At 40.9% G+C, this 144,179-nt stretch overlaps 3 protein-coding genes and 2 long non-coding RNA genes across 8 annotated transcripts in view; 2 read left to right on the forward strand and 3 right to left on the reverse strand.

Moving 5' to 3' along the window:
• The window catches only part of LOC124465534, a 14,028-nt gene extending 4,608 nt beyond the window's left edge, over positions 1-9,420 (reverse strand). The window contains exons 1-2 of the long non-coding RNA XR_006955841.1: positions 9,357-9,420; positions 1,757-1,887 (exon numbers count right to left, since the gene is read on the reverse strand). This is a non-coding gene — a long non-coding RNA (uncharacterized LOC124465534). The remainder of the gene's footprint in view (positions 1-1,756; positions 1,888-9,356) is intronic.
• A 13,375-nt stretch (positions 9,421-22,795) lies between these two features.
• On the reverse strand, positions 22,796-40,154 carry mosmoa (modulator of smoothened a). Its single transcript, XM_047017367.1, has 3 exons — positions 39,844-40,154; positions 31,036-31,248; positions 22,796-24,017 (listed from the first exon to the last, which is right to left on the reverse strand). Exons 1-3 carry the CDS (start codon positions 39,947-39,949, stop codon positions 23,833-23,835), a joined length of 504 nt encoding a protein of 167 aa, XP_046873323.1. The 5' UTR covers positions 39,950-40,154; the 3' UTR covers positions 22,796-23,832.
• Positions 40,155-43,466: 3,312 nt separating this feature from the next.
• On the reverse strand, positions 43,467-99,403 carry LOC124465502 (cytochrome b-c1 complex subunit 2, mitochondrial). Of its 2 annotated transcripts, XM_047017320.1 has the most exons (14): positions 99,282-99,403; positions 79,452-79,547; positions 74,310-74,459; positions 73,072-73,136; positions 72,872-72,928; positions 63,027-63,151; positions 62,794-62,891; positions 62,469-62,526; positions 61,636-61,731; positions 61,276-61,475; positions 59,872-59,952; positions 59,691-59,767; positions 46,006-46,159; positions 43,467-43,802 (listed from the first exon to the last, which is right to left on the reverse strand). In XM_047017320.1, the coding sequence occupies exons 1-14, from the start codon at positions 99,312-99,314 to the stop codon at positions 43,719-43,721; spliced, it is 1,374 nt and encodes a 457-aa protein (XP_046873276.1). In that variant the 5' UTR covers positions 99,315-99,403; the 3' UTR covers positions 43,467-43,718. The 2 variants fall into 2 exon arrangements, with proteins under 2 accessions (XP_046873276.1, XP_046873277.1); XM_047017321.1 differs by lacking the exon at positions 79,452-79,547.
• A 3,845-nt stretch (positions 99,404-103,248) lies between these two features.
• LOC124465487 lies at positions 103,249-104,824 on the forward strand. Its single transcript, XR_006955819.1, has 2 exons — positions 103,249-103,603; positions 104,736-104,824. It is a non-coding gene; the product is annotated as an uncharacterized LOC124465487 (long non-coding RNA).
• Positions 104,825-114,035: 9,211 nt separating this feature from the next.
• Positions 114,036-130,356, forward strand: si:ch211-256e16.3 (kelch-like protein diablo). Of its 3 annotated transcripts, none has more exons than XM_047017315.1 (12): positions 114,036-114,343; positions 114,884-115,220; positions 115,395-115,478; positions 115,619-115,810; positions 116,162-116,305; positions 117,006-117,192; positions 117,453-117,599; positions 118,371-118,499; positions 119,275-119,451; positions 120,498-120,644; positions 120,755-120,920; positions 129,351-130,354. In XM_047017315.1, exons 2-12 carry the CDS (start codon positions 114,942-114,944, stop codon positions 129,520-129,522), a joined length of 1,824 nt encoding a protein of 607 aa, XP_046873271.1. In that variant the 5' UTR covers positions 114,036-114,343; positions 114,884-114,941; the 3' UTR covers positions 129,523-130,354. The 3 variants fall into 3 exon arrangements, with proteins under 3 accessions (XP_046873271.1, XP_046873270.1, XP_046873272.1); XM_047017314.1 differs by having other exon boundaries at positions 115,395-115,529; positions 129,351-130,353; XM_047017316.1 differs by lacking the exon at positions 119,275-119,451 and having other exon boundaries at positions 115,395-115,529; positions 129,351-130,356.
• Positions 130,357-144,179: the final 13,823 nt, after the last annotated feature.

Genomic DNA, 144,179 nt, shown 5'->3' on the forward strand with positions numbered 1-144,179 from the left:
TTGCTAGCAGCACCCATCACCGGGCTGCTGTAGCTTTGCTAGCAGCAGCGCTCTGATGTTTGCTACTTTTGGAATGGCTAGTTAATGCCGCCTCTCCCATGTTTGAAATGTCGAATGATTTTCCACCACACAACCGACATTTTGCTAGTCCCGGGTCTTTGTCTGTTTAATGTATCTTTCCATTTGTAGCCAAGCATCGTTAAAGCTACACTTTCCTGGCATTTTAAATTATCCCTCGCGCTTCTCTGAGTTACTGTTGCTATGGCCATCTAACTTTTCAGTTAGTATGAGAGCGTATGCCTGCTTATATTTTGAACGTATTTCTTTTAAACGCATGTGAATTATTTAAAACTCAGCGTAAATGAACAACATGAAAATATGATAACAACTTTCCATGACTTTTCCAAAACTTTTGGGATTTAATTTTTTTCAAGCACTTTTCCAGGCCTGGAAATAACCAGTTTTAAATTCCATGACTTTTCCAGGTTTTCCATGACCATACAAACCCTGTAACTAGCTGGTGTAACCGGTGTGAACTGGTGAAACTCACTCCTCAGGTATGTAATGGGCCACCCGCATCAGCGAATAGCTAGCTTTTCTTTGGCGTAGCTGGTAGTGTTTGCGCTTGGCAGTCCAGAGGTGGCAGGTTTGACTCCCGATGGCAGCAAACGACGGCCCTGGCGGAGCAAGACCACGTCTGTTGCACACCCGTTACATTGGTGCCATGACCCGGATCTCACGAGGTTAGCGCCAGCTAACCGCCGGAGTGAGTTTCAGAGGGGTGAATGTAACCGGTGTGAACTGGTGAAACTCACTCCTCAGGTATGTAATGGGCCACCCGCGTCAACGAATAGCTAGCCTTTCTTTGGCGTAGCTGGTAGTGGTTGCGCTTGGCAGTCCAGAGGTGGCAGGTTCGACTACCGATGGCAGCGAACGACGGCCCTAGCGGAGCAAGACCACGTCCGTTGCATACCCGTTACATTGGTGCCGTGACCCGGATCTCACGAGGTTAGCGCCAGCTAACCGCCGGAGTGAGTTTCAGAGGGGTGAATGTAACCGGTGTGAACTGGTGAAACTCACTCCTCAGGTATGTAATGGGCAGTCCAGAGGTGGCAGGTTCGACTCCTGATGGCAGTGATAACTCAGTAGAGTAGTAGGGATGTTTGGAATGTTAACGGCGGCTCATTACAAACAACGGCAACATGTTAAGGAAGCCCAAGAGAGGGCTACTATAGCTATATAGCTACTATACTAGACACAGAAATGGCTATATTTGATTGGCTTTGATGATTTTGGGAGCAGTGTTCCCGCCTTCTTCTACGGAGACACAAAACTTTTTTTTACAAGTACACAAATCTTTTTCTTCTACGGAGAAACAAAACTTTTTTTGCAAGTACACATCATTTTGCACAGAGACCATTTGAATTTTGCAACAAAAAGAGCGTGATGACAAGTAAATGCTAATGCTATAGACTGGGGGCGCTGTTTAGCTACCACATTGAATCTCCATTTGAATATAGAGTCGAAAAGACTGTGTCAATATGAAATGCAATGCAATAAGCGTTCATTCAAATTTTTATTCAAAATAAAATACAAACTGAATTGCGGATTGCATTGTCATTTTCACATTGAATTGCCATTTGACAACTGCTTTGTCATTTGAATCGCGGATTGCATTGTCACTTTGCGCATTGAATTGCCATTTGACAAATGCATTTTCATATGAATAAAGAGTCTGATAAACTTCCATACTTACCGAGCTTTTTCTACTGCTGGCCGAAATTTATTTGACTTTTCTCTGTCCTCAGTTGATAAGTCCTCAGCAAAGCGTAAGTTGTTGTCACGAAGGAAGGTTGTCTTCTTTGCTGATGATTTCCTGGTGAATCCCTGTAGAATCGTGGGGTAAAATGGATGACACACAAACTTTAAGCACAAATTTGAGTGTCCAATAACCTTCAAAGGGCATAATTATCTGCAGTGGCGTTGTTAGACATAAAACTGTACTGGGGCACAGGCCGCTATTCATATCCCTTTTTTTTTTAAAGCGTGCTGCGCACAATGCACTACTAGGCTATAGAAACTCCCCTTGCTTAACCCACTATACAACAGTTCAGGGACGCAAGTTTGATATCCAGTTTGGCAGGGACATCTATAGTTAATGCAAGCGTACCATTTTTTTTGGCTTCATTTAATATTGTTTTTATGTTTTAGTAAAAATAAGATGATCGGTAGGCCTATCATTTAGAAACTTTCTTCAGTTTTGTAATGTTTTCTTACAGTTTTTTCAGGGATTATCAACCTAAATTAATGCACTGACTAATAAAGTAAATTGTTAAAACGCAAACTTTAGATTTTACTGGGGCACAGCATATTTATACTGGGGCACGTGCAGGGTATAACGACGCCCCTGATTACCTGTAAGAAAGGCTGGCGGGATCATCCAATAGGAGAACGAATACGCTTGTCAGACTTTTATCAAAGTTATTATAAGTGACGGTTTGTCTTCTGCAGTAAAACCGCACCAAGTTTTCTTTTATGCTCGCAGTGAGCCATCTTTAATTTAGTGAAATGGTGCGTTCATGATAAAAGTAAGTTGGTTATTGTTCTTAGTCCTCGGATTGTTCAACCTTATTTAATTCTGTAAAGTTTACAAATAGTCTATGTAGCGGTCGAAGAATTGTGTTGGCTATAAGGCCAAATCCCAATACTCCCCCTTACCCCTTCCCCTTAATTTACCCCTAGCCCTTGGCCCTAGAAAGTAAGGGGTAAGGGCTACATAGCCCTAGGAAATGGGACAGTACTTGGTTACAGGTACGTCGTCTAGCACGTATCGATATCTCCAAAGCAAGTAGTGTCATGCACTGATATTAAACGAAATTCGCTGCTAATCGAGTTTACTTAAAACTGTAGACATGCTAGTCAGAGAAATGCGGGACTGTTGTGCAATTCAACACTGTAGCATTAGTGTACCAAACTAGCGATTTTCTGAAAAGTTTAGATTTGGAAAATGGCTGCAAATATATATGTTCAGGACTATGTATAACACAAAACAAGACTGTCATAATATTTTTTATCAATTAATTAAGCCGAAAATCTTACATTTTTTGGACTCTCTGGATGATCTGGCCGCCATTGTTGCCGGTCGCGCAGTATTCACATAGCCCTACGTTTCAAGTAAGCTCCCGATCTTAATTGGTTTTAAGGGGTGTATACCCCTTCCCCTTACCCCTTCCCAGGGTTTCTGCAGGTTTCAGTAAGTCAAATTTAAGACCTTTTTAAGACTTTTTAAGACCATAAAGATCGAAATTTAAGACCTACACGACACATTTCCAAAATTCAAATCAAATCAAAGAATTTGATTTAAATGAATTCAGTCATTTAAAAAGCATTAATTTTACACATAGGGCTCCAGACTAACTTTTTTTACTAGGAGCACAATAGCCCCTGACTGAAAATGTTAGGAGCGCTGTTTAGGGGCACACCTTATATTGACCTGCTATGCATTTATTAATGTAACTAGAGGGGGTACAATTCAGTGGCAATTTTAGACCCTTTTAAGGAGTGCTCAAGCACCCCTAAATTTAATCTCAGCACCCCTAAAAATAATATATATTTTTTTATATATTGTTTATTATCATTTGATGCTGCTAGTTTATGAAGAAAGCACATCTTTAGTTTTTAATTCATTCAATAGTTTGCATAATAATACTCAAATGTATTGATGTATGTCATTGTTATCCAGTGAAATTAGGGATTTATATAAGCTTTACGTTTAGCACTTTTGCAAGGCACTGTATTCATGTCACATTCTCATTGGGGGCTGAGGACCCCTAAAGGTTTGATCCTAGAATCGCCCCTGGTGTGCCTGCGTCGGTTGCAGATGGGTCAGTTTTTTTACTGTCATTTTTACAACTGATATAGCCTACAGCGACACACCATATAAGCTTGAGTTGAAATACATTATTTAATGTGACATTAGGTAGGCCTACTATACATGCAAGTCTTAGCTAAAAGACTTAAATGTAGGATGCACTTTTCGATCAGTCTTCCGACACCACTACACGATACTTGCTTTATTTATTTATTTATTTATTTTTCTTTGGCTCTCGACGAAGGCGGTCGCATTTTTCTCTCCTCCCCTCCCTGACCTTCCCTGCTTGGCTCTGTCTTGTATTGTCTGTCTCAAGATACACCATCTTCTCGAAGAAAAGCTCGGGTTCGGGGGAACCCAACTGTCCTGACGGGACGTTCGCAGCTGGCTACACGATGGACGCGTGGGACAATTGGCGTGTTGTGTGTCTAGCGGCGCTTTCCGTGGAGGACGTTGAAGACGTCTTTATATTCGGAACCGTGATTACAGGCTTTCTGCTTTTTGGAATAGGCGGTTGGCTTGTATATCGGAAAGTCAAGGATACGGCTGCGGCCATCAAAAGCCCCGTTAGGCTGCCCGACCTTATTGATACGGTGGATAGAGCCGTTGGAACTCTGACTGTGAATTTACAGCGTAATATGGATTACAACAGGGATAAGTTCGCGGCTCTGCAAAGGAAGATCGAGGAGCTGGAGACTTTCCTGAAGGGTGGACGTGAAAATTGAGTCGCGTCTACTCGTCAAAACAACTACACCAATCTTATCTACTTTCGGCCCCGTGACCAGCACAGGCCTTGGCCAAGGCCGTTGCTGGAAAACAACTCCCCTGGAGAGCGCTGAAGCGAGACTATATTGCTCTTCCCTTCCCCCTCCCCTACCTACATCTGTGGCTTGGTCTCTACCCGGGTCATGACCAAGGATGTCTCCTTGCCAACACAATCTGCATAGGGACACAAGCACTGTGTCCCTTGGAAATTATGGTAAAGTAATAAATGACCGTTTATAACAGTGACAATAATTGTATGAGCCATGGCAACCCTAAAGGCTATGCTTGGAAGCAAAAGTATGACTTAAAACGTTTGCATCACCAGATGCCATACCTCTAGGTGTCAACTCTGGTCTGGTGGAGGAGAACCCATGGGGGCCCCGGAAAACAGCTGGCAGCCAGGCAAGTGCAAATATAAGACACTCAAAAAAATACTCAAACCATTGCCATTGTAAGGCATACCTAATTGTAAGGCATACTTAAGTTGTTCTGATCGTGGGGGGAAACATATTTGTCAAAACAACAAATGTTGTCTTACTAATGCTTTGTATACCCCATTCAGCTGTACCATCTTGGGCAAAGACCAATCAAGGTAACATTTGTTATGTACATCAATGTTGCAGCAAATCTAGAAGAACCACAGTGTATGCCAATCATGCAAACTCTTGTAAACTTGTCTTTAATTACAGACACATTACAGGTTATGCTCCGGAAGATGGAGACATTGGAAGAGAACCAGCGAGAGGCTCTCCTGTTCAGGCGACCACAGGGCAGACACACTGAAGAGGTGCCTGGACCTACAGGTAGCCCAAACACAAGCTGAACTCCAAGACCTTGAGGAGCGCCTTAAGGTGCTGGAGTTGAGAAAGAGAGTGGTAAGTGTTTGGAGATCCCATAAACTATGGCTTACACGCATTCAACGTTCACATTGGTGCTGACAATAAGTTCATGACTTCTAATTCCAGACGCTGTGATGAAATAGAAGACGGGACTGGGAGAGAAAGCTGTGGAGCTCCGCATAGAGGAAACACTCAAACACACCCCGGCAGCTCATTCAAAACAAGCCAGGTGAATGAATCATGATTGCAGCTTCCATATCCAATCTTTCACATGGCTATGACACAAATCTAGAATCACATAATATTTTAATTGATGATGTACAGTGCCCTCCAAAAGTATTGGAACAGTGAGGCCAATTCCTTTATTTTTGCTGTAGACTGAAAACATTTGGGCTTGACATCAAACGATGAATGTGAAACCAGAGATCAACGTTTCAGCTTTTATTTCCAGGTATTTACATCAGGATCTGATGCACAAATTAGAAAATATCACCTTTTTGTTCGAACCCACCCATTTGTCACGTGAGCAAAAGTATTGGAACATGTGACTGACAGGTGTGTTTTGTTGCCCAGGTGTGTCCTATTACATACATTATTCAATCAATAAATACCACTGAATGTCTACACTCAGGTTCAGATTGGGTAAGATAGGTTTTGTCTATGCAGACTGTATTCAGAGGTGAAAACAACATGAAAACCAGAGCGCTGTCTTTGGGTGAAAAACAAGCAATTGTGAGTCTTAGAGAAGATGGAAAATCAATCAGAGCCATTGCAGAAACATTGGCCATAGCCAGTACAACCATTTGGAATGTCCTGAAGAAGAAGAAAACTACTGGTGTACTAAGTAACAGACGTCGAACAGGTAGACCAAGGAAAACATCAGCAGTTGATGACAGAAACATTGTGAGAGCTGTAAAGAAAGACCCTAAAACCACTGTTAGTGAGATCAGCAACAACCTCCAGATGGCAGGAGTGAAGGTATCACTATCTACTGTTCGCAGAAGACTTCATGAACAAAAGTACAAGGGCTACACCAGAAGATGCAAACCACTCATTAGCAAGAAGAATAGGAAGGCCAGGCCGGAAATTGCCAAAAAGTACAGAGATGAACCTCAAAAATTCTGGGACAAAGTTTTATGGACTGATGAGACAAAGATTAACTTTTACCAAAGTGATGGAAAGGCTAAAGTTTGGAGAAAGAAAGGAACTGCTCATGATCCCAAACACACAAGCTCATCTGTGAAACACGGTGGAGGTAATGTCATGGCTTGGGCTTGCATGGCTTCTTCTGGGACGGGCTCATTAATCTTCATTGAGGATGTAACACATGATGGCAGCAGCAAAATGACCTCGGAAGTCTACAGAAACATTTTGTCTGCCAATTTAAGGAAAGATGCAACCAAACTGATTGGCAGAGCCTTCATCATGCAGCAAGATAACGACCCAAAACACACTGCCAAAACAACAAAGGAGTTCATCAGGGGCAAGAAATGGAAGGTATTAGACTGGCCAAGTCAATCTCCAGACTTAAACCCTATAGAGCATTACCTGCTTAAGAGGAGACTGAAGGGAGGAACCCCACAAAACAAACAACAACTGAAAGAGGCTGCAGTGAAAGCCTGGGAAAGCATCAAAAAGGAAGAATGCAAAAGTTTGGTGACGTCAATGGGTCACAGACTTGCTGCAGTTATTGAAAGCAAAGGATTTGCAACTAAATATTAAGTCTTATTCACTTAAATATGTTTTAAGTATATCTGTTCCAATACTTTTGCTCACATGACAAATGGGTGGATTCAAACAAAATGTGATATTTTCTTAGTTGTGCATCAGATCCTGATGTAAATACCTGGAAATAAAAGCTGAAACGTTGATCTCTGGTCTCACGTTCATTATTTGATGTCAAGCCCAAATGTTTTCAGTCTACAGCAAAAATAAAGGAATTCGCCTCACTGTTCCAATACTTTTGGAGGGCACTGTATATTATTTTAGATGTGATTTTTTAAATTACTTGTATAACCCCTTTTCACATGTGCGATTATGTTAATCGAACACTAACTTATTTTGTGCTTCCTTGTCAGGGCCAACAGACAGGACTCGTAGCGGGGACTGGAAGAAGATTTGTATTCATTTTTTGCACTTTGTTTGTTTGGCACTTTTGTTTTGCAGTGTTTGTTTTGCAGTGTTTTTTTCTTTGCAGTGGCACTTTTTGTCACGTATGTATATATTTTGGCCATTTTAGTTTTTATTTTAAATGTTACATGCATACTTTGTGCATTGTCATTTTAGCAGACGCTCTTATCCAGAGCAACTTACAGTAAGTACAGGGAGATTCCCTGGAGGAAAGTAAGGTGAAGTGCCTTGCCCAAGGACACATCATTTGGCAACCTTCTGATTTAATAGCCTGATTCCCTAACCGATCAGCCAGCTGACTCTAGACCACATATTTAGGATTCCTATATGTTGAATGTATATACCTTCCTGCCAAAGTAAATTCCTTGTCTGTGCAAACTTTCATGGCGATTAAAACCCTTTCTGATTCTGAACTGCTGCCTCGTTTATGATTTAGCTTGAGTCAGGCTACACATCACACAAACATATTCCTCCTAACGTTGGCTATCTATTATACCAAAACAAGTAGCCTTCTGGGCAAATGAGGTCTGCATATGAAATATAGGTTACTTCATAATTAAGTAAATTATTAACGTTGCAGTTACGGACTAGCAACGTTACAAAATTACGTTGCTAGGAAGTTGCGGTTACGGACTGGCAACGTCACAAAACAACGTTGCTAGGAGGTCGCGGTTACCGAATGGCAACGTCGGAAAATAACGTTGCGACGACGTCGCGGTTACGGACTGGCAACGTCAGAAAATTACGTTACTAGGAGGTTGCGGTTACGGACTGGCAACGTCGGAAAATAACGTTGCCACGACGTCGCGGTTACGGACTGGCAACGTCGGAAAATTAACGTTGCCACAACGTCGCGGTTACGGACTGGCAACGTCACAAGATGACGTTGCGGCAACCTACTGGCGCCCCACAGATGCACGGTCCCGCAACGTCGCCAAAGACGTTGCGGCAACGTATGTTTGGTCAACGATTGACGTTGCGGCAACGTAAGGGAAACGTAACTGTGTTAGCTGGGTCGTTGCTAACGTGTGCTGACATTGTGCACACCCAATAAACTCCTAATTTGTAGGTCGCACATGCGCGAGTGTTTGTAAAAAATGCTTGCACCGTCTCAAAAACTGGTAGCAAAATGCGAGTATTTGGTCGCAGTCTGGAGCCCTCACATTAGTAACCTTCCACATCCAACAACGTGCCAAATCCCCAAAACCTTACCCCCAAAATGAAAATATAGTAAAACAAACTTGCCCTCAAATAGAGAGAGAAAGTTTTTTGAGTGTGTGACTCCAGCGCCTTCACAACCAATTGAATATTTTTTTGGCAACGTTTGCAGCTAGCCTCGTACCTGGAGCTGGGTACCGCTTGTAACCAACAGCGGAAATCGCTGTGATCTCGCCATGTCTCGTTGAAAGTAGGCTACACTTTCCCATTTTCCACACGTAGACGAACTTTAACAAACTGCGAGGAGATGCAGATGTATTTTGCGGGCAGGTATTGCATTCATCACAGGGTATGTAGTTTATCATCGCATACGTACCAACTAGATCCCACAGAAAAAACTACAACACACCCAACCAACGTTCTGAGGGCACCGTTCTGCTGGTTTTTCAACGACTCTAGGGCCGAATCCCAATACTCCCCCTTAAGATACTGTGATGTAGCTAACGTTAGCTACATCAGTTAGCAAAGATCTAACAGTTAGCTAACGTTAACCGTGGCCTTTTAAAATAGGAGATAAAGTTAACAACACTTACGTTATTGGGGCAAACCAGCAGCGGCCGGCTCATAGAGGGCGCTAGGGCGCCGCCCCACCACTGCTGCATCACATTCCGACCTGAAACTTAATTTAATAAGACTTAAAAAGAAAGAAAAACATATCTAATGAGTAAAGTCAATATTATATAGCTAATAGAATATTGAATCTGCAAAAAAATGTGGAAGAAAAAAAGATATACGTTGTCTAAAGTTAGCTGATAGGCTACGTATTTCCGGCTGGGCGCAAGTTACTTGCGCCCAAGGAGCCCCATTGACTGTCGTTATAAGTTGTACATGCGTAGTTCGCTCCTCTCAATGCAAGAGATAGGACCTCGCCGGGGCGCAGAACACCTGCGCCCCAAACTTCTGATTTACTAGAGGGCTTGTCAAATACATTATGATAGGGCCCCTTATGTATGTCACATCCAATCACATCACTCATCGCATTCAAGAAGTTGTTTATTTACGTTGTCATGGTGTTCTCTCAGAACAGAACTTGTAGCTACCATAGCTCTAGCGTTATACAACTAGCTAGCTAGCTAACGTCGTGATGGAAACTTGCAATTCAGTCAAGTCGCTTAAAAATACGCCCTTTAAAAAATACATGTTGGACCTGATCGGCGTGACCAATGTTCACCCTACGTCACACGACTGTCAAGCTGGCTCAATTCCGCATGTCGGTTGCAAAAGACAAACTTCTCCCGGGTACAGTATAATACACTTGGAGTGTCGATCAGGTCATCATATATATCTGTTCACTGGATTACAGGGCTTGACATTAACTTTTTGAGGCACTTGTCATTTGGGCAAGTATATTTACTTTTTACTTGTCAATGCACTAAAGTCACTTCGATACCTTTATATAGCCTGACCAAGTGATCAGGTAAAACTAGCCTGGCTAACGGAGGTCGCTTCCTCAGGCAAATGATGAATGAAACAGGCTTGTTTAAAGAAATCCGAGAAGCTGGCTATCTTCAGCAGGCTCGTTTCTACGATAGTCCGCCCTGACGTTTCTGGTGTATAATGGAGTGAAGTACAACATTGTGTACACTACCAGTGAGTGAGGCTATGGTCAAAAACTGTGTAACGGGACACAGTCTCACTCAGATTGCCAGTTTAAACAAATCACAAAAATAATTGGACCAGCTGGCTAATAGCAGAATTCCAATCTCTCTTGAAAGCTGCCCTGGTCGACTTTTTAGATGTAGAATTGACTGTAAAACTGTAAAATTATGAACTTAGTGACATGACGTGAAGACATGGTTGCCGCTCGACTATGCGGTGTGTACTGTACCGGGCGACATTCTCACTCAAATTTCAAGACTTTTGTGACCCAAATCAAAATGTTAATGCGACAGATCAATGGGGAATCGCTTTTTGTCTTATAGGCTGTCCTCCTCGAATTTTTTGGTCTTTTTAAATCTAACTATTTGTATGATCCGTGTGGTCCTTTTGCCGTTTAAATGCTATCCTTTCCCAGTTTTCTGCAGCCACATAGTGCGCGCATCCCGAATGTTTACAAACAAAAAATTGGTCTATTAATTCAGCAACAGTCGAATGACAGGGGAAAACACGTTTTCATCACTTCAATTGACAAATTAGTAAATACATTTAGGAATGCACCAAAATACTGCTTTCTGCTGTTGAGACATAATTTTTTTCCCCGGGGGGGCATGCCCCCGGACCCCCCTAGCAAGGCGAGATACTAGCCTAAATATGCTTGTAGCCCCCCCTGGAAATAAATGCACCAGCCGCCTGGGGCAAACGCATATAATCTTCAATAACCTGAACATGTTATGATTGATCAACTAAAAAAACTCACCTGCAATTTTTTTCACATTTGCCTGATAGACTGGCCATCCACATTTTGGAGCAGTTTTGCCCTCCCGCCACTCAACAGCAAATACTTATTTTGGAGATATCAGTCCATCCATCCATTTATTCAAATCGAATCCCCTGATTGGTTACAGCGATGATGCTGTGCTTCCCCTTATCCGTGTCTTCAGTCCACTCAACCCAGGCAAACATTATTATTTAATGTTAACTAACCGACCGTTATGTGTGAGTTGTCAGTTGAAGCAAGGATCTAAGATCTTCAGTTTGAAGTTGGAAATCGCTACATATGATTGGCCCACAGTCAACAAAGCACGCACAAATATGACTACGCCGGCGTCATATATCCAAGTTAGCTGATATTGCTCGTGGAAGGAAATAGCTCAATGAATGTGTGTGCAGCAAACTTATGAAAAAAGTGAATGTGTATGTCGATTTCGTGGTAAACTAGCGTTAAGTAATTTGTAAACTGCTCACAGTTTTGTGGTTGAATGAGGGCACAACTTCATTGGCGTATCTGACGCGAATCTGAGGGCAGGCAACCGTGCGCGCGCGGTACAAATCTGCGGTCACAGAAACCAAATACAGTTAACATGTCTCTTTGTTTTTTTTTCTATCATAAAAGCACCAATTTTGGCCTCTAAAACAAAGATGTTTTTCATACGTTTTTCATACTGTAGTGTCTCGCCTAGCCAGTAAAAATGTATGTCCCTAAACAGTCTTTGCTATGCGATTAACTGTCAGTAGCGTTAGCTAACTAGGTAGTAAGGAGTCCCATTATCGTCCACCTAGCTCTCGACGCTCGTGAGAAATGTTACCAAAATTGTTATAATACAAATTAAAAACGTTATGTCACAGCATTGTACTTAAATATAGATACACACCTATATTATAACATTCCGGTTTTGAAATCCAATCAGGATATGCCTAGAAATGTTACTTTTCTAAATATTAGCAGTTAGCCAGGGGTCCCTTTATCGTCCACCCAACCACTTTCAATGGAGAAATGTCAGTTTGACGCTGCAGAAGGCAGATGCTACACATACGCTTTGAAAGCGTATTTACATACTCAAATCTCATAGTAAGAAGCTGTAATTTGGTGTGCAGCAATATAAGATGTGTCGATGTGTTACTTTCTATCGTTGCTGCTGCATATCTTCTTTAAGAAATTAACGGACGAAACGGTTGTGGACGATAATGGGGCCCCGAACGTTGGAGATTTAGAGTGGACTATAAGGGGCCCCTTACACTACCTATATATATTTTTTATTATTATTGTCTGGCATAATAATAATTTTTCACTCGTTTTGCAGAAAAACAGCTGAAGAACAAGAACCAGACCAAGGCAGTACCAGCCAACAAGAATTCACAGTACCTCAAAAGGTGAGTTAAAAAATGAATTGAAAATGTAACAGACAGGATGGCTTTCATATCAATAATATTCATATTAGTTTACAACACAACTGTCGCTCTTCACAACCCCTCACTTGCAGAATATGGCTCCCTGCTTTTACCCCTCCTCTTCCCCAGGATAAAGATTTGACACAGTAAAGAGAACATCTTAAGTGTTTATCCATGCACAAGGACACTACTTTGAAGGGGATGGGCGGTTTTTTATTTTATTTTTTGTGATTTGTATAATTTTCAGAAATGTTATATCTATGCTTTTGGATAGGCACATGATGATTCCATTGCAGCAGTTACTTCTGGAACAGAGATTGGATCAGCAAATTTATCAGAATCTGATCATGAATCAGAACTTCAAATGGTGAGTTAAAAAATTAATTGAAAATGTAACAGACAGGATGGCTTTCATATCAATAATACTCATACTAGGCCTGCACGATAAATCGTTATAAAACCGCGATCTCTTTTCATGATTACATTTTTTAAATGACTTCGATTTCAATTTTGTTTAATAAAATCGGCCTTTTAAATATTGTGAAAGGGTTTTAATCACCAAAATTCCAGATACTCTGGTTCTATGGTTGCCAAAACAAATATTTTTGGTACTGCCAATTTGTTTTGTCATGGTTCATGATTGTGTGCAATAAACATTACACTTCATGAGAAAAAAATTGTTGCAGAGAATCGTGATATCAATTCTAAGCTAAACAATTGTGATTCACATTTTTCCCAGAATCGTAGAGGCCTAATTCATACTAGTTTACAACACAACTGTTGCTCTTCACAACCCCTCACTTTCTGAATATGGCTCCCTGCTTTTACCCCTCCTCTTCCCCAAGATAAAGATTGACACAGTGGAGAAAATCGAAAGTGCCACACACAAGGACACTACATTGAAGGGGATGGACGTCCTTTTTCATTTTTGTAATTCTATAATTTGTCAAATTTTCTGAAATGTTATGTCTATGCTTTTGGATAGGCACATGACGATTCCATTGGAGCAGTTGCTTCTACAACAGCGATTGGATCAGCAAATGTATTGGAATCTGATCATGAATCAGATCCAGGTCCAGTCCAGCCTGATGTGGAGGGATATCAGCAGAACAGATCTTCACAACAAACAACATGGACTTACTGACAAGGCTACAGAAGATATTGGTCAATTGGTAAATTTCATTAGTCATGATCCTGTAATTCCATCTTATTACTTGCTTCACAAGACCTTTGGGGATGTTAGAAACCATATGCAAGTTCATTATGTCTGTGAAAACTGTGTGTGTATCATGGAGGAGCAGGCAGATGACTCCTTACAGTGCAGATCTTGCAAAGAAACCTCAACGGTGACCAATCAGATGTCCAGAGGAAACTGTTTCCTTTATCTGCCCTTAGAAGAGCAACTAAAAACGTTGTTTTTGCAGAAAGATGTCATTAAACATGTCAGCCATGAATTTGAAAAGGAAATTGATCCAAATGTTATTAGTGACATATGTGATGGTGCTTTATATCAGCAACTGTCAGACTCACCCGAATCACCTTTACGCTCACCTAATATATCACTAACATGCAGTTGTGATGGTGTGCCCATTTTTAAGTCTTCCTCATTTAGCATTTGGCCTCTCTTGTGCATCATTAATGAACTGCCAGTGTTAGACAGACAGAAGCATGTAATACTATGTGGGCTATGGTTTGGCAATAGTAAACCAAACATGAATGTTTACCTTCAACCCTTTGTTGAAGAGATTTTACATCTACAAACTACCAAGGCCGGTAATCCAGAACTTCAAACAATTCAACGGTGAATATGGATGTTCATTTTGCCTGCAGAGAGGTGATATGGTTGAAAAAGGCAGGGGTTATACACGTGTATACCCATTTGAATCCTGTGAGTTACGAACCCAGGCTCAAACTGAAGAGCACATTGAATGTGCTCTAGAATCTGGCATGCCTGTTAAAGGTGTGAAAGGACCAAGCATTTTACTACGTGTCCCACATTTTAATATAATCGAGTCCTGTGTCCCAGATTACATGCACAGTGTCTCTTTAGGTATTGCAAGGACAATGGCCAAGCTGTGGTTAAGTAGTGAGAATCATCAAACAACATGGTATATTGGCAGATCAATTCACATGTTAGATGAGAGGCTTCTAGGCATCAGACCTCCATGCAATGTTTCAAGGATACCTCGTTCCTTAAAGGACAGAAAGTTCTAGAAAGCGCACAAATGGTTGATGTGGTTGCTATACTATAGCATCCCGGTGTTGAAAGGAATTCTGCTTGAAAAGTATCTCCTTCATTGGTCTAAGCTTGTCCATGGTGTAGCTATCTTACTGGCTGAGAGAATCAGCTTAGTTGAAATTCAGCAAGCTGAGGAGCTACTACTGCAATATGTGGTAGAGATGCAAGACCTTTATGGGCTTGAGAACATGACTTTCAATACACACCTTTGCCTTTATTTAACAAGGAGTGTTAGAAATTGGGGTCCGCCTTGGGCTCATTCTGCATTTGTATTTGAAGCATACAACAATGATCTCATGAACATGATCAGAAGTACAAAAGGTGTTGCTCGTCAAATCATTAAAACATTTTGGATGCAAAAAGCCTTACCAGCACTGAGAGAAAAGACCATGGGCAATGCCAGTGTTGAATGACTTGTCGAAAGACTTGTTTGATCAATTTTCACTGCCAAAGAAGTTGAAAAATGTGTGCCGTAGTAATGGTGTGACTGCTCTTGGCAGACCAAAAAGGAAAAAAATTGATAATGATGATTGCTTGGCAATGCACAGTGTCTTTCATACATTCGATAGGATCTGTGTGAGATATTACAGGAGAATAGTGGTGAATAATGAAGTCATTAATTTTGAGTCTTGCACTAGGACAATTAGACGCAACTCGTACACTGTTGTACTTAACGATGACGGTTTGTTTTCAGTGAAAACTTTCCTCATGTTACATACTGGGACTGACAACACTTGTTATGCAATAGGGCAGTACTTCAACAAAACAAAACATAGTTTCTTCAGTATTCGACCTAATCCTTCCTACTTTATACCTGTGATGAGGTGTCTTGAGCATCTCACAGCTATTTCTGCATCATCAATTAAAGGTAAATGTGTTTTCCTTTCTGCACCTCATTTGCCAGTGAATTACATATTAAGATTTGTGAATAGTGTGGAGATTATGTTTTAATGGATTTTGTGTGAGATTACAGCTGTGTTTTACTGTCATATTGTATATAAATATACAAAGAATGTATATAAATGTAAACTAAATGAATATATTGTATATGAAATTGTATTATTTGAGGTATTTTTTAGTAATAGTTAGTTAATAATAATAGTTTTTAGTTTAATAGTTATTTAGCAGTGAGTGTATGCAGTGTTACACACGGAGTTCTATCTATTGTTTAAGTGTACTTCATTGTTGGTCGTAAGTCACTGTTATACTTGCATCATAAATATTGTGCATATTTTCAATATTTAAATGACTTTAAGAAAGATGTCAATAAAAAACAACAATAAATTATTTTACATTGCACTCATTTAAATCTAAGTACAGTATGTATTATAGCTGTGTCATAATACAGTAGTGATATATGGTAGCCTACTGTTGTGTATAATGGAAAATGTAGAGGAATTACTTTGACCAAAATACATTTTCGACCCTTCAAGCTAAACATTTAATGACCATATATTTTGTCATATATTTTACATACATGTTATAAATGTAAATACATTTCACACTTAAAGTCATATATTTTTGTTATATTTCAGAATATATTTCAAATTGATCAATATAAGTGAACAACAATGCAAATACATTTCAATGTATTTGGAATATATGCCACATACTTTTGACACTTTAAAATATATTTAAATATATTTTTTTCTGTATGGGTTACCCCTTCCCCTTAATTTACCCCTAGCCCTTGGCCCTCGAAAGTAAGGGGTAAGGGCTACATAGCCCTAGGAAATGGGACGCCACTTGGTTACAGGTACGTCATCTAGCACGTATCGATATCTCCAAAGCAAGTAGTGTTATGCACTGATATTAAACGAAATTCGCTGCTAATGGAGTTTACTTAGAACATCTAAACAATTGCGCGCAAAACTAAGGGGAAGGGGTAAGGGGGAGTATTGGGATTCGGCCTAGAGCTCCGCTCTATAGGCTACGGCTCAATAATTATTTGCTACTTTATAATAACTTTCTGCGGCCAGCGTTTCTGGAAATTAAAGAGGGTAACACTTTTTTTAAGACCTGACTAGATGAAATTTAAGACCTCAGATGAAAATCTAGCTGTTTTTAGGACTTTTTAAGGCCTTAAATTTTAAGTTCTGAATTTAAGACTTTTAAAGTCCCCGCGGAAACCCTGCCTTCCCCTTAGTTTTGCGCGCTCCCGTGAGAGGTAGTGGTGTCCCAATACTCTTTTTGAGCTAGGGGAAGGGCTAAAGGCCGATATATGCTTCTGCGTTTTTCGAAAAACGGACACATGGGAACGCCCTCGTCTCCGTGGAACGCCCTCTAAAAGCTCTCCGTCAGCCCCGGACAGCTTGACGTGCACCTCCTTAATTTTGTAACTATCCGTCGTAGCTACGGAGAGCTACGGAGACCCCCTTGGCTGTGATTGGTCAGTATTAAGTACCACTTGCGTCAGGGGTAGGGGCGGGGTTGCCGTGATAGCAGGACGAACAGAATCCTTTGACCGCCATTGCTTGTAAAGTTTTTACAATTCATATTTCTGCTAAACGGTCCATGTAAATCTGAATCCGAATTAAAATGTGATGAGAAATGGGCAGTGTAGTTGCTGAAAATGTGCGTATTTTATTGATGGAACGGCTAATTTGTAAATTTGCTCCGACTTTTCGGTAACCTAGGTAAATAAACACTCAACAACGTCTAAACAAAAAACCGTTGCGCCACCTACTCTTCTGGCGGTGAGTTGTTTTCAGCACCCACAGCCTACGGAGAACCATAAACGCAGTCTATCCGTCCGTATCCGTGCGCCCGCCCATCCGTAAACGGAGACGCAGAAGCATATTTGGGCCTTAAGACTAAGGGGTATACACCCCTTAAAACCAAGTTAGATCGGGAGCTTACTGAAACCTAGGGCTATGTGAATCCTGCGCGACCGGCGATTTCAATATTTTCGGCTTAATCAATTGATTAAAAAATGATGACAGTCTTGTTTTGTGTTATACACAGTCCTGAACATATATATTTGCAACCATTTTCCAAATCTAAAGGTTTCTAAAAATCTCTAGTTTGGAATGCTAATGTGACAGTGTTAAATTGCACAACAGTCCCGCATTTCTCTGACTAGCATGTCTACAGTTTTAAGTAAACTCCATTAGCAGCAAATTTCGTTTAATATCAGTGCTTAACACTACTTGCTTTGGAGATATCGATATGTGGTAGACGACGTACCTGTAACCAAGTGGCGTCCCATTTCCTAGGGCTATGTAGCCCTTACCCCTTACTTTCGAGGGCCAAGGGCTAGGGGTAAATTAAGGGGTAAGGGGGAGTATTGGGATTCGGCCTTAGCCCTACCCCTAGTTCCAAAAGAGTATTGGGACACCACTAGCTCTCACGGGAACGCGCAAAACTAAGGGGAAAGGGTAAGGGGGAGTATTGGAATTCGGCCTAAGTTCGGTCGTTTTAAAATCGTCTACCTTTTCCTGTGAAAGTAAGCTGTTTCACCTTTGGCCTAGTTTAGACAAAATCTGAATTTCCGCAATCTGAATTTGAATTTCCGCAATCTGAATTTCAAGAATCTGAATTCCTGCAATCTGAATTTCAAGAATCTGAATTCCTGCAATCTGAATTTCAAGAATCTGAATTGCTGCAATCTGAATTTTAGAATTTTTTAATCTTAATAATTAAGTTTTATTAAATTCGGCATACAATTAATTCAGATATTATATATTCAACAGCAAAATATTTCAGTTTTATGAAATTCGACACACAAATATTTCAGATCTTTCATATTCAAATTCAGATACTTTTGTCAGCTTTCTAGCTCCATAGCTTTTGGCATAACTAAGTTTGAAACCACTTAATTATTCTTACATTACCCCTCAGTTGTCATTGAGTTATCAATTTAAAAACAAACAATTTGATAACATCACTTTATAAATTACCAAACAACACATGACACCTAGTCGGCCTGTCAGTATCTTTTTTAAATTCATAATTAATTCAAAATTAGTACTACAACTAAATAGCCTGCATGGCTAGTCATTGTTGGAAAGGTGTGCAAAAACTTTGAGAAAGACTGTTCTGCAAACTATTCAAAATAGTAATAACTTCCTTCCCTCCTCAAACAACCAATAAACTTATCTGGACAAATGGTCAAATGTTCCTCCTTTCCAATGACTCTGAAAAGGTTTAGCTGTAAAATGTGTTAGGAGATGAATTAGCTAGTCATACACAGGCTGTGGGACCAGAGAGAGGGATGCACTTTCTTCCATAATATTACAATACAATAGAGCAGCAATACCACTATTGTACAAAAAGGTTAGGGTACTGTTGTTAAGTTCATACATTTCTTTATTGTAATTAAAAATCTAAAGCAATTTTGGGAAAATCCAATGTTGGTGCAGGTGAACACCATGACACAGTCATTTCAAATACAGTACATTATAAACATGGAAAGCAAGGTTCTTGTAGGTTTCACATACTAAATTGAAGGAGGGTGAGTGCAAACTTGTAAATGTTTCATGAATACTGTTTATAACTTTTGGCAGCAAATGAAAAAATGATATAAATAAACAAATATAAATAGTTAAAAGATGGAAGTTTTCACATTTGTACACAAGCAACTCTGGGGCCCACTCCCCCCCCCAACATTTTTTAAATAAATAATTTACAAGCAGTTTCACCACAGATAGCCCTTTTTAAAGCAACCTGTTTGGCTGCCCTCTTAGTAAGTTTGTTAGCGTGAATGCTTGTATGGAAAAAGTGCAGATATGTCAAAAGTGGATGAAATACAAAGCAGGGAAGGCTATTGTGAAAACATGTCCCTTAATGTTGATTTGGAAAAGAAAAAGGGGAAAAAACACATTTTAACAATATTGAGGTAATGTATAAGAAGTTAATTTAAAGATCCTGTAAAGCAAATACCATGATTTGCTTCTCAGTACATTATATACGTGTGAAATGAGTTCCTGAAAGCATGTGCAAAGCGCGAAAACTGTCGCACTGAAATGTGGAGTTAGACCGTTGAACAGTTTCTCTTCCGTTTTCAGCTCAGGATTTGTATAGGAGGAGCCAAAACCCGACCGATCTACGTCACAGCGACCTATCTACGTCAGATCACAGACGGTTGCATTCTGTTACTCAGCTGCTACGATGCAAAGACAAAGTAATTAATACATAAAACGTGTATTAAAACAGTGAAGCTAGTGGTACCTGCCAGTAGCTAGTGGTACATGTCATTGGAGCGAGTGGTACGTGTCAGTGGCTAGTGGTACATGCCAGTGCCTCCGCTGGCACATGAAAGTTACTGTTCTGTTGATAGTGGTAAGCAAGTGTCTCATGGCAGTTGCATTGGGTGTCTTGCAGCTTTTGTTTACTGTCGTGCCCTGCGGCCATTTTAGAACAGGAGAACAGGATATAAACTTTTATTTTTCAAATATGTGTGGCGGCCTGCGGAAACCCGTGGATGTCGCGGCCGCTCATTGTTGGCTATAAGCCATAAAAAAATAAAAAAAGTATAGTTAACACCCTAAACTTCATTGTGTGTACAAAAAGTATATGATTACTTATGAAAAACTGTTAATTTCAACGGTTTTTGGACATGTCAGCTAGCAAGATTTTCAAGCCATGTCAAATCAAATGCTCAGTTTGCCTGCTCTTTGGAGTGCTGCAGCAGCCCATAACAACTGATCAATAAAATAACTTGCTGTGAAGTTATTAATGTAGCCTATACTTAAACTGACATTTACATTCACAACGTCATTACGAACAAAAGCATTTTGTTCCATATCACTTTTTGACACAGGTCGGCTTTAAAATGATGTAACTTAAGTTGTGATGAAGATAAGTGAGTGATTTAAAGAGATTTGTATCCAGTAGAGTTTGTAGTTTCCAATATGTATAATACCCAGTAAGTACATTTAGATTTACATTTATGCATTTAGCAGACGTTTTTATCCAGAGCGACTTCCAAGAGAGCTTTACAAAAGAGTATAGGTCACTGATCATAACAACGAGGTAGTCTCAAACATTGCAAGCAGCCAAAGCAGCATTCGCAATCATAGGGTGTCATTTATTGACATGGTTCTTCATATGAAAATAATGAACTATTATTAATACCTATATTTACTCAGAATATCGAAATGCAAATGTAGGCTACCTATATTGGCTTCAGTTATTACAATTAATGATATATGCCACCAGGAGGCGCTGATAACAACGATGTGCATTAGAGACGTAGGATAGTCTACAACGGTGGTTCATGAGCACGCTTAAATTAAGTTACTCTGAGTAAAATAATTTTTTACTAATTCTTTATGTGTGTACAAGTCTGCTTTACATTACAGTCACACCATTACATTATATGCAATATAATGTCTAAATGTAGTGAGACATCAAAAGTATGGTTTGGAGTCTGTTAGCACAAACAGTTTAACTTATAATAAAAAATGTAAGTTCATAGCCTGTTCTCCTATTCTAAAATGGCCACGGGGCAGTTACACAACAGTAAACAAAAGCTGCAAGACACCCAATGCAACTGCCACGAGACACTTGCGTACCACTATCAACAGAACAGTAACTGTCATGAGCCAGTAGAGGCACTGGCACGTACCACTAGCCACTGTCACGTGCCAGTAGAGGCACTGGCATGTACCACTAGCTACTGTCACGTACCACTTGCTCCACTGTCACGTAGGGTGAGTTCAGGTATGCATCAAAAGTTCAGCGGCATATTACATTATATTTCTCAATGATAAGGCTTGCAAAGGAATTTTAATGAAGTTACAATGATTACTATTGCAGCATATTGAAGGGGTTTAACCACTGATTGAAACACACACAAAAATTTGTAAAATAATGCTTTGTTAGAAGAAAAAAAAACTATGTGACTGTCCCACATTACTTGATCATGTCAGGTAATGTGGGACAGCATTTTTCAGGTAAAGTGGGACATTTAGTAATGCTGTGTTTGTGCTATAAAAGTAATTTAATTTGACAGTTCTCAAATGTTTAATACCAATGCATCATACTGCACTTAAGTTCCCAACTAAATACCAACTTACACTGTCATCGAACCAGCGCTTTCAGACTTGTAAGCGTGACCGCTAGCGAGACTAACTAGCTAGCACATAGACTGCAGATCACTAAGGTTTACATCAGTTACACTTTATGCCTATTGTATAAGTCAATCCCCACAACTAAATGAATCTTGCCACACCCTTGCACCTAGCATTGTTGTATATAAACAAATTATTATTATATTAGCAGACTAGGCTGACAGACAATGACTGTCCCACTTTACCAGACAAGCTGTCCCACATTACCTGAAATTGCTGCCTGTGTGAGAGACGGGGTCATGTTATGTTTGAAAGTGTGTCGCTTCTAAAATATTGTGTATTCCCATTTAATTCCAACATGAAAATGTTCCTAAGCCCTAAAACGATTTACAGAAACACCACTGGGGCGAGTTAACAGTTATTTTGTAAGTCTACTGGAGCCTCTACCAAAAGGTGTCCCACATTACCTGAAATCACCCTACCACTCGCTACAGTACAGTACAGTTTTGGTTCTAATCGCTACTGTGGGAATGGCTATATTACATCTACATACGTAGCAAACAAAGTGATCGTGTCAAACGCACCCTTTTTTCAGATTTTATTCAGTGATAAATCATTTGCAGTGATCAAGGGCTTTCTGCGTTAAGTCTAACCAAGGCAAGACACAATTTATAGGGGAGGCGTTGCCATGGCTGGACACAAAATAATAACAATAGGTTGAATAACAAAAAATAAAATAAAAGAATAGGGTAAGAAGTTCTCTTTTTTTATGTTTGGGGTGCTTCTTCTGCTATTGGTTAAACTGTTCAATACAAGGTGTTTCAGAACAAGGCCGTAGCCATGGAGATAACATTGGGGGGGACGAATAATTGTTTTTAATGATAATTTTGGACAGCGTGCGTGACTGCCTGTTGTAGCGTAGCACATTTATATTTTTACATCAATATATTGGGGGGGACGTTTTGACCAGATTTGAATATTGGGGGGGATGTGTCCTATTATGATTACGGCCTTGTTTCAGAATACAGAATAGAACAGAACAGAATAGTCTCCCTACAAACAAACTTGTCATGGCACAAGATCACTGGGTGATCTGAGGAGTTCTCTCTCTCTTTCTTCCTTTTCTCCACCTTAATCACCTGCTCCTTGGAATCAGGGCTGTGGAGCGAGACATAGGGGGCACACCTGCGATCACTATCCCATTCCAAGACAGCTGGGTTGCCACCACTTGCCAGCGCCCTACCACTTACCCAAGGCATCCTACGAGGTGTGGGGTGGGGGTTGGAAAGGTCAGACAATGAGGTCCAATCCAGACCCCTTTTTCTTCCTACTTCAGTGGATAGTGTATGGTGGAGGATGTACACACAAAAGGAGTGATAAACAAAACAACACAACTAAATTAGCTAAAGAAGCCAAGGATAGCAACATGGTTGTGGTGGCAACAGTTCTTTTTTGTAGTGGGGGGAAGGAAGGAGAAGGCAGAGAAATGGGTCGGGATGTTTCAGGGAGAGTAGTCAGAGTGAGCCAAATGCACATGATGATGTCACAGTGCCGGTCACCTGGAAACGGTTTGGGGGGGAGAGTAGCTTTCATCTACCTCCCTTTTTCTCAGACTCCCTCACTTTCTCCATCACCATGCCAAACCACACAGTGCAACATCAGGTAAGAAGGTTTCAGTTAAATGACGCTGAGTTGGATAGACTCTGTGGTGCTCAGTCCCCCTTCTCTTCTGCTCCTCCATGTTATCTCTCCTTCTCTATCACGCCTACTTCTCCACTCAGTGTCTTTACTTTTCGTGGGTTCTTTAAAAAAAGTGTCTTAGGCCATCTTAACCCTCCCCCCCTCTCCCTTCCACCCTTGCAGACCAACAGTCAACTAATCCACCCTTCAGTCCATCCATCTCTCCGTCCAACTGTCTTCCTGTATTCCTGTACGTTTTCCCAAGCCTCCGGGGTGTGTCTCTCCACCCATGATGACAGAGCAGGCTACTCAGCCTGGCAGACACACCTTACCGGCAAACAGGAGTCCCACTATGGTGAAGAAGATGGAGAGGACGAAGAGCACGTAGGAGGAGCCCACAACAGTGTTGTTGGGGAGTTTGTAGGGCTGGCCCCCTACCTCATTGATGTAGAAGCCTATGGGAAAGATGAGTGCCGCCATGCAGAACAGGATCACTGTGAGACAGAGAGAGAGAGACAGAGGGGGGAGGAGACAATTTGCATTTCATGTCAAACAAACATTTGTCAACAAAAAAACATACTTCCTTTAGGCACTGAGACACAAGTCAAGGACAAGAAAAGAGCAAACCGAGTGAAATGGAGTGATAGAGAAAAAGAATCCTACCAGGCAGGACCGACAGGAAGATAAACTGTAGAAAAGAAAGAGAGAATGCAAGGCAGATGAAGAGCAATAAGTGAGTTGGCCCTGTAACAGAAAGAGCCATCTAAAGGGAATGGGAGGTGCCCCGTTGAGGAAGCAAAACACTGTGACATGCATTCGAACCTCTCTCTGCCTCTCTCCCTCCCTCACACACACAGTGTAGAGCATGGCATCGAGACAGGGGCTTTTCTGTAGAGGTCTCACGTTTGAGTTAATTTTCTAATTTACCTATTACATTTTTTTTTTTACATTTTTTACCCCTCCTTGAGTCACCACCTTACCGCGGTGGAGGGGTTTGCGTGTCCTAGTGATCCTGGAAGCTATGTTGTCGGGGGCTTCATGCCCCTGGTAGGGTCACCCAAGGCAAACAGGTTCCAGGTGAAAGACCAGACAAAGCGTGGCTCAAAAAACCAACCATGAAGAAACACAACAATGGTTCTCAGTTGCCCCTGCCCGGAAGCGGGTCACCGGGGCCCCCCCCTGGAGCCAGGCCCGGGGGTGGGGCTCAATGGCGAGCGCCTGGTGGCCGGGCCTTTTCCCATGGGGCCCGGTCGGGCACAGCCCGAAGAGACAACGTGGGACCCTCTTCCAGTGGGCTCACCATCCGCAGGAGGGGTCATGGGGGTCAGGTGCAGTGTGAGACGGGCGGCGGCCGAAGGCAGGGGCCTTGGCGGTCCGATCCTCGGCTGCATAAGCTAGCTTTAGGGACGTGGAACGTCACCTCGCTGGCGGGAAAGGAGCCTGAGCTGGTGCGCGAGGTAGAGAGTTTCCGGCTAGATATAGTCGGCCTCGCCTCGACGCACAGCATAGGCTCCGGAACCAGTCTCCTTGAGAGGGGCTGGACTCTCTTCCACTCTGGAGTTGCCCTTGGTGATAGGCGTCGAGCTGGAGTGGGAATACTGGTTTCCCCTCGGTTCGTCGCCTGTACATTGGGGTTCACCCCGGTGGACGAGAGGGTAGCCTCCCTCCGCCTTTGGGTGGGGGGACGGGTCCTCACTGTCGTTTGTGCTTATGCACCAAATGGCAGCTCAGAGTACCCACCCTTTTTGGAGTCTCTGGGGGGGGTGCTGGAAAGCGCTCCTCCCGGGGATTCCCTCGTCCTCCTGGGGGACTTCAATGCTCATGTGGGCAATGACAGTGAGACCTGGAGGGGCGTGATTGGGAGGAACGGCCCCCCGATCTGAACCTGAGTGGTGTTTTGTTGTTGGACTTCTGTGCTAGACACGGCTTGTCCATAACGAACACCATGTTCAAGCATAAGGGTGTCCATATGTGCACCTGGCACCAGGACACCCGAGGTCTCGGATGATCGACTTTGTAGTCGTGTCATCGGACTTGGGGCCGCATGTCTTGGACACTCGGGTGAGGAGAGGGGCGGAGCTGTCAACTGATCACCACCTGGTGGTGAGTTGGCTTCGATGGTGGGGGAGGACGCCGGTCAGGCCTGGCAGGCCCAAACGTAATGTGAGGGTCTGCTGGGAATGGCTGGCGGAACCCTCTGTTACCCCTTTTCCACCAACGCATTTTGGGAGCCGGTTCGGAGCCGGTGCCTAATCGCGAACCAGTTCTTCCTCTTTCGACAGACTGGGAACCGGAAAAGTGGTTCGTACGTGGTTCGCAACGAGCACCACTTCGGAGCTGGTCTATTTTACGAACCAACAAAGAACCGCTTGGGGCGGGGTTACCGTGACCAACAAAACGCTTTGGCCGCCATTGCAAAGTTTTTACAATTCATATTTCAGCTAAACGGTACTTGTAAATCAGAATCTGAATGAAAATGTCTCGAGATGTAAACATTCGGGATGCGCGCGCAATGTGGCTGCAGAAAACCCGGAAAGGATATAATTTTTAATGGCAAAAGGACCACACGGATAATACAAATAGATAAATGTATAAATACCAAAAAGGTCCAGGAGGACAGCCTTTAAAAGAGAAAGCGATTACCCATTGATCTGTCGCATCAGAATTTTGATTTGGGTCATGAAAGTCTTGAAATTTGAGTGAGAATGTTGCCCGGTACAGACCGCATGGTCGAGTGGCAACCATGTCTTCGTCATGTCACTAAGTTCATAATTTTACAGTTTCACAGTCAATTTTACATTTTAAAAGTCGAGAAAGACAGCTTTCAAGAGATATGGGAATTCTGCTTTTAGCCAGCTGGTCCGATTGTTTTTCTGATTTGTTCAAACTGGCCATGAGTGAGACTGCGTCCCCGTTACATTGTTTTGACGTTAGCCTCAGTCAGACTCGCTCACTGGCAGTGTGCACAATGTTGTGATTCACTCAATTTTACACCAGAAACGTCAGGGAGGACTGCCTAATGTAGATACGAGCCTGATGAAGATAGCCAGCTTCTCGGATTTCTTTAACCAAGCCTTTTTAATTCGTCATTTGCCTGAGAAAGCGACCTCCGTTTGCCAGGCTAGTTTTGGCTGATCACTTGGTCAGGCTATTTAAGGGTATCGGGGTCAAGTGAATTTTGTGCATAGACAAGTGAAACGTAAATGTATTTGTCCATAGGCCAAAAGCCTCAAAAAGTTAATATCAAGCCCTGCAATCCAATGGCCAGAGATATATGATGACCTGATCGACACTCCAAGTGTAATAGACCGGGGAGAAGTTCGTCTTTTACAACCGAAATGCGCATTTGAGACTGCTTTACAGTTGTGTGAGTAGGGTGATAATTGGTCTATACAAATGGCGAGTTGAACAAACACGTCGGATGCGCCATGTTTGGATGCCGATGTAAGTTTGCAAAACCATGAGCAACAGCAGCAAAGAAACGTCCGTCATTGTTGATGTTGTGTTTGGCGCTACCGCGCTAGCGTTGCTGGGAAATATGAGACGTATACAGTGACGTAATGACGTGGCTCTGTGGTGGCTCTCGCCCGTGGAAAAGCAAACCGGTTCTTAGTAAGCTCCGTTCTTGAACCAGCTCTGAACTGGCTCTAGCACCAGCTCCGAACTAGCTCCCGGTTCACTTTGGTGGAAAGGGGGTATTTCAGAAGGAGCTTCAACTCCCACCTCCGGGAGAGCTTCGATCATGTCTCGGGGGGGGGGGCGGGGACATTTAGTCCGAACGGGCCATGTTCCGGGCCTCCATTGTTGAAGCGGCTGACCGGAGCTGCGGCCGCAAGGCGGTTGGTGCATGTCGCGGCGGTAACCGCGACAGACCGGGGGTGGTGGTTCCCCTCTTTAAAAAAGGGGACCGGAGGGTGTGCTCCAACTTTAGGGGGATCACACTCCTCAGCCTTCTTAGGAAAGTCTATTCAGGGGTCCTGGAGAGGAGGGTCCGTCGGATTGTCGAACCTCGGATTCAGGAGGAGCAATGTGGTTTTCGTCCTGGCCGTGGAACAGTGGACCAGCTTTATACCCTCCGCAGAGTCCTGGAGGGTACATGGGAGTTTGCCCAACCAGTCTACACATGTTTTGTGGATTTGGAAAAGGCGTTCAACCGTGTCCCTCGGGGGCTCATGTGGGGGGTGCTCCGAGAGTACGGGGTACCGGATTCCCTGATCGGGGCTGTCCGGTCCCTGTACGACCGGTGCCAGAGTTTGGTCCGCATTGCCGGTAGTAAGTCGAACTTGTTTCTGGTGAGGGTTGGACTCCGCCAGGGCTGCCCTATGTCACCGATTCTGTTCATTACCTATATGGACAGAATTTTCTAGGCGCAGCCAGGGTGTTGAGGGGGTCCGGTTTGGTGACCTCAGGATCAGGTCGCTGCTTTTTGCGGATGATGTGGTCCTGTTGGCTTCATCGGGCCGTGACCTTCAGCTCTCACTGGAGCGGTTCGCAACCGAATGTGAAGCGGCTGGGATGTGGAGTGGAAGTTTTTGCAGACAATCAATCGTTTAAGCTGAAGTCGGGTGAAGTATAGAGTTAATGTTTATTTGACGTAGGTTTAAACATAATAACGTTACCAACATAACTTCATCAGCACACAAACATAAGACAATAACACAAAGACAATTCCATACAGCTCCATCTAGCATTCTAGAATGGAACCGGGAGAATCCAGCCCACCAGCACTACCCAGCTGATGGCCCTGAACCCCCCAGAACATTCTTCAACAGACCAATTTATAGATACGACAGTTCTCAAAGGTCATTGGCCCATCCTACAGACAGGAAGCTATACTAAATCTCTTCTGTCATTGGTTAAATCCTTAGAACAATACAGTTGAATCCACATTTTCTTCAGACCAACTGTCTCTTCCCCCCAGGTGACAAGAACCCTTTTAGGTCACCCAGACTTCACGTCTCTTAGACTTCATGTCTCCTAGTTAGGTGTTATAAAACTACAGGTGGCATCTCTACCAAATGGAGTTGAATTAACATACATTGTATCAAGCTTCTTCCTAAAACACATTCATTGTACATAGGCCCAAAATTTCTTTCACATTTCCACACTTTTTCTTTTTGTACAATTAATGTCAACCAACAGTAAACTGTTTTTTCAAAAACAAAAATCCAGCTTCAATACAATTCCTAATCAGGATACAAAATGTAATTGTGTAGTTGTCGTCTCTCGTTGTGTGTGCGCATGTGTTAGGCAATTACCCTTCCATAGTATCAATTTTGAAACTGCAATTCCTTCCTTCGCCACCATCGCTGTTGATTCTGTCTGTAATCTGTGACAAATGCCGTTGCCATTTTCCCCTGTCTCTCTGGACACTCACGAAACCCCAGCCTTGATCTTTCCGATCCAAGCGCTGTCTTTCTGGCAATTTTGCACACATTGTTCAACAGACGGAGGACTAGCACATTCGGAAGAAAAAATTATGTGTATTTTATGGATTAGTTCTTTTCTTATACTCCTCGTTGTTTCAAACAAACATTTAACACAAACTTATACAATTTCCTCACTTTATCTTTAACTTCTCTTTCCTCACATAAAAGAGAAGTCGGGATTCAAATTCAACATGGAAACCACCACATCAGATTAGCCGTTTACACATCCATCTCAGTTCTGGTCGACAATCTACAACTTGTCAATTTGGTTAGGATTTATTAACCAATGTTTGCCACGCATTGGTCCACCACCAAACTAAGAATTAATCATAACACACACATCTCAGTAGCAATAAACTCATGCAGAACTCGTAACCCCTAATGGGACTCAAGATCCTTTGTACGACTTCAATGCAAAGGGTCTCGAACCCTTTAACATGTATTAGTATACTTTAGTAATTAAATGACTTCAATAGACCTAGATAGCTCATACAATTCCCTAAAATATCGCAATAACATGTATTTGTGAGAAAATAAAAAAATTGGTAACTAGATATGACAATTTCAACCAATCCATTCACAGATCAGCCACTGTGAATTTCAAGAACATTCCACATTACCCACACACTCATCCACATACCCATGGATGGACAACCATATGCACAATGCATATGACAACTGGCGAAGAAACATAAACTGGCCACATCTGCAGCTTTGAACAACATCAAAGACTTAACACAGACCACAACTGCATCTTTGAACTACTCAAAGACTAAACAGAGGATTTACAGTAGGAATGTAGCAATATCACAATTTGGACCCGAATTGAGATAGAATTGCACATCAATTTATCAGACTAAAATTGTACCAATCAAACAAAACCCCATCAAATTCAACAACAATTTCAACCTCACCACAACTTCACTCAAAGTAATCGATCTCAGTAACTGACCACTTTCCCCTATTCAAAATGCCGCATTGAACCACCTGACCCTGAGGAAGAATCCCGTTCTTGCCACTCACGAGTCCAGGTCGCACTTCAATGAGCATCCGGATGCCCCCTCCAAAACTGTCATGGAAGTTTTTGCAGACAATCAATCGTTTAAGCTGAAGTCTGGTGAAGTATAGAGTTAATGTTTATTTGACGTAGGTTTGAACATAATAACGTTACCAACATAACATCATCAGCACAAAAAACATAAGACAATAACACAAAGACAATTCCATACAGCTCCATCTAGCATTCTAGAATGGAACCGGGAGAATCCAGCCCACCAGCACTACCCAGCTGATGGCCCTGAACCCCCCAGAACATTCTTCAACAGACCATTTTATAGATACGACGGTTCTCAAAAGTCATTGGTCCATCCTACAGACCTGAAGCTATACCAAATCTCTTCTGTCATTGGTTAAATCCTTAGAACAATACAGTTGAATCCACATTTTCTTCAGACCAACTGTCTCTTCCCCCCAGGTGACAAGAACTCTTTCAGGTCACCCAGACTTCACGTCTCTTAGACTTCATGTCTCCTAGTTAGGTGTTATAAAACTACAGGTGGCATCTCTACCAAATGGAGTTGAATTAACATACATTGTATCAAGCTTCTTCCTAAAACATATTCATTGTACATAGGCCCAAAATTTCTTTCACACATTTCTGTGAGGGGGTCTGCTCCCATTGATAATCAACCAATTAGAATACAGACGCCCACGTGTGAAAGCAACACAGCTAAGAAGGGCTGCTTGTTGATCTGAACAGAGTAGGAAGTGCGCTTTCTTCACTGAATTCCTGTCTGAAAGGAGGCGGGTTGAGTGTGCAAAGATAGTGAATGGCAGAGATGGCATTCGACTTCCGAATCAATGAGCCTCGGGGACCAGCAAAATCATGACACAATCACATGCACCAGGTAGCTTCTACCTGACTCATTATTGCTGGTCTAGTCTAAAACGAAGACAGAGAGGGGGGGGGCAGAGGGAGAGCAGGAAACGGGCCCTGTGATAAACTACAACAATGGACTACAAGAATAAATGGCATGGTCATGTAAATCTGGAAAGTGTCATTTTGTAGTTACAAGTCACTTACTGCCGGTGAAGGCGATCCAGCGTGCGTACTTAGTGGCCTCTCGCCGCCAGTGCGATGCCACCAGCAGGCCGCAGGTGACGGTGAGGGAGATGATGCCCATGATAATGAAGAAGAGCGTGGTGACCCATTCTGGCGGCAGCCGTGGGGGAATGCATGTGCGGTCGCGCCCATGGATGGTCTGGCACTGTCGGACCAGGCCCACCGTCAGCGCACCTGGAGAGAGGGTAGGAGAGGGAGAAAGAAAGTAAGATTTGACAAGTCATTAGTGTTGGGTATCACATGTTCCACACATGCTTGCTTGTACTGATTACTACAATGCCAAATGCCAGAACTTGTCCTGGGGTGCGTTTCCCGAACACATTTTCAAGAGACACTTTAGCTACTTTAGCTACGGCCCGTAAAACTAAGATTCGTTGTACGATGGATTTTACGATCAACTTAGGCTTACGACTAGTGCTGTCAAACGATAAAAATATTTTATCGCAATTAATCGCATCAATGTCATGGTTAACTCGCGATTAATCTCAAATCTTTATCTATTCTAAATATCCCTTGATTTCTTTTAGTCCAATAATTTTTTCTCATTTTAATGCTCTTATCAACATGGAAAAGTGGATCGTATTGCTTGGTGCAAATGTTTTTTTTAATTGAAAACAACATTGCAATCGTCTGGCTTTGACGAGGAGGCGGAGAATTCGGATCAGCTGTGTGCTTGGCCATCAAGTGGTATTTCAGACTGGACGTGCTGCGATGATAGCTCTTGATTTGCTCTTGTCGATGGGACCATTTGGCAACTTTTTAATAGTAACTTTCCTTTCAGAATCCTATTGGCATCCATTTAGGCGTCTCACGCTCGCCATCCACTCAAAACGTAACGTTAGCCAATACTCTTTAGCCGGTTCGCAAGCCCAAACAAGTGTGTGGTGTGCCTGTTGTTTTGTTTCCGGTCTAGCTAGATCCGGTGTGGTGTTGTACTTTTTCTAACGTCAGTAGTTGTTGCAACAGCATGTGAAAAAAACTACAACGATTGCTAGGCCAAAAAGCGTTAATCGCGCGATAAAAAATTGACACCGTTAAAATGGGTTTGCGTTAGCGCCGTTAATAACGCGTTAAACTGACAGCACTATTTGCGACGCTTTCGGGATACGCAGCCCTGATCGTTTTTGTCATATAACTGGAACACACAAACACACACCCACACGTCAGTCTGATACACAGAAAGCACACCTTGTCTAAATATGACTTACCAGTAGGTTAGAAGAACTCTCCCCCCCAAAAAAAATCCAGCTTTCAAAGTTCCATTAACTTAAGAAACAACATGAGCCCTTATAAGTCAAAGCCAGCTAAAGAGCTCCGCTAAGGAACAGAGCCAGTGTTCTCTACCCTAGTCTGATCTTCTTATTGATGATCCCCAAAACACCCCAGAGCACCAGGCCAACACAGAGAGATGTCTTATCACAGTGCTCAGGGTGGGACAGACAACATGATCCTACACACTGAATTGCAGTCTTACATGCATCCACGCAGTGCAGTCTGAGGGGGAAGGGGGGAGAGAAATATAGCTGGGCTTCAGGCTTAAGAAGTGGAGAGATAAAGAGAGCAGGGAAAGAGCAGGGGATTTGACTAGTTTAGAGAGATAGTGAAGTGGCAAAGACACTCGTCGCTGACAAAGCCTTCGGAGTCTGGCACTGTGCCTCCACTGACACCAAAGAGATCTAAGGGTGACTCAGAGCCTGCGAGCAGCTCCACTCTGCAGCCCACTGGGCCCAATTATGTCAGAGGTTTAGACCTTCTCACACCCAGCGCTAACGCCTTCCTGTCAATAATCAAATCAATGATCAATAAAATTACACATCTGGATAAATACCAAGAACTTATTCATAGCTAGCATGTGTTTCCTTAGCATTCATGTTCATTACACTACCCGTAGACGTAGATATGTCACAAAGTATACACGGTCAACTTCCAACCTTCACTACCTATCCAGATCTTCTCCACCTGTCCTTTCTCTTTCTGTAGGGCTCTGGAACTGCCAATCTGCTGTGAACAAGACAGACTTCATCCCAGCGTTTGCAACCCAGGCTTCGCTTCATGCCCTTGCACTGACGGAGAAATGGATCCAGAGAACACTGCAACCCCAGCTGCTCTCTCCGTCAACCACTCCTTCACTCACAACTGGTTTGCTTCATTCCCCACATATTAAATACACATCCAGACCACTCTCTGTTACTGCCAAATCATTTGAACACCATTTTGTGATGCTAACTGATCCTATCAAAGCATGCTTAATTGTTCTTTATCACCCACCAGGACCGCTAGCCGACTTTGTGGAGGAGCTGGACATGCTCCTCAGCGTCCTCCTGAATGATGAAACCCCCCTAATAGTCCTTGGGGACTTCAACATCCACCTCCAAGGACTTCTTGTCTCTCCTCACCTTCTTTGACCTGATGCTGCTGAGCACACCGGCGAACCACAAGGCAGGCAAACAGATAGATCTCATCCTGACACGTAACTGTATCACTGACTTAACCTCTGTAACCCCACTGCACATTTCTGATCACTACTATCCAATTCTCTGTCTTTCTCCCTCCAACTCCTCCTACTTCCCCTCCCCTCAACTGCTCGAACTGCACAGGGATCTTCTACGCTACGGTATAGTCAATGTTAGCTAGACTCTAGCTGATCTGCTGATCTGAACAGCTAGATAGGATAGCGAAAACACCTAGACTGCAGGCATGTAAACTAGTTTAGCTTGCTAATGCAAGAGCATAGGTAGAATGTGCGTGATGATTTAGCCTAGTTTATTGGCAATGGGGATAACGTTATTTCATGTTCCTGACTTCCTTTTTCAAACAGGTTATTCAAATAAATAACCTGTGTTGTTATGTAAATCTACAATTCAAGATGCTTGTTTGTCCAGATCAATTTTTCAGCAAGATAGCTAGAACTAACTGAAGCTGAGTTGAATCACGATAGTTTGTCTGCTAAGCTGTAGTGCTAATGTTACCCACCTAAGGTGATACTGTTTGCTTCGACAACAGCAGTGGCAACCACTAACGTAATAATTTCAAATTATATCTAGTCAATCTGTTGAAAACAGTGCTGTGTAGACACGCAGTAGATTTATTTGTACGTTTTTATTTCCAGTCTCCAACTTTGTTGTTTCAGTGAGTGCTGTGGCCGTGTTGCGTCTTTGCTCCGTAGTTTCACCTGTTGTAAACCAACCAATCAGCGCGCAGCTGATCTATATATTCATGAACATACCCTAAAAGGAGAAAACCTAGTGTTTTTTCCCGGGAAAATTTCACAGGATGTATCAGGGGGCATAGAACAGCACCCGGGCCATTTTCAGGCCAACCAATGTTACATATCCTATTCGGAGACCTTAAGGAACAGTGTGAAACCAAAAACCCAGTCAATCACCCCTTTAACAAAAAAGATTTATATTTCTGTCTGCAATACCGCTCTCAGCCTCTACGCAACTTCGGCGCTCTCACGCTTACCAGGCATAGACAGTAGAAGAAAGCACGCGCAGCGATTGACTGGTTGGGCAACCCTGGATACCGGATGCTTAACGGTGTGTTTTTCGCCTGGAAGTCTCTAGAAATCTGGCACCTTATAGACCAGGGGTACTCAATTAGAAACTCAAAAGGTCCACTCACCAAATTTCCATTCAGTCGAGGGTCCGGAACGGACCATGGTTTACTTTTCTTGCCCTTACCTCTCCCATTCAAAATTGACTTATGTTTAGGCACAGTGCCCATAACCCTGGGCATCTTTCTCCCATAGACCAGAGTTCGGGGGGTACTTTTGTTTAGTGTCTATGTTTTGTGTCATAGTGACGTTTCACGTTAGCTCTACCACTTTTGACAAGGGCAAACATGTCATTGCAGATTAAACACGCGATTTTTCGGAATCAACTTTTCTATGGAGCTAGAAAGCTGACAAAAGTATCTGAATTTGAATATGAAAAATCTGAAATATTTGTGTGTCGAATTTCATAAAACTGAAATATTGTGCTGTTGAATATATAATATCTGAATTATTTGTATGCCGAATTTAATCAAACTGAATTATTTTGATCCAAAAATACAAATTTCTAAAATTCAGATTGCAGGAATTCAGGTTCTTGAAATTCAGATTGCAGGGATTCAGATTCTTGAAATTCAGATTGCTGAAATTCAGATTGCTGAAATTCAGATTCTTGAAATTCTGATTGCTGAAATTCAGATTCTTGAAATTCAGATTGCTGAAATTCAGATTGCTGAAATTCAGACTGCGGAAATTCAGATTCAGATTTTGTCTGAACTAGGCCAAAGGTGAAACAGCTTGCCTTCACAGGGAAAAGTAGACGATTTCAGAACGACCGAATCTAGACATTCTCTAACCGAATTTTACCCCAGAACAAAAGCTAAGAGTTGCTCGTTGGAGGAAGAGTATGGAGCAAGTGCTTATGAAACTTGTAAAAACTTGTGTCTTCTCCTCTGCCAAAATCGGCAGTTACTGTTACCAAGTGAGTCGAGATAGAGTCAGAGAGCGGCGGAGACCGATGGAAGACGCGGAACAACTGGCAAAGCTATAGCCTTTATATTTATGTTCCGTTGTTCTCTTTTCTGTGTTGGAGTTCTTTTAAGAGCTTGATGGCATCAACATCCAGCCTGATATAAAATGATGAACTTCAATTGTGTCTCTTAATTATAATACCCACACAGAAAATCCAGGTTGAATCAAGTCACGCTAGCTAGCTACTGTATTACTTATAGCCAATTTTGGATGGTCAAGCATATTTTTCATTGTCTCCTTATTCCTATCAAAGTCAATGTTCAGCCTAGTTATCTATGGTTAACAGGATATATCTGTAGTGCGGCCGGGTGTGATTGGATTCATCGTCCACACGTCGTCTGGAAATCAGTTTCGATCAAATGCCAACGATCTCCATACTAGATCTTGCCGACGTATCTTATACACATCGGGACTTATGTGTGCTATCCCAGATAGCCTACGTATGTGTGATCTGGGTATTCCTCCAACTAGCAACTCAGTTTGTTCTGAGGTAAAGTTCGGTCGTTCTGAAATCGTCTACTTTTTCCTGTGAAAACAAGCTGTTTCACCTTTGGCCTAGTTCAGACAAAATCTGAATCTGAATTTCCGCAATCTGAATTTCCGCAATCTGAATTTCAAGAATCTAAATTCCAGCAATCTGAATTTTAGAAATTTGTATTTTTGGATCAAAATAATTCAGTTTTATTAAATTCGGCATACAAATAATTAAGATATTATATATTCAACAGCACAATATTTCAATTTTATGAAATTCGACACACAATTATTTCAGATTTTTCATATTCAAATTCAGATACTTTTGTCAGCTTTCTAGCTCCATACTTTTCGCTGGGTTTTGTCCCGCCATTATTTTTGCTAAGGAAGAACAGGTAGGCTAGCTACCATTAGCAAATCGATTAGCCTGCGTTGTTGTGAATGACAAACACAACCTGCGTGACCCACAGAGGTTGCGGCCAACGTTGGGTGAGTGAGTTGTCATGGTGATTGCTATTACAGCTCCTGATTGGATCTTTGGATTGGACACAGAAGATAGAAACCACATCTAGTAGAAAAACCATAGACATAATAAATGGCGTACAGGCTATAAAAATGTGCCGGTTAAAATGGAAACATTCCGTCATAATGAATCAACTCCATTGGCTAATAATATATCGGCTAAAGGTCCGGGTCCGGATAGGAAGCCGCCTGGGTCCGGACTCGGGCCGCGGTCCGCCATTTAGTGACCCCTGTTATAGACCAATTATCACCCTACGTCACACAACTGTCAAGCAGGCTCAACTGCGCATGTCGGTTGCAAAAGACGAACTTCTCTCCGGTCTATTACACTTGGAGTGTTGATCAGGTCATCATATATCTCTGGCCACTGGATTGCAGGGCTTGATATTAACTTTTTGAGGCTCTTGGCCTTTGGACAAATACATTTACGTTTCACTTTTCTATTCACAAAAGTCAATTGATCCCGATACCCTTAAATAGCCTGACCAAGTGATCGGGCAAAACTAGCCTGGCTAACGGAGGTCGCTTTCTCAGGCAAATGACCAATGAAACAGGCTTGATTAAAGAAATCCGAGAAGCTGGCCATCTTCATCAGGCTCGTATCTACATTAGGCAGTCCTCCCTGACGTTTTCTGGTGTATAATGGTGAAATACAACATTGTGCACACTGTCAGTGAGCGAGTCTGACTGAGGCTAACGTCAAAACAATGTAACGGGGACACAGTTTCACTCAGATTGCCAGTTTAATCAAATCAGAAAAATAATCGGACCAGCTGGCTAAAAGCAGAATTCGCATATCTCTTGAAAGCTGCCCTGCTTGACTTTTTAAATGTAGAATTGACTGTTAAAGTGTAAAATTATGAACTTTGTGACATTATGTGAAGACATGATTGCCGCTCGACTATGCTGTCTGTACCGGGCGACATTCTCACTCAAATTTCAAGACTTTCGTGACCCAAATCAAAATTCTGATACGACAGATCAATGGGTTATCGCTTTCTCTCTTAAAGGCTGTCCTCCGCGACCTTTTTGGTCTTTTAAAATCTAACTATTTGTATTATCCGTGTGGTCCTTTTGCCATTTAAAATGCTATCCTGAATATTTACAAACAAATAATTGGTCTATTGAACGAAATTAAAAAGAGTGAAAGAGTTCACAGTATCGTTCATCGGGCAGTAGTAAGCTACGTTCAGTTCACATTCACCAAAATTACGAACAAGTTCATGAACTTCCGTTCAATGAACGCGTTCAGGCGCAACACTGGATTTAACCCCTACTGGAGAGTTGTGGGAGACGACGATGATTGGTCAAAGTTGCGTTCAACGTTGCGCTGAATTCGCGGGGAATAGTTGAATTTGCGTGAATTGGTGCAATCGCAATGTCGCAAATTCCTGGAGGGTCTGGTTAGACAAGACAGGAAAGACGTCTGTGTCTTTGCTTTCAATGTCATCAAAAGAGGAGTCACACAAACTATAGGTTTCAAACAGTAGCCTATATTACATTACGCTCTACTGTCAAAATATGTGAATTGAACATGATAGCCTTTGTTAGGCACTTCACAAGTAGCCCTAATCCCATGTAAACATGAGGGGTGGATGTAAAATCTGATTAAGAATAGCCTACCAATCCGTGTACCCTTCGTTCTTTCATTTTTCCGTTCCAAAACCAAATCGGAAAAAAACGAAAAACAAACTTGTTTTTTTGGTTTTTCTGTTTTAAAACCAGAACGGAAAAACAGGGAAAAAGAACAACAGATATCACTAGTTCTGTAGTGGTTTTTCTGTTTCAAAACCAAAAGGGGAAAGGGAAAACAGAAAATCAAGGCATATAAATTCACTTTGTTTGGTTTCCCCCATAAATGCAATGCGTGGAACCTTTTCCGCCAAAATCACCAAAGTCCTATCCTATTCACGACTACATGCTGCTCAAAACGACATGTAAGCAGCCTAACTTCGGCAAATTGATATTCATTTTTGTTATTTATATTATGTCATTACATATGCATGCACTGAAGGACCGACGAATCAGCGTTAAGCATATTCTTCTTCTATTTAAAAAGGGTGTCATAATCTAAATCCCATCCCCTAACATGCCGAATACATGGGCCATATGAAACACATGGACCAAAATGAAAAAATTTGCATGTTTCCGGCCACCCACGTGGCCAGAATTGTGGCAAATGCAACCATGCCCATTCAAAATAATGTTATTATTTATGATGAGGTGTACAGGTGAGTAGGCTACTATACTATGCAAAGCAAAAGTAATATTGTTTCTCTTGGAAAGGAGCACATAGGGATGATTGACAGCTATCACTAACCCCATTTCTGCTTTGTAGGACAGTTTAGCCCTCCTTACCTGTCATCACATGCTTCAGCACTGCAGAGAATCTCACCTTTTCCCCTTTCTCCTCCATGTCACTATATCTAAACTCACATTACCCTTTATCCACAGGGGGTGTCTGCGGACATCACTTACACACAGTACCCCTCTCCGCAATTAGGCACTCTTAGGCATTGGCCAGCTACCAAACCAAACATGCTTAGTATCAACGCTCCATTTAAAACATGCTTTTTAGCGTTCCCTATCAAGCACTGAATTAGTGAATTCGAAATTGTGTTTTGCAAATTATATGCATCTTCAGTCTGTCTGGTCTATGCATTGTATATCATTGAGTCTCATGCATTTAATGGATTTGTGTATGTCTGTTGCACCAACTGGACATGTTATATTAACATATACATTCGTTCCAGATGTGCAGTAGTCAACAATGGGATGTGGGACCAGGTGAGGGTCGACCATGGAAAGGAGTTTTACCTGTGCCTGTACATGCAGGAAATCCTCCCAAAAACAATGAAGCTTGCAGCCATCTTGAACTGTGCACTAGATGCGCCTGCACCTCCACATTCCCACCAGAATTCCACGATCAAAATATTACAATAACGAAACAATCTAAAACTTCATTTTCACGTTTTTCAGTTTTGGTTTTGAAACAGAAAAACCGCTACAGAACAAGTGATTTCTGTTGTTCTTTTCCCCTGTTTTCCGTTCTGGTTTTAAAACAGAAAAACCAAAAAACAAGTTTGTTTTTTGGGTTTTCCGATTTGGTTTTGAAACGAAAAAATGAAAGAACGAAGGGTACACGCATTCCTACCATGCAGTTCTTAATTAAGATTTGGTATTTCCAGTGGTGATGCTAAAATTCAAAACAGATGACACCTAAAGACATTTAACACTTGATCAATTACCTGCAGATTCACCAGTGTTGATCCAATCGGGGTTAGCAATACTAGCGATTGCAAAGATATCCGCAGCCAGAAAGAGACATCCTGATATAATCGTCAACTTATCCATTCTTTTGTTTGAGTCTTGTTTAAAGGTTATATATATCGAAAACGTGATGCAGGAATAACAGGTGCAATCCCGCAAGCTTCAGTGTTTAGATATCAGGTTGTTATCAGTCTACCTCACCTCAATCAAAAGCGATTGTTGTAGAGATTCTGTCATTTTGTCGGTACGTTGACGCAAAGAGGCTTTCCCACCAACAGAACACCCCCCCCCCCCCCCCCCCCCTCTGCTCATGTATATAGTTGAAAGACGTCATGCGAAAATAAATCACTTCATCTCCAAACCTTGCTGTTTTACCCGAATCTTCCTCAGATAGAGCAAAAGGAGCTTGCACAACGTAAGGACCCAAGACTCCAGCCGAATGTGTTCTCTTTCGGATCCGCTCAGTAGCAGCAGCATTTGGTAACTGCGGCTAGCAAGACAACTAGCAGGCTATTTCTCACGTTCGGACTCGATGTTCCGAACAGCGGCCCAAGGGGGGCTTAATGCCCGAATGTGTCCCTTTAAAGCATTTCATATGTAAAAGTCAAACAACCGTGCAACCAAAAAACGGATCTATTCCCTTCACAATATCCTTGTAAATGAAGCTCTAATGTCACCAGTCAGGAAAACGAGAACCAATCCTCCTCTTGCTTCTTCATCCCCGCATCCTTCATCCATAGCATCTGTAGAGTCCACTACGCCGCTAACCTAGCCTACTCGCTCTCCATGCCAATTATAAAACCGCTGTATAAATGCAAATATTACATTTCAAGAACAATAACGATAGGATGTTGCAAGTCGAGCTATCCCCCCATTCGCTTGCTAGCTTTGCCCCCCCCCCCCCCCCCGCTGTTAACGACATAAAGCTGACACCCCCACGCAGTGTTCTACAGATACAACAGCCCTCCTTGGAGCCCTCACACATTAGGTAAGTTCGACTTCATGCAGCGCCGGTGTCGCCTGCAGCCTGGCTGACTTGAAGCAGCCAATGGAATTCTCAGCTTCAAGGCAGCCGGCTGTCGGCGCCGCCGGTGCTGCATGAAGTCACACCTACTGGCGTTCATGAGGCCTCCGCTCTCGTATCGCGAGATATATTCACAAGGGTGGCAGACTACGGTGGCACTTCTGGCATTGTGGGCATCGTTTCATTACAATTCCAAAAAGAAATCTTTGAATGATGAAAAACATAACTGTGAAGGCATACTTTTTATTTCCAAAGGTTCTCATGATTCCACCCAAAGACAGACCAGAATGATTACCTTTTTCATTCAGCTACCTATTGTATATTACGTTTCTTTTCATACATGAGTGGCATGGCAACTATTTGTAGTGTTAGTAATTATCAGCAAGATCTTGCACGTTTTTTTTTTTTTTTTTACTTTGGAACTCAGAGGGATTATTAAATGGCAATAAATCGGGGTACGGATTTAGTCCACACTTCTAATCCTTGTCAAACATTCAGCCGTCGGCTAGTGTATTTATTTGACAGATTTGCCACGTGGTTACATATTATTTAAGTTAAGCTACCAGCAGAGTAATGCTCTGGTAATGCCTGCATGCATGTTGCTTAGAAATGGTATAGGGTCCAATTGCAATGCTCCCTCCTCAGGCCCCTCTAAACCGGAACTCTCTCCTCAGGCCCCTGAAGCCGGAACTCTCTCCTCAGGCCACTTTTTTCATGTGTATCCGAGGTGTTAGCGCCACCGCTGGTCGGAGGATACTGTAGGCTATTTATATTAATAGGCTAACTTACATTGAACTTCGGTTTTAGCATTAGTCAATAGTGTTTAACATAGCGGAAATTAGCATTGCGGCTAGCATTACGTATTGCTAACATTGCGAACATGGGCTGTGTTAGAAATGTCTTAAAATGCGTCCTTCCTTCCTTCCTTCCTTTTAAGACAGCGAGGTCTGTTCGAAATGTCTTAAATCTTCTCTTCCTGTCTAATAAGATACCTTGAAATACGTCACATAACGGTCATTTTTTAAGAGAGCATCTGAGCTGCCTTGCTGTCTTAATGGCAGCACGTATTACCCGTAACTCTGTGCGCGGGGTTACCGTGAGCAACAAGTTAAACAGAATCCTTTGACCGCCATTGCTCTAAGTTTTTACAATTCATATTTCAGCTAAACGGTACTTGTAAATCAGCATCTGAATAAAAATGTATCGAGAAATGGGCAGTGCAGTTGCTGAAAATGTACTTATTTTATTGATGACACTCCTAATTTGTAAATTTGCTCCGACTTTTCGATAACGTACGGTACCTAGCATCGCAGTGCAGAGCAGACACTAGCTAGTTGCTGCGTTTTATCATAATCCTATCAAATGAGTGAAATACAAACACAAATGTTATGAGCTATTGAGCCTATATCTAACACAAGTTTAAATACAGCTTAACTTGACTTAGTGTGACAATAAACTCAATGCAATTGACTGCCGTCTGACAATGCGCTAGTGCGAGCACACAAGTACACGCAGCGCGATGACGTACATCCTGACTTAATAAGCTGTTCGAAAACAACGGTTTTTAAGATACCTTACCCCGAAGAGAGCTGTCTCGTTAGACACCTGTCTAGTAAGACATCAAGGATTAAGACAGCTGTCTAAGTTTTCGAACACAGCCATGATCACTGTTCTGCCCCTGGCAAGCTTAGAAAATAGGTTTGGCAGTTTAGCACCATCTAGTGGTCATTATATAATATCTCCTTTTTTCCGTTGGTCAATTGCAGCAGCTACAGCTGGCTCGTGTTATTGTTTCCAGGGCAACAAGAGCCGGCTCTGAAATAATTTATTTTTTAACGTTGATAATAAAATCAACACTACTCTCAATCTGAAATCAATATCTATCCTTGTATTTATGTTAAATGTTGCTTCATCAATTACCACCTCAATAAAGATGTGTAATAATAGTACTAAACATATATTCCATGTTCCAATAACGTAGGATTACGGCAGTGTTCATGGGAAACTTAGGCTACTGCAGGGGGATAAATTAACTATAACCATGCCGAGAACATAGCCTTGTGTATCGTTCATGAATCATGAAATGCCTCACGTATCACCGGCCAAACTGGCTTGCGAGTTTTTATTATGAAAATGAAATTTAGCCCGCATTTGGCGGGTGTTAATTTAGAACCCTGTACGTAACGCTAGCCGCAATGCTAATTTCCGCTATTTTAAACACTATTGACTAATGCTAAAACCGAAGTTCAATGTAAGTTAGCCTATTAATATAAATAGCCTACAGTATCCTCCGACCAGCGGTGGCGCTAATACCTCGGATACACATGAAAAAAGGGGCCTGAGGAGAGAGTTCCGGCTTCAGGGGCCTGAGGAGAGAGTTCCGGTTTAGAGGGGCCTGAGGAGGGAGCACTGCATTTGGACCCTTCTCTAGAAATGTGTCAAGTCTCCTCCAGTATAATGCAAACATTCTCCTTTGCTTAAACGTTTGGTATAATAACAGATTAGTCTTTGCATTGTTGCCTCCTGTTGGTCATGATTGTACTAACATGCAATGTAAATTAGAACAAATACCACTGATAACCTTATATATTTTTATGAACTCAGATATACAGTGAAAGACAGAAAAACATTATTATTATTACTCCAGATCCCCGTTTACAGTTATTTGTGAACAACCTTTCAACGATTGCTACCAGAGGATAATCATTTGCAGAGGGAGGACATGGGTTAGGGGATCATCTTTCTTTTCTTCGGTAAGCAGCTAAGCACAACCTGCCCAGGTTCAAATGTTAAATAAAGGTGTATTAGTTGTTGTAGTTAAATCGTATTTCATAATTCATCAATGAAGGGTGTGTTAAAGAGGTGTCCACTGGCTGCCATGGTTTTATTGCTGTCCACAAACTTTTTTGCAGCCTGGAAGACAAGAAAAAGGAAGAACAAAAATGAATTCACTTTATCGTATCTACATAAAAGACCATAATAAAACAAATATGAACTTAACAGGACCAGTGACAGATACAATTTTAGCAGGAGTGAAGATATTGGGGCCATTTCAAGTGAAACTATTTGACTGACTGTTGGTATGCTGTCAGAAATATTAATTGGGTCTGGGTCACGATTGCGTTGGTTCTATTGGGATTTATGTTCCGTTGCACGGTTTAATTTTTAATTAAGTTTTTGTGGCAAAAGAGAAGCTAACGGTGGCTAACTTGCTAGCCACAGTCACTGACGCTACTGACGTCACGAAATATTGCGTGACTACTTCTAGCAGAACATTAGTTTAGCAGCTCGTTAACTTCTGGGAGATAGCTAGGCTACCTGCTTTACTGCAAGGCAGCTGCAGAAACGCCACAAGCAAAGAGGCCAGGGTGATAACTATTTACTCATTTTACTTTGTGATATGAAATACAATTGTGAAGTGTAATGTACAATATAAGCTGATATAAGGAAGTAGTTACATCTCCTTTCGGAAACAGTAGTCTACTATTTCACTGAAGCATCAGCATCATGACATTACCCCCAGTTGCCCGGGCAACACATACTACAGCAGTCTATGATGCATCTGTTTTCAATCGTTACGATAAACATTCCTCACAAATACATTTTTGTTGTAGGATTTCTCATATCCTTATCTCATTAGATTACAAGTGAACGATTTGTTGGTGAAATTATCATTACCTGTGGTTTCAAACCAGAGTAGCTCACTGCAACGCGGTAGTCTAGTCTATTAGCTAAAAAAAACACATAATCTCCACAGCTGTTTACAGTACGTAGGAAGTCAAACGGTGGCACATGTTCGGCACTACCCTTATTTAAATCTAAAGTCTTTCAATAAATGAAACTATCTGACTAGTGACTACTAACCTGAACTCCATTGCCACAGCCTACACTTTGTCAATCTGTTCATGAAAATAATTCAATTCGGCCTAGACCGTACAACGGAAGTAACGTTAAATCGAATTCAACCAACGCAATCGCTACCAAGACAGTTTAGTAGTTGTAGTAGCCTACAATTTACCGTGGCAGCTTCTCCACACAGCAGGGCTATATCGCCTTTTGCCTTGTGACTGACAATGATCGCTACCACTGACATTTTTATGAATGAGTTATTTCCCCCTAAATAAGTGTCAAGCTTATTTTCGTTTTTGGGGGCATATTTTCAGTTAACAGATGGTACTATTTGAATCGCGATTCCATCTGGGATAGCTACTGCTGGTAACGTCATTGTTAAAATAAGCTTCAGAGGGGGTTCTTTATTAATGAATGAATGCAATATGAGTAAGCTAAATGCCTGAAAATATCACGAGAAGGGAAAACTTACAATGACGTTTAAGTCATAGAGATAAGGTCAATCTTTTTACCGGTCTGCCAAATATATTCGTTTTGATTCAACTATGAGGTTGCTGATCACCATTCCCTCTTGCAGGGGAAATGAGAAGACAACTATTTCATTGTACTATTCACTCTTAGTATTTTGAGTTGTAAATTAGCAAAAAAAAATAATGCTTTCAAATCTATGTAATCTTAAAAAATAATAATTAGGCTATGCATTTTTATATAAAATATACAGAAAATGAAATTTAAATACGGACCCCTACAACCAACGCAAGCAAGCACACCCTACAATTTCCCAAGAAATTGTACCCTCTAGTTTATCAAGCATTGCAGTCAGTCAGTGAACACTTTTTAATATAGCTTTATTGCTTGCGGCCGGCCCACAAGGAGACAAAAACATCACATGCCATTGTGCTACAAAGTTGTGCAAGCAAGCTATTTAAACAGAACCGCTCGGCTGTTATTGGCTAATACAAAGGCATGCAAATGTCCCATGGCTCTTCTTTCATTGGCTCCCTTGCATAAACCTGGCGCACGTGTGCGTATCTGAGTGCGCGCGCACTCTGACTCCTCTAAGTTTGACCATATGATTAACTCTTATGGCCTCTCCAATAAGATAGTGGTCAAGCCCAGGTCCCCTTGTTTACGTAAGCCTAGTGTTAACCAGAGTTCAGATTTGGGGGTAGGCCTCTCTTTGCACACAAGGAATACTGAACACAGAATCATTCTTATACAGGATAACAGTTACATATTTAACTTTTCCGACATAATGGCTACTCACATTGACCACATCAGTGTGGGTGACTGTGTCAATGCACTGTGTGATGTTCTCTGGTGCCTGGTAGGCCCCGCTGGCCAGGACCTGAGCCCCCAGCTCCTCCAGCACACATGCAGAACTCTCCATGGACATCAGATACTCTGCTTTCACCTGGTTCCTAAGGGCAAGGGGTGACACACATGCCAGGGGTAGGCATGGGCTGGTTTCAGATTTGACAGTATGATAACCTTGAGAAACAATACCATGGTATTACGATTACATCTAAAAAATATTTTTGTTTAACACAATATATATATATTTTTTTTTTAAAACATTTTTTGAACAGCAATAAACATAACATTTAACAAAGTTAAATAGTTAAATCAGTGTTTCCTCCTTACAAACGTGAGCAACGGAAATCGCTATCGAATCAACAGACGTGCAATTTCGCTAGCAGGGGAAGAATACCAACAACGAAAATCACCAGTTAACTTAATTTAAATTTGCAAGAACTATAGACAATACAATAACGGGCTTAAATTAACTGACAACATAAGTTATAAGACTAACAGTTCTCAAGGACGCACACACGCAATCTCAACTGCGCTGTGAAGCGCATGTCCGTGCCATTCTCCGACATGCACTCTAACAATTACGGCAGATAGACGGCCTAAAATAATTGTACAGCCCTATTTCTGATACAGTGGCAGCAGAAATTTTGCCGTGGCAGGCCGCCAACATAGCGGAAACACTGTCAATTCTATTTATTTATTTTTACTAAAAAGAACAATGCATAAATATTGTTTTAATTTAACTTATACACACACAGAGACGGTGGAAGACTTAAATATATATACATGAAACTAGCTAAATGTAGGCCCAATTTTTTTTTACTAAATCGCAGAAATGAAGTGGGCAGGGCTCTCAAATTTATGTTTCTTATTATCTTTTTAACTCTATAACTCAAGACAACTAAAAAACTCTGCAGAAATCTGCACTTCGCAGCGTGAAAATTGTGAAATATGTTAAGTCTCACAGCAAATGAGTGAGATTTGAGAAACCTGCAGTAGGCTAATCTGCTGTTCCCCAGGAAAATAATTTTCTATGGCTCTGGTGTAACGTGAAACTAGCTAGTTACATTTATTCATTTAGCAGACGCTTTTATCCAAAACGACTTCCAAAAGAGAGCTTTACAAAAAGTGCATAGGTCAATGATCATAAACAACGAGATAGCCCCCAAAAACATTGCGGAAAGCCAAAACAAGTAGGAACGCAAGCAACAATAATATAATTTACAGCGAGTACAAGGAGTTAACTCAGTTACAACTAACCAACAAGTGCAACAAGTCCCTCGGTAAGTGTCATTGTGTTCCTGGAGGAAATAAACTAACATCTGATCCAACAAATCTTTCTTAAGTACTGTTGTACTCCTGGAACAAGTGCGTCTCGAGCCTTTTCTTGAAGGTAGGGAGACTGATGGAGGTGGGGAGGTGATTCCACCATTGGGGGGCCAGACAGGAGAAGATCTTGGGTTGGGAGCGGGTGCTCGAGAGTTGGGACCACCAGACGGTTGTCAGAAGAAGACCGTAGGTAGCGGGTTGGGGTGTAAGGCTGGAGGAGAGACTGGATGTAGGCAGGAAAGTCCCATTCACCGGAAGGTCAGTACCAGGGTCTTGAATCTGATAAGGGCTGTGATGGGTGGCCAGTGAAGGGAGATGAGGAGCGGGGTGACATGGGAGCATCTGGGCGCGTTGAACACCAGGCTGGCTGCTGCGTTCTGAATCCTCTGGAGAGGGTGGGTTGCGCATGCTGGGAGACCGGCGAGCAGCGAGTTGCAGTAGTCCAACTTGAAGAGGACCAGTACTTGGACCAGTAGCTGGATGGAATGCTCAGACGGGTATCTCCTGATCTTCTGGATGTTGTAGAGATTGAATCTACACGACCGGGAGACCGCAGCAATGTGGGCCGTGAGGGAGAGCTTGTCATCATCCATGGTAACCCCGAGGTTCCTGGCAGAGGATGAAGGGGTCACCGTCACAGATCCCAGGGTGATTGAGAGATTGTGGGAGATGGAGGGTTTGGCTGGGATGATGAGCAGTTCAGTTTTTTTTTTTTTTTTTTAAAGCTCTTTTTGTTACATTTTTCTTTTTTTAAGACAAATGTACAAACAACACCATAAACAACAATAAACATAAAACATTGCTACCAGACCGGTCCATATAGTAAATTAGTAAAGGTGTTATTAATAGTTAAGCGAGATATGTTTTTGATACTTGTTTTAACAGTGACAGCAGTACAAGTACAATATGTAACAAAGCCATTTCCATTGTATCCATAACAAATTTGTGATCATTGTAAAACATTACTTCTATCTATTCAAATTCAAAATATAGTCCAGTCCCAACAGTTCCAGTGGTTTCCTCCATTTTTGCAGAAAAAGCTGAGTCTGTCCATTAATGTAGTGTCTGAGTCTTTCCAGGGTCACGACGTCCAAGATGAGAGATTTCCATGTGGAAACAGAGGGAGGGTCCTCACCGACCCATTTCACCATTATGGCTTTCCTCGCTAGCATTAAAAGCGACTGAATCACATCTTCATTATTTTTAAGAGAAACAGGGATATTTCCAAGCAGACAAAGAAGTGGGTCTAATGATACCTGCTGACCTATTGCTGTACTGATACCTGTGCATACTGCCTTCCAAAATATTTTAGTTTTTTCGCATTCCCACAAGCAATGCAACCTTGAACCTACATGAGATTTACATTTTGGACAATTTGGAGAGGCTCCTGTTGTAAACTTGCTATAGATATAGGGCGAAATGTAGACCTTATGTAAGATATTATATTGTGACTCTCTATATCTGTTACAAATTGAAATTTTGGAAGGCAGTCGCAAGATCTTGTCCCACGCATCATCTTCTATTACACAGTTAAGCAAATTACACCATGATGTTCTTAAGCATGCAAGTTTACCTAGGTTCAAGCTCAACATCTCAGAATAGAACTTGGATATAAAATGTTTTTGCTGTTTATAGTTCAGAAAAAATCTATCTAACGGATGGGAGTCGTGTGGGGTTTCCAGCGAATTGTTTATCTTATACACAAAGTGTCTGACCTGTAAGTATTTGTAGAAGTCTCTATTTGGAATATGATGTTGAGATTTCAGTGCTTCAAATGTCCTAAATTTCCCATTCTCAAAAAGGTCAAATACCCTGACAACACCCGCTTCTTGCCAACGTGTGAAGTCTGATCCACTTCCCAATGGGGAAAGCTCAGGGTTATCTGTCAATGTTGTTATAAAGCGAAGAGGATGAGTGTTATGGAATATTTTAGAAAGCTTTTTCCAAGCCAGCAATACATTAGTTATCAAATGATTGTTTTTAGCAATATTTGGCAGTTCTTTAGAGCTTTTACCCAGCAGGTTCACAGGACAGAATGGTTTACAAACAACTGACTCTATATTAAGCCATGGGGAGTCTGCACATTCATTCACCCAAGAAGAAATAATCCTGGCTTGTAAGGATAGTATATAGTATTCCATATTTGGTAAACCCCATCCACCCTGCTCCTTTGGAAGCTGTAGTGTTACCAATTTGATCTTGGGTTTCCTGCCGTTCCAAATAAAGTCCGATATGGCTTTATTGATAGTTTTTATGTCGTTTGTGTTAAAATTCACAAACAGCATGGACATGGGATACAGTATTTTTGGAAGGACTGTCATCTTGATGATGTTGATTCTACCTAGAAATGAGACAGGGAGACTCCTCCATCTTGTTAACATTTCTTTGATACTTTTAACCAAAGGATTAATATTTTCTGCATATAGTTGATTAAGCTGGGGTGTGACCTTAATTCATAGATAGTTAAACCCAGACGGAGCCCAGCGGAAGGGACGAATGTAGGATGGTTCAGCATTTATGCCATCGTCTAGGATCATTATTTCGGATTTATCAAAATTTACCTTATAACCGGATATTGGGCCAAATTCTTCAATACATTCAGTTAATGCTGCTAATGATTTAGAAGGTTTTGTTAATGTCACAAGGCAATCATCAGCGTACAACAGAATTTTGTGTTGTTTTGACCCAAGCGTTACCCCCTGGATATCTGGGTTTTGCCTAATAGCCAACGCTAATGGTTCTATAGCCAGAGCAAACAAAATAGGAGACAGTGGGCTCCCTTGAGCCGTGCCTCTTGTCACTTTAAAGGGAGCAGACAACAGTCCATTAGTCAGAACAGAAGCTGTAGGTGCCTTGTAAAGCAATCTAATCCAGCTCAGAAAGCCAGACCCAAAACCAAATCTTTTCATTACATCAAACATATATTCCCACTCGATTCTATCAAACGCCTTTTCAGCATCCATAGAAACGATAGCCCCAGGCGTTTTAAAGGTATTAAGATAATGAATAATATGGAATAAGCGTCTTGTGTTGTGATAAGAATTTCGACCTTTAATAAATCCTGTCTGGTCCGCATCCACAATTGAGGATACAATGTTCTCTAGTCTAAGAGCCAGTATCTTGGATAGTATTTTATTATCTACATTAAGGAGGCTAATTGGTCTATAGGAGGAGCATAGCTCTGGATTTCTATCTTTCTTTGGTATTAATGTTATGTTGGCCCTATACAGAGATTCCGGGAGCCTAGACTCCTCAAAGGATTTATTAAAAACCCTTAGCAGAAGGTTATTGATTTTCCCCTTCATTATCTTGAAGAACTCTACTGGAAAGCCATCTTCCCCTGGACTTTTCCCTGATTGAAGTGTTGAGATGGCTTTATCAATTTCCAGTATGGAAATAGGGGAGTCCAAGAAGTTTGACTGTTCCTCTGATAATTGTGGAATACATAGCCGATCTAAAAAGTCACCTGCTCTAAGCCTCTCCATGTCAATCTCTGAACTGTATAGGTTAGCATAGAATCTTTTAAAGCTCTCATTAATTTGACAATTATTAATATGTCTTTCATTATTCTCGTCCAATATAGCTGATATATATGATTTTACAGGGGCATTTCTTGCTAGCCGTGCTAAGAAGCGATTTGGTTTGTTTGCAAGTTCAAAAAAATGTTGTTTAGTGAAAAGAATATCAATTTCTGCCTTCCTTGTTATCATATTACGTAATGCTGTTCTTGTTGTCTTTAGTTCAATAAGGATTGCATCTGATTTTGTCGTATAATAGGCTTCTTCTAATTTTTTTAGTTTGTTTTCTATCTCAAGTTGTTCGGCAGTTCGCTCTTTTTTCTTCCGACTTGTATATGATATAATCATACCCCTCATGTAGGCCTTATAAGTGTCCCAAACAAGTCTTGGATCAGCTCCATTCTTATCATTTGTCTCTAAGAATAAATCAGTTTGGTCTGCCAGATATTTTATACATTTTTCATCCATAAGCAGAATTGCATTCATTCTCCAAGAATATGAACGATCATGTGGTCTAAGCGGATGCATAGCCATGACTACAGGAGCGTGGTCTGAGAGAGCAATGTGGCCTATATCTACATGTTCAACTAAATGTGAAAGACACCTAGAAACAAAAATATAGTCAATACGCGAAGCTGACGAATGGGGTTGAGAGTGAAATGTATATTGTTTTGAAAGTGGGTTACAATGTCTCCATATGTCCAAGAGATCAAATTCCTTATTAATATTCAAAACAGACCTGGCATTTTTAGATATATTCGTCTGAGGGGGAAGTCTATCCGTCATTGGGCATAAGGCACAGTTAAAGTCACCCCCAATTATCATGTTGGGACAGTCCATGTCTGCTATTTGACAAAGTAGAGATGCATAAAAGTTTTCATCCTGGATATTAGGGGCGTAAACATTACCTAATAGAATATTTTCACCGTGTAATACCCCTTTAACCAGAACATATCTACCTTCAGTGTCTTTGAAAGTAGCTGTAACAGTAAACGGGAGATTTTTATGCAGCAAAATGATTACACCCCTCTTACTTGTAGAGTATGATGAAAAGAAGATTTGACCTACCCATTCCCTGCAGTATTTTTTGTGCTCTTCGTCATCTAAATGAGTCTCTTGTAGAAGGGCTATTTGAATCTTGTCTTTCTTCAAAGTATTTAAGATGGATTTCCTCTTTACCACATTATTAGATCCCTTAATATTCCATGTGTTTATCTTAATAGTCATTTACACAAAATAGTGCTATGATATGCATGTCACAATTAAGTATGGCCATCTCGTGTGAGGTGGACCAGCCTGTAGCAGTAAGTAAAAGAACAGTTCTATTGAACCTAGAAATGTGTTCTGAGCAAAAACTGAACAACAAGCCCAGAAACACCACAAACATTGATACATCAAGATGGTGCATAACAAAAAATAAACACACCAAAAAAAAAAAAAAAGAGAGAAGAAAAAAAAAAAAAAAAAGAGAAAAAAGTTACCTAGTCGTACTATTAAATCCTAATAAGTAGAGCTATGAGGATCAGTAGAACAAATAAAAAGTTCAATTTCCCCTACTGAACTGCCACTGTAAAATACCAGCTTGTAAATACTCATTTCGCAAGAAAGATCAAATAGAAAACGGGAAGCCTCCAGGGCTTTTTTTTTTTTTTTTTAACACTTTACAATCATACCTGAGACTGATCAGATGTGAAGACCAACATATTCAGAAGATTATTTTGATGCAGTCATTTTGCCGATGTATTCGTTGATTTCCTTAACGGTGGAAAAAGAGGAGCTGGTGCCATTGGAGTGGAATACTTTGATGATAGCAGGGTACAGAAAAGAGTAGCGTATTCCAGCTTCTCTCATGTGTTTACGGGCACCTGCAGATTCCTTCCTCTTCCTCACAACCTCCGCGGAGAAATCCTGGTAGAAAGACACGTTGCTGCCGTCGATGTTTAGCGTACCTTTGTTTCTCGCTGCTTGCAGAATTTTCTGTTTGTCAGTATAATCGTGGAGCCTCACCAAGATCGCTCTCGGTCCCGCTTTACCGGCCTCTCTTGTCGGCGGGCCTGTGCGATGCGCTCTCTCAAGCTGGATGCGGTCGGTTTGCATATCCAAGATATCTGGTATCCATTTTTCAAAAAAATTGACCAGTGTTTTGCCCTCGAGACCTTCTTTCAGGCCGATTATTCTCACGTTTTGGCGTCGGCTCTGGTTTTCATAGGATTCCAGACGGTCCATTGCCTTCTGCAGTTGAACTTCCATGTCTCTCATCCGGGGTGTTGATGTTGACGACACGTCCTCGAGGTCCGAGACCCGCTGTTCGACCGTCCCCATCCTCTGTATTAGACTGTCAAGTTTCTCCGAGACTTCGCTAACTGGCTTGATTATGTTGGCTAGTTTGCGGTCTAACATCCGTTCTATGTTTGCAGTAACACAGTCCACAATGCTTTGGTCTCGTTGATCACTTAGCTCTTCGTTGGCGGTGGAGTTGGTCCCGAGCGCTACCTCTGCTTCATCCTCCGAATCAAGCTCATTGTTTTGGCTAAAGGCTGTGTTAGCCTGTGCAGCTTTAGCCTTAGCTTCCTTTTTACGAACTGTTTTGTTCTTCTTGCTCGACCCAGGGAGCGTAAAGAATGCGTCGATTGACATTGTAAATCAAACGTGCCCCCTTCAGAGCTGTCCACTGGTGAAGTATTTGTTAAAAAATAGAGTTTATAGCAGTTCAGCGGGGAGCCGAATTTCCCACGTCTATCCGGGTCGGTGCATCACGTGATCCCCTCCGAGCAGTTCTGTTTTGACGAGGTTCAGCTTGTGGTGCTTGGTCATCCAGGCGGAGATGTCTGTGAGGCAGGCTTCGATTCTGATCCCCGGATCAGTCGGTGGGGAACGACAGGTACAGCTTCGTGTCGTGCCAGAACTAGCCATGTCATCTGCCTCAGTTGGTAGCATGCCAATAGTACTGTTCAAAGTTGATCTCACCAGTACTAAATTGCTAACTCTCTTAACTTGTTGCAAATGTTCATTTCAAGACACCGTTATCTTGATACATAAAAATAGTGATTTTTCATCAGCTCATACCGCAGCAACAGTATAACAGAAAATTAGAGAGGTATTGAAACTGTGACTTTTTCATACCGCGGTATACCTTGAAACCGGTAACCGGCCGATGCCTAGCCAGGTGTCAGAGGTGTATACCACAGTGATACCATACCATCGCTTGAGTCAGTGATTATTAGGGCTGTCGAAGTTAACACAAATTACTTTTAAGTAGGGATGCACCGATATGAAAATTTTGGCCGATACCGATAACTATATTTGGAAGCCAATAACTGATACATGCCGATACAAAGCCTGGTCTGATTACAAAAACAAAAGGCAAACCAATACAGTGGACAACTGCTTTTATTAAAACCTTAACTGCATAAAACATCTAGATCTTTATGTTACCAAAAGGATCAGATTTCTTAAAAGGTCCTATGACATGAACATTTCACTTTAGGATATTATTTAACATTAAGTACCCCCAGCCTGCGTTTGGTCCCCCAGTGGCTAGAAATGTTGATAGGTGTAAACCAAGCCCTGGGTATTCTTCTCTGCCTTTGAGAAAAAATGAAAGCTCAAATGCTCGGTTTTGAAAATCCTCTCTTTGTGTCGTCATAAGGAGGAAGGTTACCTCCCCTTTCTCTGCTTTGCTCGCCCAGAAAATCTGTCCCGCCCATGAGATACTGAGCTACAACCGTGCGTGTGCGATATCGTTTTTTCCTCCAGAGACATGGCTTGCAAACGAACGAAGCATAACAGTTGCTCAGTGTTTGGATGTACAAATAAAAACAAGTCTTTTTTTAGTTCCTTCATACGAGCCTCTGAAGAACCAGTGTCTTCATTTTATTTTCTTTGGAAATGTGCCGAAACAACTTCCCAAAGTTTTGCATGTTGCGCCAAACATTTCAGCCGACTGTTTCCTCAACTTGGGCCAATAATAAGCTGGCCTTGCTGACCGTCTGAAATTAAATTCTGGATCAGTACCAACTCTCCTTGGTCCGGCTACAAACCTCGGACAAGTAAGTTAACTAACGCTATATCATTTTGTTGCTTTACTGTATATGGTTACCTAGGTTGCTACCCTTAGAATGTGACTGTAACATTAGTTATGCAGCTAACAGCTCAGTTACTGTCACTAATGTGAAGGTAGATGGCATCATGTATGTGTGTGAATACACACACTGTAACGCCAGTGTTGTACACTTCTTTGTTATTTGGATAACCGTTCTGCTGTTGGTGTTATGGCGCGTACGATATCCGCCTTACCCCTCATTGAGTGTGCACCTCTGCAAACCAGGGTGATCAGATGAGAATGGGAAAATTCGAGGCATCTTACAGCAAAGGGGCTACGAGCCATTGCGTTACATCCACTGTAAACATTGGCGCATGGTGCCGCCTCTACTCCTCATTAGCATTTAAAGAAACAGACACAGCAACGGCATGTCCTGAGGAAAGCTCATTGTGGGACTGCTCATAGTGGCTGTAATTCTGCACCAAGCCTGAATTTCAGAAAAGAGACTTCAGATACAGTATTAAGGGACCACTAAGGCCTATATAAAAGCATCCAAAAATAGCATGTCACGGGAACTTTACATTTTACAATCAAATATACATTCCTATGGCCGACTTTTATATAAATAAAATATTGCTTGACAGAATAAATAAGTTTTTCAATGGGTGGAAATTATCCATAATTTATCGGTTGAAATGTATTGATAAAATGTTCTTATTGAGCCGATAACGATAACACAAAAAATATAAATGTATCGTCCAATAACAATATGGCCGCCGATATATTGTGCATCCCTACTTTTAACAGCATATTTGTATTATTATTATTTTTTACCCATAATTTAGGTAGTGAGTCAGATGTTACAGAAGAGTATTATGGCCAGACAAATCAAAATACAAATATTACCCATCTTTCAATAATATTGGTTTTGTGTTTTGAGAATCCTGTTAAATTTGCCTGAAAACGCCATACCCAAAGTAAATTGAAAGCTGTTCTTGAACCATTTGGAGTAAATGCATGTAAATGGTCTCTTTGAAAGGTGATACTGAAGTTATTTTCCCTGTTGTCAGGAACCCTGTAAATCCTACTGGTGTTGAGTAATAGAAGCTTGAACACAAGGAAATTGAAAGTTTCTATTTCCGCCTAGATTTTGATTTGAAAACAGAGGCCTGAAGAGGCCTAGAGGTGGTAGGTATTAGCTGGAAGACAAAATTGGACCACAGCTTGAAGCCTTACTCAATTCAAGTCAAACATAATACCTCAATATATTCATATTTGACACGTTTTTATAAGAGTACATTCAGGCATTTTCTAAAAGGGCCTTTTGGAGACTCCAAAATGACGCTTTGTAACCAAGGTCAAATACTTAAGATAAAAAGGTATTATTTTTCATAATTGTTACATCTAATGAAACGTGGTACTTAGAACTATCATATATAATAGCTAAATCCCCCATTAGTATTGCTGAAACACAAAAACTGAAGCATGAACACATTGGAGTGCTTTATCTGATTCCCAGGATTGACGCACAAGAAACACAGCTTGTGTCTATCTATATTACGCCCTTGACTTTTATTTTGAAGGCTCCACAGATACCTAACATGTTGGGTATTAGCATTTACAGCATTTCCAGATTCAGGATTTTAAAAAATCTGACAGACTGCAATTACATACAGTCCTGTTCACCATTATTGGCATCCCTTCATTTTTTGCATAACTGAGGGAATGTCTTCAGAAATAAATGGAAATGTACCAAATTTATATCAGCAGTATCTTTTATTGGAGGCCCAAAGTAATTTAACCATTGTCAGGCATGAAAACGGGTCAGGGATGAAAAAGGTGAGAAGGATATTACCCCTCTAAGGGGGTCCGGGTGCATGCTCCCCCATTAGAAACATTTAAATATTCCATATTTTAAAGCATCAATCTGATGCATTTTGAGATACTTTTTTTGCCAACCTGGGGAGAGCTAGAGAAACTTAACATTAGCCATGAGTAAAAATTATTATGGCCTCCTTTCCTTACTAAGTATTATGCAAGCCATTTCATGCCAGGCTGTCACTGGGTCTCACATTTACAGTATATGAGGCACAATGTGGTAAGGGACCACAAATGGCATATGCAAATGCATAACCCCCACAAGAGATGTTGGACATGCTGTAACTTAACTTGTCTGCTCTTCCATCATGATATACAGCCAATACAAGTACCAGCGTATTTTGAAGTCAAAATGCGTATCCGCTACACAAATTGCGTACAGGTTGGCAGGTCTGCTTTTTGATAGAACGGCAGGGACGGACTGAGAGTAAAATAGGCCCTGGACTGTGATCCAGACCGGCCCACAACCACTATTATGTGCCCGATGTGATGCTAGTTAGGGACATCCATGGTTAATGCGAGCGCGCGTAGCGCGAACAAATATTTTGGGCTGATTTGAGCGAAATAGTTTTTGGAGCTTGAAACAAACAAACATAGCCGTTTGTTCAATTGGTAAAACGTTGTCTAGTGAAGGTAATTACGTTTACGTTTCATAGCCTGGTTTTCCATATTGTCTCAAATTAGCTTTCGATCTGTCAGTGTCACTATGGTGTGTAAGCGGCATTAAGGGCTGCATACGTTCATTTGGAATTTTTCCACCGGAGCTTTAGCTAGCTGGCTGTCTAACGTTGCGTTCTCTCCTGCTGTGTCCAATGACTCAATTCATCAAGCTGTAGCTAACGTTAGCTAAGTCTATGTCAACAGAGCTCCTGGGTAACTTAGATATACCAGAAAATATAAAAATTATTGAAACCATCATTTACCAAATTCAGTTAGGTAAATTGCCGAGGTGCTTTCAGCTTCTGATGGTGGTCTGCACTGTTGATGCATTAAGGCCCTTTGCGTTAATATTTCCATGCACTCGCGCTCCCTTCTGACACACGCACCTTTTCGCAGTTCATTGAGTATGAATACCAGCCCAAACCCCCCGGCCCCCCCCCCCAGAATTTCGCCAAAAGGTGAGGGATTTTCATGTCTGATTGAGTTATCTTTGGGTCATTCTGACCCATCAGTTATTGTAACCCACCGTCGTATTGCAACAACTTTACCGCATACAAAAACAAAGTGAAGCATTTTCTTTTAACCGTCGGGCTGTATCAGAGCCCCCACATCGCGATGGTTAAAATAAAATGTTTTTTATTTGGTAAAATTGTTGCAACACAATGATGGTTCGTTGTAAACCTTTAGGTCACGTGACTCAAAGGCAGCACAAGGGTTAACAAAGACAATTGTTATTTCAACATATACTGTATTTTGTAATTCCAAAGGAAAAAACAGAACCAGCATGTGCACTAATATTGGAACCCCTCCTTAATATTTCTTTCCACACCCTTTGTCAGCGATGACAGCCTCTAAACGTTTTTTATATCCATCTGTGAGCTTCTTGCACTTCTAGGGTGGTATTTTCTCCCACACTTCCTTTGCAATATGCTCAACCAAGGGTTCCTTTCTCCAATGGCAGATTTCAGCTCCCCCCAAAGATTTTCAATTGGATTGAAGTCAGGACTCATTGCTGGCCATTTTAAAACAGTCAATTTTTTCCCTTTCAACCATTCCTGCGTGCTTTTGGAGGTGTGATTTTAGTCTTTATCTTGCTGGAGGACCCATGATCTTCGCCTCAAACCAAGTTTCCTTATACTGGGCAAGACATTTCACTCTAGAATTGCTTGATAATCTTCTGATTTCATAATGCCTGTGATACGGTCAAGGCTTCCAGTACCAGATGCAGCAAAGCAGCCCCACAGCATTATGGATCCTCCACCATGCTTGACTGTTGGTATGGTGTTCTTTTCCTTAAAGGCTTCATTGCGCCGACTGTGTGTTTGTGTGCATTACCAAAAAGCTCCACTTTTGTTTCATCTGTCTAGAGCTTTGTCCAAGTTCTCTTTCGAGAAGATCAATTGTTACTTTTTATGTATTTTCTTCAGCAATGGGGTCTTCCTTTGCCTTGTGTAGGTACGCCCAAAAGCCTAAAATCTCTTTAGATGTTTGACGTGGTGTTTTTTCCACAATTCACACCAACCTTCGAAGACTTCTGTCATCAATTTCTCTCCCCCCCCCACCCCCATGTCCAGGGAGGTTCTTGACAGTTCCATGCCTGGAAAACTTCTTAATAACATTACGCACCGTTGAACCAGGGATACCAAGGTCATTGGAGATGGCCTTATACCCTTTGAAGGTCTTGTACTTGCAAATGCTAGCATTTCTAGTGTCTTCAGACATCTCATTTGTCTTTACCATTGTCCCACATGAAGAGGGAATAAGAGGTGGCTTTTTAAAACACCAATATGATCATTCATTGGCTAATTCATGTCACATGGGTGTAGGCAATTAATCACAGGTGATCCTCATTTGTGATTTGCAACGGGTGAGCCAAATTGGGTTTCCATACTGATTTGCAGCAAAGGGTGCCAATACCATTGACACAGCAAGCATTATGTTTTTCTCATAATGTTAAATCTTTTTAAATATTCTTTATCATTTGCTGTTTTGTATCAAACACAAGCTATCTGTAGTAATATGGTTTCACTTGATACATTTCCTTCAGTAGATATTCCACAATTTGTACATAAACTAAATGGGTGCCAATAATAGTGAGCAGGACTGTAAATGTCTGTTTGACCAACATACAGTATAAAAAACAGAGAATACAGTACAGATACAATAAGTAGTTCATATCAGATCAATGACTTCCCCCCCCCCCAAACTCACTTTGCTCTGTTCACATCCTCCACAGACAGGTTTCCCTGGGCTATGCCCACCACCTGGGCAATACTGGCCTTGATCACCTGGGGTAGCAGGGACATTCAGATACAGGGAATGAAACACTGACTGCACCTTGATGTACTGTAACAGCGGAATTTGAGGCTGATTAATGCATTCTGTGCTTTACCTCTCCGGCAGAGTCTGCTTGGGCAATGGTGTAGACTCCAAACAGGCCAGAGTCAGAGTATGTGGCATTGAAGGCTGTAGCCTGCAGATGATAGTGTAGTTAGAAGGATTATGGTACCTCGTTGACATACACAACCCAATCAAAATCCATCACAATGAATCAGCACTGGTCCAAAGATTTATAACTCACTAAGTAATGACTTTAGCATAAATGATCCTCCCAAATACCCAGCCCAATGGTTCTTTCCACAGGAAATAAAAGCAGTTATATCTGGAGAGACAATTTATCAAGCCATAACCAGGATTTGTACCGATACTGTATAGTAAAATTCCAGTACTTTCAAGGACTTTTCAAGCACTATTTTGGGGGTTTTCAAGGACTACAATCAGAGATCTCATTTATATAACATACTTTAGTTTAAATTGATCCTTATTAAAAGCTACATATGTTAGTCAATCAAGAGCAGTGATTTTCCCACTTTTTCTTTTGTTCTTTGATTACTATTAATGAGACAGACAGCAGTGGGTTTATGTAGTGAGTTTGTCTGTAACACTTCCACAGTTCTCATATAGGAGGTGTACAAACGTAATCTTAATTCTGGATAAGGAATCCAAGTTCTTTACAATTCTAAATGACTAAATTAACTGACAGTTAAATTGGAAATGTTTAGGTGAAATTTGTCAAAAAAAATTGCTTGACTTAACACCTTCATGTGAGCAGAACACTTGTGTGCATACCTAGAGTGGGGTACTGACTATGGGTGTAACGATACACTCAGCTCACGATTTGATACGCATCACAATACTGGGTGTACAATACGTATCACAATATTTTTAACAACATTTAAATGAAACTGAAATTCTTTGGGCTAGGAATCTTTTGGTACCTCACGATTAGATTCTTGGGGTCATTAAAAATTGATTCACGATTTTTTATCAAAAGAAATGTTTTAATAAAATAAATAAATAATAATATATTAAAAAATATGGATTTTTTACATTTGTGAATCGATGTGAATCGCTAGAAGACTGAATCGCAATTCAAATGTGAATACATTTTTCCCCCACCCCATGAAATTCAATTTACAGATTCATTTCCAAAACATTTAACATTTTCAATAATTTTCTTTGTTGTACATACAATTTAGTTAACCCAGATCAAGCGATTTCTGTGAATGCACGCATGACGCAGGTGCAGAGTAGGTCACGGAGTGATCAAACGGACGTCATATTGTAAAAATATCGCCATAACTCTACAATACATTTAGTAAACATTTTGTATTGCGATATATTGTTCCACGAAATATTGTTACACCCCTAGTACTGACCAATCACAAACTGACACCAGACAAGCATTCATGAAACCATAACAACAGACATGGCTAGGGCTTGACTGGTCACTCACGTCAAAAGGCTTTGTGGTTGCCTTGGCAATGCCCTGGCTCAGTTTGCTAGTGACGTTGGAGCCTCTCTTCACATGCGGCCCAGCTCCAAGAACCCTCTGCAGCACACTAAAGGTGTTGGCCTCCGATGATCCTGCAATGCCAGCCTCGCTGGCGATCAGTGCATGAACCAGACTGTCGCCGTTCTGCATTCGCAACTCGCCTGGTATACACAGGGAAATAATTAACCGCCGTCTGAGCACACGCATTCCATTAATGCTCACTGGGACAAAGCTACCCAAAAAGTAGGAAAGCAACCTTAAGATTCCATGACGCTCTCCCACATACACCACCCAGGTCGACAAGTGATGCACACGCCTTACCTCCACGATAGTGAGCCTTGGCACCAGTTGCTCCCGCCCCACTGCGTCCACCAAGAAACAGTTCCCCCACCTGCCTCAGCACCGAGTGTTTTACCCCTGTGAAGGTCACAACACAGAAATCCTAAAACAAACATTTAAGTCTATCCTCAGTCCAATTTCAAATAAAGTTATTTTCCTCCAAGTTCAGGATCATTACCGGTTTGCAATATAAATATGCACGTGTGTATACACATAGGTGCGTGTACATAAGTGTGAAAATATGTATAGTAGTTGGGTACAAAAGTGATGTGTGTCAACCGGTGTTCGCATATCGTGTGTATGTGTTTCTATAGATTTTGTTGTTTATTTAAGAGATCAATCCTCCCCTTGTTATTTTCCTTTCAAGTGTGTGTTTTGTGTCTGGTTGACACATCACATTGTTCCTTAAAAAAAAACCTACAAGGTAAAAATACATAAATCAAATAAAAACCTAACAAAAACGTCTATCCTCAGTGCAGAGGGTGTTGGACCTAGGTCCAGACCATAGCTTTAAACATGTCATTGCATGTCAATTCCCTCACACTGTAGAGCTCAAACTGCATACAGTCCTGACACCTCATACAGATCATCTCTAGGTCTGTAAACGGAGGCCAAAGGAAATCTGATCCACACATTCTAAGAAGAGAACGCACAGTGGCGAGGAAGGGGGCATTTACAAACTGAAATAACCCTCCTTGTCAGGCCGTCACCCAATAGAGCCCAGGGCACCCCTTAGGCTTGCACATGACAGGGCCAGATGAGAACTAAGATCAGGGTGCCCCTTGGATAATCAAAAAGATGAGACAGAAACTCACCTAGTCCTACTAGGGCCATTCTAGCACTGGTGAAATTGTTCTCAATGAAGGACCGCAGCTATAGGAGAGGGGGGATAAAATGGGACACAATTCTGAATAGCCTCACAATAGAAAAAAGGTATTTGTTTATGCAAGGTAACTTTTAACAGCACAATCCTATCAGCATTTAACCACATTCTATACGAATGCTTTCACAGACAGTTGCCCATCAGCATCATGGCAAACCAGTCCTCTACACCTGAAATCCAAGCATCAAGCAAAGCAATCACAACTTGCTCACACATTTCTGCCAAGGAGAACAAACAACAACAACACTGAGCCTTACCTTTTCCGGAGTGATCCGGCCAACCATGTAGTCGGGAGAGTATAGGGAGTTGGAGAGGGCGTTCTTGTACGCAGCTTCATGCAGCTTCTCAAGAACACCTGCAAGGAACAGTAAGAACGCCAAACACATTCGGATGTGAGGGGACAAACAGGTACAGTGAACGTCTTGACTTGAAATCTTCTCACAGTTTACAATGGAGCATCAGTGTTCTTTAAAATAAAACCTCAGCAGACCTATTTGTGTGCACTGCTGGGCCAGGGCCTTGTCTATCTTCACCCTGGAAGTGAGGTCTTCCACCTCCCATGGCCTGAACTCTGGGGCTGTGATCACATTAATCAGGTACTCCATAACAGAGTCTCTGACGGAGAAGGACACACACACACACACACACACAAGGCCCATTCACCATCACACACAGGATATTGTCAGTATGATGATCAAATGTTTACAAAGTTTAGGTGTAAACATGACCTACTAAAAGTTTATGCACTTTTATTTTGTTAAGTCTGGGTGTGTCACCCTGCCCCCACCTCTCATATGCTAAAATATGGAGTTGCTGGACAGAGGCTCTATTTGATGGGTCTCACACCTCATTGCGAAACTTACTGTTGCATTGCTAGTCATATGTTGACAAGTAAAGGTGCCAGTATGGTACTCAGACTCCGTTACGGATGGGCGGGCCGCCGGAAAAATTAGCATTTCTGTTGCCTTTATGGTTCTCCGAAGGCTGGGGGTGCTGAAAAAAATTCACCGCCAGAACAGTAGGTGGAGAAGCGTTTTTTTGGCGAAAACACGTTGCTTTGTTGCGTCTTTGTAAGTTAGAAATCGTCGTTGTTTATCTCCCACCTCTCATCACACGTGTGACCCTCTTACCAGCTGTCACTAGTCAGACGATGAGTGCAGCAGGGGCAGTCACATAATATTATATTAAAGACTGTGTCTAATGCAATATAACCACCTGAAAGAGCAAACTTATCTCTATCATGGTAAGTATTATTTGTGGGGAAAATAGTAGCACTCTATAACAAAATGATATGGTTATCTTATATACCCCGCCACGTCATTTTATGTGGTCCGCGGAAGCTTAATGGGCTATTGAAATAAGTCTACGCTGCTTTACAGCGTGCATTGACCATAAACGACATCTCTCACCATGCATTTCGATTGTGTTACGGCAAAGTGACGACCCGCCTCTAGAAAGCAGTGTATGCGCATCAGTGTTAAACGCAAAGTTTAACTGGGTGAAGGCGAGCATGGTTTGAATGACAGCACTCCAATGCAGCCGGTTCTGCAAACGTACCCCATGTGCATTTTAAGCCAAGGTCCTCGGGCATTCAACCCAAGTTGGTATCGCTCTCGAACTTGGTTAGAGTACTCAGCCAAGCTAGCATGTTTCTGCTTCCCTTGTCGACAATTTGGAGCCAGAAATGATGAAGACATCACCTTCATTAGACAAGGTTTTACCAATTGGAAAACGGCAATGTTTATTTTACATAAAGCTCAAAAAGCTATTCCGCGTTCAAATGAAGGGCAAAAAAAGTTTTGCTCTTGCGCTATGCGCGCTTGCATTTTGTCACCAAACACTGAGAAAAATTTGCAAATTTATCCTCCAAGAAAAACAGCAGATTGTCCAAGAATTAAAAAGCAGACTTCAATTGCAGCATAATAGGCCCTATGTACACAAAAGCTACAACAAAAACACCAACTGACCCTTTGACGGGCCAGTTGTAACTACGATGTAACGTCAGTAACGATGTAAAAACATAGGGCCTATTATTTACTCTACTCCTTGCTCACCTCTTGCTTTCTCTCTTATTTACAATGATCATGGTAGAGTTGGTAAGATTTAAAGCTTTCATATTGTAACTTATACCATGGTCTGGGTGAATACTCAATTCTGATTGGCTGCAGGGGTGTACATTATAGGGTGATAACGGACACCTACTGCGTCATTGCAGAAAAACTGTCTTTTCACCGTTCTAAATTATTCCGCTGGCTACACAGGAGCCTGTACAAAATATCTTAAATATGTAACCATAACAACAGTGACAAAGCCTCCATTTACAATAAGTGAAAGACTTTAACAAGCTAACTTGTATTTACAACAATGAGTGACTTCAATATTTATTTTAACCTATTTGAAAAATGTTTCTTTTCTGAATGTAGTGTGTCAGTGTCACGTAACCGCTCATCTCACATGCCATTCGCTATTCACCTCGCTAGTCAATCTACTTCAGACAGTCTGCGGCCAACACGACAGTAGCAGCAACTCTACACATGGCCGATTATTTTCTTCTTAAAAATCTTGATTTTATTTGGGGACAATAACATGGCTTGATAGCTGGCTAGTCTTGTTGTTAAACATACTGTCAAATTATAATCACTGATCGGAGAAAATGTCAACTTTGATGCGATCATCTCACATCCATTTGCTATTCAACTCGCTCCACAGGCTGCGGCCATACTGTAGCCCTAGTACTAGTATATGGCCGATATTGTTCGTGAAAATCTTGATATTGATTTTGGGACAGTGACATGGCTGGTTAGCTAGCAAATCTTATTGTCAAACATACTGTAAAATTATATTTACTGTTTGTCAACCGTACACAATGTTATTGGCTTTGAATCCTGCTAGCCTAACGTTAGCTTTTGGGCTAATAGCTCAGCCAAAGGAAAGCCGGTGTTGGTTCTATGAGCTGAGCGGACTATAAATATCTGAGTTGGCCAACGTTGAAAAACGTTAGATTTCTATTGCAAAACGCCTTAAAACATAAATTAATGTTTGTAAAAAAAATCGTTGGCAAGTGATCATGGTATAAGCGGGATAATGCCCTTCGAAGTGTCCAATATCATCTGATAACGGACTCCGCTGCGCGTCGGACGGTTCACGCCTCCGCATCGTCCGTTATCAGATGATATTGGACGCCTCGTCGGGCATTAACCCTTACATGTTTGCCTTGTAATTGATTTCATTCATTTGCAAAGTTATTAAATGCGTATTTCATTTAACTGTACTTTGACCATTCTTGGTGTGATTTAACCCATAGTCAAATACCTGGAATTCTATTGGTATTGGCATTATTTGGTTCATGCTAATACACTGTTCAGTTTCCCATCTTATTTAAACCATAAGGCAATTAGTTTTGGTTGTTTGGCCCCCGACAGTTTTATTTCCTCTCTTCGACAAAATGGACTTTTTACACGCGTTACAACTGGCGTTGTTGTCATTTTGACTTTAGAACGCTTCTGCCTAGTTTGCTGCAGTCTGAATAAACTATAAAAGTTTGCGCATGCGCAACGGCACAGAGAACCGTTAGCAGAATCGTTATAGAATTTGGCTGATGATTCCAAGGAATTGGTTCACTGGGAACCGGTTTTAAATAAGAACCGGTTCTCGATACCCATCCCTGCTTGTGTATAAAGGAAATTGTGAAGCACTGTTCTGTGGATTATTGATCTACTGAGGGTTTCTCCTCGGCTCTGGCTTCTCCTACTCCTTCTCCTTCCTCACCTCTTGCTTTCTCTTTCTTTGATTTACAATAATCATGGTAGAGTAGGTAAAACCTTAATTTTGTAACATGTTTGCGTTCTAATTGATTTCATTCATTTGCAATGTTATTAAATCTACATTTCATTTAACCTTCTTTAGACCATTTTTGCTCTGATTTAACCCGTAGACTCAAACGGCTAATTCCAGGAGAACTCCAAGAGGTTATATCATTACCATTGACAGCAAATAATTAATCTAACTGCCAGTGAAAGAACCTGACTGAGGTAAATGGCAATAAAGGACTGTCCAACAACTCACATCCCAAAATGCCAGGAATTTGTGCGTGTATCTGTCTGCAGGGTTTCCCGCAGCACTTTTCAGTTAAGGCGGCCGCCTAAGCAACACACGCCTGCCACCTTAACTACGTTGTCGTTTTTTTTCTTTTTCAGTTGTCATTTCTTATTTATGAATGCGATATAGAAAATACATGACAATTGTACAGCACTGCATAGCACTAAGGAAAACATTTACGTTAATATAACCATTGCAAACACCCCTTAGGCCAGGGGTCTCAAACTCAACTTACCTGGGGGCCGTTGGAGGTAGAGTCTGGGTGAGGCTGGGCCGCATCCAGTATTTCACAAAAAAAGGGTTTCAAGTATTCCCCAAAAAGTACAACTGATCCAATCTTTAGTTCAATTACAGCTCAGAACATGAACGGTTCTTCAGAACATGGCTTCTCTTGCCTACTCCTTGCTGCAAGAGACCTGGCAGCTCTTCCTCTCACACAGTTGCACCACATTTGGCTTGAGGGAGGAAGCCGTTGACACCCTCAGTATGGCTTGAAGATGCTCATCAGTAAGTTTGGTTCTGTACTTTGACTTAAAGTTCATGGTGGAGAAGAGCTTTTCACACAGATATGTGCTCCCAAAAAGGCACATGGTCCGCAGGAAAAACATCCTGGAAAGCTCAGCGAAGGTAAGGGGGGCAATTCTCTCAAAAATGGTCCAAGCTTGTCTGCTTTTCCACTCACCTCCCTGAACTTCGTTTTGAGTTCAGAATTGCACTGCAGGTCAATGAGCTCCATTTGAAGCACAGGAGAAGCATCTTGCACATAGAAGGAGAAGGGCTCTGTAAAAATTTGAAAAGTGGCTCTGTGTGTCTTGAAGTCTGCAAACCTGGGATCAAATTCCTCCCGTAGCTTTACAATGGCATTAGCATACTTCTCACCACTGAATGGTGTGCCCACATCCATGAGTGCCTTGCATGCTGGGAAATGGCAGAGGTTTGTCTGAGAAAGCTGGGCTTTCCATAGCACAAGTTTTGTGGAGAATGCTCTGACGTTGTCATAAGCAGCACTGACAAACTGCCCCTGGCCTTGTAACTTCTTGTTCAGTACATTCAGCTCCTATGTGATGTCAAAAATAAAAGCTAAGTCCATGAGCCATTTGGGATCACTTAGCACAGGAACAGCCATCCCATTCTTCTCCATGTAGGCTTTTACTTTTGCTCTCAACTCAAAAAACCTCTTCAAGACGTTTCCCCTGCTGAGCCAACGTACCTCGGTGAAGTAGAGCAACTGAATATGCACGGAAATGTTTGGTTTTCTCACGCAGTTGATCGTAAATGTTACCTGAAAGGTCAGAAATGCGCTCTGCCACTGTGTTGGCTGAAAGGCTGATGTTGCTAAACTGACCCTTCTTTTCCGGACAGACTATACTTGCAGCCTGTTACATGCACTTTTGGATGAACTTGCCTTCTTTGATTGGCTTTCCCGCTTTAGCAATCATCTCCCTCACCACGTAGCTAGCTTCGACTGCCTCATCACGCTCTTGTCTTGCCTTCTTGAAAAAATCTTGTTGCTTCAGCAGACATGTTTTAAGATTGGCGACCCGGTCCTCTCTCTAATTTCCTTGGCCCGCAGACCGCGAGTTTGAGACCCCTGCCTTAGGCTATGTAAAAATGTGCATGAAAGTATAGGAGCTTTGGCAATTTGTTTACAATAATTCAAAATTGCTTTTATGATGTGTATGAAGGTGTATAGAATAGATGATGTGGAGGGTGTGGAATTACTTCAGAGATGAGAGAATTTCAATTGTGATCTGAGAAATAAAGGTAGCCACTGAGAAGAACTAGGCCTGTCGCGATAGTCAATATATTGACTTATCGCACAATATGGAAATGAGGGCAATCATTTTTGGTGCCGCGATATATTGCAACTTAGGGCTGGGCGATAAATCGATAAAAATAACAATCAAATTAATCGATAAAGATCATACATTAGTAACATTAATACATTTTCAATAATATCGATAGATAATAATTAGGAACAGCAGTCCATTTCATTTCTGTGATGCAGCAGGAAGTTGCGGAGAAATGGTAGCCTACGCTCACTAAAATATACTGAGCACCTCGAGTGGAGTAGCTAATGTTAACCGCGGAAAATTAGTCTTATTGCAGAAAACTGTGGCAGCGTTAGCCATGGCGAGGGAGCAATTTCCAATTAAGAAATTATTGATAAAAAGGGTTTGTCTTCTTCAGTTATTTGGAAGTTGTTTGGCTTTTTGAAATCCGACAAAGAGCAGAGCACTAGTCGGTGCAAATTAGTGTAGTAAACAAACCACAAAGGTGGTTAAGTCTGGAAATACGACAACTGCAAATGTGGACTTCTACGGTCTCGGTTAACAAACGTTTGAACAAATCTCTGCTTACAAAGGTGTTGGTAGATCTGTCGACAGTCCATATTTGTATTTTTTATGTTATATAGTTAACACGTAGGAAAATCCCAAATCAAACACGACGAATCTGGAGCAGACGCCATGTTGTCAACATCTCCAAGGCAACCGCTTGCTAGGTCCGTAAATCGTCTGCAAACGGTTTTGCGGATTTCGTCTCTGGACCAATAAGACCAGCGTATTGGTCCAATTATGATACTAATATATAAGAAACCTTTTTTACCACCTGAAGCAAAATCACTCGATGGAACACGCAGAAAGTGTGAGTTTGCGCCAAGGTATTGATAAGTAGGCTATTGATAAAAAGCAAGGTTTTAAAAAGCTTAAGTTACTTGACCCCAGGTACGTGCTCCCTGGCCACAAACATTCCTCTCACACCGCTCTGCCTAAACCTTGTGTAGGGAAAAAGTTGAGGAGGAGACTACTACTACAGATCTGTGGTCTATCGTTTAATTATCGTTATTGAATGTAAATATAAATATCTATATCAATAATTGTTTACCCATATTGCCCAGCCCTATTGCAACTGATAAATTTTATAATAAAAAAATATGATTTTATAAATGTTTACATAAAAACGAATGTCACCAACATTTTTGTCGATCCTGTGCCTCTGTCATCTTGTCTGCTTTTTGTGTCGAAAGCGTAGGTGGGACTAGCGTCTCAACACACACACACACAGAGCGGACACCGACAGGTGAAGAGAAGGCATGAACCCACTGTTTTATCAAGTGTTCTGTTTCGTGACATCTACAGCTAGTTTGGAAGAACAAGTAAAAATGGACTTGGTTTCAAAGCCGCAATCTTCAGCTCCGGTGTGGGAACATTTTGTCTTTAAGCCGAATGAGATGAGAGCCAATTAACATCCGGTATGTCAACTTTGTTTGAAAACAGTAGAAACGAAAAGAGGCAACTAACCTAACATCTCACCTAAAACATAACTATCCCACCCAGTTGTTCAACCTGTGAACAACAACTGCAGCTAGAGCTGGAAAGGGTTCTTCCATACAGTTATCTGTTACAGATGCCTTTTCCCGACAGTGCAAATATAAACGTGACAGCGCAAAATGGCGGACACTCACGGATAAAGTAACTCGCTATATAGCCAAAGAGATGCAGCCATTAAACACAGTCGAAAAACCAGCATTTACAAATATGATGCAAACTTTTGACAAACACATGGCTGACAACTCTCCCGCATTTCAAACGCTCTCACGCCACACATGGTATATCTCACATTGAAAAGGCAACACCAACCAGTAGCCCTGTTTACGTTGTAAACAATAACGGACGATGCGCAGGTTCACGGAGTGAAGTGACTTAGACTTGTGAACAGGCGTGAAAACTCGCCGAGGGGGGGGGTCATTATGTAATCAGTAGCATAAAATGGTCTGAAAATGACAATTATATCGGTTATCGCCATTCATTTTGGTGCAATATATCGCACAACAAAAAGTAGTTATCGTGACAGCCCTAAGATGAACCGTCATCACCAGCTAAAATCATGGGCATTGGATGCCCATGGATCTATAAATCAAAAAATCTGTGAGTCACCAACATCATAACAGGCACTGTGCCCCATCCAGGGCTCTAGAGTGCATTTGCGACCAAAATCTGAACGGGTGCGACTAAAAAAAATGTGTAGGTCGCACCGGTGCACCTAACCTCCTCGCATCCGCTGCCTTTCCAGGAACGAAGCGTTTGTTTCTTCTTTGACGGAACTCACACTCATGGTTGGATCATATCGTGGTCTAAACTTATCAGAGACAGAGATGGGGCGGGTCTTTGCGTTTGATTGGCTGTGGTCCAGATATTCCTTTAGGCCTACACTGCTCCGTGCTGTGTGATTAAAATTACGACCTGAGCACCAGAGAATCAGTTATGGCAGACCTGAACATTGTACGGCCCGCGGGCCACAACCGGCCCACAGGCTGTCCCAATCCGCCCGCGTGAGGTAAATCAAAAATTACAAATAAATAAATGTGTTGAGAGCTAGTAAATATGTAGTCCTGAAAGACAAGTGATCAGGCGATTTACATAGGTGCGCTTGCGCAACCTCACCGACACTAGAGTTAGCTGTTGGTTAGCCCTCGAAAATGAAAAACGAAAGGTTGATACAGAATGTAGAGTCTTTAACAAGACATGGACTTCTAAGTATATGTTTACTGAGGTCAAAGTCAAAGCTGTGTCCTTAGTTTGCTAAGGTCGCTGTGTTGAAGGATTATAATTTGAATCGGCACTGAGGGACTAAAGAAAATAACTAACGCAGACATAATAAGAACTTGACTGATTCAGTGGGGGCGGGCTGATGGTTTGCTAGTTAAATTGCAGACCCGGATCATCACCTGTCAGCTGTCCTTCGCATATCCACCTCAGACATTCAGCCAGATTTCGATGCACTTTTTCAAACCCACTGGATTCCTCTCACAGAACAAAATGAACTGAAAAAAAGTATTGCTTTTTATATAAAGTTGATCAATTGCATATCTTTAACATACTGCAAAACAACTTTTCAGTGTTTGTGAAGATTAACTATTTACAAATAAAATGAAACACTGATGTAATGATTATTTTAGTTTTTACTGTTACTTAGATAGTCTTTTCCTAGTTGACCAACATGTAAAATATTTATATAACTATTTACAAAATATCCTTATTCTTCTGATAACCAGTAGCAGCTTATCAAAATATATACTTTCCTACTTTTTACAATGGGGGAAAATGAATAGTGAGCAGAATTCAATTCAAGTTATTGTTGATGCGGCCCTCCAACACATTTCAAGTTTCTCATGTGGCACCTTGTCAAAATTAATTGTCCACCCCTGAGTTACGGAGCAGGGCCATGGAGCTAACCCATGGAGCTAGGATTTTGATGGTAGGGAAGAGTGTGGCAAGCTGGTTTAGCCAAGGCCAAAGGGCAAGAAAGCCAAATTACAGGTGTTGGCCATCTGAAGGGTATGCTACAGCAAGGGGGGACCCGCTATAAGACTTTGAGCCATGAAATGTTAGGTCAGTAGCACTTGCTATTTTGAAATGTTTTATTTTGCTTGCAATGTTTTAGTTTGGCAGCTCAGTGAAGCACTTAAAATATTTTTATTTTAATTGTGCTATAAATAAAACCAATATTTAACTACACCTTATTCTTGTTTAAGATCAATTACATAATATATATATGAATGTATATGGAGCGTGATAAAAAGGTGACCTTGAAATTGTGGCGACGCAAGGAAAAATTTGGGTGCACCTAAATTTTGTGCTGGTGCACCTAAATAAAAAAAGTTAGGCGCACCAGTGCAACCAAGGGAAAACGTTAGTCTGGAGCCCTGCCATCTATAATTCCATGTGTGTGCATGTGCTATCACAGGCACCGTGCACTAGTTATCAAAATACAATTTAAACCCCATGCAAGAAATCCAAGACATTGGCTAGATGCAGCATGCTCATATCTACAAAACGCAACGATGATGGGAGTTTTTGGTGTAGTATCGAGTGAAATATTAAATTGTAAAGAGACTGCTAGTACGAAACCAGATACTAATTGACGCTAACAGCAATTTTGAGGCCGAACAGATAAAATGTCAGAGCATATGCAACCAAAGTGGCCGCAATTTCAAGCCCTGGTCTATGTAGTGCAAAAATGTATGGCGTTTTAAGAGTGGGAAAAGAATTATAATAATATAAACGAGAGAGAATATAGGTAAGTGCCTTGCAAAAAGCAGACACACAATAAATCACAAATCACAACACTTCACATGAACAGTACAATATTAAAAATGGCATGTTTTGTAACATAGAATTTCTGGGGTATTTATACAGTAATACCAGGTGAACAGGGCAAAAATAGGTGACTTACAAGTGGTCTCTCAAGCACTCAACCGAGTATACCATGGTCTCTCTTGATGACGTTACACTGTAGATACAGAGGTGTGACACAATTAGGTGTGAGTGCAACATGAGCCCTCAAGGTTATTAAGAGAGGTTCACTTAGGGACACTGGGTATGTGGCCTGTGTGTGGAGAAATAGAAGGGGGGGGGTGAACTACACCGACTGACCTCAGACTGCCTCCCACTGCCTCCACGCCCCGACATATTCTTAATGCAGACGCACCCTTAGTAGTCTGTAAACAACAACAATGGTCATGCACCAGCAGTACTCTTAAGTACTTTAGGACTTCAGTCAGTGATAAAGATGCGAGTAGGGGGTGGAATATAGACATTTAAAGTCCCTGTGACAATAAAATGTGTTTAGAGTTTGTCACACCACAAAAAAAAAACAATCCTAACCACCCAGACAATTTAGAATGATTTCAAATATTGCCATATAACTAAAATAAGTTTTCAAAATCTTTAAGTTCTCAGATCTCAAACGCTAGGGGCGTGTCCGCTTAGGTCGCTACAACAAAGGGGTTAGACTCTACAACACAAATGGATGCCCCTAGCAGGATTGGCTAGGAGTCAATTCAGAAGACATTGATTCCCGGGTAGCCAGTCAATCTCGTTCTTGTTTTTAATCTCCCTTTATGCAAGTTAGCAAGCTTGAATAGCACGTTTTTGATATGTAACAAGCATGACTTAGCCAAATAACGTTAGGCTATCAATAAATATGTTTACTAGTATTAGTAACAGCTTATGCGCTCTCTAGTTACTACAGTGTTAGGGGAGGGGCTATACTCAGTGCCTCCATTGCGTCAGAGACATGGTTGCAGCCCCGCTGAATAAATCCTGAACACAAATTTTGAAAAACTGTTTAAATGGTCTAACTCAGTTTAATTCAGTGCTACATAGTTCAGTCTTTTTCATGTTTTCTTGTGCTGCCTTCGAGTCACATGACCCAAAGGTTCACAACGAAACCATTTTCTTTTAATCTTTGCGATGTGTAGGGTCTGACACAGCCCGACGGTTAAAAGAAAATGCTTCACTTTGTTTTTGTATGCGGTAAAGTTGTCGCAATACGACAGTGGGTCAGAATGACCCGAAGATAACACAAACATTAAAAAAAGTGTTTAGACAAAACTCGAAATTCACTTGATAGGGACTTGAACTAGGCATTAAGGGCAAACGTATTCAGTCAAATCTCTAAACAAGATAGATTAAGTTTAATGGGGGTCATAGAATGTAATCTACATACATTTGAAATAATCCATTGTTGAGCATACTAAAAACACACCTGCAGTCAGGTAAAGTAACTGGTACAAAATGGTAGCAGCAAATACAGGACGCTAGCTGATACAGGGCACCACTTAACACAATGATACCATGGCTGAATGAAATGAACACAACAGGTAACTCACAAGGTTAGCTGCCAACCGCAGCACGTGGCTGACCCCTTGGCTCTCCACTGTCTCATAGCGACTGCCTGCCTTTACAAACACACCCACGTTGGACACAGGAGAGTAGTTCTCCAAGGAAGCAATCACAAGGCCATTTGGCAGCTTTGAAACCTGAAAAGCAAGCAAAGATTTGATGACTACATAAATTAGCCTTCCACATACAGGAAAGGGTCTATCCAATTGGCCTTTCGCGAAAGCCACGCCCACCTTAGTTACCATTGTTCCTCCATCAAGCTTTGCTTCTTTGTATAGCGCATAGTGATGGGAAGTTCGGATCATTTTACGGACTCGGTTCTTTGAATCTCGATCATTAAAAGGAACAATCTTTTTTCGAGTCATCTGTCATTTCAACGGAGGTGGGGGGGTAAAATTAAAATAAATAAAAATTCCTGCATTAAATACAAAGCATCATGACACTTTGTATGATTTGAAATGATTCATTATCACACTAGCATTTAGTTATCACGGCACACAATTACACTGCACTGAACTGTAAGTAAAGTTAAAAAGTTGCAAAAATGACCAAAAAAACAAAACCTGTAATCAAATCAAAGATTGATGTAACCACAGGGTTTCCCGCCAGATTTGGTTTGCTGTCAGTTTGGCACTAGTTTCTGTGATAGACTAGGTCGTTCTGCAGAGAAGGGAAACTGGCGTTTTGAAATGGAAGGGAGAAAACAGGACGGAGTAACGCGGCAGATATCGCCATTATTATATATTTTTTTTTTACAAAGTTGTTAAGGCGACAGGTGTGTGTTGCTTAGCCAGGCCGCCTTCACTGGAAAGTGCTGCGGGAAAGCCTGACCCTGTAATCAAAGAACGAATATCATTCACGTCTTACTGCTAAACCTAGCAGTCACGCGAAAGTGAATGACGAAAATAAATCCTTTCTGTTCACTTTTCGGAGCGTACGTATTCAGATAACGTCGATGTGTTAAAACGATTTTTTTGTTAAGAAACGTTTTATCAAATCTCTGCTTGCAAAGGCGTTTGCAGACCTGTCGAAGAGTAAACATTTGCAGTTTGTATGGTTTAAAATGGTCATTTATTATTACACTTGCATTTAATCATAACTGCAAACAATTCCACTGTTCTAAAAAGGACCTAAAGATTCGTACCCGAAGACCCAGTTGGGAAATGAACAAATCATTTTATGTTTCCTCGACTGAGCCAGAGAATGTCTAATGTTAATCAAGAGCCACAATGTGATTAACTGTCCACAAACAATTTAATTTTGATTTGCCTTTGAGTTTTTTCTAACTACATATTTGCAAGACATTTTCAAGGGGATTCTGTAAAATTGGTGCCATAAAGCTTTGCAAATAGGACCATAAAAAGCTGAACTTAGATCATGTGACTTTTGAAAATGTCTTCCAAGTAGTTAGAAAAAAACTCAAGGGCAAATCCAAATGTCATTGTTTGTGGACAGTTAATCACATTTGTGGATCTTGATTTACATTTGCGGAAGCAGTTTTACATTTGCGGAACACGTTTTCATTTGTGGATACTTCATTTAATATTTTTCATTTAAAATACTTTTGGCCTCGATTTGAGCCCATACGATTCATTCAAAATGAACGAATCGTTTAAGAACGACATCACTAATAGCGGGTACTACTAACTTATGTAAGTCGCATACTATACCGGTCAGTGTAACTTATTTTTTTTAATACCACTGCGATATCCTCTAGATCAAGGGGAAACGGATAGTATTATGCAGTGAATTTATTCAGACTATTCAAATCAACAAGGAAGGGGACACAATAATTAAAGCAAAGGCACACATAATTCAACAGTGACTACTGTACTACACTTGCTAGTAGTACTAGTACAGGGTCAAGGTTAAACTGCGTCAGTGATTAAAGGAGCAATTGACTGGGTTTTTTGGGTATTTCACACTGTTCCTTAAGGTCTCCGAATAGGGTGTGTAATATTGGTTGGGTTGAAAATGGCCTGTTCTATGGTGCTGTTCTATGCCCTCTGACAGATCCTCTGAAATGTTCCCGGGAAAAAACACTAGCTTTTCTCCTTTTATGGTATGCTCCTTAATATTTAGATAAGCTGCGCGCTGATTGGTTGGTTATCAACGAGTGAAGCTGGGAGCAAAAACGCAACACGGCCAACAGCAGCACTCGCTGAAACACCGAAGATGGAGACTTGAAATAAAAACGCGCAAATAAATCTATTGTGTCTACACAACACTGTTTTCAACAGATTGACTATATATCATTTAAAATGATAACATTACTTGTTTCCACTTCTGTTGTTGAAGCAAACTGGATTGACTTAGGTGGGCAGAACGTTAGGCTACAGCTTAGCAACCAAACCATATCGTGATTCTACTCGGCTTCAGTTAGCTAGCTAGGCTAGCTCTAGATATCTTGCTGTAAAATAACATGACAAAGATCTGGACAAACATGCACCGTGAATTGTAGATTTTCATTACACAGGTTATTTATTTGAATGAAACACAGTCAGGAACATGAATCAACGTTAGCCCCATTGCCAATAAACTAGGCTAAATTATCACACATTCTATGCTCTTGCGTTAACTAGCAAGCTAAACTTGTTTACATGCCTACAGTCTAGGTGTTACTAGTAACAGTTACCAGCAATGCTAACGTATCCTGTATCTAAAACCTGCCTTTCTCCAGTTCTTTCAAATAGATTATCTAGACAGGCGTTAGCAATAAGCCAGACTGCAGTTCGTTTTCTGGCTATTTTTCGGAAGCTTCCCTTCTAATGCCGACTACAGCTAGTCTAGCTAGAGTCATTTGATGTGTGTAGAAACGTATTTAGCATTCTACCTGGTATGCGTTATACAGGAAATGTTAGCATTGCTAATAACTGTTAGCACAACATCATACTGTCCTTATAGCTTGCGGTTGCAATGAGCATACGGTTGGAACAGCACCTCTTTCCAAGTTCAGCTTCCTAGCATATCCTGCTTGAAATTGTCCAAGGTTGTCAAAACTGTCTTGGGTGAAATGTTCAGAGCAAATGAATGATTGAGTGTCGAACTTCGCCGGGATCTTCTCATAGACAACAGCAGCCATGCCTGTTGAATGTTTGGCTCCTTGGGAAGACTGTGAGTGTTAGCCTTCCCTATACAGCCTGGAACACAGCATTTACGACCGTGGTCCATTTTCAATATCCTTGTTATAATTCAAAACGTTCTTCTTTGTAATTCCTTATAAGTAGCCTACACAGAGCAGCGCGCAGCTAAACTAGTATCGGAGATAGACGCTACCTCGGGCTGGTCTGGATGTAAATTCTGGGGCGTGACAAAGATACAGACCAGAGCCAATAAGAGGGCGATCACCGGTCATACGTAGGACCGGTGGCTTTGTTGAAAAGCTAGCGTTTTACAGCCAAATTTTTTCTTTTTGAGATTTGAATAGGAAAGAGGTGTCAATGGACTTTGATATTCACGGTATGTTCAGTTTACCCTCCGAACTGTCGTTTTTCAACAATGACAAGGTAAAATCGGTTTTGCAGTCAATTGCCCCTTTAAAGCAAATCAATTCGTAAGTGGCTGTTATGGCGTCATGTTCAAGTTTATAATCTATGATTCCGAAACGTAGGCAATGTGAAGTTTCCAGCACAGACCCACTTTTAATGCAACCCAAACTAGGCAGCCTAGCTCTGAATTACTGCTGTCAGTTTGACGTGTTATAACGGCATTAACGCAAACCCATTTTAACGGCGTCAATTTTTTTTGGGCGCGATTAATGTTCTTTTTGGCCAAGCAAACGTTGTACTTTTTTTTCACATTCTGCTGTAGCAACTACAGACGTTAGAAAAACTACAATACCACACCGAATCTAGCTAGACCGGAAACAAAACAACAGGCACGCCGCACACACTTGTTTGGGCTTGGGTTAGGTTACGTTCTGAGTGGATGGCGAGCGCAAGATGCCGAAATGGATGCCAACAAAATTCTGAATGGAACATTTACTTGTAAAAAGTTGCCAAATGGTTCCATTGACAAGACCAAAGTGATCTTTGTGTTTTGTCGTTGTGAACTGAGCTATCATCGCAGCACGTTTAGTCTGAAATACCACTTGATGGTAGCCTGACGTTGTCATACTCATAATTCTAGTCAGAATATGAGTCTGATAACTCTCCGTTGCCCTGTGAGTATGGGGCGTTTTTCAACCGAACTCGTAAAACAAATGCCTCTTCGCTCAATTGGATAGACCTACAACCAATCAAAGCAACGTAATATGTTGTTTGTTGAAAACGAATTCAACCCAAGCGCTCTTTGGTGACGTGGTTGATTACGTTACTGTTGATCATCTGTCCATCATCGTATAAAGCCCGCCCTGGCAATTTCATTGGTCCGACCAGCTCCTGGTTGTATATAGTTTGTCCCCAATACGAGCCCCTCCAGACCCAACTTCCCGACCAATTTTTTTGGTGGGCGGGGCTAAGTTGGGCTGGCAGCCAGGCTACCTTAAGGGCCAAGTACATAGCTGATACGAATTCTCCGCCCCCTCGTCAAAGCCAGGCGATTGCAATGTTGTTTTCAATAAAATAAAAAAACTTTTGCAATAAGCAATCCGATCCACTTTTTCATGTTGATAAGTGCATCAAAATGAAAAATTATGGGACGAAAAGAAATCAATGGACATTTAGAATAGATAAAAATGTGCGATTCATTGCGCTTAATTGTGAGTTAACTATGACATTAAAATATTTAATCACGATTAATCACATTAATCGTTTGACAGCACTTCTTTGAATAATTACCAACAAACTATAGTTTGCTGGTAATAGTAACAGCTAGCTACTATTGAGATAATCTTAGAAGTACCCCCAATCATACTAGTAAATAGTAACAATGTATTTTGGGCAGTGGAAAGGGGAAAAATGACTCTCCCCTCTAAACTCCTGGGGTACTACCTAACAAATTTGTATGTACCGTAATAGCATTTTTGCCTTAATGACCGAAAGCTTGACAGAGCTTCTTCAAATAGTGACCGGTAGCTAAGGTAGGATTGGTCAAAGCCGCGTTGGGGCATGGCTTTCGCAATAGGTAAATTGTACAGCTAATTAAAGACGTGGACAAAAGGACATGTATGAAGGTGAACGATAGTCTACCTGGACATTCTGGGGGGGGAGGGAGACTGAGGCCTTCTTGAGGCCAGAATAGGGCTCTGTCAGGGTATCATTCCTCCTGGCTGCATAGCATCGTCTCTGAAGAAAGAGAGGGAAACATAATAACGAGTCATTTGCACTTGCATACAAATACTTGATTCATTTTTGTACTCCCTAATACAGCAATGCTATAGTGTGAGGCATGAAGGACAATTACTGTTTGCTTTAGGAACCGTGGTCTTAAAGTCTATATAGGAGATGTACAGTTAACATTTGCAATATATGCAATATGTTATTGCTATATGTGTCAATGACAAATAAGGTTTCTAAAAAAGCATTTTAATAAAGTGTTTTCAAAATGGATTTAATGCATATTTTTACATCTGGAGCAGTATGTCTAAGCAACTTTTGTTATTTAAATAACATTTCAAAGTGGTTAAATTCCTTTTTTTCCTGTATTTTGTACCTCACTACCCAAAATATGTCAGGTGGCGCAACCAAATATTTGTTAATATATATTTATTTTCCGACTATTTATTTTAAGTGAATTATTTTCACAAGTATCCATTAGAATGTCTTTAGTCCCTAACACATTATAATTTTGAGGTTGGTGTTTTGTATTTATAACAATTTAAGATCATTGCATTCTAGTGGCCCGGTATTTAGTATCTTCAACATCCAATTTTCACATTTAGAAAAAGAAATTCTACAAATGAATGCATTCAGTACAATAGCTATTCACATCATATATATCAACCATTTGTTCACTTTGACCTATTATTAATTGGTTGAATTTAATATTTTACATGGTCACACCACCTGACAATTATCAGTTGTGCCACCTAACAACATGATTAAATTACAGAAAATATGCTGAATAATATATTTTTTTATTTCAAATACATTGTGTTTAAGTCAACAGTTTCTATTAAAGTAAAAATAGTAAATTGATCAAAAACAGGATACATCACTATACACTATACAAATTAGAGAGCGCCGCCTTAAATGCCTAAACCAATCGAGTCCCTCGCGCACTTTTGAGTTGCCTCTAGTAGGAAGTCAATATTTTTATATCATGTTTGGTTTACCTATGATTGCGACTATAATCATCACTGGAATGTCCGCTTTACTGAAACACGTCGGTGAAAGGGGTTATGACATGCTTGTCAGCTTTTCATTTAAGAACATTTACATTGTGTTGTGAACAGTGTATTGTGAAAATTAACATTGTGTAGCGTCCGTAACGTCACGTCCATATAACACATCATTAGTTTTTAAAAGCAACAAAGGGGCAACATTTGTTAATTAAACTAACCATTGGTATAAATAAGCTTTGCAGAGAAACTTTGGATGTTGTAGCATCGGCACTGTTTGAATGGCATAAACTTATTCTACAAAACGTTACGGACGTGACTTGGCCATGGAACTCGGGGGTCAGATGGCTGAGCGGTTAGGGAATCTGACGGGAATCAGAAGGTTGCTGGATCGATTCCAGGCCGTGCCAAATGACGTTGTGTCCTTGGGCAAGACACTTAACCCTACTTGCCTCAGGGGCAATGTCCCTGTACTTACTGTAAGTCGCTCTGGATAAGAGCGTCTGCTAAATGACTAAATGTAATGTAAATGTAACTCACTGACTCAAAGGCTTAATGCATTTAAGGAGTTGTGCTTTTAACTCAAGCTAAGCATACACAATGCTCTATCATTCCCTTGTCAATCAGGAAATTGTAACATTTTATTGAAAACTGTTTTTTTTTGCATGAGTGCACAACTTGTATATTATGTAAAAGAGTGTAATTGTCTATACATTTTGATCAGACTGGTTCCATGCAACATAGACCTAAGTGAACATTTTAACAACAGTTATATTTGTGGTCTATCTATGGTAAGGGTGACCTTTGCATGGAATTGCCCATATGGCATGTGTACCATACAGTAAACAAAGCAGCAGTTTTCCCATCCGATGCTGGTTGCGCCACCCGACTTTTGCAACAAATTTCAAATTAAACAGGCTTCTACCTGGACGCCTGTTTAAGCTTTCACCATTGCTAGCAAATTAATACACATCACTTTTAAATAGAAGAAAGAGTTTTATGGTAAAATGTTTCCTTGTTATACATTGGTTGTACCATCTGACATGGAAAGTGTACCAGCCTACCTATGAGGTGAAGGTAGGTTTTTATCAATATTTGAGAGAGTTCTACAAACCTTTTCACTCAATAACTCGGGTCATTTGAGGTCATCTAGATGATGCAATATCCTGTTTACTGTTTACTTAACAATATTACCCATGTTTACAGTTGTGCCACTCAGACATTTGAAAACATACAAATGACCGGAAAAAAATTATTCAGTTCTCAATGGCTTAACTTTTGGTATTTAAAAAATGTGGTTCATTAAAAAGGTTTCAAACATAAAATCATGCCAAAGTTGCGCCACCTGACATTCTGGAGGTTTGAGATGCCAAAGCATAAAATTATATTTATTATTTGAATGTACTGAAATGTATTACAACTAATTAGGTTTTAAAGCGTAAATTGATACATGTCATGAATTGATTACATAAAAAAGATTAAATAATGCACTCGGACACCAAAATATGCATGTCATGTCATTGACCCATATACTAACCCTAACCCAGGCAGGAGCATCACGAGAGCAGAAAGTTAATAGAAGTCAGAGCAATAAAGCCACTTTGTGGCTATCTATCGACAGTGTTGGGGAGTAACGGAATACATGTACCGGCGTTATGTATTCAGAATACAAATTATGATTCTAAAACTGGTTGTTCCCATCCTTGATTGTGATTGGCTATATCGCATTCCATGCCGTTGTAAAATCCAGCATAACCTCACAGGTTGTCCTCATAACATTCTTTAACATTCTATATTACTCCGCTTCGCGTCGTGCCTAACAACTCCCCTTACCTGTTCTAAAATCAGCGTAAACCACGGCCTCTTGGGGCTTATCTTAAGTAACTGTATTCCGTTAGTTACAATTTAAATAGTTGGTATTAGAATACAGTTACATTGTTGAAATCAATGGATTACATTAAGATACTGTTTCACGAGTTTATTCATTCAAAATAAATTAAGGCAACTCCATGCATTTCCCAGAACTTCTATCTGGTGGTTTCTACACTGTACGAACACAACTACATATATAGCTCCCATGTCATTGGGGTGTGCTTGCCTTCGGCGAGCACAAACCATTGTTATCTCACATATATATTTGGGTGTGCTCACGCCTTCGGCGAGCACAACCATTGTTGTCTCACATATTTATTATTATTATTATTGTTTATTTTCGCCACCCTAAGGATCAGTCAATATTTGGACTACTTAAACAACGTCGCTGTCAAAATGTTTGTCTTGGTCACGATTGCGTTGCTTCTATTGGGATTTACGTCCGTTACACAGTTTAGGAGGTTACAACGTTTTTGTGGCAAAAGTCCCTTTAGTCGACTAAGGGTACCCATTGCTAGCTACGTCATCACGTCAGAACACGTTAGCAACGACGCATGGATACCACGTGCACAGATGTGCTGTTGCACAGCCAGTATCATGCCGTGGAATACTAGCAGTACATTTAAGCAAATCAAGACTTGTATGTACAGTAAGTAATGTCACATTAAATAATGTGTTTAAACTCAAGCTTGTGTGGTTTGTCGCAGTCTTCAATGCCACAGCCTAAACTTCATGTCAAAAGAAACATTCTCATTTCTGGTGCTTTCAAACAATCCTATAGACATATATAGGTTATTTCTATGAACAATCCCCTCAGTGACGTTTGGCTAGCAACAGCAGCTTGCTCGTAGCAAACTTCTTTTGAATCAGCCATTTCCCCCTAAATTAATGTCAAACTTATTTACGTTTTAGGGGGCATATTTTCAGTTAACAGACAACGTTCGAAGAGCGCTCTAGAACGCTCTAAAGTAATGGCCGGGTCTCCCAGATTCGTTAAACGAATCTGGGAAACCCGGCCATTACTGTTTGAATCGCGATTCCATCCTGAAATACTGCCGGTGACAAAGTTGTTACAGTAGCTTGTTTCAAAGGGGGTTCGCTTGTTTCAAAGGGAGTTCTTAATGAATTATGAGTAGGGGTGGGCGATATGGCCAAAATCTTCTATCACGGTATGAGTAATTTTATATCACAGTTACGGTATATATCAGGGTATAGTAATTGTTCTGTATATTCAATTAAGAAATTGTACAAAATAACCATACCGTACATCATCACACTATTATTTATTTATTACAAACAAAAACAACTGCCTCACATGAGACAACACTTGAGTTAAAAACAAAAGACTCAAACTGTACTGTAGCTACAATATCCAACTTATCGATCACAGATTTTCTGGACTGCGTGAGCTTTCTAGCCATCTGTCTACCTGGACACAATAATTTGCGTTCGGGGGTTAATAAAGTACCTATCCATCTTATCGACTATGGAAACTTTATCATATGGATTCAAATTTTACAATGAGGAGGCTAACAAGTAACACTAGCAGGAAGTAGCATTGCTACGAGTGTTATGCTAGGTTGCTAGGTAACGGAAGCTAGCTTTTTATGTTGCTCATTATGTATTTGTAGCCTACTTATCATTTTGATAATAGGCTAATATAGACACTAAGAGCATGTGTTGCCTTCATTATAAGGCTTATATTAGGCTTTTAATTTGTTTGCGGCTCCAGACAGAATTGTTTTTTGTTTTTTTGGTCCAATATGGCTCTTTCAACATTTTGGGTTGCCGACCCCTGTCCTAGATCAAGAATGGTAGGAACGCCACCAGTGTAATTTTACAACAACAATTTTACAGCGCGAGACATCAAACTTGAACAAATCGAATTGGTTACCTGCAGAATAGGACATCAAATATAAGTAGCATCGGCATGAATGTGGTTCGCTTAGACAAAATACACTCTTACACGCTTAGACAAAAATTCTGTCAGACCAACGCAAATGTGCTTCAGGTCAAACGAAAATAGCAAATCAAATAAAAGTTAAACTACAATTCTAAATATCGCAAGAATGCGATTTATATGATGGCTTATATACAATACAACAACCAGACATTTAATTGACACGTGTAATACAAAAATATAGTATAAAATATACCGCGGTTGAAACGGTATAGCCAAATCTCTCCCGGTAGACACATTTCTACCGTCACAAGGTATATACCGTCATACCGCCCAGCCCTAATTATGAGTAGACTAAATGCTTAAAAATGTCATTAAAAAGGGAAAAACTTAAGGGGACAGACCCACCTGCAAGCGAGCACACCCTACAATTTCCCTAGAAATTGTACCCTCTCTAGTTGGGTGTGCTTTCCCTTCGGCAAGGGCACAACCATTGTTATCTCACATATTTATTATTGTGAAATGCTGTTAAGCATTCCAAGTATTGTTCTTTGAATCTTTATTCAACTTCTTCATATTCTTCTTATTCTTCCATTTCTTACGCGACACCTTTCAGCGCCTTCAAATCTTCAGCTATTAAAACCGTTCAGCTTTCAAAAGATTCAGCAGTTTCAGGCCATGGGTGCTGTGACTTTTCAGCTTTGTACCTCTTATGCTTGAATTAATATAAATCAATATTCATAACATTTTTTACATGCGTTTCCAATGGAGTTTTTTCAAATCCTTTCAAACTTAAAACTTCTTCAACTTCCAAATCCTTCTTCTTCCTCAATCTTTCAGCTAGAGCCACCATTTAAACTTTAAAATGTTGACAAAACCCTAAACTATTTTTAAATAATTCAGCTTTTTGATATCTATTCAACTTTTTTCAATATCACTGGTTATGTTTGAGGACTTTTTCAAACCGTTTCTGAGATTTACATGGGTGTGGACGTGAAAGGCCAGAGTGTAGACTGAAACGCTTAGAGTGGAGGGGAGCTTCGGATGTCGTTGAATTTCTTTTTTTAGTTTGCCAGCATTGCCACAATTTTCGCTCTTCATGCTTCGTTTTTGGATCAATAGATAGCTAATTTTGTGCTGGTCGTAGACAGCGAGACAAAGTCCAACTCTCGCCCCATAGAGTCCAATACAAATCTGGTGACAATTTTGTCAGAAAAGGCAAAAACAACCAGATTTAGAAACTGCCGGTAGAGTCGTATTTCTGACCGCACAGACATATAAAGGACATCTCTGGTTTCGGAGTCTTGGGTCTCGAAAAATATCCTCATTTTTTGGATTGGACGCATAGTTTTGCGTCTAGGTTAACTTGTTTGAGGTGTGGATTCCAGCAGAATTTGTGATTCTCTCTGCCCAGCTCGTTAGCAATCACAGCTGCGCCATCACCGTGGCAACCGAACAGACAAGCACCATGAAAGCAGAATTGGGTGACGTTTTGGAAACTGCCAAGAGTTGTACTTCTGACCGCACAGACACAAAGGACATCAATGGTTTCTGCAGTCTTGGGTCTCGGAAAATATCCTTATTTTTGGGATTGGACGTACAGTTTTGCGTCTAGGTTAACTTGTCGAACAGTGTCACGATTGCATTGCATCTATTCAGATTTACGTTCCGTTGCACAGTTTAGGAGGTTACAATGTTTTTGTGACAAAAAAGTGCATTCTGTCAACGAAGGGTACTCACTAGCCTATGTCACCATGTCAGCACACATTAGCTACGATGCATGGATATAAGGTGATAGAGACGTTCTAGCTGGCAAGTTGGAGCTTGGATTATGAATGAAAAATACCACCCCCAAAAATTCCCAACCATTGGACTTTGTTGAGAAAGCTATTTAGAGTGGAACTGAAATCTCGGATTTTTGATTTAGGTCGTGAAAGTCTTTGTAATTTGAGTGAGTGCGGGTCGCCCGTGAGACCGCCTAGTCTTTTAGGCGGCAGCCATGCTAGAAAGCGTCATAGTAGTATTTTCTTAATGTTATAGTTCAATTTTACACCAAAAACCAGAAAGAGGGAAATGTTGTGACGATATGACTATTGTGAAGACAGCCAGGTGAGGAGATTTTAATGTAGGTTGCTGTTAAAACTTTGATTTGTTTGCTACGTGAGAGCCCCGTCAGCCTCCATTGACGATTGCGGCAGCTGTTGTCGATCTGCGTCTGATGAGTCTTTTCTTAATTTCGTACCAGGGTCAATTCTACATCAAAATGGAGAGCAGTGTTTTGAAGATATGGCGATTGCAAAGACAGCCAGTGGGTCAGCATATTTTTGTGATTTGTGTAAAACTTGGAATTTGAGTGAGACCACGTCTTGTTTTGACGTTAACCTCACGTCACAGACTCAGCTCGCCCACTGGCAGTGTGTAGTAGTAGGCTACTGTCTTCAATGCCACAGCTATTATTATGTCAAAACGTTATCATTTCCAGCGCTTTCAAACAATCAGTGAAGTGTGGCTAGCAACAGCAGCTAGCTTGCCTCTAGCAAACTGCTTTTGCAATGTCCCCCTAAATTAATATCAAACTTATTTACGTTTTGGGGGGCTTATTTTCAGTTAGCAGACGGTACTGTTTGAATCGCAATTCAATCTGAAATACTGCTAGTGAAAACGTTGTTAAAGTACCTTGCTTCAAAGGGTGTTCGGTTGTTTCAAAGGGTGTTCTTAATGAATTATGCAATATGCAATATGAGTAGGCTAAATGCTTGAAAATATCACTACAAGGGAAAACGGACCCACCTGCATCCAACGCAAACAAGCACACCCTACAATTTCCCCAGAAATTGTACCCTCTCTAGTTCCCTCTCGTTCTTTCCTCAGGCATGAACACGGTGAGAAGGATATTCCCCCTTTAAGTGGGTCCGGGGTACATGCTCCCGCATAAGAAAAATGTAAATATTCCATATTTTAAAGCACCAATCTGATGCATTTTGAGATACTTTTTTTGCCAACCTGGGGAGAGCTAGAGAAACTTAACATTAGCCATGAGTAAAAATTATTATGGCCTCCTTTCCTTACTAAGTATTATGCAAGCCATTTCATGCCAGCCTGTCACTGGGTCTAACATTTACAGTATATAATGTGGTAAGGGCACCACAAATGGCATATGCAAATGCATAACCCCCACAAGAGATGGTGGACATGCTCTAACTTAACTCTCCTCTTCCATCATGATTGACAGCCAATACAAATACCAGCGTACTTTGAAGTCGAAATTTGTATCCGCTACACAAATTGCGTACAGGTTGGCAGGTCTGCTTATTGATAGAACGGCAGGGACGGACTGGGAGTGAAAATAGGCCCTGGACTTTGATCCAGACCGGCCCACCAGAACCAGTCCCGTTTATGCCACTGTGCCTGATGTAATGCTAGTTAGGGACTTCCACACTTAATGCAAGCAATTTTTGGGGGCTGATTTGAGCGAAAAATAGTTTTTGGAGCTTGATGTAAAACAAACAAACAGCCATTGTCCAATGGGTAAAACATTGTCTAAAGAAGGTAATTACGTTTACGTTTCTTAGCCTGGTTTTCCATGTTTATATTGTCAAAAATCGTATAAAATACACACCGCTGGGTGTTCGATCTTTTTTAAAGTCGCATTTCTGTTCTAATAAGCATTTGAAAACGTAATTGACGTCATACACATCGTACGATCAGAGCTACTGCTTGACGGCAAGCTCTGGTTACTTCCACTTTTCTCTCGAGGCATCGACAACACAGCTGACAGGTTAGGCTCTCCCTGTCAATAAACAGATGCTAAACAGAGTTTTGGCTTAATAATGTTGTTGCTAATGTTGCTAGTTTGTTCTGCTTTGGATGCCATCAAACGGGATCTCTGGTCGTAGTCAGTCCTTCACTAACCAATCAGCATTCGTTAACAGAATGCTAGCGTGTTATGGGCAACAACGACTTAACCTGTAAGAAATTTAAGGGACATAAGTACTTGTTCATTCAACTTTTGACCTGTAATCCATGTTGAACATGCTAAAACTTCATTCAAATCTGAGATTTTTCAACGACAATCCGGCGAAAGAGACTAATTTTGCCGTTTAGCTCCTTAGACTTCCATTCATTTTGCACTCGACCGCGATCACTCCCAGAGGAACTCTGGTGGAACTGCAACAAAATTCGGTACAATGGGGCTTAACAGGGAGTGGCAAGGCTCTCCTTAAACAGGCTCTGGCTGCATACGTTCATTTGGAATAGACCAGGGATTCCCAAAGTGTGGTGCGCACACCCCTGGGGGTGCGCAAGATGTCTCTAGGGGGTGCGCGAGAGGAAAAATGTAACGGTGGTCTATTGGTGTAATATGAATTATCATATGGCAACGACAGTACAAGCTTTCTGATTGGCTAATGGGTCCTGCTAGCTGCGTATTGCCCTCCTCGCCCGTCTGACACGGATCCGGACCAATTATTTGTTTGTAAACATTCGGGATGCGCGCGCAGCATGGTGGCAGAAAACTGGGAAAATATAGCCTTTATAACGGCTAGTTACACGGATTAGTCCAATAGTTAGATTTTAAAAGACCAAAAAGGTCGAGGAGGACAACCTTTTTGGGAGAAAGCGATTCCACATTGATCTGTCACATCAGAATTTTTAGTGGGGCACGAAAGTCTTGAAATTTGAGTGAGAATTTCGCCCGGTAGACCGCATAGGCGGCAGCCATGTCTTCACGTCATGACAGTTAATCTTTTTTTACAGTCAGTCCTACAACAACAAAAATGTCTAGCAGGGCAGCTTTCAAGAGATCTGGGAATTCTGCTTTTTGCCAGCTGGTCCAATTATTTTTGTGATTTGTGTAAAACTGGCAATCTGAGTGAGACTGCGTCCCCGTTACTGTACAGTACCCAGCTAACACATGACGTTGCGGCAACGTTGCCAGTAAGTGCTCAGTTGGTAACCCGCGACGTTACCTTCTGGCAACGTCGTGGCAACGTCGTAGCAACGTTATAAAGGAAATGTTGCCAGTTGGTCCCATGGGCAACGTTGCCACGACATCGTTCCTTGGTCGGCTGGTTATGTTATTTTTAGACCAGTGGGCAACGTTGCCGCGACGTCGTACCTTGGTCCGCTGGTTACGTTATTTTTAGACCAGTGGGCAACGTTGCCGCGACGTCGTACCTTGGTCCGCTGGTTACGTTATTTTTAGACCAGTGGGCGACGTTGCCGCGACGTCGTACCTTGGTCCGCTGGTAACGTCATTTTTAGGTCCGTGGGCAACGTTGCCGCGACGTTGTACCTTGGTCGGCTGGTTACGTTATTTTTTGGTCCCATGGACAACGTTGCCGCGACGTTGTACCTTGGTCGGCTGGTTACGTTAATTTTGGTCCCGTGGACAACGTTGCCGCGACGTTGTACCTTGGTCGGCTGGTTACCTTATTTTTAGACCCGTGGACAAAGTTGCCGCGACGTCGTCCCTTGGTCGGCTGGTTACCTTATTTTTGTCGCAGGACAACGGATCTTGAGTGCAATATAGTGGTTTATATATATATACATGTAGACACTGCATGTAATTCATGTGCTGCTCAGCCCCAGCAGGTCATTGGTCATCAATGTTCTCATATGCAGACACATATCGTAAATTAAAAAAGACAGAATGTGGAATATAATTTAGTCTTTCATTCTTTACTATAAACATGTACAAAAGCAATCAATGTGTGATGAGTAACATGATTAAGCAAACATTATTTGTAGGCTATAGCACACCAAAGCTGTATGACACACAATGCAAATTTGTGCTCCAATAGTTTTGTAATAGGCCTACAAAATTGTTAAATGTGACCAAAAGGTAAGCGACTCTTAAGAGTTTCATTTTCAAAGACAAGTCATCACAGAATATTACAATTCTTCCTTAGCAAACCTGCCCCTCAGTCTGCCCCTGAGCAACAACTTTGCGCATGCCCATTTCAACGCATAGCTGAAACTGGGCTTCCTAAACAGTTTTTGCCGGGGTCCTACAGTCTTTCACACAATGGATTTTACCTGGAAATAAGTTACTTCAAAGGTGAGTTTCTTTACAGACATAGTTTAAAATATATAAACATATTTTTAGAAATTGGATGGGGCATATAGGTTTGAAATGGAGTTGTTTATAGCGTTATATCAGATTCACATTGTTTACGTTAGGATTTCGCTAGCTAGGTTAAACCCTCCAGAAAGTTATTTTGAAATACTGAAAATGCATACATGTTATCAAAGTTTAGCGTCTCAAAAATCACCCTCAAAAGAATCAGTGAAAATAAACGTTCAGAACTGTTAGAAAACCTTGTCCCAAAATAGTTTATTTAGCTAGCTAGCCCTGAATTTTCAAAGACGCTAGCGCGTGGCTGATCACGTTCACAGTCGGTCATGGCATGCACAGCAATGGCGTCTGTAAAAGTATCATGTCACTAATTCTTCCAATTTGTACATGACATTTGTTTTTGGATAAGTTTATTCGTTTTAACCTTTAGAAGCGTGAGTTCTAAATATTTCAGACACTTTCACCAGAGTACGTGAGTTATTTTTCCAAAACGGAAGCTATGTAGCTTTAATTAGCTTCCGTTACCTAGCAACCTAAGATAATACTCGTACCAATGCTACTACTTGCTAGTGTTACTTGTTAGCCTACTAATTGTACATTTTGAAGCCATACTGTAGTGTTTATCATATAGTTTCTGCCCATCGGAAAATAGTTGGTTGGAATGTTCAGAATCACACATGTGCGACGCTACGCTGTGGGGCCCTGCTTTCGAACGATCACATATGTGCGATGCTTCTTCAATATCAATATACTAATAGGCTACTATGAACGTAAACTACATTCCACTTTCATTTCTGTACAGGTGATCCGACCACCATCACAAGTACTGTGTCCCTTGGAAATTATGGTAAAGTAATGAATGACCGTTTATAACAGTGGCAATAATTGTATGAGCCATGGCAACCCTAAAGGCTATGCTTTGAAGCAAAAGTATGACTTAAAACGTTTGCATCACCAGATGCCATACCTCTAGGTGTCAACTCTGGTCTGGTGGAGGAGAACCCATAGGGCGCCCCGGAAAACAGCTGGCAGCCAGGCAAGTGCAAATATAAGACACTCAAAAAAATACTCATACCATTGCCATTGTAAGGCATACCTAATTGTAAGGCATACTTAAGTTGTTCTGATCGTGGGGGGAAACATATTTGTCAAAACAACAAATGTTGTCTTACTAATGCTTTGTATACCCCATTCAGCTGTACCATCTTGGGCAAAGACCAATCAAGGTAACATTTGTTACGTACATCAATGTTACAGCTAATCAAGAAGAACCACAGTGTATGCCAATCATGCAAACTCTTGTAAACTTGTTTTACTTGTCTTTAATTACAGACACATTACAGGTTATGCTCCGGAAGATGGAGACATTGGAAGAGAACCAGCGAGAGGCTCTCCTGTTCAGGCGACCACAGGGCAGACACACTGAAGAGGTGCCAGTGATGGACCTACAGGTGGCCCAAACACAGGCTGAACTTCAAGACCTTGAGGAGCGCCTTAAGGTGCTGGAGTTGCGAAAGAGAGCGGAAAGTGTTTGGAGATCCCATAAACTATGGCTTACACGCATTCAACGTTCACATTGGTGCTGACAATAAGTTCATGACTTCTAATTCCAGACGCTGTGATGAAGTAGAAGACGGGACTGGGAGAGAAAGCTGTGGAGCTCCGCATAGAGGAAACACTCAAACACACCCCGGCAGCCCATTCAAAACCAGCCAGGTGAATGAATCATGTTTGCAACTTCCATATCCAATCTTTCACATGGCTATGACACAAATCTAGAATCACATAATATTTTAATTGATGACGTATATTATTTTAGATGTGATTTTTTTAATGACTTGTATAGCCCCTTTTCACACGTGCGATTATGTTAATCGAACACTAACTTATTTTGTGCTTCCTTGTCAGGGCCAACAGACAGAACTCATAGCGGGGACTGGAAGAAGATTTTAATTCATTTTTTGCACTTTGTTTGTTTGGCACTTTTGTTTTGCAGTGTTTGTTTTGCAGTGTTTTTTTCTTTGCAGTGTTTGTTTTGCAGTGGCACTTTTTAATCACGTATTTATATATTTTGGCCATTTTAGTTTTTATTGTAAATGTTACATGCATACTTTGTGCATTGTCATTTTAGCAGACGCTCTTATTTACAGGATATTCCCTGGAGGAAAGTAAGGTGAAGTGCCTTGCCCAAGGACACATCATTTGGCAACCTTCTGATTTAATAGCCTGATTCCCCAACCGATCAGCCATCTGACTCCCCTTTAGTATAGGTAGACCACATATTTAGGATTCCTATATGGTGAATGTATATACCTTCCTGCCAAAGTAAATTCCTTGTCTGTGCAAACTTTCATGGCGATTAAAACACTTTCTGATTCTGAAATGCTGCCTCGTTTATGATTTAGCTTGAGTCAGGCTACACATCACACAAACATATTCCTCCTAACGTTGGCTATCTATTAAACCAAAACAAGTAGCCTTCTGGGCAAATGAGGTCTGCATATGAAATATAGGTTACTTCATAATTAAGTAAATTGTTGACGTTGCAGTTACGGACTAGCAACGTCACAAAATTACGTTGCTAGGAGGTCGCCGTTACGGACTGGCAACGTCACAAAACAACGTTGCTAGGAGGTCGCGGTTACCGACTGGCAACGTCGGAAAGTAACGTTGCCACGACGTCGCGGTTACGGATTGGCAACGTCCCAAAACAACGTTGCTAGAAGGTTGCGGTTACCGACTGCAACGTCGGAAAATAACGTTCCGACGACGTCGCGGTTACGGACTGGCAACGTCAGAAAATTATGTTGCTAGGAGGTTGCGGTTACGGACTTGCAACGTCTGAAAATAACGTTGCCACGACGTTGCGGTTACGGACTGGCAACGTCGGAAAATTAACGTTGCCACAACGTCGCGGTTAGGACTGGCAACGTCACAAGATGACGTTGCGGCAACCTACTGGCGCCCCACAGATGCACGGTCCCGCAACGTCGCCAAAGACGTTGCGGCAACGTATGTTTGGTCATCGCGTGACGTTGCGACAAGTCAGGGCAACGGAAATGTGTTAGCTGGGTAGTGTTTTGACAATAGCCTCAGTCAGACTTGGGTCGCTCACTGGCAGTCTGCACAATGTTGTTTGTCACTCCATTCTACACTTGGAACGTCAGGGAGGACTGCCTTTGGTAGATACGAGCCTGCTGAAGATAGCCAGAATCTCGGATTTCTTCAACCAAACCATAATTTGCCTGAGAAAGCTACCTCCGTTACTAGCTAGCCAGGCTAGTTTTGCCCGTTTCACTCCTCAGGCTATTTAAAAAGGTACATGTTAGCCAATGAATGCCAGCAAGATTTATCTCGTTTCTCTCCCATGAGAGCTAGTTCAGAAAACGTGTTTCTTTCAACTGCACTGTTAACACTGGGTCAAATACTTACGCCAGGATCGCTGCAGAAACCAACTCTGCTAAAACAGGGCGTTTACTTTGTTCCGATTCAGGGATTAATATGATAAAATGTTGCTGTTGCCCCTTTGTTCGGTTTGTGTTTACACTGCAACATTTAACAGCGGACTAAATCTTGTAAACAAACTCCACGCGCTAGCAAACTGTTCTCTCATTGGTACGATTTGAATGCGGCTTAATAGGCTGTTGCTTTTTTTTTTTTAAAGGTGTGGGGGAGTGGGGGTGCGTGAACCCGTTCGGGATGTAGTAGGGGGTGCGTGGCCTAAAAAGTTTGGGAACCGCTGGAATAGACCAACCGTCCTGGGGGAAAGGGGGGCCGGTCAACCGTGTTGCTGGCCAACCGTGTCGCCCAATCTTCTTTTTTTCTTTTATTAGTAGGCATGTGCAATTTAGCTAGCAGGGGAAAAATACAAACAACGAAAATCACCAGTTAACTTGATTTAAATTTGCAAGAACTATAGACTTATACAATAACGGGTTTAAGAACTGACAACATAAGTTATACGATTTACAGTTCTCAAGGACGCACACACGGAATCTCAACTGCGGTGTGAAGCGTGTGTCTGTGCTATTCTCCGACATGCACTCTAACAATCACTGCTGATAGGCTATACGGACTAAACCTTTGTACAGCCTGATTTCTAACACCGTGGCGGCAGAAATTTAGCCATAGAGGAAACACTGCACTATATGTTATCATTCCAGGTTAAGAATACCAATGGAGGCTGTGTTTGAAATCGTGAATCAAACTTTTGTCAGCATTTTGAGTGGAAATGTAATTGCCTATATGCCACGGTGAGCTGACGTACTTTCGCCTAAAACTCTCAGTCACCACGTTTACTTCCGCTGCAATGTAATCTAATGTTACCTAGATTGTAGAAGACAGTGTATTGGGTACGTGGCTACGTGTAGCCTAAAAATAAGTGTTGGGTAAGGTACTTGGAAAATGTAGTGAGCTAAGCTACCAGTAAATGTAGCAAGTCTCCATGTGATGTCGATTTAACCTGTAGCGTGTATCGAGCTACTTTTGTTGTGCTTGTTAGCTTTGAAGTGGCTCGCTACATGAGAAGCTACAGGTTGAATCGACATCACATGGACAGTCGACATGCCAACATTGTGTTACTGTTCAAACGTCATGCCAGGTGAATTCTTCTGTGGTTAATATCAGGATAATGTCTACCGGTACCTGCAATGTTAGTGAAATTCATGACAAAAGATAGTTGGGAATGCATCACATTTGTTTACAACTTAATAAAGGTTGACTTATCCTCATTGATCGGTAGCACTGACACATAATTGTTAGCCCTGCCAGACCCTGGTTTGAAACTGTGATTAACATTGAATTACGGTTCAATACATTATACCAATAAAACACTGGACAAAATACAACAGTAATAAGGATGATTAGTGCAACTGAGCGTTACAGTAACGTCGTTAACTACTCTCGCTAACATGTACGCTAGGCAAACACTTAATTTTAACCGTACCTTCATAATTATGGACATGATTCGAAACGTAGAGTTTAAATCCTTTGTCCTTTCTTGCGGTGGCTGTGGCTGAATTAGCCTGGATAATTCTGCTCACATCTGTCAGGGATATTGTTGGGAGATCCAGGAGTGAGCGGGTGAAAAATGCAGCCATTGTTACTGCGTTGACAGAGAGACAGGAACTGAACGTGGTGGCTGAGACCGTGGAGTGGAGGTACGTGGCATATAGGCAATTTGCATTTGTAGGCTACAGGTGTACTATTAGTGCACGTCGGGCTGGCCCTCTCAGCGGAAAGACAGTTTAGTGGCCGCTCTGTCCATTCGCGCACCTCACAGTTGCGTCTTGATCAGACAAGAAGAAACGCTTTTCAACTGGATTATTATTGATCAAAACAGAACGAGGGTTCGGCTGTAGCTTACTTGAAACATACTATTGAGAACATATTCGCTGACATGCATTGCACACGTGATGAACACAGGTTTTTTCTTCATCGCTGACTTTTTTTGCCTTTTGCGCTCGGGATTTGTCATTGGCGCTTGGGAAAACGGCTTTGGCGGGCGCCAACAATTTCTCTATGTAGGAAAAACCCCTGTATAATACCAGAAAATATAAAAATGATTGAAACCATCATTCACCTGTTCGCAGTTCACTGAATATGAATACTACGATTCACGTAGGTCAATTATTTTGGTTTCGAAACGGCGAATTTCGCCAAAAGGTGAAGGATTTTCATGTCTGTTTCCTTCTGCAATGCCATTGTCTAAGCCAATACATGGCCATCAAATGCACGGGGGATGCAAACTCACGTACCATGGTTGGCCAAAGCATGCCTCTCATTCACTCAAGTAGTTCTTAAAGTGGAACTTAACTGATTTATGAAGTACGGCTCATTTCATTATTAAAATAAGATCGCAAAACTTTATCTGACAACCATTGGCGAAAAACTGCTATCAACTTTGGGGGGGAAATTAGGACATTTTCTCAAAAGCAATTTCTGAGGGGGACACCAAAATGATTGCTGTAACACAGCCTACATTGTAATATGTTAAATGTATATTGAGGAACCATAATTAATACTCCTGGATCATTTATAGTAACTGAGTTAGTAACTGAAGGGTTGTCTCAACTTGTTCAAATGTAGTTATAGTAGTGTTTCTTATCAGTCAAGTATGAATGCAGGTGTACAGTATTTACAACCAGCAATACCAAAAAAGGCCAGTATGTACTGTACACTGTATGGGTGCCGTTTATGTAATTACAATGGGCATGGTGCAGTCTCATCTAAAATAATCTCAATTGAACCATCATAAAGTCAGGTAAAATCGCAAAACCATTTCTCAAAAAGTGTCAACACTTTGTTGGCAAGAGTCTGCAGTTCTATACATTGTGGGTGGTTCTGTGCCACCACTGAGGTGACTAGACAGTGCTGTGCCATTGTCTCCTATACTGGTGCTGCTGGCAAAAAGGTTGACCCCCAGTCCTGCATTGGCTGTGACACTGATCTGAAGTCTCTCCCTGGCTCTTTCCCTTTCACCACCCTCGCTGACTCACAGTCTGTGTTCCAATGATGAACAATCATTTTGGTGGACCACCAACACAGAGGTCATGCAGGTCTGCCTCTTAGATCAGATCAATTCTGTCTGTTGGCATTGTCGTGCAGTTACGACAAGTAGCTAGCTACATACACCACTTGGTGTTGTTCAACCTGTCAAGTGTTGACTATATTTATATCTTCCGACAGAAACACACATTCTGCATCATATGGAACAACTGTGGTCCTGCGGGTTCATAATTACGGAATGGTTCGAAAGCATACGCCATAGGGTAAACAGGGATAGGTATGATCAATTTTCTTACATTTTTTATGCAGTTTGGCGAGTTGAAATTGAGCTCAACCATTCTCGTGACGTCAGATGTACACTCATTTAAACATGGCGGCGACCGGTTCTTTTTAAGTAGGGTGATTTCAGGTAATGTGGGACACTTTTTGGTAGAGGCTCCAATAGACTTACAAAATAAATGTTAACTCGCCCCAGTGGTGTTTTTGTAAATCGTTTTAGGGCTTAGGAACATTTTCATGTTGGAATAAAATGGGAATACACAATATTATAGAAGCTACACAATTTCAAACATAGCATGACCCCCTCTCTCACTCAGGCAGCATTTTCAGGTAATGTGGGACAGCTTGTCTGGTAAAGTGGGACAGTCGTCATCTGTCAGCCTATAGTCTGCTAAATGCTAATATAATAATAATTTGTTTAACTATATACAGCAATGCTAGGTGCAAGGGTGTGGCAAGATTCATTTAGTTGTGGGGTTTGACTTATACAATAGGCATAAAGTGTAACTGATGTAAACCTTACTGATATGCAGTCTATGTGCTAGCTAGCTAGACCCGCTGCATTAGCATTTTGTTGGACTAGTGTTAGTGGTCACGCCTACAAGTCTGAGAGCGCTGGTTCGATGACAGTGTACGTTGTTATTTAGTTGGGAACTTAAGTGCAGTATGATGCATTGGTATTAAACATTTGAGAACTGTCGAATTAAATTACTTTTATAGCATAAACACAGCATTACTAGATGTCCCACTTTACCTGAAAAATGCTGTCCCACATTACCTGACATGATCAGGTAATGTGGGACAGTCACATAAAACTTTGTTTTCTTTTAACAAAGCATTATTTTACACATTTTTGTGTGTTTTTCAATCAGTGGTTAAAACCCTTCATTAAGCTCCAATAGTACTCGTTGTAACTTAATTTAAATTCCTTTGCCAGCCTTATCATTGAGAAACAGAATGTCGTATGCCGCTGAACTTTCGATGCGTTTTTTCTGTACGGACCTCCTGTCAAGCCAGATCACGCATACTCAGATGATGTTAGACAAATAAAAACCACTGCATAGTGACTAGAAGTGTTGTATTTATGATACAAGATCAGCTCTGGTGATTGGATGTCGGTTTTGCCCATATTAAATCATCAAAATGCATAACTGTCCCACTTTACCTGATGTCCCACATTACCTGAAATCACCCTACATAATTTACACACTAGAGATTTCGAGTATTTATAGAATATGGCATACAGTTGTATGTTATATATTTTTTTATGTCATTAAATGTATAAACTATTATAATATCACTGTGTCTAATCGCAGTTCAGTTCCACTTTAAGAGACAGGTACGAGGGTTCTCCTTACGAGCATGTTCAGGAAACGCACGTAAGATTTAACGATGGTTCGTTATTTTGCTAGTAGAGAACCCTCGTAACAACTAAGATCCATCGTTATCGGGAAACGCAGATCAGTAAACAGGATTTGTATTCACAATACGTTCAGTCACGTAACAGAATACATTACAAAATACATTTTGGGGCATGTAGCCTATTATGTAACAAAATAGGTTTTGAAAGTATCCTTCCCAACACTATCGATAATGGTCAGCTGGACAACCATCTGCTGAGACATTCGGCTTGAAAAGCAAAAACATTTATACATGACCAAACATAGAATCAGAATCAAGATGTTTTCCCTGTGTAGATTAAACTGGGTTTAAGTTTAAACGATAATGTGCTATTCTTCTGAATGGCACGGGAACTTAAATGACCTTCAGTGGTTTCGCTGGCTCGCAGAAACCATCCTGCTGACAAACAAAAATACATAAACGTTCTGCTGTTACTAGTTGAGTGCAAACATCGAGTTACCCAATTTAACAGTTTCAGCGAGTCAGCCTTCGATAGATAGCTCTAACAAAGCTAGCTGGGGTTTAGGCATTTGCTTGTTTTAACACAAGCTAGTGAAACTGGCTAACCGTGGCAAGTAAGCCGGCGAGCAAGGGTATTTCATGGACTTACGCTACTCCTTCACTGGAAACAATCTACAAAGCCCGTGGAATATGCACGTCAATCAACACATTTACAGTATAAGAAAGAGTCAACAGCAACTTACGGAAAGATGATTCAATGTTTGGATCCCTTTCATGACTCCCTAGATCTCTCCTTTAGCCGCTGAGAAAAGACCGATATGGCGGACCTGACGTCCTTACCCATAATACACTGGACTTCAGAGCCGGATACAGTATGAATCTGTCGATTTATTCGCAGAAATTCACAAATAAATCACAGATTTAAATCAAATAGTAGGGCATCTCCTGTCGTACCAGTTGCTCAAATGGTTCGAATTGTCCGTCATTTATTGTGATTTCTATTCATTTCAATGGGTAGTTCATTTATTAAAAATCAACCAATTTCTATCTTGATATACCCAGATAGCAAAAATCATCTGGCCCAGATCCGGGCCAGAGCCTCCATAAAGTCTGGGCCAGATCCGTAAAACGGACTCGGGCCGGTGTCCAACGGCACAATGGGCCAATACCGGCGCGGATCCGTTTTACGGATGTGGTTCACATCCGGACCGACACTGGGCCAGTTCCAAAACGGCAACGATTATTTAGGTTATATTCCCCATATATGTTAGTTCACGCTCAATATAGTTCTCAGTAAGAAAAAAAAAAACGAAGATTTTCAAATAAAATACTTTTATTAATTTTCAAGCCATTAGTTTAAATATATGTACATTCTCAAATTTTAACATAACAAAAAACACAAATGTATAAAAATACAAATAATAAAAAATACAAATCTTTTATTAAATCAAATCAAATGCATAAGAGGAAGAAAACCATGTCCTAGTTTAATGATTCACTTTAACAATACTAAATGCACACATAAAACAGGAATGAACAATGAGTTAGACAGAAGACACAAACTAAGAGGTCTCCTTGGCCATCGCCCTGTCTTTGCGGCCGCCTCCCCTGTCAGATGCCAGGTTGAACCATCTTATGGCGCAAGAGTCAATCTCACTGTCCGGTGCACTCTGATGATTCTTCCTTACAGCTTCTGTTGAGGGAGTTTGTCCATAACTTAATAAAACTGTCACTAACAGATATTCTGAATGTTCCACTTATTCCAGCTAATTCTTCATTGCAGTGGTTCTCAAACCTTTCCTAAGGGACCACCTGTCCTGCATGTTTTAGATGTTTCCCTGCTCTAACAAACCTGATTCAAATGAATAGGTCGTTATCTAGCTCTGTAGAAGCCTGTTTACGAACATGCATTTGAATCAGGTGTGTTGGAGCAGGGAAACATCTAAAACATGCAGGACAGGTGGTCCCTGAGGACAGGTTTGAGAACCACTGCTCCATTGTTTTGACAGCTACTTCACTGTATTTTACAATACTTACTGATTAACAGAGTTAAAAAAGGTTTCTTCTTGATCAAAAGACAAAATATTTGCTACAATTATGCACAGTTTTGTTGGCTCATGAAATCAGGTCTAAAAATGTTGTTTTGTGAACTCTATGAAGTTTGCAATTCTGCATCAAATGCTGGGTTTATCTGAACAGAACCCTGCACTCAACACCAGCTAAACAATGTTAAAACCCAGTAGACTAAACAGCAGTGATGGATGTCGCCTTAAAGGTGATGATGTAAAAAGACAATGAAGTTGTTGGCTTTATACCATGTTTTGCTTAGCATGAGAATTCCTTGAGTCTTTCAGCCACTCCTCCAACTCCTCCACTTCAGACATGGTGGCCAGTGGGAAACTCATATTGTCCGGCATCTCAGCCACTGGAGTTTCTGTACCCACTCTTGCAGCAAGACTGTTGACAGCAGCAGCAAGTTGCATTTGTTGCTGCTTGATGTGTTCCAGCAGGGTCAGGATGTGCAGCTGAGCCGCTACAGAAAGAGTTACAATACATGTTCTAAGAAAATCTGAGCCCATAGGATAGTTAAAGAACCTTTCAATTTTTGAGAAAACTTTGAATACTACATAAATTCCTTTCACAGATTGAGTGATGTTATGTAAAACACAGATATCTCTGCCTATAGCAAAAACATTATCGCCTGTGGAAACTTTCACTGTCCATTCTTTAGTATGTAGCTCTCTGTACTGTGCTTCAGCTTGAAGGCCATCAGGAACAGGTCCAACATAATGTTGCCTTCTTAGACCCTCACGACAACCAATGCTGCAGATCTTTTGAACCTCTGATAACCTTCGTACTACCTGATCCTGGACTACCTCTTCAGTTTATGAAGGTAATTTTCAAATGGAAAAGCAGAGATAGTGTCCAAACAACCATGCACATCTGCATCTGCAGACAGGTGGACCAAGGAATGGACATTATACACTAAGGCATCTCTGCCGTACAGCTCCCCAAAATGACTAACAAATGTGGAGAGCAGTGTGTTTGCATATGTACTATACATATGGACTAGCTGTGGACTGACAAGGATGGAAATACCTGTAGATAACAACATAAAGTTGTTATATAAATTACTGTCTAAATATGGTTCCAGAACAACAGGGCCTGTATACAAGAGAAATTGTCTGAACTCTGTAGCTTTCCAACGATCTAATTCTCGAAGGGATCATGGTTTCCTTGCAAACTCTGCTGGTATATACCTACGCATCTGAGTTAGACTTTCTGAAATCCTGTCAACAAGACTAGAGGACAAACGAAACATCAGAGGGCCCCTCAGCCAAATGTTTAGCAATCGTCGCATTACACCTAAACATGCAAGGTGCATGTAATCAAGGGGAAACCGAGTTACCATACCAACATCTAAATTAGAAAATCCATGAGGTCCTTCATGGTGATGATCCTCATCAGCTCTCTGTGAAAATGATGAGTCAGTCCGTAACATGTAATTATTTAAAGGGTAAGTCATTCATCTGTTAATGTAAACACCTGGCTGGGAACATTTATCACATCCGTGATATCCATTGTGAGCCTTTGTGTTTTTTACAAATGCCCTAGCAGGTGTATCACACACAACAGAAACCATTTCAAGGAACACTTTTTTCCCACTGAAATCAAAACCTCTCTGTAGCTGTTGTAACTCACATGTGAAGTCTTGCAAAAATTCTTCAGCTGGATAAGGTTTTTTACTGCCACAAAAAATGCCTATGACAACAGGTTCCTTCATTGGAACACTTAACAGAAGTCCTAAAATAGGCCAAAACTGAATATTTGTGCTTTTAAACAGTGGTAACCCATCAATATTAATCTGCAGCTTGAATTTAAAGCCATCAGCAACATTGCGTATATGTTGAGATAAGGTGTTACGAAGCGCTGCCAAGATACCTGTATAATGATACAACCCACCACATTTTTCTTGTATTTTGTAATTAATTTCTGTTTTGAGGACAGTCCTAGCATCTTTTGGCAGTTCTGGGTGGTACACCCTCAACAGGGTAAGGAGGGCTGTGAGCGCGACCAAAGAAATACTGAACTGTACAGCCCAATTGGCTAAGCTGTCCAAAAGGCTCACATGCTCTTCATCAGTGTCATCATCAGACTCTGAAACCATTTCTTCTCCCCCCCATTCTATGTCTGTGTGATGGTCATCTGAATTGTCATCCTCCACTTGAGGAGTAACGCTAGAGTCACAATCATGGTTGCCATCGCTGTCATTGGTGTTGTCACATGGGTCTGCCCTGTTTTCTACCGCCTGTTCTGTTAAATGAGAGTCGTCTGCAATGTCATGGAGTCGTTTTTCTAATGCAAAGCGTGCCCTCCGCCTGACTCCGGAGTCTGTTAATGGAGGTTGCCTCCTTTTCATCTTCTCTCTAAAATAGATTCTGACAGAAATACATGTTTTAGGGTCCATCTGGGGTTTAACCCCAGCCCTCTACTGATCTTTATTTATTTATTTTCCACTGTATATGTGTGTGTATCAGACATTTATCTGAATAACAACAAAGTTAATACAAAAAAAACTAAACAAGTTAACACTTTTTACTCCTTATACCCATAAATATTGTAACACATTGTATGTTTGTGTGTTTGACTCACCTTCCTGTTGTGCTGAAGACGTGATGTGTGACTCCTTTCTGTTACAGTATTCCAGATAAACCTCAAACTGAAAGAACATTTTTTACATGATTAAGATTATTATTGTTTTAACAAATGAATACGATCAGATATTATTTCTCAGATCAGAATCAACTAATTAAATGCCGTTTCAAATTATATGGTGAAATAATAAAATACAATGGAAAGTGCATGATTTTTGATTGGCCGATTGACTCTGAAAACTAGCTATTCACAAGCAACAACTTGCTTCTGAATGGTCATTTCAAGTAATTGACAGTTGCCGTTGCCAATGCTCATCCATATCCTGTCTGGCTAAAGATCCTACTGTAGGACTGTAGAGCTACAAATGAGCAACGGACAGCGACGTTGAAGAGAACTGTTCAACATCGAGGTAAGCGTGATAATATAATAATATAAATAACATGTGCAACAAGTCATATTTAATTAAAATGATGGAACACAGTGTATTTGTTACGTTTGTGTCGTAGCTCGCTAACTATGGCATATCTGGCTAATGTTCCGTTAGTAGGACCGAGCTACAGTAGACAAAGCTAGAGCTAACAGTACATTAGTAGCTCGAGCTAGCACTATAGCTACTGGTTTATTTTATAGCAGTTCTTCCAGTCGTGGTTTTACAATAGCTTTTAAAATTGTAGAATGGACAAACCAATTGGTAATTACTATGTATATATACATATAACAAGTTGGTAGCTACAGGTCTATCCATAAAGAGGCATGCCCGGCCAGTAGAAATAGCGTTAGCTTAGCTCTAACAATTTAACAGAGCACACCACTGGATCGTATTCGATGTAGCTATATTGCTAGCGCCATCTAGCTACAGCAGCTAGTATACGCACTGTATAATGAGATGTACACTTACATTAAGTCATTTTTAGTTACAATAATATTATAAACTTCTATCTACTTACTCAACGTTACTTTTCAAAAGCTGGTACTGTATCGTTAGACCACCTAGTTTGCTGGTGTCCTCTAACTGCCACAAATAACGGCTTGTGTCCGAATGTTTAGCCACAAATTCACGAGACAGCCATCTCGTGCGATCAGCTTGCCCCTTGTTGATTATAACTGGACAAAAACATTTACAGTACTTGTTTGTACCGGTTTAACGTTGTTTTTATATACAGTTTGGGATGTAAAGTAATATACGAGGTCTATCGGTATACTGCAAAAGTAAATGCTTAACTGATAGTTGCCATGCACTTCTAAAAGTCTAACAGCAAATGTCAAATTATGTCAAAAATACCTTTAAGTCATGAGTTAGCTTGGCTATTTAACCAACTAAAGACCTCCTTAATTACCAGAGGAGGCCTGTTGGATTACTCCTCCTCTTCTAATGTTATGTTCTGATTGCCAGTGGGTTGTTGTTTATGGTGACTCTTATTTAGCATGTAATGGGCAAATATTTAACATGGTTCTGTAGCAAGATGAGTTTAATTTTCTTGGCTGTTTCTGTAAGAGCATCTGCTAAATGACTAAATGTACTTACTACTTTTATTTTCCAGTGAGCAGAGCGTTGAAGATTCTTCCTGGTGATCTGCTGCCCATCATCAACAGTGTTGGGGACTTCTGTGTGCTTCTTCTCACTTCCTGCTATAACAACCATTCTCCATTCCACAAATATAGCTGTTGTTTCTACTCATTTGTCAATTGTGTACAGCAATCAAGTGCCAAGAGGGTGTGGGTTTTCATTCAAACAACCACTATACCAGCTGATTTTACAATTGAATTGCTGCTCTTTATGAAACGGGAGCCACAAAGTGAAATCAGATGGTGTAGTCGTGCTTGGTTACGTAAATGTTTTTCAAAGTTATGTAAATGTTTTTTTAGCACGGTAGGCAATTTGGTGACAACCTGGCTGGTGTGTCACTGACTATCCAATGTTATCAATCCATATAGCCTCCCTATTATAATTGCACATCCTCATTACAATTTCCAGAGGGCTTCTCTCATAAGCTCCGCTAAGGATATCCCTCCTGGAATATGCACATTCATGTTTGTTAGTTCAGACTGTCAATAAATCTGCCATCTTACAAGTTTAATGCAGTTGACTGGCTTGATATTGCACAGGTTTTGCATCCCTTATGTAAGAGCCATTTTCATTGGTTTATATTTCACATCAATTTGCACACACCGCAACACTCATGGGAATGTAAAAATGTTTGTTGATGGAGCTTGATGGACACATGTACTTGCATGTTCAATGGAAGAACATTGTGATCAATAAGGGCCATCAAAACACGGACAACAAGGAGTCTGTAATTTCAACTGCCAGCTACGGAGCGGCGTAAGGTAGAAGAAAGCGCGTCAGGTAGTTATAGGCATAGACAGTTTTAAGTCTGTATAGCAGCCCCTAAGTGGCCTTAAGTTGTAGTCTTGGCCATTATACATAAACTGACTTTTTAATCACACATTGTGGTGCTAATTGTGTGTTATTGTTTGTTTAACCACCTACATGTGGCTGCACCGAGTTTGCCAACCGTGGTTTCTGATGTTGTATTATGGGGTAGAATGGTGTATAATTGGCCTTGTGTATATCAGGGTGAAGGCAATGAATGCAGGTAGGCCTATGAGTGTGACCATTGACATTGTCTTACAATACAAAGTGTAGCACACAATGAGGGTTAAGGAAAATGTTCCGATGACACAGGTTATTACTGGATAAGAGTCGGCTAAATGACAATGTTATTAACGTAGACTATTAAATATGCAAGCTGTCTTTTAAACACTCGATGTCCAATACTTTTCATGTCTGGGAATGTGTGAAAGGTGTTTGAAACTCGATTAAGACGTCGTCAATGACGAAAATAGACTGAGCAAATTTGAGTGTAAAATTAATGATAGAGAAATGTCCGAATCCGTTCCAAAAACGGGCCAGTTCCGTAAAATGATACTTAGAATGTAGCATTTGTATCAGATCTGGAACGGATCCGCAAAACGGATGCGACTGTTACGCGGATCTGCCGGAACTCAGCCAGATCCGGCGCGGAATCAGCTGCTATCTGGGTATTAACCCATTCCTGTTTATAAATCCCACGATGCATTCAGATCTGTATATTTTCAACAGACAACTCGAAGTAAGCCCCATTTAATTTCCTGGTGAACCTCTAGGCCAGGGGTTTTCAACTGGTTTTGTCCCAGGGACCTAGCCTGACGCTGTCATACTGATCATTCTAGTCAGAATATCAGTCTAATAACTCTCTGTTGGGCTGTGTGTATGGGGCGTATTTCAACCGAACTCATAAAATAAATGCCTCTTTGCTCAATTGGATAGACCTAAAACCAATCAGAGCAACGTAATATGTTGTTTGTTGAAAACCAAGGCTGTTTATCAATCCGAAGAACGCAAGTACATTCTTTTGAAGAAAGTTCTGGCAAGCCTCCTTGCGAGAATGGTCTTGGAAGGACACAAGGACGGAGATGGTTAGGGTTTTCCTGGACTCGCAGCATTATGATAACTCTGACTAACTACAAAAACTAGTTAACAAAGCTAAAAAATGGTCCGTCTACCTGTAATTTTACGTTTTCTGTAGCCCTTGCTAACTTACAGTACCTGATAACTAGTGTCTGCACTGCACTGAGATGCTACTAGCTAGGTTATCGAAAAGTCGGAGCAAATTTACAAATTAGCCATTTCATCAATAAAATAAGAACATTTTCAGCGACTGAACTGCCCATTTCTCGTCACATTTTAATTCAGATGCTGATTTACACGTACTGTTTAGCTGAAATATGAAAAGTAAAAAATTACAGTTTGTGAGCTTTGTCCGCCTCGCTTGACATCTGGCAATGACTTCTGGGAAACCAGAAGCGTTCTCGCTGGTCAAGTCACCATCCGATGCATCCTCGATAAAAGGGGCGGATCAGGAACATTTCCGGGTATTTTTGGCGTTCTTGGTGACTTGTGTTCTTTGGATTGGAACCGTACTTGGGCAATAAAAGATGACGTCAAACCATAGAGTTAATATAACTAGAGTAAGCTACTTTTGTCTTCCAAGATGGCGTCCCCATTCATTTTTTTTTATTATTATTTGCAAACATAAATCATTACACAAGGTACAGATACAGTACATGAGTAAACATAAATGCATAAATAAAAAAATAAAAAAACATAATATACAAACAATAAAGCATTTCACCAATGCTAACTTCTCTCAGGGGTCCAGTCAAGTTTCAAATCCAACAAGTGTTTGTGTAGATGTAGGGCATTTGGAGATTTAAGAAACTTAAGCGAATCTAAATAAAGTGACACCTCATTTAAGAATCTTCTAAACATGGGAGGGGCTTTCAACCATTGCTCCATTTGTGCATGAAATATTTGGCCAGTATTGTCAAATTATTAAATAGAAATTCACAATTTTTGTCCTCCATTATAAACCCAAATCTGACATAACTGTAATTTAGTGGTGGCATAATTAAATTATTATCTAATATCCAATTTTGAAAATCCTTCCAGAATAAGGCAGATCTATTACAGGAAAAGAACAGATGTTCAGTAGTTTCTATCTCTATCTTGCAGAAATTACATTCCAGTGTTTCCCACACATAGACTAATTTGTGGCGGTGCGCCACAGAATCAACACCGGCCGCCACATATTGCGTTTCGTGAAACATTTTTTTTATCGCTATTTAGGTTAAAACACGCAGCGTCTTCGTTCAGCTGCATTTCCTTTCCCCTGCCCTCCCTCCATCTCTCTGTCACTCATGCGTCTTTCTCACATATGCACAGTCACAACGTCAGCACACGTTAGCAACAATGCATACATACGCTGTTCTAGTAAGACCGACAGCTATATCAGCGAGCTTTCAGCATTAGTGCCGTAGCTAAAAGTCGAGGAAAGTTGAGGCTACTTTTCGCTAGGGACTTTACTCGAAGGTTCCCCTTCGTTTTTTTGGTGAGAAGTCTCAGGAGCTAGCTACTTACCCGGCGTCCTGGAGCCGACCAGTTAGGTTAAATAGTTGTTTAGCACTAGCGTGGCTACATGCATAATGCAGAAATGATATATTAGTTGTTGTTAATTTTGTGAAGGTGTGAATCATTTAGGATTAATATTTAACGCAACAAATTATTATCAAATTAACTGTGTAACGAATTATTAACGAAGGAATTATTACGACTCCCCCCCCCCGGTCTGACAACCCCCAACCCCCTCCACCGCCACAACTATATTTCTTATCTGTGGGAAACAATGCATTCATTTGAGCCTACCTTAAATCTAAGGCGTAGAAATTCATTAGAGGGATAAATGTCATTGATTATCTTAAAGTGTACTTCCTTTGTCTTAGGGGATATAGGGAAAAGTAGATATTTACTCCTGATTCTTTTCTTCTCACTGCTAGTGTAATCTTTTAACATATATCTTCTTTTTAAAGCTGAGGGAAAACATTCTACAGTAAGACAGGATCTTATGAATTGGTTGTTGCATTTCCTGTCCATAAAAGAACACCCCTCAATTCTCAGTGAGTTTAATCTAGGTACTAGCTCTGAATATGTTAAGGACCCCCTGATAATACAAATAAGAGCTGGTGGAATTGCCTTAATCACTGTATAATATTCTCTATCAGTACACAGTACATTATATTTAAGTTTAAACTCATTATAATCCAACATGTTACCACAAGCATCCATAAGATGTTGAACAGACCATATCCCTTGTTCCTTCCATTCTTTGAAATAAAATGATTTATTTTTAATTAGTACACACCTGTTATTCCAAATTGGTGTGTTATGAGGAGAGAAGTTATGCTTGTAGATTAGTTTCCAATAACGGAGGACTTGTTGGTGAAAATCTGACAACTTGACTGGCAGTTTAAGTATATCAAAGTCACACTTGAGCAAAAATTCTATACCTCCGAAATCCATTAAGATTTTTGAAGGTAGGTTGAACCAGACACTCTCGTATTGATTTACAAAGCTCTGTAACCATTTCAATTTTAATGTGCCATTCATTGGGTCAAAGTCAATGACATTCAGTCCCCCCTCCTCCACCGATTTAATAATATCATTCTTCCTAATGTAATGATGTTTATTCTTCCAAATAAAATCTAAAATAATTTGGTTAATTGTTTTGATCATTCTATCAGGGACAGCCAAAGAGTACGCTGGATAAATGAGTCTCGAAAGGCCTTCCATCTTAGATAATAGTATCCTACCGAATATAGATAAGTCCCTTTGTAACCATGTATTCAGAATTGTCCTATTCTTCTTCAAAATACTTTCAATATTGGATGTTGTCCTATGATCTAAATCCTTCGAAATATTAATTCCCAAATATTTTACTTCATTCTTAATAGGTATGTTATGTATAGCTGTAAATGGTGTATCATGTATTGCCATTAGTTCGCATTTCTTCAAATTTAGGCATAGCCCTGAAGCCTTTGTGAAGACCGAAATGGCTTCCAAAGATGTTGGTATCTGTGCAGCATTCTTAAGGAAAAGGGTTGTGTCATCTGCCAACTGACTTATACCAATGAACTTCCCAGTACATTCAATTGTTGAATATTGTCATTTTGCCTTATCCAAATTGCCAATAGTTCTGTAGCCATAATGAAGAGAAGAGGTGAGGCTGGGCACCCCTGCCTAATTCCCCTCCTCACCTCAAATCTTTTGCATGCACCCAGTGTTAATAGCACTGAACTATTTATATCATCATACAACATTCCTATCACCTTCTGAAAATGTTCACCAAAACCAAAATGTTCCAATGCTTCCAAAATAAAACGATGTTCCACCCTGTCAAATGCTTTACAAAAGTCTAAAAACAGAATAAACCCCTCATCTTCAATTTTGTCCCTATAGTCTAACAAATCTAAAACTAATCTTATGTTGTTATGGATAGATCGCCCTTGAAGGAATCCCGATTGTGATTCACTAATTATTTGTGACATACCCTCTTTCAACCTATTGGCAATGACACGGGTAAATATCTTATAATCAACATTAAGTAAGGTTATAGGTCTAAGGTTATATATGCATCTTTTATCCTTACCAGGTTTAGGAAGTAATGTTATTAATCCTTGTCTCATTGTAGGCATCAGTGTCTTATATTCAATACATTCCTTTAGAGCATAAAACAATAAATCCTTTATATCCTCCCAAAAGAACTTATAAAAAATTTGAGGTTAACACATCTTGACCTGGAGACTTTCCTAATGAAATACTTGTAACTGCATCACTTAATTCCTGTAGGTGAATCTCAGAATCACGTAGTGCCTTAAAGTCTGTACTAATTTTAGGAATATACGTTTTTATTTTCTCAAAGAAAGCATTTGAATCCACCCTGGAATAAGAGGAAGAGTATAAGTCTGCATAAAATCTAAACACCTCCTCAGATATTAATTTAAGATCTGTACATTCCACATCATTTATCATGAGTACATTTACAGCATTCCTTTCTTGTCTTCTTTTTTCTAATCTACAGAAATATAAAGTGTTTTTTTCCCCTTCTTCTAACGATCTTGCTCTTGACCTTACAAAAGCTCCATGTGCTCTATTCAGATATAGCTCATCCAATTTAGATTGCAGATTTATACATTTATTTCGCCCTACTTCCGACATTGACATCTCCTTACAGCATTCATCAATGTCTTGGATCAGTTTGAGTTCACACTCCTTCCTTTCTTTATTTCTCTTTTTCCCAAATTGGATTGAAAATTGTCTCACCCTATACTTAAAGAATTCCCACCTATTGCTATAGCTTCCAATTGATGAATCAAATCGAATATCTAATATCAAATTCTTGATTGTGTCACAATATTCTATACTTTTTAAAAGGTCCGCATTAAACTTCCAATAGACATTCCGCTTATCAAAACCAATTTGTGGTTCCAGATCAAGTCGTACTAAACAGTGATCCGTTAAAGGTGCACTTGATATTGACACCGGTGCTACATATTGTTCAATTTCAGGTGTCGATAACCATAAATCAATTCTAGACTTGCAACTCCCATTAGGTTTTATCCATGAGAACTGTCTATGACCCTGGTTTTTACTTCTCCAAATATCAATAAGTGAATGGGTATTAACAAACCTTTGAAATGTTAGATTATAATGATTATTCGTAAATTTAGAAGGCCATCTGTCAAGCCAGTCATCTGGCGCCATATTAAAATCTCCACCCATCAAAGCCAAATCTGTGTGATACAGATCCTTATAGAGAGAGTAACAACATCAGTAATCTCTGTCAATAACATTATATTTTCTGTATTATTGTTATAACCATAAATGTTTAACAAAATAAGGAAAGAGCCTTCTATGCTGATGATAACTACCAACCAATGACCGTCTTTATCAGCTTTGTGAGAGTAACCACTGTTCAAGGGTTCCTATTAAAACAAATCGCAACTCCAGCAAATGTATTTGTACCATGGCTGAACAAAATCTTGTCCCCCCACTGACTTGACCAGAATGTGGCGTCAGAGGCGCCTGAGTGAGTTTCTTGTAGGAAAGTAAACTGCGTTCTCTGTCCTTTGCAAAACAAAAAAATAGCTTTTCGCTTTACGTTGTCCTTTAGACCCCTTGTATTCAACGAAATGAGAGACAAGTTGGTTTTCAAAAAAGACATTTGCTGATTGAACGAGTAACAATACAAATAATAAATAAAAAACAAGTAAACGGAAAAGATGAACAAGAAACTTGCTTTCTTCGAGTGTAAGAACGATTAGGGTATTCCCTCTTCAAATGTCAACCCCCTTTATAAATGTTCAACTTCCATCAAGTCTCGTTCCAAATGTTAAACTCACACATAAATGCGTTTACCGTTGATGAATCCAAACGGCCCGCGGAAATATGCCTTCTCTCCGATCTTCTTTGCCTGGCTAATGCGTGGCCACAAGGCTTCTCTGGACAATCTGTCCTCCCTTGTCAGATCCTCAACGAATTTCATGCCAGCCTCTTTACATACCGTTGAATCCTTCGTCAGCTTCCAAAACCCATCTCTGTGTCGTCGTCTTGCAAACTGTACAATAATGTAGCGCGTCTTGTTGGCAAGCTTCTGACCCACACGGTGAACTGTGTCAACAATATCATCCATTTGAAGGGCCCAGTGAGGCGCGATCTTCCCAAGCAACTGGATAACGTCTCCCCGGGTATCTTCATTCATTTTTTCCATCATGCCCTTGATTCTCAAATTTCATCTTCGTTTATATCTCTCTTGTTCTTGCGCCTTTTCTTTAAATTCAACATTTTCTGATCTTAAACATTCTATTTCTTTCTCCATCTTTGAGATTTTGTGCTTACATTGGTTGACTTCAGCTGCATTGAATTCTAAAGCAGCTTACACACTGCTCAGACAATCCCCAACTAGCCCCAACATTCTAAGTTGGCAGTAGTTGGTGATTGTCTTTAGAATGTCCAGTAAACCAACTGCCAGTTTCACACTGCTCAGACAATAACAGATTTGTTTTCAGTTAACTAATTAGCTACTTTTTAAATTGAGTGTTGTAGCCAGTATCATAAGATGAATGAGGTTGATACCTACTTGCTAAATGTAGCCAGGGTCATGTTAGTCTACCTGGCCTACAAAGTTTCAAGGAGGATTCAGGGTTTTTGACAGGTTTTGACATCAAAGAAAATTGTGCACGCTGACGTTGCGCACGCGAATATGGGCTAGTTGTCAAGGGAATATACTCTCAGAATGTTGCAGGTAGTTGGAAAACAGCGCACACTGGTCAGACTTTCCACGACTCCACCAGACCCGACTGGGCATGTCAAACTCGAAAAACTCCATCCGACCAACTAACACCGATTAACACCGACTGACGGCGCACACTGATCCGACAGTTGGCGTTGGTTGGAGTTGGTCGGCGTTTGTCGGGGCAGTGTGCAAGCTGCTATAATAATGGTTTAGCTAGGCTAGCAGTTAGCGTGCAATTTTGCTTCAGTTGCATGCTGAGATCCTCCAGTTTTTTTCTTGAGTGTCGAATCTAGCAGCCAATGTGTTTATTGCTGTACGTATAGCAGAATTTGTTACCTCATCTTGATTTGGTTTGATTACCTTCCGAGTATGTGCCCCTTTTGATGGAGTTGATGGCATCAAGCCACACGTGTCTTCTCGACTTCGCTTATCTCCATGGCTATCAGTATCCATCAAGTCCACCTTAGCATAGCCATGATCGACTGATACTAGCTGACAACTACTTTCTTTAAGCTCAGATTGAGACATTATACTGTTTTTCCTGCTGGAAAATTGACCTTTATTCAATTAAAAAACTTCCGTGGGGTTATTAAAAGTATAGTTTTACTTTGAGGGACTTTAGACAAGAGCACTTCACCAATACGACCGCTCAGTGCGCCATCTTGCCTCTTCCCGTCCCCATTCATTTCTATGAAAAGTGCTCAGTAGCGCAGTGAGGCAAGCGAGATCGCAAGACTGGACGCGGCCATCTTTCCACTTCCGTGTCTTCCTGTCTAACTTTAAATAGTGGCTCTTTTTTTCCCTAGCTCCGAGAGCTCATGTTTATCGGCTATCGGCCAATGTGAACTTGTGTGCTCGTGCCCTGTTAGTATCCGCCAGCACATTTGCAGGAAACTTTCATTGACTAAGCAAATAAATGGGTTGCTAGTTTACCCATTTTGGATTGGTTTCAAACTTAGAAAAAATCGGGAAAAAATATTCTATGAAAAAGCTAGTAGTATGAGCCAGGTTTGAGAATCAACCAAAAATTATTGGGGGAGATAGTTTTGTAAATGTTGAATGGAGTTAATAGAATAAAAATGACCGGAAGAGTCGGAAACCTAACCGTACATGCAATACCACCTACATTCACCGGGGCCGTTGCTTCAAGCTGAGGGGCGAGGGGTGGGGGCTTGCGTCAAAAGTGTTCGCAAGAACACACGAACGGAAAAAAACGTGGATTGATAAACAGCCAGTAACAGCCATCAACTCTATGCTCTGCAGGTACATGCTACTCAACTGCCGTAAAACATCTAATAACAAGCATTTTTGCCAGAACACCAGGTGGCGGTAAACGCTTTTCAGGTGTGCATGAACTGCTACATACTCACAAGGCAGAAGAAAGAATGGCCACTGGTCACGACTCTTGACAAACATTTTTTGTTTGTTTGGGAGAAGCTGAATTTGGACTGTACATTTTCTTCAACAATGTTGAACAGGTAATATAGTGGATTACCAAGATGCCATCATATTTTTTGCAATTTTATGTATATACAACTGGTTAAAATGTAATGTTGAAACGTTAGCTAGCAAGTAGAGCTAGAGGCTACCATCAATAGCGAGAAAGCCAGTCGCCTGAAGTACCGTCCTCTAAGACTGCACATACTACGGGACAGTGCAGGCTTAGTCGGCCATCCCCAAAGACTTAATCAGAAATACGGACTGTGATTGATGATAATACCTCCTTTGCAATTCAGCTATTTGCTTGGTTTACATATTTTCTTATCCTTATTTATATGGCACAAACGGTTCTATTCGATAATCTAGGAGTAACTAGTCAAGTCCGTGGTCGCTTTAAGTCGAAACCACTGAACTGGTCTTTGCATTTGACATTATCAGTGTTGCTTTATTCTGCCCTGTAAAATGTTTCTAGTGTACGCTGTCAAGTTAGAAATGAATAGGCATCTGTAATATACCATATCCAGAACAGTGAGTTTGTCATGCACAAATCATTCAAGTTTTTTTTTTTTTGCCCAAAGGTAGACAACATAACGACGGAACACGTGTTTCTCACATCTAGTCTTATCTAAAGTGAGAATGGCTGAAATCATTGTGGTGAACATTATCTCGCCCTCTTCTCCTCCTGCCACCGCCACCCTGCCTCCCTCACCAGTCCTGGAGGACTCTTGCTTGCCATTGGCCTCTCTGGACAGTGAGGACTATGTGTTTGTGGAAGCCAGACACCCTAACAAGGTCCTTGAAGGCCTGAACAGTCTGCGACTCAACAATGCCTTCTGTGACGTGACTCTGTGTTGTGGGGGACAGGAGTTCCCCTGCCATCGCATTGTACTAGCATCTTTCAGCTCCTACTTTCAGGTACACAACAACCACTATCGGTCTTGTAAACTGGTCTTGTTTTCAATGGACTTAAAACATTTTATGAATTGAGCAGATACTTTTATCCAAAGTAAACATACACATATCCCACTGAATGGGTTCTTAAAACAAGACTATTCTAATCTCTGTATATGTCTTATTGTTTATCATCAGGCCATGTTCTCCACTGACCTCATGGAGTCCAGGCAGGAGAGGGTGGCCATCAATGGGGTGGAGCCTCAGATGATTGGCATGCTGGTGAGCTATGCCTACACAGCGGAGGTGGTCATCTCCAAGGCCAATGTACAGGTGCATCCCCCCCCCCCACCTTTCCAGTTTGCAGTTACATTAGGCCTATAGTTACCACATCCGCCTAAAATCCCACTCGTCCTGCACAGGCCCTGCTAGCGGCAGCAAACTTGCTGGATGTGATGGCTGTGCGAGAAGCCTGCTGCCGTTTCATGGAGCGTCAGATGGATGAGATGAACTGTGTGGGGATCCACTGCTTTGCCGAGGCCCACTCCTGTATGGAGCTGGAGAAACGCAGCATGGACTTCATCCTCCAGCACTTCTGCACTGTCTGTCAGCAGGTGAGAAAGGGAATACAGATGGATGGAGAGAGGTGACGGATGGATGATGGGATGGAAAGAATGTAGGGGGGGAAAAGGGGATGAGTTGATTTGTTGAAATGTGAAGGAAATGTATGGATGAGCAAAAGGAAGGGATGAAATAAAGGAGGAACTTTTAAAAGGAAGCGAGTGAGTATTTTATTGTTGTAGTTCCTCAACCTTTTCTGTGTGTTTGGATCCTAGCCACTGTCAATGTTTGTGTACAGTAACTTTCGTCATTTACACCCAGTCAGCTTAGTGGCATTAAGGAAGGAGTTAAAAGGAGTCAAATAAAGGAATGGGCCCACATCCTCACTGCATTTTCCATTGTAGGAGGAGTTCCTGTCTCTGTGTGTAGACAAGCTGACAGAGATCATTGCCAGCGACCATCTCAATGTATTCCAAGAGGAGGCTGTGTTTGAGGCGGCCATGTTGTGGCTGGACAAGTGTGCCACCCGAAGGCAGAGCTTTGAGAAGGTTTGAGTATTTGAATGACCTGTGTCTTCTATGGTACAGTAGAAAGACTTATTGAGCTGTGTTTAATGCCACCTGTCTGCCAGCTTGCGTATGCACTGTGTCTGTGTGTGCGCCTTTAAGCTTGTGTGAGACTATAAGGGACACCCCAGCTGTTATCGAGGAGAACACAAGTGTAGATGATTACAGCACAATTGTTTATTTTAGCAGCCATGGGCTCTGATTAGTATCACATTCCTTAGGCTGCAACAAAAGGATTTGAAGATTCAAGTCAATAAAGAGGTTAATACTTTTACAGAGGCACCTTTCATGTTACATATGAAGGTGTAGGACATGAGGGTACAAGAGAGCTGAAGGTCAGGCAAACGTGACACAATTGGGGGTAGGGGGATTGGGTATAGCTCGAGGGTAGAGCGTTTGACAACAGATGAAATGTCTGCTAAATTAATAGATTACAATTGGGAGGGGCTGGCTTTAAGTGTGTGTGGGACCTACTGGAAAAATATATATTGCAAGGATGTAGATACATTGCCTTATCAAATTAAAATGCAAAAATATTAGTCATCATTTCGTTGTAATTTCTTAATTTAAGTAAACAACTATTTTAAGTCACTAAGCCACCTATACTAGAAACAAAGTTAATCACACTCAGATGTTTTGCAGTGTACTTGAATCTTCAGTATTTCCCTGTTTATCTGTGTAGGTCCTGGAGCACATCCGCCTGCCTCTAATTAGCCCCTACTACCTCCATGATGTGGTTGAGTCCCTGGAGGTGGTGAGGGAGTCGCAGCGCTGTCAGAGGCTCATCTCTGAGGCCAAGGACTACCTCCTGCTGCAGGACCGCAGAGGAGAGCTTTACTGCCCGAGAGCACGCCCACGCAGGTCTACAGGTAACACACACTACGGTCACCTAAATAAATGCGCAATCCAGCTCTTAAAACGGCCAAATGCAATAATTGAATGAGCCCTTAAGGGTAAACAAAACTAAAAAAAACAAACATCTTTCGGAAGGCATGCATGCCTGGAAGGATTGTCTTCTATTGAATCGTTGTTCTCCAATCTTCTATTGTCCTCACTTTGAACCCCTAAATCCATATGGCTCAAGATCAGTCCCTCTTTCCCTGTCTTTCTCTTATTGTCACGGTGACAGGGACAGCTGAGGTGATTGTGACGGTGGGCGGGGAGGACGACAAGGTGGTGCTGCGTAGTGTGGAGAGCTTTGACCCCCTCACCGGCCAGTGGAAGAGCCTGGCCTGTCTGCCCTTTGCTGTCAGCAAGCATGGCCTTGTGGTGTCAGGTGAGGAGGAAGTGGCTCACGATATTTCATTTGATTACAGGCAATTCAATTCTAAATGTAGGGCTCGAAATTAACTTTTTTACTTGGTAGTACTTGGTGCTCCCAATAAAGCAAAAATGTAAGAGCACCCACAAAATATTAGGGCAGCATAATTTTTTTAAATGTTACAGATCTATTTTGCTTACTAGTTAGCTCCCTGTCATGTCAAATGGAACGTTCGCGGAGATACAAGCAATGAAATTGGGACCAAAATAAAAATATTTTGACACCAACACTGTCTACAGGGCTTCAAATGAAATGTGTTACTTGCTGACACTGGTGTGAACACAAGCAACATTTTTGGAGCACTCACCAACATTTTCATATTGTCTTTTCAGCTCTTCAAATTGTGAGCGTGAGTTAGCTCCCTGTCACTTGACAATGGAGCGCAGTGATAAGGAGTGATTGACTGCTAATATTAACCATCTAAAATCTGCATTAAAGTGAAGAACGTAAAGATAAGGTTGTGTAACGTTGGATAGAAGGGTGGACCAGTCACTATCAGCTCACAGCAGGCTCATACTGTGCAGTAGGCAGATTAGCAAAGAAATTAAAACAGCACCCTAATGATTATTTACGGATACAATTGTTGGACCATATGCGACTAAAATAGTTGCATTTTCAATGTACATGAACAAGTCCATTGATATTTTCCCTCTGCTGTGGTGTTATTCCGTTGGGTCGTATATAGATATAGATATATCTATATATGTATATCTCTCTCCTACTCAGGCTCAACTCTGTACCTGGCTGGAGGAGAGTTCCCTGATGGGTCAGCCAGCAGGGAGATGTGGCGCTACGACCCCAGCTTTGACTCCTGGCTGGAGATGGCACCCATGAACGTAGCTCGTTCTGAGTTGGGTAAGAATGTTTAGTTGGGTGGAATTTCTTTACTTAATTAATTGCAAAAAAAATACCTATATAGTATCATTCAGGGCTTGAAATTAAGTTTTAATTTGGTGGCACTGGTGCTCCCAACCCCCAAAAAATTTGGAGCACACACCGAATATTAAGGAGCATCACAACTACAATTTTAGTTAAATTTATTTTGCGTACTGGTTAGCTCCTTGTCATGTGACAACGGACCGCAGTGACAGTGACTGATGCCTATGAGTGACTCACGACAATCAAAATCAGCATTAAAGTTTAGAACGTAAAGATTAAGTTTCATTGGTAATATGTAACGTTGAATAGATTGGTTGACCGATAATTATCAGCTCCCAGCAGGCACATACTGTGTAGTAAGCTAATTAGCGAGCATTTTGTAAAGAAATTAAAACTGGTACCATTACAACGGTTATTTGCACCCACACAAATGCTGCCAAATATATTTTGAGGTCGCACAATTTCAGGAGCATATGCAAACCAAAATGGTCGCAATTTCAAGCCCTACCCTTAATCAAATAAAATCATGATCAATTCCATACAGTACACATTTTAACTTGATATTTTTCCACACCACAAAATTTGTCTGCAGTTGGTGTTTCCATGCACTGAATGCTTATTCAATTATGCCTATTTGTCAGAGTATGGGGTTACACTTACAACCTAATAGGCCACCAATGTGTGGATGTGGATTATATGTGGATGTGGATCCATGTGGAGGCATTTCAGTTAAGGTGAGGCTTACCCCCAGGTCTGGTGACGCTGGATGGGTATGTGTTTGCTGTGGGAGGCTGGGAGGGCCGCTCTCGTCTGGACTCTGTAGAGTGCTACAACCCCCACACCAACACCTGGCAGTTCATGGAGTCAGTCAAGATGGCTGTCACCAGCCCTGCAGTGGTGGCCCTAGATGGCTTGCTCTATGTTACAGGTACAGAGTGGAGTGACCTCCTCATAACATTGTGTTGTATATTGTAGGGCTGTCCCCACTTAGTCGTGTAGTTGATTTTCTGGTCGATATGCTCTTGGTCGACTAAGATTTTTTCAGTCGAGCTGCCATATGGCAGTGTGAGATCTGATTCCCACTTGTGTCATCATTGCTGAATTAACGAAATGTTCAACATAAATTGTGATGATATTATTTAAGACAAATAAACCAACTCTAAAAATATATACTTTAAAAGAATCTGTGGTATGGCAGCATTTCATTAAAGTAAATTTACAAAGTACCGGGTGACTCGAAGAACGTTGAATGCAAACTCTGCCAACAACGGTTTATTTTTCATAGTTCTACGTCGAATATGATGTAGCCTACCACCTGAAAAACGTAAGTTGGTCTAGCCCTACTTCGTTCATGCTGATGCGCTGGGTTGAAAAATGAATATGCCTATTATAAGAATCACATCCAAATCGACTGACATTATCTTCTCCAGTCAAGACAACAAAATCTTTCTCTGTTGCAATGTTCCCCACTCAGCTTCTACGAGAGATACAAAATACCATCGGCATTCGGTTACAACAGGACTGATGATACGAGTCTTATTATTAGCAAGCTATTAGTGGCTGAATCCGCAATGTCCAGCAGCCATTAAATCAGATTGCGAAAATGATTTTTAAAATTTATTTTTTTAAGCGTTTCACAGTTCGATTAGTCGATTTTCAGACGTTTTAGTCGAGTCTTGGTCGACCAAAGGAAATCTTACTCGGGGACAGCCCTAGTATATTGACATAAAAAGTGTAATAGTTCTGCTTGCATTATTCCAGATGGGGAGAATTTAGGACTATAGTTTCACAAATACTTGACCAGGAACCTGCAAATCAGTCTCGTCTTTAATTTGTGAAAGTAATAACACATTGATATAGCACCTTTCAAGAAACCTAAGGACTCTTTGTTCTTGAACACATTGTAGTCTTCTAACAATACCCCTACAGTAGCCCTCTTCTCTTAGGTATCCTATGTTTCCCCCTTGCTTCTAGGTGGGGCTGTTCTAGAGGAAGGGGATGGCACAGAGATGGCGCAGGTGTACAATCCTAAAACCTCAGTGTGGACAGAAGTCGCCCCAATGCATATTCCTCGCTCTGGATCAGCCTCCTGCTCTCTGAAGGGAAAAATCTATGTCATAGGTAGTGGATTCTCACAGGGACCAAGCTCAGGCATTATATTTAAATAAATGCTTTTAATACATTTTACAACTACACTATGACTCATTATTTTGTCCCTCTTTGACCTGCAGGTGGCTGGCATGCCTCTGTTGAGAACACAGACAAGGTGGAGTGGTACGACCCCAAGACCAACCAGTGGACCATGTGTTCCCCCATGAAGGAGAGGCGCTACCGGCCTGGGGTGGCAGTGGTGGATGGAAAGATCTACGTCCTGGGAGGGGAGGAAGGCTGGGACAGGTAAGTTACTACTAGAGCCTGACTGATTTCTTGGTGGGCCGATGTTATCGGCCGATATTAGGCATTTTCCAAACTATCGGTATCGCCATTTATAGTGGCCGATATTTATTTTTAGTATGCCGATACACAATTTTTATTATGCCAATACACGATACAAACAAAACAAAATCAAGGCTCATAATGGCCAATAAATGGAAAAAAAACTTGTGGCAATCCACATTTTTTAAATGACAAACCATTGTGACCCAAATGATATGAAAAAGGGTGTTTGCCAATATACAATTTTCCTATCATTATTATTTATTTGTACGAGTTTTAACAGAATAATTTGTTCTTATTGTTATCAGTAATAACACGACATTAATTTTCTCAATATTGACCATATTATCATCACAGAACGGTCTTGTAAAACATGTTTTAATCACAAAAATAACCGAGATCAGGGGCCTCATGTATAAAGGATTGCGCAGATTTCATACCAGAAGATGGCGTAGGGCCAAAACTCAAAGTACAGAAATATTCACATGTATAAAACCGGTCGTACGCCAAGTCCTTCGCACCTTTCCTTTATAAATAACAATCAACGTGAGATTGACTGCACGTGAACGAGCCACTGACCCCGCCTTGCCTCCTCCCATAAATTAATATGCAGATGGGCTATAAATGCGCTCCTGAGGTCATTTCTTTGTCTGAATTGCCGTATTTCTTCGAATAAACGCCGCCCCCGAATAAACGCTGCATCAAAAATGAACGTTAAACGCCGCAGCGTTTATTCAAAGAAATACGGTGACTGTGAGATCGAAGTTCTGACAACAGAGGTGGAGGCGAGAAAATGTGTCCTGTTTGGCGGCCTGTCATCAGGTATTAGCGACAAAAGAAAGTGGGCGGAGTGGAAAACTGTCACTATTTGCGCCCTTTCTTGTTTTTAACATGTAGCTTTTTGAGATTTAGCTAAATGTAAAGTGCATTACAAATAAAATCATTATTTTATATTTAAATTGTTGTATTCTTAGATTGTTTAGTTCTTAGAAATAGTTCAATTTTTGTACTTTCACTTAATTTAAGATTAAGATTAATTTTTTAGAACATTAGGTGCTAATGTGACAGGTGCGCCTGCTTCGTTTTAAGATTTGGTTAAAGTTCAAACAGCTGTCATTTTTCATGGGATAAAAAACAGGACAACAGGATGACTGGGTTGCTGCTGTAAAGAATAGCTTATTCATAGTGCTTTAAAAAGGTTGTTAGGAAGGGAATTTCAAATAATGCCTAGCATCAGTGGCGATGGCTTATGTTACTGAAATGAATTTGCGCAACAGACAGGGTGGAAGTTCCATCACTTTGAAAAATTGACATTTAGGTGTGGCCTGTGGCGCCCCCTATGGTCTGATATGGGCCAGTCTTTGTTTGGGCATTAGTTGTGGAATGTTGTATCAATACGCCAAATTTATAAACTTTTTACCAATGAGTTCATGAGATAAATTACAAGAATATAATAAAACCAACAATACCAATACGTGTTCCTCCTTACGGAGGAATCCTAATTCATTTGATTCACATGACGTCACTGTAGCTTTGTGCCGCCATCTTACCTACCTAATCGGCCTTTGAAATGCCTGCAATATGTTGTGCAGTTGGCTGCAACAACAGCCAAAAGAGGAACCCTGGACTGGTATTTCATTCTATACCAAAAGAATAAAGGCTAATTCTCCTACTTTTGTTATAATGGATAGCATAATAATAGTTGGAGTCATAGATCTTCTGTAAACCTTCTGTAGGGCTTGTTCCCTTCATGTTCTTCCAATATAAACACATCTCAGGGCTTGACACATCTCATCCACTTTTCCGGTGCAGCATTTTTATTTGGGTCACGAAAGTCTTAATTTGAGTAAGAATGCGACGCCTGCATAGTAGGCGGCAGCCATGCCTTGGTCTCCCGGTTACACAGTTTTGACGTTAACCTCAGAGTCCGACTCGGCGCTCACTGGCAGTGTTCACAATGTTGTATTTCACTCCATTCTACACCACAAACGTCAGGGAGGACTGCTTTTGGCAGATACGAGTCTACCGAAGATAGCCAGAATATTGGATTTCTTCAAAGGGGTGATTGACTGGGTTTTTGGGGTGTTTCACACTGTTCCTTAAGGTTTCCGAATAGGGTATGTAACATTGGTTGGGTTGAAAATGGCCCGGGTGCTGTTCTATGCCTCCTGATGGATCCTCAGAAATTTTCCTGGGAAAAAACACTAGCTTTTCTCCTTTTATGGTATGCTCATTAATAATTAGATGAGCTGCGCGCTGATTTGTTGGTTTTCAACGAGTGAAGCTGGGACGCAAAAACGCAACCGGCCAACAGCACTCACTGAAACACCGAAGCTGGAGACTTGAAATTAAAACACGCAAATAAATCTATTGTGTCTACACAACACTGTTTTCAACAGATATATCCTTTGAAATGATAACGTTAGTTGTTTCCACTTCTGTTGTCGAAGCAAACTGGATTGACTTACGTGGGTAAAACGTTACAGCTTAGCAACCAAAATATATTGTGATTCAATTCAGCTTCAGTTACAGTAGCTAGCTCTAGATATCTTGCTGAAAAATAACCAGAAAAAGATCTGGACAAACGTGTATTGTGAATTGTAGATTTACATGACAACACAGGTTATTTATTTGAATGAAACACAGTCAGGAACATGAATCAACGTTAGCCCCATTGCCAATAAACTAGGCTAAATCATCACACATTCCACCTATGCTCTTGCGTTAGCAAGCTAGCTAAACTAGTTTTACATGCCTACCAGTGGCGGACGCTGGTCTTTCAAATAGGGGAAGCTCATTTTCGGCTTATATCATATACATTTTCAGTTCACTGGCTAGTTCACCCCTACGACACAAGCCTAGCCTACTGTATGAATGAATGAACGTACAAACTAAAGAACAAATATTAAACCTGAAGGAAATGTGGGAATTAAGTTAAACTGAAACAAGGAATGTGATATATAGTTGTATGAAATGTATGATGAAAATTGGCTAGCAAATTCCAAGAAATATGTTGCCGCAGTTTGTCTTTCAACTACAGTTGCAAAGTCCGTGATGAGACTGAGCTTGAATAGCTTCGGCGAGTTATATAGTACAAAATCGCTGTCAATCAAAAGGAGGTGCAGTCTTTCGACAGACCCTCCAATCATCACGCGGAAGCCTAGCGTCCAGGCCAGCCCACTCCTCCATTCACCCCCAGAGACGCTGAGCGTCCAAGGCGGGACATAATTGCTGCATTTATCCAATGACCGTATAGTTTTGAAGCAATGAAAACAACTGTTTACAGCATTCCCATTAAAGTCCATTGAAGCTGAGCTTCCTCAGGGAAATGCACTACGGGAATTTATGAGACGGAAATCAGTCAGTCAACCTGCTAATATATGTAGCTGATTCTGAACAAACTCGTCTTCGATATGAACGTGTTCTAACGCAGTTAAAATGTTAACACAATAGTAAATATTTGACCATGATTTTTTGTTAGGGGAAGCTGAGCTTCCCTTGCAGTCTTAAAGAAATCGCCAATGATGCCTACAGTCTAGGTGTTTTCGCTATCTAGCTTTTCTTGCATTCCTTGCAAATCAGCGTTAATAAAAAGCAGATGAGCTAGAGTCTAGCTAACATTGACTAGACGGGCATGGCTGATGTTTGTCTATGCTGTAGCGTAGAATATACCTCTGCAGTTCGGTCCATTTTCAATATCCTTGTTATACTTGTTATACTTAACCAAAACGTTACTCTTTGTAATTGCTTAGAAGTAGCCTACACAGAGCAGCGGGCAGCTAAACTAGCATCGGAGATCTACGCTACCTCGGACTGGGCAAGAGCACCAGTGAGTGGGCTGTTCTTTTTTGGGGGGGGCGTAGGGCTGGGCGATATGGGTAAAAAATTATCGATATAGATATTTATATTTACATTCGATAACGATAATTAAACGATAGACCACAGAACGGTAGTAGTAGCTAAATAAGTCTCCTCCTCATCTTTTTCCCTACACTCCAATAAAGTTTAGGCAGAGCGGTGTGAGACAAATGCTTGCGCCCAGGGAGCACGTACCTGGGGTCAAGTAACTTAAGCTTTTTAAAACCATGCTTTTTATCAATAGCCAACCTATCAATATCTTGGCGCAAATTCACACTTTCTGCATGTTCCAACAAGTGATTTTGCTTCAGGTGGTAAAAAAGGTTTATTTTATATTAGTATTATAATTGGACCAATACGCTGTTCTTATTGGTCCAGAGACGTTCTAAGAAATCCGCAAAACCGTTTGCAGACGATTTACGGACCTAGCAAGCGGTTGCCTTGGAGATGTTGACAAAATGGCGTCTGCTCCAGATTCATCGTGTTTGATTTGGGATTTTCTTGCGTGTTTTACTATATAAAAAAAAAAAACTAATATGGACTTTCGACAGATCTACCAACACCATTGTAAGCAAAGATTTGTTAACCGAGACCGTAGGTCGAGGTCAACAAGAAGTCCACATTTGCAGTTTGTCGAATTACCGGACTTGGTAGCCACCTGTTTGCACCGAACATTGCTCTGCTCTGTCGGATTTCAAAAAGCCAAGCAACTTCCAAATCACTGAAGAATACTAAACCTATTTATCAATAATTTCCTCATTGGAAGTTGCTCCCTCGCCATGTCTATCGCTGTCACTGTTTTCGGCAATAAGACGAATTTTCCGCGGTTAACATTAGCTACTCCACTCGAGGTGATCAGTATATTTTTGTGAGCGTAGTCTAACATTTCTCTGCAACTTCCTGCTGCATAACAGAAATTAAATGGATTGCTGTTAATTATTCTCTATCGACATTATCGATATTATTGAAAATGATTTAATGTTACGATATCTTTATCGAGGGAAGTCATTACTTAGATAGTTATTTTTATCGATTTATCGCCTAGCCCTAGGGGGGCGTGACAAAGTGCAGACCAGAGCCAAAAGGCGGTCCCCGGACTGACATCAGTCCGGTGGCTTTGTTGAAAAGCTAGCGTTTTACATCCACATTTTTTTATTTTGAGATTTGCATAGGAAAGGGGTGTCAATGGACTTTGAGGTTCACTGTATGTTCATTTTACCCCCCGAACTGTCGTTAATCAACTATGACTAGGTAAAATCGGTTTTGCAATCAATCGGCCCTTTAACCGACCCTGTTTAATTCGTCATTTGCCTGAGAAAACGACCTCCGTTAGCCAGGCTAGTTTAGCCCGTTTCACTAGGTCAGGCTATTTTAAGGTTTCGGACAAATTGTGCATAGATCGTAAGTGCCTCTAAAAGTTGATGTCAAGCCCTGCATCTGACATTAAAGAACATTGTCAAGATTAATGACAGCTAGCCTTGAGTTAAGTGGCACTAAGATGAGTGCTAGCTAGCTGTTAGCCACTTAGCTAACAACTCGCTACCTAGTCAGAGTAAACTACCACTAAAATCCTACATTAGATTTTTTTTTTAATGATAAATAACTTTACCATGATTAAACATAAGTCCTTGGTGCCCATGTGCCCCACTTTCACGTCATTCACCCATCCAGCCACAGCATATTGATAAGCATCTGTACTCTTGAAAGCCTTCAAGCTATCCCCACTGTATGGGGAGGGGTTATGCACAAGATAAATGTTTATCGCTCTGTCATGGAAAGCCAATTGGGACAAGGCTGGGGCAGATAATAAGGAACCCAAGAACTGGGGGTAACAAATAGGCTAAGGATTGGAGCCTAAACTTGAATTTCTTTCGACATATCTCTGTCTCTCTTTGTCATTGAAGTCGGCAGTGTGGGCGGCCATACTGGGCGAGATCGGTAGTGCATATGGCGGCGGTCTGTTTAGAAGTGACGTAGGTGGCATCTATGAATAAGAGGCTAACGCCTGGGGCAAACTAGCTGCAAAGCGCCCTGAAGCGTCCAGAAGCGCCAAGATCGGCTACGAACGGCGCAAGGCTGTTCACACCAGACACACATTTCTCCGCGTGGGTCATCAAGCCTTTCATCTCTTCTGAGCTTTCCTTTTTCACATGTAATGGGCTAATGATGGTACATTACCATGGCATAGGTTATATTTATGAAACGTGTTTATTCCAACAGCCGCCCGAACAGCATCCCAGCAAATGATCCTTCTTTACGTTGTCCTTGTAAAATTGGTGCTGGGGTTCGTACAACTCGCTGTGCTTTTCAACTTCAAGAATTAATTTGATGTCATTCATCTCCTTGAATTTCTCTGCTGATTTTAAAAATCGACTTGGGGGTTCTCTATCGGTACGTCTGCACGCGTTTCACTCGTTTCTCTCTGCCGTTCAGAAACAGACCATTCAGAAACAACTACGGGCATGCTGGCTCAACAGATCATAAACTGATTTTATCAGGGTAACCACATGGAACAGCCATTCGTTACCAACATTGTGTAGTTAAGTAGCTTAAGTTATATAGGGTGAATATTGGTGAAGTATGTAGGCATACAAAGTAATATTTAATTAATTCTAAAGTTGACAACTTTATAAATGTTCACCGTAGTCTACAATAAATGTAGTAAAATCATAATAACATGTTTGAATAAAAAACAAATATATCAAATAATATGGTGTTTATCATAATCAACCGATTTTGCAAGCGTCACATGAAAGAATTTGACCAGCTGCCGAAATGAATTCTGCAAAGCGCAAGCCTGTGTGGCCGGTCCAATTTGATAACATGGGCGCCGAAAGAAAAAAGGCTTCGCAGCCAGTGTGTCCCAGGCGTAACTGTACTTTCTCATTTAATGTTACGTTTTTAGGAAGAACCTTAATGTTACGTTTTTAGGAAGAACCTTAGCAGAAGACTTCATTTCGTCTTTCCTGCCAGCTCGCTGTGATGGGTATCTAAATGTATTTTTAATTTGGATGGCCTCGTTTGCTAGTTTCTCCCTACAGGCCTTGCATCCTGGTTTGCATTGGAGCAATTAACACAACCATATTTACAAAAATAGTCCTTGTATCCTCTCCTCCTTGATTTTGTTTTCTTTTTAGCTGGTTCACCTCCGCTTGAGGCTCTGGCATTACACTCATAGGAGTTTTTCTCAAGGAGTTTGGCATGTAGTAAATCAGTGGGTAGAATACGATCAGGATGGCTAGTCTTGCAGGTGGGAGCTTGCCTAGCAGCAGTGCTAGTAAGAAGTGGTTCTGATTCTAGACTTCTTTTTCTGACATCAAAACGATCCATTTTGATGTTTTAACTAGCTATGTGAAACTAAAGTCAAATTAAAGTTGGAAATGTTTAATAAATGGAAATCAAAGGTAGTGTTGGAGCCTCGAAAGTGGTTCTTAGTGAAGCAAGAATTAACAGGCTTGGAGTCAGGAGATTGATTGCAAAGGCTTCGTCTTTTATTTTGCCAGGTAGTTTGGAATCATACGCAGAGCTTCTCTAGCCAGAGAAGTCTCTCATACGCCGAGCCTCCCTAGCCAGGGAAGTCCCACATGTATTCAATAGACAAGAACTTTTATACAGTCTTACTACGTCACACACATCTGTTTTCAATCACCAGACACACACACAGTTAGTTCAAGATAAACAGATTCATCCCTCACGCGGCTATTCTTACCCAACTCGTGGTTCCAACGAGCAACATTTCCCCATCAGGTCATCCTGACCTGACTTCCTCTCTGGAAAGAACATTCTAACGGGAGGGGGAGAGTGACTCTCCCAGCTCCCTCTTTCCCCACTGAGTGTGGGGATAAACAATCTTCCTCTCCTCATCTGACTCCTTACATGGGGATAAACACTCTTCCTATCCTCATCTGCCCCCGTCCTAGCTGACTCCTCTCTTGAGGTCACAAGGTCACAAAAATCCCCCACAGTAGGAAAACAAATGAAAAAGACTTCTAATGACTAGCGCTTTTGGGAGATCAACACATTATCAGGGTTTCCCTCAGGAAAATTATTTTGTTAAGGTGGTAGGGGGGGGGGGGTGGGTTAGTTTTGTTTTTTGACAAAGTAGTTAAGGCAGCAGACGTGTGTTGCTTAGGCGGCCGCCTTAACAAAAAGTGCTGTGGGAAACCCAGCATTCTCAACGTACAGCGGTTATTTTGTCTGACTTGGGTAAGCTTGACCTACACTTGTGGGTGTGGAGATGTACTGTCAATAATAACAATTTTAACCCTGAGATAAAACCAATGACAACATAATTATGAAAACATATTGATTGATGATGATTATGATTATTTGGATCGCTTTGAAATGCCAAATTAGTTTCTCGATCATCGATTGCCCATACAGTAAGTCAACGTTAAAAGATTGGAGTAACTATACATTCCCAAATACCAATTTCAAAACTGTTTTGGCACAACAACCAGGGATAATTAATCATGTAAAATTGAGGTAGTAGCAGCCATTTTCTTACCTAGCATACGTATCCTGCCTCCGCAGGTACCACGACACCATTGAGCGGTACTGTGAGGAGACGGACACTTGGGAGATCGTGGGGGAGATGCCCACCAGCCGCAGCTGGTTAAGCTGCGTCTCCCTCCAGATTAGGAAGGACCCTCACGGGGGGGGCCATCCCGGAACGGCTTCAGAGACTGAGTTCTCTGTGGACTGATGGGGGGGGGGGGGGGGGGGGGGGGGGGGGGTGAGCTCTCACTTGTCTTCTGTAGGAGATCTCAGTGCACCTCTGCCAAACAGTCTTCAAAACAGTCACCTATCATCTCCTCAGGACATTGCAGTTCTGCATTCTAGAGAAGATCACCAGCAGGCAGCTACCTTGGCATGGTGCCCTCTTGTGCCACTCAGGACACGGCACATCACTGTTTCTCTGAACCTTAGTTACAGGGTGGAAAAATCTTAATAAATTGTTGACAGCTGCGAAAAAAAAGGGACATTTTCTCAATTGCTTGTCTCTTCACTGTGACACCAAGAGAATAACGTCACCTTGTGCGTATCTATGGTAAGTGTCTTTATGGATGAATTTTCCATCCTTCTTGTCAAACCCTTGCTCTTGCTGTCTATAATGTGAAAGAGTGGAGTCAGGGTGTGTCATGGTTTGGATGTCAGTTGCCTTTTCAGTGTAGATATTTTCCTCACCATAGTGTATTTTTGTACCATATTTTTGTGATGACTTGTATTTATTTTGGTTAAGATATGAAAATACCCTTTGGAAAAAAACAAACAAAAAAAACTATTTTCCCCAAGTCCCGCTCCCCCCAACAAGATGCTCTTTGGGCCAAAATAATCCATTATGTGGTGTTTTGTTTTTGAGTGACAAGAAAAATGCCAACAATGTGTAAGTAGGTTTGTTCTGTGATATCTAAGTCTATTAACAATTGCTTTTTGTACTGCCGTTTACACAGTTCTGTTTCAGTCGGTGTGCTTTGTTGGATCAGTGTGTTCTCGTGAGGCTTTTCAATAAAGATATGTAATGAAACAAAAACAAGTTGATTTGAAACTAAATACATTTTTACAATGTATTTACAATCCATGGAATGAAAATGATTATTCATCAGTCAACAGACTAAAGGTGATGATACACGGGGCAACTTTTTGAGCAATGTTGCCGGGCAATGTTGCTGGGCGATGTTGCTTGGGCACTTTCTCATTGAGAATGGGCAACATATTTATATCAGGATACCCTAGATCGGTCGTGGGCAACAATTTGAGATCCTCCAATCAGAATGCTAGTCGCCGATCACGTCATTTGCTTGGAGATTATTTTCTAACAAGATGGCGGCCTCTCAGCGGCAGTGGAGCGAAGAAAAGGAGCGTCAACTGATATCTTTTTATGCTGGTAAGTTGTCATGTGTAAACCCATAACAGAAAAGGTGCTTAATTTAATGCTTAAAATAGCAATAGATGTCAAACTTAGTGTCCAGGCTGTAATTTATACATTGAATATTTAACGTTAGTTTTAACTGACGTTAACATCCGTTCCATAGACTTTATATGGGATATAACTTGAGGTGAATGTGTTACATAGTTAGCTAGTTAGCCTACCTGAAAGTTAATTACAGTAGCTAGATACCCTGACTTGTGTTTCGGCAATTCACTTTTAACAGTGGTTCTAAAATTGAGGCGACGGAGAAGTTACGCGAACAAAATTGGCCGTTAATTTAATTCTACCCCATAACATGGATTTTTAGCAGGTTAAATGCTGTAAATGCATGACATCCGATCAAAACTGAGTCAAAAGCAAACGAAAATTGCACATTATATTACTGCTGTTCTTGACAATGTACCTTTGTAAAAGTGGAGATTCAGTACTTACAAGCATGAAGAACAAGTATAAACACAGACACGTGCATAGTGTATGAGAGGGGGTATGCGGAATGATGTTAAATGCCTCGGGGGTACGCCACTCTAAAAAGTTTGAGAACCACTGACTTGTCATAAATGAAGGGCCTCTCATTACGGCAGCGTATTGCTGCCACACCAGAAAAAAATAAAACGGATCAGTATCATGTTATAAAGTGATATGTTATAACAAGTTATTTTCACGTTATAATGTGAAACGTATCACATTATTTCAATAGTTTGTATACTATCCGGTGTGCAGAGAAGGGATCATTGAGGAACATGGCTCATTTACAAGACTTGGACAAGTTTTCTTCATGCTTGGGCTGAGACATGGTGTCAGAAATATTAATCTATCAAGCATTGCACAGTCAGTCGGTGAACAAGTTTAAGAAAGCTTTATTGCTTGAGGCCGGCCCTCAAGGAGACACATCACACCCCGTTGTGCTACAAGTTTGTCCGCTAGCATGTTGTGCTAGCTAGCTATTTAAGCAGCCCCACTCTTTACAGTCATTGGTTAAGACAAAGGCATGCAAATGTTCCGTGGATCTTCTTCATTGGCTCCTTGCGTAGACCTGGTGCGCGTGTGTGCGTGCGTGTTTGAGTGTGTGCGCCTTTTGACCCCTGTAAGCTTGACCACATGATTCACCCAACACAGATAAGGCCAGACATATTTTATGGCCTTTCCAGTAAGAGAGAGTGGTCAGCCCAGGTGACCTTGTTTACATATGCCTCGGGTTACCCAAAGTTCAAATTTGGGGGTAGGCCTCTCTCTACACACAAGGAATGCTGAACACAGAATCATTCTTATACAGGATAAATGTGTTACATCTTCAATTTCTCCAACACATCCCTCCTGTTTATCCTGAATAAAATGTGTTATTCCAAAGCCACGCCTACACACAGTCAAATAAAATCACAAATACATAAAATTAAAATAATTCATAAAAGATATGTAATATTAAATAAGACTACACAGCATTATAGTCTAGTAGTGTGAATGCTTGGACATGACGGAAGCCCATGGTATTGGGTAAAACCCGTCATCACGCAGGAGAATGGTCATTTGACGTCTGATGAGTTGGACCTCATCTCAGATCTCCTTCACACAAAATCAAATGGAAACAAAGATTGCAACAAAGACATCAATACAGAAATGATCAAGATATAAGAACCTGCCTACTTGTTGTCTACATGGTCATCTCTAAAACCATCAAATATTCAGTAGACTCTCAGTCAGGTTTTTAAAAATTTTCCCTGATTGTGCTCTTCCTCTCCAGGTTAGGTTATACGCATTTCTCTCCAAGTCAGGAAGTCATAAACCTCAGTTAACCAAACAAAAACCTGTTTAACCCTTAAGTCACCCCAGATTTTGTCTCCAAATGCACTCCCTCACAACCTCCATCTCATCTCCATTTTATAGATGGCAAAAGAAGCTCACCCTCCCCCGAAGGTGATCTCCTATAGACCAGTCAGGACTTTAGATCAACAGTCATTTCTCTCCTGCCTACTGCTAACTCTTTCACAACCTCTTCATGATAAAAGATCTCTTTGGCACATCTCCTGAAATCTCCTTACATGTTGTCAATTTCTGTTTTCAAATTAATATCAACTTTCTGTGGTGCAAGTTTCTCAAGTTTCTCAAAAACTAAATATCAAGCTTTAATGCAACTCCCAAATAATACTTAATCAAGTCACATAAATTAAGTATTGTAGTATCACGGTCACAGTATTGTTATCTCCTCTTCCGACAGTCAATAACTGTTCTCAAAACGTTCAAACTTCTGCCCTGGAACATAAAAAATCAACTGGAACATCTTTACATAACTGGTAGAACGTATCATGATAGGAGTGTTTGTACCTAAATTTTATTCCACAGAAAAGTTTCTCACTTATCACAAGATTAAAACTTCACTTCTGAATCTATTTAACATTTGCATTGTTATCAATGAAACAGTTAAATCTTTACTTCCATAGTCATAGCACCTTTCAGAATTGTTTATACGTTTTTCAACATAAAAACGGAATGTCATCCCCAAGACAATTCCCCTTGTTTCTCAAAGTCCAATTTGCTGAAACGGATGCCAAGATTGTGTGCATGGTGAATGTGTAATCTTCTCATAGAAAATGTTCCTCAACGCACTGTACTATAGCCACAGCACGGAGTTTTCCTTCATTTGACGTCAAACAAATTGCACGCTTGACTCACGTGTACCATGCCATCCTCTCTGAAACTAGCCAGGAATGACCCCGTTCACCTTGGGTCATTTTCCAGGACTTAACGTGTCAAATCGGTCACAATCCAGTCTCCTTAGGTCAGGGACCTCTCACTGGATTGAGACATCATCTCTCTCCTGTCTGCGAATTTCAGAAGAAGTACACTACACAGTAATTAAGATTACATTCTCACAGAGGTCAGTTGAAAGCAACTGAATTGCCGTTGGTACATTCCTAAATCTTTACAACATTTTGTAGCTCGAAGTTCATGCATATCTTGTTCTCTCAAAGTATGCTAAAAAAGTTTTTTCTTAGTTTTTCTTGAATAGTTTGTAAATCCATATGCCATAAACACTATTTCGTTATCACTCCCTCCTGTTGAGACATGATTAATCTCATGGCTCAATATTGTAGCATAACGAAATAGATTCTTCAGTAGCATAAGTTCCTCCGGTGAATTTACACAACCCATAATTTTGGTGACACTTCTTGCATATCTCTCAAGACACACATCCCCATTATACCTTTCCTAATGTTAAGACAGACCTGTATGGCTGCCTCTTTTGCTGCCACATCTGCTTTAGCATTCCCAGAAAAATAAATTCAATGTTATCAGTATGAACTTCTAGTAGAGCAAACAAATTATTCATAATCGCTATCTTTCCTTGTAGATAATCACTGATGTTAAAACATTGCATCTTTTAACCATAGGGAACAGCAATGAGATGCTCTTGCATTGTTCAGTAACAAAAAACTATTGTTACAACATTGAAGCATACATTGTAAACCTGTGTAATCTGTTTAATCACTCAGCCGGAATAGCACTGTGCCTAGGCCTAGCTTTGCGCATGCAAGACAGTTGGACTGCCCTTTTTTTGCGAGCAGTAAACATTATCCATTCCAACCACTAATTTTCTGTCAGTAAATACAGTTCTTAATACTAGTTTGTTTTGGTCGTCTCAGCGGTGTTGTCTTTATCTGTCATATTGTTTCCACTAGGGCCATCATACAGGAGTAATCACCTTTTCAAACCATAGTATAGGGAAGACTATTATGAATATTAGCAACAGTAAGCTACATAAAGTACCACGGATGTCACAATACTACGGACGAAGAAATAGGTCACCCATCTTTTTTACCTTTCCCTGCTTACTGTCTCCTATCTTTTTAGCCTATTTAGTTTACACCCTATGTCTCTGTTGGCCGTTGGTTTCTTCACTGAGTTTGAGACGCGCCGTTCTTTAAGAGAATGACTCCCCTTTGTAGTCAGACTTGTGCCTCAAGACTGTGGTGAGTAACTAATCTGTCCCTGTATCAATGTCCCTTACTGTATTACAATGTAACAAATGTATCCAAGACATCCTCTCTGCTATTTTGACTGCAGTGGGTGTGGTGAGTAGTACCTGTAACTGTTATCCTGTAATAAGAATGATTCTGTGTTCAGCATTCCTTGCCAGCAGAGAACCCTCTCCCCACATGACCTATAGATGACACGAGGCTTACGCAGACAAATTGACCTAGGTTGACCATTAGTATGCTAGAGGTGCAATAAATGTGTTAACCTTATCTGTGCTGAGTGAATCATATGGTCAAGCCTAGGGTCAGAGAACTCTGTAAGTTTCCACGTGCACGTGCTCTCTGTCTCTGGGATCGATCATATTGACAGCTGATATGCAGGGGAGGAGACTTCTCACCAAAAAAAGTCTTACTTGAAGACTTGTGGACCAGACAAACTTGTAGCACAATGGGGTGTGATGTTTTGTCTCCTTGTGGGCCGGCTGCAAGCAATGAAGCTTTCTTAAACTTGTTCACCGACTGACTGTGCAATGCTTGATAGATTAATATTTCTGACAGTTTAAGACCTAAATTATTTTAGATTCTCTGTTTAACCAAATCACACCTTTTTGTCAAAGATATGATAAAGACCATTGTCATTATCCCAAACTGGAATTTAATCTATAGGCTTCTCAAATTAAAATGTAGCCATTAACCAAACATTTTTCCCCAACTATATTTTCCATAAAGGTCAGATAGGTGGAACTTCATAACTTGGTTTGGCTGCAGTCCAAAACAAGCTAATTAGCACAAACCATCATAACCACAATTTATCAGACTTAATGAGTTTTCCCAAATTATTTCAGAACAAAGGTTATAATAACCCTCCTTATGCACTAATACCATTTATTAATACAACCTTATCACAGCCTAACTGTGTATCCCAAACATTGTGTCAGGCTCTTGATAAAACATGCAATCAAACTTAAAATCAAATTACAATCAATCTCCAAATAAAAGTATATTTTAGTTATTTTCTCTTTTTCATTTGTAACCAAATTGCATCCAATACCTTTATCAAAAACCCAACATTTTACTATTTAGATTTTAAATGTTTTCCCATATACCTAAAGTATATGCATAGTTCCCTTTTCAGAACATCAAAATGTTTAAACCAATCATCTCTTCACAACCACAAAACGTTCTCTTGTTTCATTTCATAATCTTCCATGATCCTCTTAAACCAATCTTTTATGTAACTTTCCTCATAATGTTTTACATACATTTCTTCAAACCAAAATAAAACATTTGTGAAAACACAGCTTCAAAATAACCCAACTGGAAAAGCGCCATCAATCGATACTATGTCAATGGATATTTGATGTGCACGTGGTTATTAAAATCTGATCATAAAGTTACAATTTCAAATAAAATAAAATCCTTAAACACAACACATTCCTTCGCCAAATAAAAACGACCTTCCTGTATAAACACAAACTTCCCATAACAGATAGCGTAAGATTCTCATTATTGACTGAATCTCGCTGTTTGATTTCAAAATTAGCCTTCTACTAAATCTCTGACGCACATTTTAATTTGCTTTAAACTGTTATCATAATTTTGTTTCATTAAATTCATGTTCGGACAGTTAAAACTGCTCCCAGACCTATGTCACTCATGCCAGTATTACGCTCCGTAATCAAGTCAACCAAACAATGCACCTCACATAACACCTCACAGATATGTCTCTTATAAATACAAGTTCTGGTCGGAAAGGCTTCAAAAAACCTTAGTTTGGCTAGGAATTACAACAAATGTTGATCACGCATTTGTTAACCACCAAACTTCGAATTCATCTAAACGAACACATCTCTCAGCATTAATACTCACATAATTATGCAGAATTACCCACTGGGATCACCTTTGTAAAACTTCAACGTAACGGGACCTTTTTTTTTTTGCCCCCACCTTTCCTCTGAATTTCTGAAACTCATGTCAAATGTACTCAAATGACCAAAAACCTTGTTAGCAAATGTTTTAAAATACTCATCACTTAACATATTTCAAAAGTAACCAAATTAATATGTCAAATTCGCTCCAAATTCATCAATTTCTCTAAATGTGCGTCTTTTCAATCTCTCAATTTCTCAATGAATCTGCGCATGAGTCATGTGGTTACTCATCTGGATCTCAAATGTCATGCAATTCTTTTACTAGCCTGTACCCGCCACCAGTCAGTTCCCAAAGCTATCCCAGCAATTTGTAAAACACGTCAACAGACAGTGGACTGGCAAATTCGGTCGAATCATGTCAGCCTTCTGATTTCTTTCTAGGGACAATTCTACCCTAGCCTACAACATGTAAAACAATTACACAAATGGTATACACACAATAAAACCTCTATTTTAACAACTATACAATTACTCCTCATCGACGAATACAATTCGTCCTCATCGACTAATTTAGTAGGCCTACTATCTTTTACGTGCGCACAGAGTAATTTATTACCTGTAGCCTACTCACAGGCTGTGGACCAAGCGGTATTTAACTACCACCAAACTCAGATATATTTCAAATATCTCAGTTCTGGTCGGTCAGGCCGTAACTGATTCAGTTTCCCGGATCTCCAGGCGCCATTTCTTGGCAAAACCTACAGTCTATTTACTTCACCGATCTTTCTGCTCCCGATACGTCACAGATCACGGGTCTCAGTAAATATGACGCCCTACTCGCTGCACTTGGTTTCCACCAGGTCTTAGCTGATAGGAACCAGAGTGCACCTTTAACGACTACACTATAGTTTTTTTTTTTTTTTTTTTTTTTTAAATCAATTTGGAACACAGAATTCGACTATAGGCTATATATATATATACAATTTCATTCTTACCTTGTCCATCGAAAGCTGTGCCTCTTAGCTAGTCCAGAATTCCGGCACCTTTTCACCATCCCCCCCCAAAAAATGTGCCTCTTTTTAAACAGCCATATTTGCTGCAAGGTTCTCCACCGTTGTGCACGTCTGCACAATTTCAATTCTTGGTTCTGGATGATGTAAATGATTTTGGAACCCGGCTATCGAAGGACCATTGTGTCAGAAATATTAATCTATCAAGCATTGCACAGTCAGTCGGTGAACAAGTTTAAGAAAGCTTTATTGCTTGAGGCCGGCCCACAAGGAGACAAAACATCACACCCCATTGTGCTACAAGTTTGTCGTAGTTTGTCAAGTTTGTTATATTAAGAAGCAAAGTGGAATTAACTGTAGGGATTACAGTCATGGACACAAGTTAAGACTGCCCTTGAGAAAATGTACTTTTTTCCTTCTGAGCATAGTGATAGATCAGAAATGATTTTGATCTGTTCTTAAACCTGTGTCCATGACTGTAACACAGTAAGAACCATGTTGTCAATAATTACTAACTTACTACAACAACCTTGATGCATCTGTTTTCGATCGTTAAAATAAACATTCCTCACAAATATATTTTTGTTGTAGGATTTATTATGACATTAGATTACAAGTAAACGATTTGTTGGTGAAATTATCATTACCTGTGGTTTCAAACCAGTGTAGCTCACTGCAACGCTGTACTGTAGCATAGTCTAGTAGCTAAAATAACCCCATCTCCACAGCTGATTACAGTAGCCTACGTAGGAACGGCTACTGTAACTACGGCGGCACATGTTCGGCACTATCCTTACTTAAATCAAAAGTCTTTCAATAGGTGAAACTATCTGACTAGTGACTACTAATCTGAACTCCATTGCCACAGCCTAAACTTCAATCGGTTCATGAAAATAATTAATATCAGCCTAGACCGTACAACGGAAGTAACGTTAAATCGAATTCAACCAACGCAATCACTACCAAGACAGTCTAGTAGTAGTTGTAGCCTACAATTTACCGGGGCAGCTTCTCCACACAGCAGGGCTATATCGCATTTTGCCTTGTTACTGACAATGATCGCTACCACTGACATTTATGAATGAGTTATTTTCCCCTAAATACATTTTAAGCTTATTTACGTTTTTAGGGGCATATTTTCAGTTTGCAGATGGTACTATTTGAATCGCGATTCCATCTGAGATAGCTACTGCTGGTAACGTCGTTGTTAAAATAAGCTTCAAAGGGGGTTCTTTATTAATGAATTAATGCAATATGAGTAGGCTAAATGCCTGGAAATATCACGAGAAGGGAAAAACTTACAATGACGTTTAAGTCATAGAGATTAGGTCAATTTTTCACCGGTCTGCCAAATGTATTTGTTTTGATTCAACTATGAGGTTGCTGATCACCATTCCCTCTTGCAGGGGAAATGAGAAGACAACTATTTCATTCTACTCTTCACTCTCAGTATTTTGAGTTGTAAATGAACAGAAAAAAATATGCTTTTAAATCTATGTAACCTTTATGAATAATAAGTAGGCTTTGCATTTTAATATAAAATATACAGAAATATCAGTTGTAAAATGTAATTTAAATACTGACCCCCCTGCAACCAATGCAAGCAAGCACACCCTACAATTTCCCCAGAAATTGTACCCGCTCTAGTTATTAGGATTCCTCCCTAAGGAGGAAACCTATTATTGTTAGTTTTATTATTATTAGGGGCCAAAAAGCGAAGCTGCGAGGCACCTATTGCAATTGGTAATATTATTAGGGGCCAAGCAGCAAAGCTGCGAGACACCTATTGTAATTGGTAGTATTATTAGGATTCCTCCGTAAGGAGGAAACCTATTGTTATTGTTAGTTTTTTGGTGGCCAAGCTGCGAAGCCACTTTAAGTGGTTCTACCTTTTCTTATTATTGGTGGCCAAGCCGCGAAGCCACTTACGTGATTCTAACTTTTCTTATTAAGGGCCAAGCAGCGAAGCTGCGAGGTACCTATTGTTATTGTTAGTATTATTATTATTATTCCACCATGGGTGTCTATGGCAGCCCCCATAAGCGATTTTGAATTTTGATCCTCACAACCGTTTGTCCAGTACAGCCAATCAAATTCATCAGGAAAGCCACCAAACAGGAAATTAAGTCATATCTCAGCAGTTCTTTGAGTCAGTGACACCAAATTTGGTATGCCTACGCGGAACCTTATTCTGAGTATGTCCTCCAAAAATTGTGTCATGTGAGTAAAAGGGGGCGTGGCCGGAAGCATAAACGTGTTTTGGCTAATAACTGTTGAAGTGTTTACCTTAATAAAGTAATTTATTTGTCTCTTGATTTCTTGCGAGATATCAAGCCAGACCATTGATAACTTTACATAATAACCAAATTGACGCGGCCGCCATTTTGGATTTCATGGAAAAGAGTAAAAACCTTTTGCACGCCTCAATTTCTTTCCAATGTTTACCAAATTTGGCACAGATGATCTTCAGACAAAGCTTCACAAAGGTGTCGGGATGGATTTATCATTTTCAAAACAGTTTGTTCGGCAGAGCCGATTAAAGGCGGTGGCGAAGCTGCAAAAGACACGTGAGAGCGTAACTCAGCAACCATTTGTGCGATTGTCACCAAACTTGGGTTCCATCGTTCCCACGAGGAGCAGAGGAGGCCTGTGGTGTTATACCAGAAAAAAACACTTTGAACACTCAGTACTCTTGAACGCAAACAGATATTTCAACCAAACTTGGTGTGTTGCATGAGTGCAACAGGTTGTTGTGACTTAATTGTTGCGCAAGTGCTATGGAGGCCATGTCCTGCTCTGGACTGCTTGGCCCCTCCATTGCTGCTTGCAGCTATATTTAGGGGCCAAGCAGCGAAGCTGCGAGGCACCTATTGTTATTGTTAGTTTTATTATTGGTGGCCAAGCCGCTAAGCGGCGAAGCCACATAAGTGATTCTACCTTTTCTTATTATTATTGGTGGCCAAGCCGTGAATCGGCGAAGCCACATAAGTGATTCTACCTTTTCTTATTATTAGGGGCCGAGCTGCGAAGCTGCTATTGTTATTGTTATTATTATTATTATTATTATTCTTAGGACTGGGTGTCTATGGCAGCCCCCGTAAGCGCTTGGTCGAAAGTTGTGAAACTTGGCACACTCATTGGGGACAGTCCCCTGGTCCAATTCACAAAGTTTCATGTCCCATACTATGGCACTCGCCATTTGTGCGATTGTCACCAAACTTGGGTTCCATTGTTCCCACGTGGAGCAGAAGAGGCCTGCGGTGTTATACCAGAAAAAAAACACTTTGAACACTCAGTTCTTTGGAACGCAAACAGATATTTCAACCAAACGTGAGTGCAACAGGTTGTTGTGACTTAATTGTTGCGCAAGTGCTATGGAGGCCATGTCCTGCTCTGGACTGCTTGGCCCCTCCATTGCTGCTTGCAGCTATATTTGGTGGCCAAGCCGCGAAGCGGCGAAGCCACATAAGTGATTCTACCTTTTCTTATTGGTGGCCAAGCCGGTAAGCGGCGAAGCCACATAAGTGATTCTACCTTTTCTTATTGGTGGCCAAGCCGCGAAGCTGCGAAGCCACATAAGTGATTCTACCTTTTCTTCTTCTTATTAGGGTTCCTCCGGTAGGAGGGAACCCTATTGTTATTGGTGGTATTATTAGGGTTCCTCCGGTAGGAGGGAACCCTATTGTTATTGGTGGTATTATTAGGATTCCTCCGTCAGGAGGAAACCTATTGTTATTGTTAGTTTTATTATTAGGATTCCTCCGTCAGGAGGAAACCTATTGTTATTGTTAGTTTTATTATTATTCTTGTTCCATGGAAGTCAATGGCAGCCCCTAGAACCCTTCGACAACTTTTTGTGAAATTTGGCACACTCATTAAGGACAGTTGATTCTATACCTACACCAAGTTTCATGTCTCCCATTAGACCACTCCAGCGCCACCAACGGGTCAAAGTTGGACTTGTGTTTACACACGCAACTTTTGAACCGTATGACCCATTTTCAAAAATGAGGTACCATTGGATTCCCTGGATCAAGCCGAGTTCAACGCACCCCATGGCGTCAATTTCCAGTTATATAGATTTTCCGCTATTTCCGGTTTTATCAAAAACCTTTGAAAGCCTACTCCTCCTACAATTTTTGTCATATCTTCTTCAAAATTACCAGAGATGATCTTCAGACCAAGCCTCACAAAAGTTATCGAAAATAATTTTGATCCTCGCAACCGTTTGTCCGGTACAGCCAATCAAATTCATCAGAAAAGCCGCCAAACAGGATGTGAAGTCATGTCTCAGCAAATCTTTGAGATATCAACACGAAACTTGGTATATCGATGGAAGACACCACAACATGTTACCGTGTGCAAAGGCAACTTCATATCTCCAAAAATGATTGATATAAAGCAAATTGAACTTATCGCTAACGCTAAAATAATGCTTTACACATCAGCCAGTCAAAAACTGATACTCTGATTCAATCACAAGTTCATATGAAGACTCTTGAGAATGTTTATAACACAAATCTGTGAAAAAGTTGACTGTAAGATCAAAGGTCGATTTTTGGTGAATATTTGAAACATGCTTGCTTGGCTAATTTCTAGCCAAATTTCCAATGAATGTCTCCCCTCCTCCTGCCCGCGCGTGCTCCACATCCTCACACACTCAGCCTTAACTTACACACGCGCGGGCTTGGCAAGACGCACACGCAACATTTCAGGAGAGTGTGGGCTGACCAAGCCCCCACTCATTCCTTAGTCTCTAGCAAAGGCCTTGTGGATCTTGTAATCTTGGATCTCTTAACAAAAGCTGATCTTTTTGGTATTGCATTTCCGATTTTGTATGCAATGGTAAAAAGTTATACAAATCCTGAAACATTGATATGTATATATATGTATTTATATATATATAAATCTTTATTTCAGACGCCAGGTTCCACATAAAATAACAGACATAGAGCTATAAAAAAGAGAGTAAAACAAAAACATAAAACATAAATAATACAGTGCATAAAAAGTATGAAGACTTTGGTGCCAATGTAGTCTTAAGTTCTAAGTAATCGATAGCAGCTCTTTAGAGGGTTGACCAGAGCCTCTACTATTCAGTTCTCAGACTTGTCCAGTCGACACATGAAACCATACATCAGTTGTGTCAGGAGTGCCTTACAGGTTGGTACGTGCTTAGACAGAAACAACTGACCAGCACTATGCCACCTAGGCACATTAAGTAGCAATCTAAAAGGATCATTGAAACCATACATCAGTTGTCTCAGGATTGCCTTACAGGTTGGTACGTGCTTAGACACAAACAACTGACTAGCACTATGCCACCTTGGCACATTAAGTAGCAATCTAAAAGCATCATTGTAGGCTACTTTCAGTATCTGTATACTCCTTTTCCTGTACATAGACCACAAATGAGCAGTGTACAATGGTGTTATGTAGGTTCTAAACAGGGAACATTTAACTGAATCTGAGCACATAGAAAACGTCCTTAATAACATACTGGCCTGAGAATATATTTGACAGCGCTGTTGATACATATCGTTGTCATCTGTCCAATCATCAGAAATGACATGGCCCAGATATTTTATTTCCTCACAAACACCAAGGGGACTGCCAGATAAATAAAAGGTAGGGAAGGTTAATTTCCTGTCCTGATTACTTCTGACTATCATTATGTGGCTTTTCTTTGCATTATATTTTATATCATGATCTAAGCCATACTGAGAGCACACCCATAGCATCTGTTGCAACAGGCTGAGTGGAACCAGATCATCTGCGTACATCAGATGATTGACAATAGATTCCCCAACAAGACAGCCTGTATTTGTCTTATTCAGCTGGCTTGATAAGTCGTCCATATCCATATTAAACAAAAAGGGAAATCAAATTCCTCCTTGTCGAACTCCGTTACCAACATGGAAAGGAGCTGATACAACATTGTCCCATTTAACATGAAAAGTTTGAACACCAAAATCTTCACAAGAGGTTTAGGGACACCTCTCGCTATTAGCTTCATAAACAGTTTTTCATGACAAATTCGATCGAAAGCTTTGTAAGCATCAATAAAGCATAAAAATACAGATGAATTAAGACTTGTGTACCTGAGACAATCTCCTTCAGAGCATAGATACAGAGATCAGTACCATGTTTTCTTTTAAAACCAAACTGATTTTCTGCAGTCAGAATATACATTTCCAATTTCAATCAAATAATTCTCTCAAACACTTTAGACAAGATACTGGCCAATGCAATGGGTCGATAGTTGTCTATGCTGTTCAGTTTACCAGCCTTATCTTTAACAACAGGCACTAACAGTACTGACATAATAGAGTTCGGTAGAACACCATGAACCATAATTCCAGTGAGACACATGGCTAGAAATGGACTGAGTCTATAACTGGCATTTTTTAGATGCTCTGCAGAAATGCAATCCATACCACAAGCTTTGTTGTTGTGTAGCAGAGGTCGCCAACCTGTCGATCGCGATCGACGTGTCGATCTCGGAGACTTTCCCTGTCGATCTCCAAAATAATTTCAGAAATACTGATCTCCGACTAATTCATGAACGCGGAGGATTC

Source organism: Hypomesus transpacificus, unplaced genomic scaffold (genome assembly GCF_021917145.1).
Source record: "Hypomesus transpacificus isolate Combined female unplaced genomic scaffold, fHypTra1 scaffold_52, whole genome shotgun sequence".
Taxonomy (NCBI): domain Eukaryota; kingdom Metazoa; phylum Chordata; class Actinopteri; order Osmeriformes; family Osmeridae; genus Hypomesus; species Hypomesus transpacificus.

Coding starts and splice junctions, on each gene's coding strand:
- si:ch211-256e16.3 (XM_047017314.1), top strand. CDS start 114,942: ATGGCTGAAATCATTGTGGTGAACATTATCTCGCCCTCTTCTCCTCCT. Junction 117,600..118,370: donor GCATGGCCTTGTGGTGTCAG/GTGAGGAGGAAG, acceptor TCTCCTACTCAG/GCTCAACTCTGTACCTGGCT. Junction 118,500..119,274: donor CGTAGCTCGTTCTGAGTTGG/GTAAGAATGTTT, acceptor GCTTACCCCCAG/GTCTGGTGACGCTGGATGGG.
- LOC124465502 (XM_047017320.1), bottom strand. CDS start 99,314: ATGAAAGGGATCCAAACATTGAATCATCTTTCC. Junction 74,460..79,451: donor TCCCCCCCCAGAATGTCCAG/GTAGACTATCGT, acceptor CTTGCTTTTCAG/GTTTCAAAGCTGCCAAATGG. Junction 63,152..72,871: donor GAGTGCTTGAGAGACCACTT/GTAAGTCACCTA, acceptor CTTCTCCGTCAG/AGACTCTGTTATGGAGTACC.
- mosmoa (XM_047017367.1), bottom strand. CDS start 39,949: ATGGATAAGTTGACGATTATATCAGGATGTCTCTTTCTGGCTGCGGAT. Junction 31,249..39,843: donor CAACACTGGTGAATCTGCAG/GTAATTGATCAA, acceptor CCCTCTCTCCAG/GTGCGCTGACGGTGGGCCTG. Junction 24,018..31,035: donor CTGGATCGCCTTCACCGGCA/GTAAGTGACTTG, acceptor TCTGTCTCACAG/TGATCCTGTTCTGCATGGCG.